The following is a 144,179-nucleotide window of genomic DNA, read 5'->3' as shown; positions in this document are numbered from 1 at the left end:
TTTCCCCGTGAACAAGAGGAGTAGAACCTTTAGAACTGGAGTCAAGTGAGTACTCTGCTGGTGTGTGTGTGTGTGTGTGTGTGTGTGTGTGTGTGTGTGTGTGTCACATTAGCCCATCCCAAATGCAATATTTGGGGTGAACTCCTATGGTAAAAGGCAGTGAGAATTAAGCTCACCTTCTTTCCAGAAGTACTTCCACCCACCCATCTAGTTAATCATCCATAGTTGCCAGCTCTTTATGTGGTCCTGACTTTAGCGAAAAAGACAGGTTATTTGTCAGGTGTTCCTAATTCAATAGTTTTTAACACACAAAAACCTTCCCATTATTTTTGTTTTTGTTTTCTCCCCTGTTCAGAAGCTCACCCGAGGGAGGGATGCACTGATAGGAAGATTTGATTTACGCTGCAATGTCAGACCTCACATCCACTTTCTACCAGAGGCCTTTACTTCCACCCCAATTATTATTCCCACGCACAAATCAATAAGCTACTTGGACATATCTCCATCACTCTCAGCACCAAACAAACACAAAATTATTTCCACTGGCAAATATGCCACTTACTTTCCTGGAGGGAGGGAGGGAACAAATCACTTTTTAGGCCGACAGCTGATCAAGGGTACCCCTGCTGCTGTCAACAGGAAGAAGTGTATAAACACTGGGATGGGAATTTAAAAATTTCTCATTATCAGCGCACACTAAACAAGCAAGTAAATAAATAAAGCAAGCTGGCATAGAGAGCCACAGCCCACCCATTGTGAGAGTAATGAAACTGTGTCTTGTGAGCCCAGTGAGAGGGCCTCTATCTAGGTCCCTGGAAACATTATCAAAGTGACACCTTCACAAAATCCAAGCCAAGCCTTTTTATCTTGTGCTCCAATGTGCAGAGCCAAATGGTATGGGGGAGAGGGGTGTGTGTGTGTGTGAAGTGAAAGAAACTTGCCCATCTCATAACACTCTAGTTAAAGCTGTCTCAAGATTTGATTCTTAATCCACAGCCAGCTTGGCTTAATTTAATTTTAGCCAAATGTCTCTGGAGGGCACAAGGTTAGTGAGGTTAGAGATATGATATTGAATTAGCTATAAAAAGTTTGCCTACTTTTAGGGCAGGAATGGGTAGCGTCTGGGGGTGGGGGTGGGGAGCTTGATATGTTGTGGGTTCACTTTAGGAAGGAGTTTTAGGAATTTAAAAGGGTAAAATGGGGGTCTTAAGTATCTGCAAAGCCAAAAGTGCCCAGTTTGATCCTTAACAAATTGTCAATCTCAAAACATGCAAAAGAGGCCAACTTATTTCCTCACATCTATTCTGAGGGCCTTTGAGGCACGAAAGAGGCCTGGAGGAATTGATGTAGCCAGGAGCTTGTTTTTTTTATACCCTGCCTTAGGACAAGAAGGGCATATGTATGTGGTGGTAGCTGACCAAATGACCCTTGTTACTTATTACAATAATAATTATTAGTGACTTGTGAGATTTTTATTTATTTCCCTTTTCTATATTATTTGGAGAAAAGAAATCTGCTTTGACCAAATGAATGATACAGGTTGAGGCAGCATGAGTGGGAATTTTCCAGTTCACAGTAGACAAATTACTGTAGAGCCTTAAGTATCTGGTGTCTAGGATAGAACACAGATTCATGCGCCAATCCTTCTCACCATAACTTAGAGATCACTGAAGAGCTACTTTTCCATTGATGTTTTTTCAAGAATGCAGATTTCTATGAAAGCCCACTTCTGACACTCTACTCACCCACACTGGAAATTTCTATCACTTGAGATCCTACCAGGTGGAAGACAAAGACCTACCTACTTTCCACATTTCTCATGTTCCACTGGCGTGGAACCAGTATACTAATAATCCTGTTGTAGTAGAAGGTCCTTTTAAGAAAGTATAACAAATATTAAACAAATCCTTTTGTTAACTTTACCCAAGGAAGCTATCTCCCTGAAGACTTTGCTCAGTTTTTGATTAATCCCCTCCTGAGTCCTTTTGTTGGGAAAGATTGAAAACAAACCTCTGGAATGAGGAGTCTATGTAAACTGTGGCTTGGTTATTGCAGTCTTAAAATTATCAGCCCTTTGTCCCCATTCTATTTGTCCACCCACCTTCTGTTCCAAGAATCCCTCCAGAAAGAAGTGTTTGGATTATCCTGAAGGTCCAGTAATCAGACTGCTCTGTTAACTTCTGGATTAACAAGTCAATCTTTCTGACACTACTTTCTAAACAGACAAACAATACAATGCATGCTTTTTGTATCTTTGCTGAGATGTGCTACTGAATAACATATCTTCACCAAGTATTCTATTGCTAGCATCTCTGCTGATGTTTATTTCATCAGCTCATTTAATCATTCTAACTTAGTCAGATTCAATTACTTTTGTGATAATTAATGATGTCTTTCCTTTAGTTTTCTGAATTAATTTGAAGACCAATACCCTCTGTTTTAGTTATTGCTGTGCAGTTAGGTAGTCCCACAGCTTTTGCCGCCACTTCTACCAATAAAGCTCTACTTCATCTGCTAACTAACACGAAGTCAAGCATTTTTTAGAATACACGGAAGGAAAGTGCAGGTTTACTTTGATTTTATTATCAAAGTTCCAGCACACCTTTGTCATAAATATATGCAAGTGGTAAATACAGAATGGCACTGCAAGTCACAAGAAGTACTTAAAAGCAATGAAATGAGTGAGTCCTAAAACTAAGGGAAATTGTGATGGGAAAATTTCAAGGCTTCCTTGTAATGAGATGTGCAAGATTAATAGTGAGTGAGCCTGGAAAGCTTAATTTTAAAAGGAATTATTTTTTATAGTGAGTGAGAAGCTGGCTAGACTAGAGAAGAATCTGTTGCTTGGAAAAATCAAAGGCAATTGAAAAAGAGGCTAATAGGCAGCTTGACTCTATCAGCGATGACCCAAGCAGGAGCTTAAACTTAAAGAAATAGTTACTGACAGACAATCCTGGCAAAATGATATCCATCAGGTCAGGAAGAATCAGAAGTGACTGACTCACTGAACAACAAGATGTGATTGAATCATTATCCTTGACTGCTATAGCCAAATGCTTGTCAGACCGTGATGAGGGATTTGTGTTTTTTTTCCTAAGACTTCACCCTGTTTTAACCTCTTTTCATGCTGTTTCTGATGGGACATTAACAACAATTCTAGATCTAAAAAGAACACTGAGCAGCCACCGCCTTGATTTGACACTCAGGCTAGGCTTATATTTCCATTTAATTGTCTCCACCTTAAACTGCTTTTAGCTCCTACCAATCATTTTTCTTCTGGATGATTGCCAGGAGATGAGTCTGACTGCAATTTGTCTTGATGCACGACATTTTAACTAACCCGCATATCTGGTTCCTAACTAACCTCTTTTTTTTATTATTATCATTGGCTAGGCTAGAAAGTGTATGTGTGTGTGTGGGGGGGGGGGGGTAAAATCTCAGAAAATGGATGCAACAAAATATTTTCATAATGCCTGCCAAGGAAATGCCACGGATGCAGTGCCAAAGTAATCTAAGAGAGAACTTACTATACAAGGAATGGATAGAGATGGCAAGGGTATCTCTAAGCAAAAAAGGCTGCAGCAGGTATACCCAATAAGTTGCCATAGAAGCCAATAGTGCCCCTAATGATAAGGATGTGCTTGATTTTCCGGGGAGGGCAACAGCTCCATTCCAAACATGTCCAGCTTTGTTTTTCTTTTATCTGGACTGACCCTCAGTTGGTTGGCCTTCTTTTCCATTACCATGGCAGGCACTGGATCAGCAACTTTACTGGCCCACCTAGGTGAAAAAAGCAGGCCCAGAGTGTACTGACAGCATTTAATTCTAAAACTCCAAATTAATTTTTATTTATTTATATTTCATATTTCTTAACTGCCTATTTTCCTTGGAGAGGAATTCTGGGCAGTGTACAATATAATTAATAAAATTTAAATCAGAATAATTTAAGATATTTTTTTTAAAAATATATATATAAAACAGTATGAAAATTTCAAAAGATGAAGAATTTCAAGATTGGGGATTAGCAGTTGTTAATAAAGGTGTGTGTGTGTTCTTATGCGTCCAACCAGCCCAGTGGTTGTGTGGACCCCTGTGTCTCCCACGCAAGACTACACAGCCAAGTTTTGACCCCTTGGCAGAAGACCAAGAGATTGGGGTTTTTCCTCACCTCTGAGGGCAAGATGTTCCACCATGCAGGGGTGGCAGCAGAAAAAACTATCTTCTTAGACCAAATGATCTCATTCAGTGATTGTATCTAGATGCTGATCCACATTTAGGTAAAACATAAACTTGTGGAATCTTGATATGAACCCAACTGTTTCAAGTGTCTTATGCTCACACCTAGCTGAGACAATCTTCCCTGAAGGATCCTGTAATCCAAGGTGAGATCTAGGAGATTGAAAAAGATGGCACTCTCCCACCCTCTACCTCTCCTGGTAAAATTCACTCAACAAAGCAGTCGAGGCAGTTTCAATGCCAAAACAGATGCCGCAAATCTGCTACAATGAATAAATGCTGTTTGTGAATACTTGTGATGCAGTAGCATGATTTTCTGAAGATATAAAAGCAATTAAAATCATTTTACTCTATGACATAAATGTAAAACTGATAACGAGGTAATTCATTTCTCAACACAAGTCGGAATTACACAAAAAGTCTGCAATCTTTCAAATTCCCCAGAACTCTTAATATAATAAGTGATTACAAAAGGTTAAAGATGGGAAAGAAGAAGAACATATTTTTTAAAAAATAAATAACTAGACCACACATTTCAGCCATGAGTTTTGTTGCAAAGTGATTTCAAACTGGAGTCTGTAGGCTGCTGGTGGCAGGTTTCATTGGTGTCAGGTTACACTAGTATTCAGAGACAAAGGGAAAGGTTGACCCCAACCTCCAGCTTTTAAAACATAAAGGCAATTAGGTTCCATTCTGTCTTTTAGGCATAAAGAAATTTACTTTCATTTTTAAATCTACGGGGGGGGGGGAATCTTGGTGTACGCAGATCAATTTTCAGTCAGGGAAGTTCATTAGGCAGGTTTGTTTCAGCTTCTGCCTCTTGTGAAAAATTGAAGAAGAGACTGCTAAGTTGTACATTGCCTTTAGCTCCTGGAGAAAAAGGCAAGATAAAATTCAAGGGTTGTTTTTTTCTGTGTGTGTGTGTGTATGGAACACGGTTGTCTAAGACAAGGCAGGATTTTCTTTTTACAGTTTTTATTTTTATTTTTTGAAAATAAATTATCCAGACTTACCCTACAGTTAGGCCTCTGAATCTAATTATTGCAATATCAATACTATTTAAATGCAACATTCCACCATAATGTAATTAGAAGATACAATTATTTTTCAAATATCATGACATGAAAGACTTGGAAAATGTTTCCTATTTCCCTTTCCCATAAGTAGAGGACCAACATTTGGAAAGTCTAACCTAGCTTTCGTCTTTAGTCCTGATAGAATTCTTACCTGAGAATTCTGTTTAAAAGCCAGGAGCTCTAGGAAAAGAAAGGAAAGCGGAAAAAAAGCAAAAACAAAACACAGGCAAAAATACCCTTCCTGGTATTGCAGTAGTGGGACTGCAGTCCTCTAATCAAAAGGATTCAAATCTTTCTATGTGCTGCCAAGCCTTTTTCTTCCCACTCATTGGAGGCGGGAGGGGGGGTTGGGGTGGGCTGGGAGAGAGAGAAAGAGAAAGAGAGACAAAAGACAGGCTGAAGGCTGAAAGTACCAAGCTTCTCTCCTTCACAAAATGCAAACGTTTCCACTCCGCTGACTCCTCATTAAGTTCCTGAATCTGACAGTCTAATTATTGCAGTTGCTTTGCCCTTGGAATAAATAAATGCAAAAAAATGGATGTTTAAAGAAAATGAGAAGGGAAATGCTGTCATCCAGGCAGTCGACACAGATAGTGGGTTTTAAATGTGGATATCTGCAGCATCAGTTTAGACCATTTGGGGGACAAGATAATAAGATGATTGTCTGCAGGCTGATTGAGTTCCTCATTTTGTGAGTTTTTTGCTTGTCTCCATCTTCACCTTTTAAACTTTTGCTCCTCAGGAAACCTTTTTATACAGCTCCATTTTACTCTTCTCATCTGATGCAGAGGGCAAGAAGAGAAAGAGGGAGGGAAGGGGGGGAGAGAGATGAGAGATGATAAATTGAGAGACAGAAAGAGAGATAATGTTAGATCAATAGAAAATTGACAGACAGACATACACACAGACAGATAGATTATTGTTAGATGGATAGACTGACAAATTAACCGGTGGCAGAAAGATCTAGCAGCAATAACATGGCTAAAGCCTAATTTGTAGGTTTAAGTCACACCCTGAAATGGAACTCCACAACTTAGGCAATTCAGTTATTATTTTCAGGAAGTGCTTGGGGTGGGGGTGGGGCTTACAAAGACCACTCCTGCTCCAGGGCTGCCTTTGAAAGGAGAGGGTCATAGAGGAAAGGGGGTTCCAAACAGCCTATCTTTCTGCTCAACATCACCCCGTAGACGTGTTCACCTCTTTGGAGAAAATGAATAATACAAGCAACTGGCTAGCACTATGACAGAGAGAAAAGGAGTATTTTTGTCCCTCCCTCCCTCCCTCTCCCCCTCGGCTGTTGCACTGATTTTCCCCTTCAAACTGCACTTTAAGGACCTACCTTTTGCAAACTAGCCCTCCTGTCTTTAACAAAGTGAAACTAAAACAAAGCCTCTCTCTCTTGACCTTCACATGCTGTATAATATTGCATGTTTTATTATACAGAGGCATTCGCTGGGAGGAGGGAGGAGGAAGATGACAGCTGCAGCCACACAGTCAAGACCCCATCACTTTTTTTATGTGTATTTACGGTTGGCAACATAAGGCTTCAATGAATTTCTGTAATCTATCCACCTAACATATACAGGTAGTCCTTGCTTAATAACCATAGTTTGGACTGGAAATTCCATCACAAAATAATGCAGTTGTTAAGCAAGACATCAGCTGCCCGTGACCTGCAATTTTACTGCCAACTTCGCCATGGACTCTGCTTGTGGGAAGCCAGTTGTGATGCGTGCAAACGACGATCAAGTGACCATGGGATGCTGTGATGGTCATCAATGTCCGCTGGCTACAAGCCACCCATATCTCACTCAATGACTCCGGGGATGCCACAATGGACATTAGTGCAAGGACTGGTCATAAAGTTACTTTTTCAGCACCACTGTAACTTTGAAGGGTTACTAAATGAGGCAGTCCTTAAGCAAGATCTACCTGTATCTGTTAATACAGGGGGGGAAATCATACTCCAGCCAAAATCTGTTATGGGTATTATGTTTACCTTATATGCAGCTCTATCATTCATCTCTATTACATTTGTTTCCTGTGTCACATTGCTACTCTTTGATTCATCTCTATTGTTCCTGTTGTATTTCCTGTTGTAGCCCCTCTAAATGATTGTCCACCTTTGAGATAACCAGAAAATATTATTATTATTTAATTATTAAACTTATATACCACCCTTCTCCCATAGGACTCAGGGCAGTTCACAAGGTTTTTTTTTAAAAAAACAATACAATTACAAAAATTAAAAACAATTAAAATGATTACATTAACCTTGAATAAATAAAAATCCCAATTAGAATCCAATTAAAACCCCAATTAATACTCTCAGTCCAGTCCAGCATACCAGAACTCTATTTTATTGATGTAAGCTATGATAAAAGAGTGTTGCAAGCCAGAAGGAATTATTTTATACCCAAGAGTCTGAGTGGGCTAATCTTAAGATTCTCCTCACCCCCCTCTTGACTTTAGGGTTAAATTGATATTATTGTAGATATGTTGCTACAGGTGTTCTTCAAACCACTTTCTGTATTCCTCCGAAGAACCAAAATAGCAAGCAGAGATAAAATTGCACAGCCTTTCATTCATTGAAAATGAATGTCCTGCCTAAATTTTTATTCTTATTCCAAATGATACCGGTTCTTAAGAAAGACTCTAATCTGGAGGAATGGCAACGAGGTATCAACAAATTTGTCTGGGCAGGGAAAAGGCCGCGAGTTAAACTTAAGATTATGCAGGATACTCGTGAAAGAGGTGGTCTTAAAATGCCCAATCTTAAATTATATTATGAAGCTGCTGCGTTAGCAGGAATAAGTGATTGGATTAATTTGACACAAGAGAGATTATTAAATCTTGAGGGCCACGACTTGTTGTTTGGTTGGCATGCATATTTGTTGTATGATAAGAAGGTAGATAATGTGTTTAAAGTGCATATTTTAAGACAGGCATTGTTGAGAGTCTGGAAGAAGTATAGACATAAGTTAGACTGTAAGATACCATTGTGGGCAATCCCAAAACACGCAATAGAAAATATAAATGTTGGTTTTAAACATGATGTGACTACGTATAAAGAGATTTTAAGTTTGGAAAGAAATGTTTGGTGTCTGAAACCGTACAGCCTCTTGCGAGATGAGAAGATTATTCAAACTTGGTTTCAATATATCCAGCTACGGGCCAGGTGGAAAGAGGATCAGAAAACTGGTTTTACAATGACTGATGAAAATCTGATAAAGCAAATTAGAAATCAGGGTCCGGCACATATCAAATGGATATATCTTGCATTGATAGAAATTGACTCAGAAACAGAGCTTGTTAAAGATTGTATGATAAAATGGGCCCAAAATATTCAAGAAGTTATTACAATGGACACGTGGGAAAAGATTTGGGTGAGGAATGTAAAGTTTACACAAGCTCAAAATTTAAGAGAGAACTTTTATAAAATGTTTTATAGATGGCATTTAGATCCTAAAAAGCTGGCAAGTATGTACCCGAATTATCAGCCCAAATGTTGGAGGTGCGGTGATGAAGATGCAACATATTTTCATATATGGTGGACTTGTAAAAAGGTTAAGGCTTTTTGGATAAAAATTTGGTGGAACATGCAGAAGATCTTTAAGCAAAAGATAAAGTTTTGTCCGCAATTTTTTTTGTTGGGTATAATTACAGAAGCTACTGTTGTGGACACTAAGTTGATGTTGAATTTAATTACAGCAGCAAGACTTCTAATAGGTCAGTATTGGAAGAAGGAGGAATTGCCGACTATAGAGGAATGGACTTTAAAGGTTTCTGACCTGGCAGAAATGGCAAAGATCTCGGCTTATTTGAAAGATCACTCGCAAGAACGCTATATTATGGAGTGGAAAAAATGGATTGAATATATCCAGAAGAAATATGGGACTAAAAAGTTTCACTTAGCATTTGAATGAATCTTCCTTTCTTTTTTTTTCTTTTTCTTTCTTTTTATATTTAATATTAATATTGTTTGTAGTTATCTTATATGAGTTAGAGGGCGATAGATTTAAGAGTTTATTGTTGTTAGCATATGGATGTTTATTATTGTTTTCTGTTTTTGTACCTTGTACTTAGCTCTGGGAAGTGGGGGGGGAGAGGGGGAGGGGTAGGGAGGGATAGGTAGGGGAGGGGGAGGGGGGATTGTTAAAGATAAAATGTATTTTAAAACTTTTCAATAAAAAAAATTGCACAGCCTTTGTGGGATCTTGCACTGCACTGGGGAAGCCTCGTGAATGTGTGCAGCCTCGTTGAGGGGACAACAACTGCCTCAGCTGGATGCACCTCATCAATAGCCGAAGGAAGAAGATGGTGAAGGTCACATGGGATAGTGGGAGCAATAGGGGTAGGCAGAGGGAGCAGAGTGCAGGGCAGCCATGGTCAGAGTTTGCTAAGCAAAATTAACAAGAACAGTACACCAGAATAGAAGATCAGATGGTTGTTTCCCACAGAGTAACATAGGTCAGGCTCTTAGGCTGCAGCCAGTGGCCTTTAATCAAGAGAGTTATTCCTTTGCCTGGCAAGAAGTCTCATTGAGTTTCTTTGCTCTGCTCTCCAATCTGCTTTCTGAGTATGCAGGCTTAGATATCATCCTCTGACCACTCCAACTATTCTGATGGTGCTTGTGTTTGATCAATCTCAGGTAAACTTGAAGTTTCATGACACTTGACATTTCACCAATTAATCTGGAGCAGCTTCTTCAGAGTCAAAGTCTGAGAGTCCTGGGCTTTAGCAGTGATGTTGTAGGAAGGAACTGTAAAGGCATTCATATTGCCCAGCCTTTGTGGGATCTTGCACTGCACTGGGGAAGCCTCATGAATGTGTGAAGCCTCGTTGAGGGGCCAACAACTGCCTCAGCTGGATGCACCTCATCAGCAGCCAAAGGAAGAAGATGGTGAAGGTCACATGGGATAGTGGGAGCAATAGGGGTAGGCAGAGGGAGCAGATGATGAGGGATGAGGGAACCATCCCTAAATGTAAAGGCAGGCACTGGTAAAGCTGTCTAGTGAGATTTTTCTTCCCTGAATAAATAGGAAGGACAAGATATGGGGGAATGATCAATCAGGTCCTGCAGAGCTACAGTATAATCTCAACAAAGCACTAGCTCAGTCCCATCGCCAACCTACAAACCCCGGCTGGAATTTCTGAGTTTGCTTAAGAAACAGGCAGGGACAACATGGGAAACAAGCACCTTAAGGGGCAGTATGGAATTATCCTCACTGTGCTCTCTGCAACTCCATAGTTATCTTCTTCCACATTAAAATTGCTGTATTATAACTTTTTTTAAAAAAAATTGAACTAAAGTTTGATTTTGTTTATCTCCTTTGACATTTTTTTAATTTGCAAGTTGGGGGTGAAGAGAGGCTGAATCCTCTAGTTACCACACCTCTGCACCACATAGCTAGGGAACAGCAGTATAACACTGATTTCAACTTTTGCATATTGACTTTTTAATTGCTGGAAAATCAGTGCACTGTGAGAACCACTTCTTTTTTACAGGAGGAGATGGACATCAGGTGAATGCCTTCTTGAAAATCACTTGTGACAACAGAGACTCCAAAGTTGCTACCTCAAAGCAGGAGGTGTGCTCACCCTGGAAAAAAAATAGCATCATGCATGTACCTAGTGAAGCAGCTTATGTGCATGAACAAGTGTAGGTCGTGAGAGCACACCTCTGTTCTTTGCATAGAAATCAAATAAGCATTTCCAAACACTTATTTTTCTCTGCCTCTTGGATTGCAACAGTGCTTTCATCAATTGTATTTCTGCATCAACGTGCATTTCTCCAGTCCTTGAGTAAGCATAAAAATATGCCAGCATAGTTTGTGCTGTCCTGCTGGCTGAACTTGTGATTTGCTTTAGTAACAAGGCCTGCAAATTGTCCTGTACATATAATTATTTATTTGTTCAATTTGTATAGATGCTGATCTCACGTACGTAACTCTGTGGCAGCCTCCACAATAAAAATACAAACACCAAAACAATAAAAACAAAAAACATTTAAATTCATTAAAGCAATTAAAAAACGTAAACTGAGAGAGTACAAGCCATTTTACAAACAAGGTAATTGTTTTCCAGGTTTTACACCACTACCACCTGATCCCCCAGGCACAAAGGCAAAGCCACATCTTCAGGGTCTTCTCAAAGTCCAATCTAATTTTAGGGGAGAAGTTTGTTTACTGCAGAACAATTAATGACTGCAACTGAGAGTCTGTTTATTTGTATTCCACCTTTAATATTTGTACAAATAATTCAAGGCAGCCAGCATATTCAACACATTTTCTTCCTTCTATTTTCCCTACAACAACAATTCTGTGAGGTGGGTTGGGCTGAGAAAAAGTGACCAGCCCAAATTGGCCCTGGTGGATTTCATGACTAAGGTAGGGCTTGAACTCATGCTCGTGTGCTTGCTAGCCTGGTGCCTTAACCACTAGAGCAAACTGGCTTTGTCAAAGTCTGATGGCCCTGACTTTGTTTCCCTTCTCAACCAGTATCAGCTGCTAGAGGGGAAAAACACCAACATACACTCTGCTCAAAGCAGGGGTCGCCAACCTTTCTGGGTTGGCGGCCCAGTGGGAAAGGGAGGGACAGGCACCTTTAAGCGCGCATGTGCACAATGCAAATGTAGCTGCACGCGTGCACGAAAGGGCCTGTGAGCATGCGTGTACCACAAATGGGGCTGCTAGTGCTGGAGAGAGGATCGCAGCTCTCCTAGCACTAGCACAAGATTTGCGGCTCGGCTAGTGCCGGCGCAAGAACATGGTGAGCGTGCACACATGTGTGTGTGCACTGGCCAGCCACTCACGTGGCCCGGTGGCCAGGAGGCCATAGCCCAGTAGTGGGCCGCGGCCCATAGGTTGGGAACCACTGCCTTAAAGTGTGGTCCAAGTGGCTGTTTCTGAACACTGACCAACTATTCTTCTGGAAGTTAAAGTGACAGGAAGAACAGCAAATCTGTTCAAAAATAGCTTAGGTGACAGATTGGTAGGACAGAGAGGAGGTAGGGAACAGAATTCCCAGCTGACTTACAGCCCATCAATTTGTCACCTGAGCTATTTTTTGAACAGAGGTTTACCAGTCTTCCAGAAGTCTGGTCGATTCTACACTTTTACTTTTCTGTCTGTTACTTGAGCTGGAAGGGCAGCATTCTTGCCAATTGCACCCAAGTCCTAGATTTCCCCAAATGCTGCAAGGGAACGCAGAGCTGGCAAAGAGTGGCTGCAATTCACAGCCCTTCTCCCCAAAGGAAGGGTACAAAATGGGGATGAAGTGTAATCCCTAGAACAGGGGTCCTCAATCTTAGCAACTTTAAGACCTGTGGCCTTCAATTCCTAGAATACCTCAGCCAGCTTTGCTGGCTGAGGAATTCTGGGAGTTGAAGTCCACAAGTCTTAAAGTTGCCAAGGTTGAGGACCCTTGCCCTAGAACATCACCTACTTCCAAAGTCATAAACATAGCCATGCAAAGCATGTTGTCAGCAGAAGCAGAGAAACCCTTTCATGTGCTCACTTGGAATAGAACCAGCAACAGATCCCTTTACCATACTAACTGTTATTTTCAAAGACAACCAAATGCATATTGAACAGCATGTCTATGGTCTTCCAGCAGACCAGAGTATAGATGGACTGCCCACGTCATGCCTGAATGATACTTTGCAAAAAGTAAACCAGGCATTACACAGGCAGATGACTCCATGGAACCCAGACTTTGCTTTAAATGGGGGGAAAGCTATGCAGAAATGCTTTTTTTTTTACATCTGTTTCACACTCTCTTCCCAATCTGATGATCCTCTTTAGATGAAGATAATAGGATAATTCTGTCACCCTCCCCACTTCATCCTTCAAAAATGTTTTTTAGTAAACAGAGGTTTATTGGCAGCACCCATTAGATATAGAAAGGTCATTTTTTGTTGTTGTTGTTCTCAGCAGTTCAAATTCAAGGAACTCTGGAATGACTTTCACAAATTTAAAAGCACAAATGGAAATAATCTAGAAATGTTATTGTTGTTGCTACTGCTGCTGTTGTTATTACACACAGTCCTTAATTTACTACTGGTCATTTATCAACTGTTAGAAGATACAATGGAGCTCAAAAAAGCTACTTGCATCCCAGATTCGAGGCTCCGACCTCTGCCCCTTCCCCTGCTGTCACATGACTTCATTTAGGCCTTTGGTGATCAGCCCACGTTTACAACCATTTGCAGCATCTCACATTCACGTGACTGTAATTTATGTCATTTTTGCTGGAAACAGGCATTTACTTCCGGTTTCTGGCAAAAAACACCCTATATAGCGATCAATGACTTTGCTTAACAACTGAAGCATTCACTTAATGACTATAGCATTTTCTTCATGACCATGGCCTTCACTTTACAACTGTGGCATTCACTTTACGACTGACTGCCACATTTGCTTAATGACTGCTGTAAAGAGGTCATAATATCAGGTGTGTTCACGTGGTGATCTTCTTTATGACCATCTCAACATACAAGCCAAACTGTAGGCTCAATTACAGTTATAAGTCGAGGACCACCTGTACTGTTGCAACCCCAGTGAATCATCCATGAATATAAGTTCATTGAATTGGGACTTGGAACAACATTTCTGTCAGGGTGATTTGGATTTACTTCTCAATAGATTGGTTGCCATGACAAGATTATCCAGCTTCCTGTCCAAGGAGGTCCCATTGGCAGCAACAGAAGTGAAGTATCAGCTCGCTACCAGACTGACTTGGGCAAGACTGAGATTACTTTCCTCCTATCCTTGTCCAGGAGAGCAACATGTAGTGGGCCCATTCTGTCACCTCCGTCCCTTCCCCACCTTTCCCCTTCTGCCTTTCTCCCTCCCTCTTTTTTTTTCACACCCTCTCTCTCTCCTTCCTTTCCTGCCTTTTGGCAGGAGCACTTTCATCTCCTCCTCCTTCAGGGATTTCAGATGTCACTGCAGGAAATGCTTGTCTGCCTCTCAGGCGGCGGCAGAGCCCTGTGGCTTTGACAAACCTCATTTAATTGGGAGGAAGCCAGGAGGTTTGGGAAGAACTGAAACAGCCCCGAAACTCCTTTTATCAGGCATAATTTCAACTCTGCATGGAAAAGAACCTGTATGTGTAGAGAAAAGTCAACTTCCCCCCTGCTGCGAGCCCTCCCCTCCCCTCCCCCTCCCCTTCAGCATCCCCATCCACTGGCAAAGGCAGCATCGGTAGATTCCATGGCTTCAGTTTTCTAAAAGTGGGAAAGTATATTCATATTCCATAGGAGGCAGGGTAGAAAAGAAGGCAGATCTCTGTTCTCCTTTAGGCCTATATACTCCCCCCTAAACACACACACACACACACACACAGAGAGAGAGAGAGAGAGAGAGAGAGAGAGAGAGGTTCACATGCACACACTCGCACTGTGTTTACACCCTGAAAACTGCATCAGAGAGTGGTTCTTAGCATATCCATGGGATTTAAAAACCCACATTGTGTCCTCTGAGAGAAACGTTGGGAGTCTCTTACATAGAAAATGGGACTTGGGGACGTAAAGTGTGCTGAACCCTCTTCTGCTATTTCTGATGTGCCTCCTGCCCACTGCAGGGAAGCCCACTCCCAGAGTCAAAGCTGGCCAGGAGGATAGGTGTATCGGAGCAACAAAGAGTGATAAACAGTAACTATATGTAGGGCCTAGCATACCACGTCATTCCCATCTGCCTTGGAATGGTCAAACTGGACCTTTTGCTTTTTTATATGTTTCCTCTGCAGTTAATATACAGAGAGCTGCAATTAATGTTTCCAGGTAAGAGGTATGGAACAGTTGCAAGGCTGTCTTACCTCCTTAGCAGAGGTAGGGTGACTTGCTCATGACCAGTCTCTTTGTTTCATAGGGGTTTTTCTGCCTCCACTTTAACATATTCTTGAGATGTGCCTGTTATTATAGGACAGTGGTGGCGAACCTTTTAGAGACCGAGTGCCCAAACTGCAACCCAAAACCCACTTATTTATTGCTGGGTGCCAGGTGGGCGTGGCCCACTGGGTGGGTGTGGCTCTGGTGGTCATGGAAGATTGGGTGGGTGTGGCCAAGGTGGGTGTGGTTACCTCAATGTTGCTCGTGGGGAGGGACACCTGTGGGGGGTGGGCAGGGTTGGGGGAGCTCCAGGAGGTCTCTGGCAGATGGGGCGGTAGGTGTTCTGTACCAGCCTGCTACCGGCCCTGCAGAAAAGGCAGGGACAACCCCTTTTACAAGAAGGCAAGAGGCTGGAATTACGCCTGCCAAATTTATTGCTACAAAAACAAATAGAACAAGACACGAACCAAGAAACAGGAACTATCCAAGCGGTTGCCTTCAGCAAACCAGCCCTCCCACGCATTCCCCCTTAAATACAGTTCAGGGTGTGGCTTCTCTCTGCCTCCTTCCGAGGAGCCCCATTGCCTTCCTCTGTTTACTCCTGATTGACTGCCTCCTGCGTTGGGCGTCCTTGAACAGGGCCAGCTGTGGGTCATCTTCATCCACGCTGTCAGGCTCACACAGCTGGGTCTGCGTCGTGACCAGGTGAGAGGGGCCTGGCTGAGGGCTCTCATCAAGCTGTCCAACCCCCTCATCAAGCTCTTCAACACCCCCCTCCTCCTCCTCCTCTGAGTCGTCCGACCCAACTGCCGAACCCACAGGCTGACCCTGAATCACAACAGTAGGTAGGAGACTCATCCTGTGGGGTGAGGCGAGGCAGGTTGGATGTGCCATTGCCATGGGGCAAGCCAAGGGCTGGGGCAGCTGCTGCCTGACACCATTGGCCCCCACACACAGAGGCCAGCAAGTCCATCAGTAGCCACAGCAGGCCGGCCCCTCGACCAGCGCACTCTGGGGCTTCACAGCCCATTGCCAGCAGTCCAAAGAAGTTGCCTCTGAGATGGATGGTCGGCCAACAGCTGAGGAGGTGATGCAGTGGGTCGTGCCTGGGAAAAAGAGCATGCAAGGCCAGGAGGGACATGATAGGGGGGAGAGAAACCAGCTGTGTTGAGATGCATCCAGCCACATGGGACCTTGGCGAGTTAGCAGATGGCTGGTTGAAGAGGGACAGTTGCCATCTCCGGGGCATGGCGCAGGTGCCCACAGACAGGGCTCTGAGTGCCGTCTCTGGCACCCGTGCCATAGGTTCGCAACCACTGTTATAGGACGTGATGGGGGGGGGGGAGGAGAGAAACAGGAAACCATGGGAACATTTGTTTTGATATTTGTAAATCTGTTGCCTTTGGAAGACCAAAAAACCAACATTTGCTGCTAATTTGACCCTTAAGTGGTCCCAGTCAATTAATTTGATTTTATTGTCCAGTGATTGAGTGTACTGTACTGTCTTCTGGCTTAAGCTGAAACATACACCCCTTTCCATTCTTCACAACATAAAAAAGTATATGTAGATAATGTTTTCCCATGCTTCTCTGATATCGTGCTAAATGTTTCTTGTCTCTTTAACTCATCATGCTTGTGAGTGAAAAATCCCCTCCTGTTAGAGCACAAGCATTTCTTTCACCATAAGACAGGGAAGACTTGTTTTTTTTCCACAAACATCATCATCTGCCATCTTGAAATTCCATATCCCATCCATAAATGTATCCTACCGCTGCCACAGAGATAATAAAAGGCCCGTTACAAAATATAGATTAAGCTTATTTTGCCTCACTATTGGGACTGGGCTTTCACCTGGACAACTAAAAAGACTGAAGACCTGATGATATAGTTTTGTAAGTTAAAGGCAATATTGCAAGAATTTGTCTCTTTGATAAAATTCTATGTGGCAGTCAGAGCAATTAGACAATAAATGTCCTGTTTGCTAGCATGCTTAATTGGGAAAAATTCTCAATTAAGATCCACACGCCAGGTGGTGAGGGTTTCTGGTAGAAAAAGCTTCCGAAGTTCAAAAAGAAACTGATTTCCTGTGTAAGAATATCATTTCTTTGTTTGAAGTACTGGGCTTCAATTTATCTTAAAATATGTGCTCATTTATTTTTTAGGCCTGTATCTCACCTTTCATTGAGGAGTTCAAGGTAACACCTGCATTGTTCCTTCCATCTAATTTTCTTCAGAACAAGAGCCCTGTGACTTCAGAATAAAGTTAAATCTGATGTCTTCATCCAGCATCCTACTCTGGGTGGTTCTAGTTCTAATGGTTTTTAATGTTTCTAATACTTATAATTAAAGATTGTTTTAAAATAGAGGGGTGTCTGATCTAGCCATGGAAGCTTGTCACCATTTTCCAAATGTATTTCTGTATAGAGAGATTTAAAATCTCTAAACTAGCCTCATTAGATGTTACACCATGTGATACATTGTGTTCCTTCTTACCTGTATATCTAAATGGGATCCTATTTTTACAATTATTCCAAAACTGTAATTAGAAAATCCTCATTATAACAACAGTTCTGCAAAGGTTAAAGAAATGGATGGAAATTATCTGCATGTCAACATTTAATGGCTGAACTCTGCAACTTCTAGAAGCTTGTGAAGATTCCTCCTACCAAGAATTATTTAGCTAATATAGTTAGAAGCCTGTGTTATTGTGTCTTAGTGACAAATAATCTGAAATGAATTCCTTTGCTTGTTCTGATATGCTTGAGGTGGACAGTGGAAGAAAAGATATGGTACAATTAGGAGAGTAAAAGGGGAGAAAATGATGAACATTTTTTTTGTTTTGTAACTTTTGTTTTCAACTTTCTTCTCAAACTGTTCTAAAGTGAAATGTTGAAGCAAATGGTGTTGTAACATTGCTTTGAGAAGGAGCATAGCATTCCTCTCATAACATTGTCAAGATGACTGTTTGGACAACTGGAATTGCCCTTCAGTGAGATCCTGGAAAACAAATCTTAAGAGCTACAAGGTTTGGGAACCCAGACAATGCATCAAAACAGAGCCCTGAGTGGAATCCTGATTTGCCAGTCTTCATCAGGAAAGTGATTAATGGGACACACGCTCTCTGGGATGTCTGAGTCGATGTTGTCTTAGTGGTTACAGAATTTGGCCCACATCTTTAGAAATCATTTTTGGCATCTCTCAGTGTTGTACTGACATATCAGAACATTAGTCCACCACACTGTAGGACAGCCTGGATTTATTTTCCAGGTTCCTGTTGAGATAGCCAGCTAATGAAGAGATTAAACAAAGATAAAGAGAATGCAAATTCTCTCAGGAGAACATCAACTTGGAACAAAAACCAAGATTTGAATGAAATATTTTAAGTAGATTTGAATGAAATATTTTAAGTATCAATACCTAAGTAGCAATCAGTAGAACTCCAAAATACATTTCTTCTAGAACATTCCTGAGAACTCTTTGGTGGGAAGGACCAGAAAAACAGTCTATGTTTTCACTAAGTGACAAAACATCCAATAGTGGAACCAGAGATCAAGGATGGTAGTAAGCCTCCCCTATTGAATGTGGATGAACAGCCACCCATCATAAATTATTTTAACCATGAGGTCCTCCCAAGAGAAATGGTCCGATTTGATGGACTAAATGGCCATTCACCCTAATGATTAAATATGAGAGAGCATAACAAATGGCTGTGAACTTGAATGGCTAAGCAGGAAGCTCATACTGTGGTTAATTAAAAAGGCCAAGCAATAAAGCTTGAAAAAATAGTGGGAGACCAATTTCCTTGATCATCTCCATAATTTCTGCTTATTGTCATCTAAATTGTAATATAATGGAGGTTATTTATTTTTAATGTGGCAGGTCAGGACTTCTGCTATGAAACATATGTTAAGTAAGCTAGACAAGCTAGCAAACATGCTGAACTATTACCCTACATTATAAAATTGAGCAAACTGAGGAAAATCTTGTCTAGTATTGATCACTTATGAAATGATTAATCTGTAGTTATTCAAGCTGCTGATACAAATTGTCCCAAGGCTAATTATAAACTTGTGAGTGCAAAATACCTTTCTTGGAATCTGCTGTTTCAATTTTTTATGAGCTATTTAAAAACTGCTAGTCCTTCTGCTACAGCAACTGCCATTCTGGAATTGTCTTATTTAGACTAAGCAAATGAAACCTGGTCTTGAAAAATCTGTGCCTAAAAATAAACAAAGCTTTAGGATTATTTGATAATGATCTGATAAGTAGTTTACCTGGCACAAATCATCTGGAGCTTCCAAAGTTGAATAGCAAAGGATCCCACCAGAAGATTTAACTGCAAACACCTGATCAAACATAAATCATGAAATCATCCTAAGCAACCCATTTTGGAATTTCCATTCCTTTGATTGAATCAGATATCATTTTTTAAAGACACATGTAAGACTGCTGTAAGTATTAAGACAAGCCCAATGTGACCTAACCCTAACCTAACCCTTTAACCCTTTGCAGCACCACAGCAGCAATCAAAATTCAGCAGTGAGGGATATTTGCAGATATGTGGCTTGTAGAGTTATCAGTCAAAAGATATTATGTGGATTTTTTATCCCAAATGATTTTTTTTTTGTGGAAAGAAAAAAAGGAAGAAATTTAAAAAACAATCAGTTAGATGGATAGAATTCCATGAATGAAGCAGATCAGTCACACAATAAACTAACCCCAATCCTGTACTTCTGTATCTGAAGTAAATTATGCAGTCTTTATGTTTTTGGTGCACATTGTGTGTGCATGTGTGTGGGGGGGAGGGTGTGCACAGCCACATATGGATATGTCTGCATTGATTACTAGAAAAGCAAATATTGCAGTTTATAAAATAGTGCAGGTCAGACAGGAAGACCTACTAGGAGCCATAAGACTAGCTAATTCCACTCAGAGCCACAGATTCATACATTGGAAGCAATACTGTCTACTGCACTAAGTTCTCTCATCACATGAGGTAATCTATCCCTTTAGGACAGGGGTCTTCAAACTTGGCCCTTTTATGACTTGTGGCACACTGGCTGAGGAATTCTGGGAGTTGAAGTCCACAAGTCATAAAAGGGCCAAGTTTGAAGATCCCTGCTTTAGGATGTCTTCGAGAGCTGATGAATGATGTACAACTTTTACCATTGGTCTGAATGGAGGACTTAAACTTTTCTCAGCCTTTGATCTTTCTGCCTTGCCAACATCTGGATCCTCTTCATCCTTTCGGCATTGTAGCTATAAGCCTCTGATTCCAATATTCTAATGCTTGACGGAGGCCAGATGGCATCACCCAAAGGGCATCTGGGGGAAATGAACTAGATTTACACACTTGAATGTTTCGACTTTAGAGATAGTTGGAGGGCAGCTTATGTGCTTCAGCTTAGGAACACAGCTTGCTCTTTCTTCCAATACTTCATAATTCCCACAAATATAAGCACACAGAGCACATCTGTCCAAATTAGGTAATCTACTCAATGGTTTAATTAGCTTCATAGCCCAGCATTTTTCCTACTCTGGCAAAGAAGCCCGCAGAATCCAATGCTTCCATCAAATGATAAAGCAGCATCACCCTGTTGCATTGCAAGCCCCTTTGCCTCTTATGTCCATGCGCATGTACAAAACAGCAAGAGCTTGCATGACTACTTTTGTCATTTCCCCACCTACTGTGGATGACCCCAAACTTTATTTCCCCCCCGGAAATTATATTCATAATGATTGTCAGCCTGACAGATTTTGTTTTTCACTGTAATTTCAGTTCATACCAAATTATTGATACTGGGTGTAAGTATCGATAATAACAAACATCTGGGATGAAAAGTCTCCTTCAAGTCAAGCTTGAGCCCCAGTAACTTCACAATCATATTGCCTTCTTGGCAACAGCATGGGAGCAGTGGCCACTGTCTCCTTCTGGGAATTATTTTCCCACTTTCCACACTAACCGCACCACCACCACCCCGCCCCGCCCCAGTAGAGACTTCCATCCAAATGCACCAGGCCCCATTCTGCTTCTGAGCCCAGATGATGTTGGCGGAGTGCTGACCCACACCCAAGATCTACCCAGAAACACATATGTTCCTCCATATAGGAGAAGAAGAGGGGACAGCTGCTCCTCCTGCTGTTTTTAGTCTACAGTAATGACTCCAACATTTCCTGGGAAATCTCTCCAGTAGCTGGAGTCACTTTTTCCCAACTGCCAGAATGCAAGACAATCTGGCTGCTGATTTGAGATAAGTCTAGAGAAAGGAGTGCCCAAACTGGGCGGATGAGCTGAATTAATTGTATACATTTTAAATTCTTTCTGTGAAAAGCACATTCTACCTCTGGCATTTGTAAATAATAACTGAAGTCAGGTGGAGTCTGGAGTCTGTGTATGTATGCATTTGCACTTGAGTGTGGGAGGGAGAGAAGGCTACATTGGGGCAGACCGACAGGCAGAAATCTGTAGGATGCAGATCCAGTCATTATTACCTGTAATCTGGATTGCTTTCTGTTTTTTATAAGCAATAAACTCTAAGACAGAGAGCTAGCACAAAAGGAGTTTAAATTTCACTACATTTTTAAATACGTGTTTTCCATCTATTAAAATGCTTTTGATTTGGATTTTAACAAGCTAATGGAGCCATCCTCTTCTTTTCTAAAAAATAAACTGCTAAGGGGGGGGGAAACCTGTTCGTGGCATTAATAATCCCATTAGCATTGTATCTGAGAAGTTAATCACATGTATACTCCAACAAAGGGACGCGGTGGCTTGTCGATCAGAAGGTCGGCAGTTTGGCGGGTCGAATCCCGAGTGCCGCGTAGCAGAGTGAGCGCCTGTTACTCGTCCCAGCTTCTGCCAACCTAGCAGTTCGAAAGCACGTAAAAATGCAAGTAGAAAAATAGGGACCACTCCGGTGGCAAGGTAACAGCGTTCCGTGCGCCTTTGGTGTCTAGTCATGTCGGCCACATGACCACGGAGACGTCCTCGGACAAGCGCTGGCTCTTTGGCTTTGAAACGGAGATGAGCACCGGCCCCTAGAGCCGGAAACGACTAGCACGCATGTGTGGGGGAACCTTTACCTTTACCTTTTATACTCCAACATGGTGTCTGTAGGTATCAGTGTACTTATGGATATCACCAATGGTATTTTGCCAGTCTCCTTGGCTCATCTCTATTTTTTTTAGATTACTTTAATTAAAAATAATTATAATAATTGTAAAAGATGCTGGTACATTGCCAAGCAAAGGATTAGCTTCTAGAATCATCTTTATTTATAAGAATAAAAATATGTTTAGACTGCTATAGATCGAATAGAGTCTTCAAAATAAAACTGATTAGTATTAGTAGCTCAGGCTTTTGCTTAAAAATGTGCCCTCTTTCCCAGCAAGCAAAGATAACCTGGGGTGGTAGAGACCACCTCTAGTAGGTGGGCATTTTACACTTGGCTCTATCCATCATCGAAGTTGTTTGGTGAATAGACAAGGTTCATCTCTGATGGCTGCCATTTTGTCAGAGCATCCACAACAGCCTTAAAAGGTATACTGATTAACTTCCAACACCAAAGTTTGTGTGCTCTTTGCATAATTAGTACTAGAGCCCGGAGTCCAGCATGGTTGCTCCCCTCAAGTATTAATAATAATAATAATAATTTTATTTGTATACCGCCCTTCTCCCGAAGGACTCAGGGCGGTGAACAGGGCAAACATATAAAAGTACAAAAATACAAAAGTTAAAAAAGAATTAAACGAAATGCCCAAGCTACAACAATAAGTTAAATATATTTAAAACAACAATAAAATTCCAACCCATCCCCCATCAGGCCAGGCCAGCTTGTTCGAACAAATAAGTCTTCAGATCACGTCGGAAGGAACGAAGGTCGGGCACCATCCGGAGCTCAACCGGCAACCGATTCCATAAATCCGGGGCACCCACAAAGAAGGACCTCCCCCTGGGGGTCACCAGACGACATTCTCTGACCGGTGGCACCCTGAGGAGGCCCTCTCTGTGGCAACGCACAGGGCGGAGGGAAGTTGACGCCGGCAGCAGGTGATCCCTAAGGTACTCCGGACCCATGCCATGTAGGGCCTTGAAAACCATTACCAGAACCTTGAATCTCACTCACTTAAGGAAGGCAATTGGGCAGCTGTCTTTATGCAATAGAGTAGCCCAGGTCCAAATGGTCATAGGGAGAAGTGACTAGACCCTGGAGGGGACAGGACATTCCTGTGGTAGCTTACAGTGGCTAAAAGGTGCTGGGATCACTGATCTCATCATCTCTGAATAAAGCATGCTAGATTGGATCCATGGGGGAAAATTGTGCAGGGAAAACACCCCTTTAAAACTGGAACAGCTAAAGGCAGCTTTAATTTCTTCTGGTATAAGCTGGGGAGGAGATGAAAGCAACATCAAGAGGGCACAGGAGAAACAAAGCAATTAGTGGAGCATACTTATGCTAGGGTTACAAGGAACATGAAGAAAAGTCCAAGAGACTCTCTTTAACTCGAAGTATCAACACTGTAAGGAATAACAAAAAAACAAAAACGTATCCCACTCAAATATTTTACTAATTTTCTTTAGTATATAATATAAACTCTTACTTATTGCTTCTTGCTTCCATCTGCTGGAAAAAAGTGAAACAACAAGGGATTCTTTAAGAGGGTTAGTGCTTTATCAAGTTTATCAAAACAAGGGAGGCAAAATAAAAAATAACAGTTTGAGTTGAGGAAAAGTTTGGGGAATAAAAAAAACCCAACTGTGTCAGAATGGTGCCACCTGGTGACCAAGTTTCTCTGCTGAGAATCCTCCGAGGAAAGTGTTCCATTCCCAGGGGCCATTTGAGGAGAGGGGAACAAGCTTCTCCTAATCAAGCCATTATTTCCTTTTAGTCTGACATTTAGAAACAAATTTTTCCTGAGATTTTTGTCTTTCTTGGCTTTGGCTTCTCTTCTCTTCTGGGCAACACTCCACTGTTTGTTCTGACATCCTCTTTGCTTTTTTCTGTTTCTTTACCCTTAGCAGTCTTTTTCACATTCATCCTTAACATCTTTAAGTCCTCTGGTTCTCTATTGACACTAAGCACTTCAAGGAGATTCCTGATGTTCTCCTCAAAAATAGTGGGTATATGTTCGAGTTTGTTTTGTGGGAACTGGTTGGCTGTCTTCATTAGCTTGCACATGAGCAGTTCCAATCAGCACTTAACCTGATGGTAGATAGCAGACCTTCCTTTGATTTCTATGTATTTTATCTGGTCGTGTCCATATATGGAGGCATCAGTTTGGCTATTTGAAGACAAATGAAGAAATATTTGGATTGGCAGAAATGCATAAACCATTTCAGTTTCGTAAGCTATATAATCCATTTTCTACCTTCATGTTTTCAGCTTTGGCATTCCAGTCCCCAATCAGAAGCAGTACATCTTGCTTGCCTGTCCCGTTGATTTCAAACTGAATTTGATTTAAAACCTCTTTTTCTACTGTATATCAGTGGCTGGAGCATGATCATTATATTAAAGTCTAATTGATATTATTCAGCCACTGCTTGCACTGTATCCCCAAACTGTTCTTGCTTTCTTGTTATTATTGTTAAATTTATTTGCTCTGGGAGACTTGCAGCATAACAATGTTAAAATCATCAGAAATAAATTAACACAATAAAATGATAATACAATCAAAACAAAATCATGGTCAAAAGGTAGAGAAGGAGGGAGCCGGTTGTGCAGAGGGAGGTGGAGGTGGGATTGTCTCTTAATTAATCCACCACCTCCAGTGAGATATTCCTCCAATGCCCCCTCCCCCCCACCATCTGGCAGAACCAAGTCTTAAGGCTCTTGTGGAAAGTCAGAAGGTGGGAGCCGATCTGGAGCCATGTGTCTTGCGGAACTTTAAAAGTAACAACCAGCACCTTGAATTGCACCTGGAAGAACAGCAGCTTGTGGAGCAGTGGTATGGCTTTACCCTTCCTAACTATAAAAATGTTATTCTTCCTTTATTTTTCATGACTTGAGTAATAAACATTGTGATGTCCTGATTTGAGTAATAAACATTGTGATTGTCCATTTCAATTTGTTGATGCCTAGGATGTTAAATTGCAGTCATTTCATTTAATCTTTCACTAATAGACAAAGATTAATAATAATGATGTCAAACTGTAAAATAGTTGGAGACAGGCATTGAGTGCCATTATAGGTGCCCTTTCTTAAGCGTAATGAAGCCGAAGTGATGAAATGTGCACTGTGATGTCACAGCCCAAGGCCTACCTTTTCAAACTTCCATCATTACACAGCATAGAAGTTCAAAAGGACCCAAGTATGTGCTGCAGTGCATGTTGTCATTTGCCATACACACCCGACACCAACACCCATGGATGCCATATTCTTGATTGCTATTTGCCCTGTCTTAATTTCTACCAGTTATCATTCCTTGTCTTTTGTTATGTGCTGAAATTCCCCCCCCCCCGAGCTGTACATAAAACATATTTACTGCATTTTTTTAGACCATGAGTCCAGACATAGTCACAGACTTAAAACCTTCGGGTGCTTGCTTTCTGTGGGTAAATTTACTGAAAATGAATCAACTTTAAATATCTGGCCCATCCCGATATTGGCAAGCAAGAAATTTAGATTAGCCTTTAATTAATTTTTGAACAGCAGAAGCTGACCAGATGAAACCCAGATAATAAAATGCTAATGGCTGAAAAGCCTCACCGTTTGTAATATACTATCCAGATATTTCAACAAATTTAAGATAGAAAGGATGTATCAAAAGAAGACTTCATATAGAACTAAGTACCATGATAGAAAACTTCCCCCAATGGCTCTGGGACTCCATTTCCCATCTGTTGTTTTTTGTTTTGTTACCATGACATTTTGTGAATGTGCAAATTCTCCCTCATGGCCATTACAGTGCCAAGAAATTCCAGATGTTATCATGACCAAAAATGTCAGGATGCTTGTATAAAATACCAATAGTTCAGTCACAGCAATAACTGTAAATATATCTGCTGTACTAAAGGTAAAGGTAAAGGTTCCCCCGTACATGCGTGCTAGTCGTTTGCAACTCTAGGGGCCGGTGCTCATCTCCGTTTCAAAGCCGAAGAGCCAGCGCTTATCCGAGGACGTCTCCGTGGTCATGTGGCCGGCATGACTAGACACCAAAGGCGCACGGAACGCTGTTACCTTGCCACTGGAGTGGTCCCTATTTTTCTACTTGCATTTTTACGTGCTTTCGAACTGCTAGGTTGGCAGAAGCTGGGACGAGTAACAGGCGCTCACTCTGTTACGCGGCACTCGGGATTCGACCCGCCAAACTGCTGACCTTCTGATCTACAAGCTCAGCGTCCTAACCCACTAAGCCACCACGTCCCTTATCTGTTTTATTATCCAAAAGTAAAATGATATAAGAAATTTTCTTGAAAGCTTTATTGGGAAAACATCTTAATAAATAGTTAATTAAATTGGTAGATGAACCTATGCTTATTCATGTCTCCTGCGAAGGATTTGAGACAAGAAATACAGACAGGTCCCCAGTAATAGGTTGAATAGAGCAGAAATTGAATGTAAAGATCAAATGTTGAAATATCCGAGGTCTGTCCGATACTGACTGCAGGACCTGGATGACCATCAGTTGTTGCATCAGAGCAGGTTGGATGGGGCACCGACTCTAGTCTGAAGAGGAAGCTGACACATTCCCACATTAATCATGCCACTGTGATTAATGATCCCAGGCTAATGTGAGCTTCCCCACTTTTATAAAACAAGCCTGAATTCCTGTTTGGCCATCACAACCAGTACATGAAAATGAGGGTGTTTTTTTTCAAGCAGGGGAGGGAACTAGAGTCTCTAGAGCTCATCCAAGCATCCTCCTCCTCTTTGAAGAGAGGTTACCATGGTATGCCAGGTCTGAAAATCTTGCGCTAAAAGTATTTCCTCACTTGACCTCCTATGAACAGGCTGTGGTCCTTCTCCCAGTTCGAGAAGATGCAAAGAAAGGGGTTTATGTCTTCACTTTTCTTTCATTTGCATTAGTGTTAATCATTGCTTCCCCACACCACAACATTTAGGTAATGCTGTTCTGAAAGACATCTCATGAGCAAACATTAAATAAAGGGAAAGGAAGGCTCCTTTTCAAAAATAAAAAAAATGTCCGTATCGCACTGAGAGACAGCTGGCCCCTTGAAGCACAAGGTTCTCACCACGATGGATGGGAAGGAAAGGCTCCTCTGTTTTCTTTTCTCTTTCTTCCCACTGATTCTGGGCAGAATTGCAGGAAGGGAATGGGGAAGCAAGAAGACTCTGACAACTGGCAGAATGATCACTCAAGAGCCTTGGTGGAGCAGTGGGCTAATGCCTCCTTAAGTAACACCAGCTGCCTGCAATTAGTGCAGGCTCGCATTCCACCAGGCTCAAGGTTGACTCAGCCTTCCATCCTTCTGAGGTAGGTAAAATGAGGACCCAGATTGTTGGGGGCAATAAGCTGACTTTGTAATAATGCCGCTTGGGGTGTGTGTGAAAGCCCTAATAAGCAGGTATATACATAAAATGAAGGCTACTGCTAAGCTTGTAAGCCGCCCTGAGTCTTCGGAGAAGGGCGGGATATAAATGGAATTAAAATAAAATAAATAAAATAAAGATGCTCTTCCAGAAATCACGATTGCATCTCTACGAGAGAAGGCCTTCAGAAGCTGCAGACAGTCAGGATGAGAGATACCCCGCTGCTTTGAGGTGAAAGGGAAATGGCAGTAAGCAGATTTTCTGACAGGTGTTCATTTCACAGCATTGTTTGAGGGCTGTGTATCCTGATTGGAAGGCTGGAATCCTTAGGACCCATTCCTCAGTCTAACAAATCCATGCCAATCAAGATGAGATACTCCAAATCAAACAATTTGCTATGGACTGAATTCAGAAACCAAACTATGTTCTCTCTTGAACTGATGGCTTTTAAAATTGTAGCCAGTGTGGACTAGTTTTTTAAAGAAAATGTTCAAAAAACAAAATGAATTTAAAACAAACATCTTATTTTGATTCAGGCACATTTCTAAATTGAAAACATATAAATAAGTACATGGTGGGTGTTATGTACTGGGCTTTTGGTACCACACCACCCAGACAGAACGTCTCCCGTCCTGCAATTGGTCAACCTTGGGCGGCAAGCATGGGTTCAATCTGATTGGTTGCTACCCGAGGGTTTGGCTATATATTGTGGGGGGATGCATCCCAAGTCCCCAGTACAGTCCCAGCTTAAATAAAAGAATGAGTTTTTGTGTACTCAGTTGTGTGTCTTCATTCCTGCTCACCAGAGCCCACAACATAATAGTGGCGACGAGGATGAGATCCTGCTTCACCGCCTAAGGGCTGAAGTCACAAGGGGTCGGTATTACTCGCTGAAGGGAAGAGGCATCTTCTCCCCCTCTCTAGGCCGGCTAGTAAAGCTACACTAGCGGCCGCGTGCTCAGAGGATGCATTCCCTGAGCCCAAGAAGCAGGATCCAAGAATGCAGGAATTGAGGAAAGATGCTAAAGGTCGGCAAACTCATAGAGTTCGATGTAAAGCATCCAGAAGAATGGCCATCTTACCTCTCGCAAGTGGAGAACTATCTATGAGCAAACCAGATTGCAGAGGAAGCTGCCACGTTGCTGTGCGTGTGTGGGCCAGTGACTTTCAACCTAGTGGAAAATCTTTTCATGCCAATGCCCATTGAAGCAGTATCGTTTGCAGACCTTAAGAAGAAGCTGACCGGGCATTTTCAGCCCAAGATGTCAGAGATGGCGTGGCGTTTTAAATTCGACCAAAGAGTGCAGCTTCCCAGAGAGACAGTTTCAGAGTTTATCGTGGGCCTAAGGCAGGCTGCATGCCTTTGCAAGTTTTCAAATTTAGAGGAATGACTGAGAGACCGACCCGTCTGTGGTCTTAGAGACAGAACCCTACAGAAAGACTATTTGCCAGACCAAATCTCACATTCGCCGAAGGACAAGACGAGGTCATGGCTGATGAAGCAGCTAGAGGTACAGTGCAAACAGTGCAGGCCACCAAATATTCAAAAGTAGAAGATTCTGTCCATCTTGAGGTCGGCAAATGTGGCGGACAATAGTCAGAAGATGAAGAACCCGAAATAAACAAGCTCCAAAGGCAGCCAAGCATGCAAAACTGCGGCAACCACCAAAGAGAGAATGATTACAAGGCAGTTCTCTTACCTAGATGTAAGGGGTGCGGAAGCAACCATTCCCGCGCCTATTGTAGATTTCGTTCGGCCATGTGTAGAGCTTGTGGAAGGACCGGCCACATTGTGGTGGTGTGCAGAGACCCCCAGAGAGACAGACCACCCAAACACCAGTCGGAGGAACTGACTAGGAGAGGTACTGGGGCCCAGGATCCAGTTAGTGTGGGGGTTTTCAGAAGCCGGAGAAGCGTTTGCCACACTGGGGCTTGTCGCCCCCTTAAGCCTAAACTCAAGCTCTCGGTAGAGTTACAAGGAGTTCCATGTAAGATGGAGTTGGACTCTGGCTCGGCGGTATCGATCATCTCGCATGACACATTCAACTTTGTGTGCAGACGCAGCAACCATTGGGCTAAACTAAGGCCCTCAGATATTATTTTAACAGATTTTCAGAATGTTCACGTTAAAGTTAAGGGTGAACCCACCTTATTGGTGAAATTTAAGGATTTTTGGGGCACCTGGATGTCATAGTAGGCCAAAGAACAAGTCTTATTGGACTTGATTGGTTTGAGGCTTTGGGCATTCAAATCACAGGCATTAAACGGACACAGACAGCAGACCTCATGACTGTTTGCAAGGAATACGCAGATGTTTTCAAGTCAAAACTGGGAACTTATACTGGCCCGCCAATTTATTTTAAATTAGATCCTAACATTATACCGATTAGGGTCAAACCTCACAGGTTCCCCTTCACCCTAAAACACAAAATCGATGCTGAAATCAATAAGTTAGTAGAACAGGGCGTATTACAGCCTGTTGATGGGGCAGAGTGGTAAACCCCTATTGTCACCCCACTAAAGTCCAACGGGGAAGTCCGCATTTGCGTGGACTATAAATGCACATTAAATAAGGCCCTAAATCAACATGCGTACCCGGTCCCTGTAGTCAACCATATTTTAGCCTCTTTGCAAGGGGGAACCATTTTTGCTAAACTTGATTTAGCGCAGTCGTATCAGCAATTGCCGGTTGACAAGGCCACAGCCACGGCTCAAACAATAGTAACTCACAGAGGAGCATTAAAGTCAAACGCTTGCAGTTTGGAGTCAGTGTTGCACCAGGTATTTCCCAAGGGATTATGGAATGCACACTTAAGGGTATTCAGGGTGTCTGTCCCTATTTTGATGATGTTCTCATTGCCGGGGAATCCCCAGAAGTATTGGCCAATAAGCTCAGGACTGTTTTGCAAAGGCTCCGCGATGCGGGCCTCAAATTAAAGAAAAACAAATGTAGTATTGGGGTCTCATCAACGGAATTCTTGGGGTTCCATATCAAAACTAGTGGAATTCACCCCGCTGATTCAAAAGTGAAGGCCATCAAAATGGCTCCTAGGCCAAAATCAAAAGGAGAGCTGCAAGCATTTGGGGGCCACCTGAATTTTTATCACACATTCCTACCTCATAAGGCTGCAATAGCAGAGCCCCTCCACAGGCTACTTGATAAAAAAGCATGGATGGCATGCATATTTATTGTATGACAAGAAGGTGGATAATGTGTTTAAGATACATATTTTAAGATATGCTCTGTTGCAAGTCTGGAAAAAGTATAGACATAAGTTAAATTATAAGATACCTATTTGGGCAATACCTAAACATGCAATAGAAAATATAAATGTTCGATTTAAACATGATGTGACTACATATAAGGAAATGTTAAGTTTTGAGAGGAATGTATGGCAATTAAAGCCATATAACATTTTAAATGAAGAAAAGATTGTACAAACCTGGTTTCAGTATGGGCAATTACAGGCTAGATGGAAAGAGGACCAGAAAACTGGTTTTTCAATAATTGATGAAAATTTGGTAAAGCAAATTAGAGATCAAGGTCAAGCACATATAAAAAGGATATATATTGCATTGATAGAAATTGATTCAGAGACGGAACTTGTTAAAGACTGTATGATAAAGTGGGCTCATAATTTTCAAGAAGTTATTACAATGGATACTTGGGAAAAGATCTGGGTTAGAAATGTAAAATTTACACAGGCCCAAAATTTAAGAGAGAATTTTTATAAAATGTTTTATAGGTGGCACTTAGATCCTAAAAAATTAGCAAGTATGTATCCGAACTGCCAGCCAAAATGTTGGAGGTGTGGTTGTGAGGATGCAACGTATTTTCATATATGGTGGACTTGTTAAAAGGTTAAAGCTTTTTAGATTAAAATTTGGTGGAACATGCAAAAAATATTCAAGAAAAGGATAAAGTTTTCTCCGCAACTCTTTTTATTGGGTATTACCACAGATACCACTGTTGTAGACACTAAGTTGATGTTGAATTTAATTACGGCAGTGAGACTTTTAATAGCGCAATATTGGAAGAAGGAAGAACTGCCGACTATAGAAGAATGGACTTTAAAAGTTTCTAACTTGGCGGAAATTTATTTTTTTATTTATTTTTATTTTAATTCCATTTCATTTATATCCCGCCCTTCTCCGAAGACTCAGGGCGGCTTAGATCTCAGCGTATTTGAAAGACCAATCGCAACAGAGATACATTGTGGAGTGGAGGAGATGGATTGATTATATTCAGAATAAATATGGGACTAAAAAGTTTCACTTAGCATTTGAATAAGTAGCGGATATATATGATGTATAACTAGCTTGTAGTTATTTTACTGAGAGTTAAAGTGCGATAGAACTTAATATTTTATTGTTGTTTGCATATTTTAGATTATGTTTGTTTGTATTTTTATACCCTGTATTTAGCTCTGGGAAGTTGGGGAGGGGGGAGGGGAGGGGAGGGTTGGGGAGAGGGGAGGGGGAGGGGGGTTGTATTCAAAAATGTATTGTAAAACTTTTCAATAAAAAAAAGAAATTTCATGATTATTTATGTGGCAGGAATTTCACTGTCTGCACTGACCACAAGCCCCTTTTGGGATTATTCACAACAGATAAGCAAACTCCCCACATACTATCTTCAAGAATGCTGAGATGGTCTATATTTTTGTCTGCCTACAATTTTAAGTTGATTCATAAACCTGGGAAAGAAATGGGCCATGCAGATGGCCTCAGCAGACTACCACTGCCACTAATAGATTCTGATCCAGCTCCTGCTGCTAAAATATTGTCCATTCAGGACTTACCTGAATTTCCCCTCCACACAGGGGATATTGTTGCTGAAACTGCCACAGATAAAATTCTGAGCAGAGTACTGTCATGGGTATACACGGGCTGGTTGGAAAAAAGTCCAGGCTCTGAATTTCAAAGTTATTTTGTCAGGAGACATGAATTGTCTGCACACAAAGGCTGTATTTTATGGGGCAACAGAGTCATTATCCCCACTTCATTGAGGGACAGAGTCTTACGATCTTTATGTTGTGATTCAGTGTCAGCCTGTGGGTTCGGCAGTTGAATTGGACAATTCTCAGGAGGAGGAGGAGGAGGGAATTGGAGAGCCTGCAGAGGACAGTTCTGAGGCATCGCAGAGCTCTCAGACAGGCCCCTCCCATCTGGTTCCTCCTCAGACCCAGCTGTGTGAGCCTGACAGCTTGGACGAAGACGACCTACAGCTGGCCTTGTTCAAGGACGCCCGAAGCAGGAGGCAGACAAGCAGGAGTAAACAAAGGAAGGCAATGGGGCACCTTGGGAGGAAGCAAAGAGAAGCCACGCCTTGAAACTGTTTAAAAGGGGAATGTGTGGGAGGTACTGGTTGCTGAAGGCAACCATTTGAACAGCTTCTGATTTAGTCGTTCGTATTTGTTTTGCTCTGTTTGCTCTGTTTTGGATCTGTTTTGTGTAAATAAATTTGGCGGGCTTACTTCCAGCCTATTGACTTTTGAAAAGGGGTCATCCCTGACATTTCTGCTGGGCCGGTAGTAGGCTGGAACAGAACACTTTACATGAAAGCCATCCAGGCATTGTACGCATGAAAGCCCTAGCTAGAAGCTACCTTTGGTGGCCTGGCCTGGATAAGGCTGTAGAGGATCAAGTTCATGGTTGCTATACCTGCCAGAAGTCTCGGCCTGAAATGCCTCAGGCCCCAGTTCATAGCTGGGAGGAAACACATACTCCCCAGTCCAGGGTTCATATAGACTATGCTGGGCCTTTTCAAGGACAGCTTTTCATGGTAGTAGTGGATAGCCACTCAAAATGGCTGGAAGTAGTTCCAGTCCCTAATATGACTACTGCTAGGACCATCCAGGTGCTGAGAAAACTCTTTGCAACACATGGGTTGCCTGATGTTTTGGTTTCTGATAATGGGGTTCAATTCACTGCTGCTGAGTTTCAGGCTTTTCTCAGAGCTAACCTCATCAGACATGCTACATCTGCACCTTTTCATCCCTCTTCCAATGGACAAGCAGAATGCATGGTGAGGACAACAAAGGAGGCACTCAAGCGCATTATCACAGGTGACTGGCATCATAGACTGGCAGATTTTTTGCTCTGTCAACATTCTACACCCTGCACAACTACAGGTAAAAGTCCTGCTGAACTTCATTGGGGAAGGCGTTTAATTACTAAACTAGACAGGTTGCATCCAGACAGAGTGGCATCCGAAGCCTCTAGACCAGGGTTCAGCAACCTGAAACAGTGAAAGAGCCACTCGGAACCGGTTCCCTCACAAAAGGAAAAACTGGGAGCCACAAAAAATGTGTGCACATGAGCGTACATGCGCGCATGCGCAGAACAGGGTTTGACTGAAGAGTGGAGCCAAGGCAAGATATGCACTTACCCTGCATATTTGAATTGATTGGTTGAACTTTTTTAGTCCCACTTTTTTTTTTTGAACCGCACATGGCAGAGGACTGGGAGCCGCAAGAGACGGCTGAAAGAGCCGCATGCGGCTCCGGAGCTGCAGGTTGCAGACCTGTGCTCTAGACCAAAACCCCTGAGGGGGCTGCAAATGGGTGATTGGGTTTGGGCCAGAAACTATGGGCCTGGAAATTTGTGGGTTCCTGGTCAGGTGACCAAAGCATCAGGACCCCTATCTTATGAAGTGGGGTTGGAGGGAGGGCAACTGGTCAGAAGACACATCGACCAACTTAGGAAGAGGTTTCCAGAATGGTCAGTAAGTGAGGACTATGGCATAAGTCCCTCCCAAAGTCCTCAAACTGTCACCCAAGCCAGCCCACACCAGAACCACCAGGGTTTTCCTTTCTCAGCTGAACTTGATTCCGAGGAAGAACAAGGAAGCTCAGAAGTGCAACATGGGACCCCTGACCAGGCAAACCAGCTGAATCTCAGCAACCACTGTGCCTACTCTGCAGAACAGACTAACTCTGGGGTAGGCCAACCTGGGGAGGCCAGCCAGAGCGTTCCAATTCCCCTGGATGATGGAGCACAAAGGGACATGGGTCTACCCAGCCCACCAGGTAAGCTAGTAGACCACAAAGTGAGTGAAACTCCGAGGCATTCCTCCAGACCCGGGATATCTTACAGACTATATTGTAAAATAAAGTGATGTATAATGTTGTGGCACTTGTACCACTACCTACAGAAATTGGGGTGAATTGTAACTGCTGACAAGCATGTTCACTGAGACGTTGTTTCATCGCTTTGTAGTCTTTACTGCATTGACTAGCCATTTAGCCATTGTTTAATCTTATTGTAGTCCATACTACAAGGCACGTCTGTAAAGGTTGTGTAATGTCATTCTAACTACCTTGGCTTAACAAGCATTATTGTTATTATTTTATTATTATGTATTTTGGTTGTTGGGAGTGATCCTTAAGCCTTGACTATTGTCAAGTGGATTATAGCCTGATCTTAGGAGGGAGGTGTATTATGTACTGGGCTTTTGGTACCACACCACGTGCGTTGCTGGAGAGCTCATCTCCAGTCCTGCAATTGGTCAACCTTGGGCGGCAAGTATGGGTTCAATCTGATTGGTTGCTACCCGAGGGTTTGGCTATATATTGTGGCGGGGTGCACCCCAAGTCCCCAGTACAGTCCCAGCTTAAATAAAAGAATGAGTTTCTCTGTACTCAGTCTTCATTCCTGCTCACCAGAGCCCACGACATTATAGGGGGTATTTTTGTCTTCTATTAATTTATTATGTGTAACTCTCAATGTTGTTTTGGGGGGTTTTTTTGTCATAGAGAATGCACGGAACGGCGTTCTGGTACCTTTTTTTGAACAGAAGAACTGGTTCCTTCTAAGCTGCCAGTGTGAGTACAGATAATCCTCTAACACTCTCATGCTTCCCCTTCCTTTCCTGCCATGCGGGACTCACATGGAAAAGGCCTGTCTCTCCTCTGCCGCGGTTCCTGCTGCTGCTCTGATCTGAGGCAAGGAGACGGGTCCACAGCCCCCCGCAGTCCGATCCCAGCTCCAGAGGCCTGGAAAGGACCTCTGCTGCCCAGATCTATGGCCGCAAAGCGATTTTGCAGCCCCCGTGCAGCCCAATCTGGGCTCTGGAGGCCTTTTCCAAGCCTCCAGAGCCTGGATCCATGGCTACGGAGCGATTTTGCAGCCCCCCAGTGGCCCAATCTGTGCTCCAGAGGCCTGGAAAAGACCTCCAGAGTCCCAATTGGGCTGCTGGGGGGCAGCAAAAGTGCTCCACTGCCATGGATCCAGGCTCCAGAGGCCTCCAGACCCCGGATCAGGTTCAAAAATCAAGATTCAAACTAGCTGTGAGAAGCTATTTGGTAAATGCAAACTCCAGTTGATAATGAATATGGATCAGGTTCTTCTCTGAAATGATTACTGATTTCAGAAATGATACTGTATGCTTACTTACTGACTGTTATCAATTTGCAGGTCATGTTACATAAAGGATATTGATATCCACTTTTTAGCTACAACAAATTCACAGAAGATGCTAAACTAGCAGAAGCTGGTGGAACTTCATATTTATCAATATGAATAGACTGTAGTAAAATTATTTGAATTAATTTTTTAGTCCCCAAAATCAAACAGGAGCAGAAAATGCTCCAATTAAGATATGAGTATATCAGGGTATCTTCTACCTGAGTAATTTTTAAAGAGAAGCACTGTTGTTGTTGTTAGCTGCGAAGTCGTGTCTGACTCATCGCGACCCTATGGACAAAGTTCCTCCAGGCCTTCCTGTCCTCTACCATCTTCTGGAGTCCATTTAAGCTCACGCCTACTGCTTCAGTGACTCCATCCAGCCACCTCATTCTCTGTCGTCCCCTTCTTCTAGTGCCCTCAATCTTTCCCAGCATTAGGCTCTTTTCCAGTGAGGCCTTCCTTCTCATTAGGTGGCCAAAGTATTTGAGTTTTAGCTTCAGGATCTGGCCTTCTAAAAAGCAGTCAGGGTTGATCTCCTCTAGGACTGACCTGTTTGATCGCCTTGCAGTCCAAGGGACTCGCAGGAGTCTTCTCCAGCACCATAGTTCAAAGGCCTCAATTCTTTGGTGCTCAGCCTTTCTTATGGTCCAACTTTCACAGACATACATTGCAACTGGGAAGACCATAGCCTTGACTATACACACTTTTGTTGACAGGGTGATGTCTCTGCTTTTTAGTGTGCTGTCTAGATTTGCCATGGCTTTCCTCCCCAGGAGCGTCTTTTAATTTCTTGACTACAGTCCCCATCTGCAGTGATCTTGGAGCCCAGGAAAATAAAATCTGTCACTACCTCCATTTCTTCTCCATCTATTTGCTAGGAATTGAGAGGGCCGGATGCCATGATCTTGGTTTTCTTAATGTTAAGTTTCAACACAAGTTTTGCACTCTCCTTCTTCACCCGCAACAAGAGGCTCTTTAGTTCTTCTTCACTTTCTGCCATTAGAGTGGTATCATCTGCATATCTTAGGTTGTTGATATTTCTCCCAGCAATCTTAATTCCAACTTTTGGTTCATCTAGCCCTGCCTTTCTTGTGATGTGTTCTGCATATAAGTTAAATAGGCAGGGAGATAGTATACAGCCTTGCCAGACTCCTTTCCCAATTTTGAACCAATTAGTGGTTCCGTGTCCAGTTCTCACTGTTGCTTCTTGACCCACATATAGGTTTCTCAAGAGACAAATAAGATGGTCTGGTACTCCCATCTCTTTAGGAACTTGCCAGAGTTTGTTGTGATCCACACAATCAAAGGCTTTAGCATAGTCAATGAAGCAGAAGTAGATGTTTTTCTGGAACTCCCTAGCTTTCTCCATGATCCAGCGTATGTTGGCAATTTGATCTCTAGTTCCTCTGCCTCTTCAAAGTCCTGCCTGTACTTCTGGTAGTTCTTGATCCACATACTGCTGGAGTCTAGCTTGTAGGATTTTAAGCATAACTTTACTAGCATGAGAAATGAGTGCAATGGTGCGATAGTTTGAACATTCTTTGGCACTGCCTTTCTTTGGAATTGGAATGTAAACTGATCTTTTCCAATCCTGTGGCCACTGTTGTGTTTTCCAAATTTGCTGGCAAATTGAGTGTAGCACTTTTACTGCATCTTTTAAGATTTTGAATAGCTCAGCTGGAATACTATCACCTCCACTAGCTTTGTTGCTGCTTAGTTTTTCTAAGGTCCACTTCACTTCACATTCTAGGATGTCTGGCTCAAGGTCAGTGACCACTTATCATGGTTATCAGGGACGCTAAGCTCATTCTTGTATAGTTCTTCTGTGTAATTTTGCCACCTCTTCTTAATCTCTTCTGCCTGTTAGGTCCCTGCCATTTTGCTCCTTTATCATGCCCATTTTTGCATGAAACGTTCCCTTTATCTCTCCAATTTTATTGAAAAGATCTCTGGTTCTCCCTATTCTATTGTTTTCTTCTATTTCTTTGCACTGTTCATTTAAGAAGGCATTCTTATCTCTTCTAGCTATTCTCTGGAATTCTGCATTCATTTGGGTGTATCTTTATCTTTCTCCCTTGCCTTTCGCTTCCCTCCTTTCCTCAGCTATTTGCAAAGCTTCCTCAGACAGCCATTTTGCTTTCTTGCATTTCTTTTTCTTTGGGATAGTTTTAGTTGCTACCTCTTGTACAATGTTGCGAACCTCTGTCCATAGTTCTTCAGGCACTGTCTATCAGATCTAATTCCTTAAATCTATTTGTCACCTCTACTGTATATTCAACAGGGATATGATTTAATTCATACCTGAGTGGCCTACTGCTTTTCCCTACTTTCTTCAGTTTAAGCCTAAACTTTGCAATGAGAAGCTCATGGTCTGAGCCACCGTCAGCTCCTGGTCTTGTTTTTACTGACTGTATAGAGCTTTTCCATCTTTGGCTGCAGAGCATATAGTCAATCTGATTTCTGTGTTGACCGTCTGATGATGTCCATGTGTAGAGCCGTCTCTTGGGTTGTTGGAAAAGAGTGTTTGCTATGACCATCATATTCTCTTGACAAAATTCTATCAGCCTGTGCCCTGCTTCATTTTGTACTCCAAGGCCAAACTTGCCTGTTATTCCAGTTATCTTTTGGCTTCCTACTTTAGCATTCCAATCCCTCATGATGATAAGGACATCATTTTTTGGTGTTAGTTCTATAAGGTGCTGTAGGGCTTCATAGAACTGGTCAATTTCATCCTCTTCAGCACTGGTGGTTGGGGCATAGACCTATACTGTGATATTGAATGTTTTGCCTTGGATTCGAACTGAGATCATTCTGTCATTTTGGGGATTGTATCCCAGTATTGCTTTTCCTACTCTTTTATTGATTATGAAGGCTACTCCATTTCTTCTGAGGGATTCTTGCCCACAGTAGTATACCTGATGGTCATCTGAATTAAATTTACCCATTCCTGTCCATTTTAGTTCGGTGATTCCTAAGATGTCAATGTTCAGTCTTGTCATCTCTTGTTTGACCACGTCCAGCTTTCCTTTATTCATGGATCTTACATTCCAGGTTCCTATGGAGAAAATTTTTTTACAGCATCGGACTTTCCTTTCACCACCAGACATATCCACAGCTGAGCGTCCTTTCGGCTTTGGCCCAGTCGCTTCATTCTTTCTGGCGCTACTAGTACTAGCCCTCTGCTCTTCCCCAGCAGCATATTGGACACTTTCCAACCTGAGGGGCTCATCTTCCACCGTCATATCTTTTTTCCTTTTGGTACTGTCCATAGGGTTTTCATGGCAAAGATACTGGAGTAGGTTGCCATTTCCTTCTCCAGTGGAACAAGTTTTGTCAGAACTCTCTGCTATGACCTGTCCATCTTGGGTGGCCCTGCACGGCATAGCTCATAGCTTCATTGAATTACGCAAGCCCCTTCGCATGACAAGGTAAGTAATCCATGAAGGGGTAAATTGTCCTTAGCTGATATTAAGTGTACTAGATAACAAGTGACCTGTTAGATCAATGTTTCAGAGACATTTTCTTACCTAAACAGAGAAACAGAATGATCAAACTATCGGCAAAAAAGCAATGGAAGCAGGAACGATGTCTGACCTCTTGCCAATTTGATGTGGCTGACTGCCCTCCAGCCACTGATGGTGGGACTAGTCCACAGGTCTGCAACCTGCGGCTCCGGGGCCGCATGCGGCTCTTTCAGCCGTCTCCCGCGGCTCCCAGTCCTCTGCCATGTGCAGTCCAAAAAAAAAAAGGCGGGACTAAAAAATTTCAACCGATCAATTCAAATATGCAGGGTAGGTGCATATCTCGCCTTGGCTCCACTCTTCAATCAAACCCTGTTCTGCGCATGTGTGCATGTATGCACATGTGCACACATTTTTTTGCGGCTCCCAATTTTTCCTTTTGTGAGGGAACCGGTTCCGAGTGGCTCTTTCACTGTTTCAGGTTGCTGACCCCTGGACTAGTCTGTCTGGCCTCTGGAGGTCTAGGGCAGGACGAATTTTACTTTTCTAGTTTTGACTCAGGAAGGTGAGGAGCATTTAGTAGTGGGAGAGAGCAGCTCTCAATCTTTAGAATTCCATTCATTAGAATGAAAGAATTGATTTCTTTGTGCTATTTTGATAGTTCACTGGACTGGAACTTAATTAAAAAGAAAGAATTGAACAAGATAGTAAAATCAAAGATTTTTTTAAAACAAAAAAGTCATTTTTGTGGACTTCTTTCTACCTGCTTATCAGTTTAATTGGCTTAAAGGTTTTGATGAAACAAGTCAAGCATCAAAAGGAATTCCTGATGATTTTACTTTAGTACATGGGGGATAATTATCAGATATATATCAATGTGCTGAATATAATTTTATATTTAACACACTAGAATTCAATGTTAAAGAATTTCTTTTAAACAGAAATGCTGTATTTTAATACACTCAGGAGAGAGAGAGAGAGAGAGAGAGAGAGAGAGAGAGAGAGAGAGAGAGAGAGAGAGAGAGAGAGATGCAAAGCTAATTATTTTTCTACATATTTTCTCAGATGAAGCTTTATACTTATCAGCCAAAACTGCTCCAAAAATTCAAAGGTACTACAAAAATTTGAAAATGGGCTGATCTGAAGAATCTCAAACAGGCTCAGTTGCCATCAAACCATATGTTCACTGGTTAGCTTTCAGAAAATGTCTATGGAGATTCTCAGTCACCCAGAACATGGTTGTCTCAAAGGTGCTTTTTCAAAGGGGTAACCGGACTGTTTTTTCCTGGAGAAGCGAAACGTCTTCCTCAAGGGAAACACAATCCAGCTGCCTTTTGAAAAAGCACCTTTGAGACTTTCAGAGCATGAGAGATTTTTACAAAATTCTGTTTACTTGTAAACCTTAATACTCTTATGTAGCATTACATGAAAGCATATACAGTACTGATACTGCTACAGCACTGTTAATTTATAGTGTTCCTATGGTCAAAAGGAATGTCTTCATCCAGCATCATCTATGAATTATAGCATATTGTCCTAGGATCAGGCCGCTTCATTAAGCGAATATTTAAATTTTCTGCTAAAAATAGGTATTATCACACCTTACAACATTTGCAAGGAATCCAGGTGCATACAGAAATGAAACTTTCTATAGAAAAAGAATAGCACCTCATATATTTTATATGCCATGCCAGGAAGAGCCACTCCCTGGTTTCTGAGCATTGAAGCAGATGATCATCTCCTCCTCCTCCTCCTCCTCCTCCTCCTCCTCCCACCTCTTTCCATCTTAGTAATAGCTGCAGGATAGTGCCTTTTGTGGCCTTTCCCTCCAGTGGCTGTCATTGCCCGGGCATTTCATCTTGGGCTGCTGGTTAACAGTTGTTGAGGGTTTTTAAAATGTAATGTTGCAGTTTACCCAACAATGGCCCACTAAAATCAATGAATTAAGCTCAGTCCTAGAAGACCCTGCTCCGTTCAGCCCTTACATCTCCAGTAGGCATCCCTTTTAGTTTCTGTCCAGGGTGAATGAAGCATTCTTTGCTTGCTTTTCCAACCTCTCCAAAGCTTCACTTCTTTCATCATCATCAAGGTCATTTTGTTTTTATGAAGCTGAACCACTAGTTGTCCCTTGTTACAGGTTTCCATGGATCTACAGAGGAATGCAGGAATGAAAGAACAGCCTGTTCGCTGTTGCTTTGACTAATGTAGCATCAGAGCAACAATGATACCATAAGGGGAAAGCAGAAAAAGAAATGTCTGCTTTAGGGTCAAAGGAGATCTGTGGGAAGGTGGTGGGGGAGTGAAGGCATCTACCTATGCATACATCCAGGAAAGCAAAACATGGAGACTAATGAGAAGGGAACAATTTCCAAGTCAGCGTTAAATTCCTGGAGACTGCCTGGACAAGTCCCTACAGTTTTCTTGGCAAGGTTATTTGGAAGTGGTCTTCTTCCAAGGCCTAATATAGAGCAAGACTGGCCCAAAGTCACCCAGCTGGCTTCATGCCTAAGGTGGAACTAGAACTCAACAATCATCCAGTTTCTATCCTGCTGCCTTAACCACTCTAGCTTTATTAAAAGAAAAAAACAACTTCAAACCGATAAGTATAGAATTTTTAAAAGGGTGGGGGGAAGAATCAATGATCTGGAAATTTACTTATTATATAAAAAGAAACATTGGCCATATTGCCTGAAAGTTTTTTCCTTCCAGATTTGTACATTCATTCTTTTAGCAAGGCCCATCTTCCAAAAGCCAGCAATTCTTGATAGATTCCAAATACTGACAAATTGCCAAGAAAAGCCATCCCTGTAACATGTTGTGAAGAGACATACTAACAGTCCTGTTACTGTCAAATGCCAGCATTTTACTTCATTGGATGTCCAGTGTGTAAGACAGTCCTTATTTATTCTAATAACCTCCTAGAGGCAAGCCCCATAACTCATCAATGGTGAAGTTTTTATGACTACATTACTTTTGCAATAATATTTCTGATGGCTCATTCATAGTTTGCAATCTGCACAATAAAAACACAATTACAAACGATGTGCCTCAAATGATTCAGATTTCCATAGGTGTAGGTCTCTTGCATGCCCTTCCACCGCTGCATTGCATACAAAGGCTGGTGCCTTATGACAGTCTTTTCTGAAGGAGATATATATTGGAATACCAAGACAGAGTTGGGAACCAGTTCCAGACAATCAAGAGTGAAGGACTGGATAGAAAGTGAGATATTGTACAACGAAGCTAGTGTTCCAAGAAGAACATGCCATTCATCTCTTCTATCTTCTCATCTATCTTTCTGAATATCTGTATCTTTGAATAGGTAAGGTTTACCTTGGCGTTGAAATTCTGTCCCAAACAATTAAAACAATCTCAAATATGCTATTATTCTTCAACAAATGTCATCTTATGAAAGCAATTGGAAAATTTTGGAGAGCTTTAGCAAAAGTCATTCAACAGTAGGAACCAGCCATGGGTGGAGCCAGAGTTTAAAATTAAGGTATCTGCAATAAAACATGGTCTGAGTCAGAGACAAAAGTGGGAAAATGTTAAGCATCAGAGGATTGTACATCTTTAATAGTATCCATTCTATTTCTCTAGCATCCAAGCACTATAAATAATACATTTTAAAGATCAATAGCAATTTATGTCAGCTAACAGTCTATAACATAGAATGTGTAACTACAATTATGATTAAAACCTTATCTTCTGTGCTTTTTCTCTTTGAATTTATATAAAATATTAAATGTTGGCACAAAAATCTTAAAGGGACTACAACTATTTATGTTCACTGCCTCTATTTGTGGGCTGTCAAAATACAAACATTTCTTAAGGATGAATTATAAGCTCCTGGGGAAAAAATACAGCTTCTGTGAACTAAAATTGTTGCAGATTTTAGAACAGGATGGAAAACCTCTTGCCAGAAGAGCTAAACGTAGATGATGATAATCTTCATCCCGTATCAACAAATGTGGCCAAAAGAAAATGCATCAACCAATTTTATTTGAGCTAAGAAGTGGTTGGGAAGAGAAGCCACAGAAGCTGATGCTATTGCCATCATCACTGTCATGGCTTTATTTATGGTCACAGAGACCAAAGAAAGGAAATTCAAATTCTGTAATATATAATTTTTTAAAGGCCACCCCCCCCCCAAAAAAAGGAGACTCATAAAAGAAACAGGATGCCAAATTCAAGGAAGTATTTTTGAGAAATATTGCAACTGAAATGAATGTTGACTACTTTCAATGGGATGTTCCTCAAACATCTGATTGTGACCTCATGCCTTCCGTTATGACAACTATTCCAGCAACTGAGCACCTCCATCACTTTTTTAAAAAAACAAAGAGAGAGGGAAACATGTAAGTAAATCTTCTCAGTGACCTCAGCATTTATTTAACAAAGGGCACAATACTCACCTTTATCTCTCCAAAACAACTGCTTTCATTTAGCATAAATACTTCAGCAGGAATCTGTGAAACTTCCGATACAGCTTTGTAATAGCAAAGGAAGAATATATATTTTCCTTTATATTCTCTGGTTCATCATGCAGAAGGAAGAAATTTAATGTTCAGAAGTTTTCCCAGTTCCGACCAGAATGACATGAGGCAAAAGGATTAAAATAAAGACAAGGGATACGATTTTATTTCCTTCTTATGCTGTTTTCCTCACTTAAATTATAATTACTTATGTTGCACAAAGTATTTTACAAAAACAATAAACAATATTGTAAAAATATCTTTAGGTCTTCAACATATACATCAGAAGACTGAAAACTGTTATTTTAATCTTAATCTTTTAATCACACATTTCCGTAGGCTGTCAAACCTGCGAAAACTGCTGTTGAAGAGGCATTTCAAGGTGGGGCCAAGGGAAGAAAGAAGTAGCAAGGACAAGAAAGATTCTACATCCTATCCAAAGATTTGCCAATTTGCAATCATTGGCAAGAAGACTAACACCTACCCAGGAGAACAAAACAGCACCCTGTGTCTTCCTATCTGCACTGGGAAGAATGCTATCTTGGTATTGGATGGGTCTGTCCCTCCAGAGAGCAAATATCGCAAATAATTGGGTAGGTATTAGATCATAGTTGAGAGCAATACACGGAGCTACTGAAGGAATGACTTAGGGGTGGGGGAGATCTCTCTTCGTGCTACAGTCTTGAGAGGGAAATGCATTGCCTTTGTAGCCAAAACTACATAATTCAGTTGGGAGTCAGTCAGTCAGAGGCACCTGAAATTTTATTAATGTTAAGATCCTTCAGAGGACTAAACCGTAAAACAGAAGTCCCAAATCATTACAGAATTGAAGAACAAAGGAAGCCTGGATGAAGAGCAAGAATGGAACAGAACAGCTTGTGAAAGATCTATGTATCACCTTTGAATGCAAATTTTGGAGACAAATGTCTACATGCTTAGACAAAATTTTAACTGCTGCTAATCTCAGAGACAGAGTGTACTTTTGGAAATGAAATAGGATATCCCACAAATTAGGTAACCATTTTCACTTGTTAGAAAATTCTTTACAAATGTACAACTTTGCAAATCAAATGATTTTTAAAAAGAAAGAAAGAAAGAAAGAAACAGGTCAACGCAAACTGAATAAGTTCTATATATCTTCAGATGGGAAGCAGTGCTGAATATTAGTTTCAGTAAGAAAATAAAGAGAATTAAAATTATTCAGGAGTAGGGATAGCTAGTTCAATTTGCATTTAGTATTACTTAAATTTTACATTTTCAGACCAAGTGACAACAAAAACTCAAGTATTGTTTGACATAAGCACTTTAAAAAAATCTTCCACTTCTCCAATTAAACATGCAGAAGCATTTATCTTAGGGAAGGGTGTATACAAATGTTTATACTAGTGAAATAATGTCTAAAATTACATACTGTTTGTGAAAAACATATTGCAAAAATGTATGTATGACAAAATTGTAAACAGTATAGTTATGTAGTTATATTAAAGTGAAATGTGCATGATTTTTGTTTGATTTTTTAAAAACTTATATTAATGTGAAAATGTGGTGAACCAAACTTAAAAAGGTAAAGGTAAAGGTTCCCCCGCACGCACATGCATGCTAGTCGTTTCCGACTCTAGGGGGCGGTGCTCATCTCCGTTTCAAAGCCGAAGAGCCAGCGCTTGTCCGAGGACGTCTCCGTGGTCATGTGGCCGGCATGACTAGATGCCAAAGGCACACGGAACGCTGTTACCTTCCCACCATAGTGGTCCCTATTTGTCTACTTGCATTTTTATGTGCTTTCGAACTGCTAGGTTGGCAGAAGCTGGGACGAGTAACAGGTGCTCACTCTGCTACGCGGCACTCGGGATTTGACCCGCCAAACTGCCGACCTTCCGATCGACAAGTTCAGCGACAAAGAAGAAAATGTTTCAGTTCTTCAAATTGGGTCTGAAAGGGTTAAATATGTTGCTGCAATAAGTGAATTAACATAATATTTTCTTTTTGGCCCACAAAAATGAGAAAGGTTTATGTCTCAAACTTTTTTAAAAAACACCATGCACTTATCAAAGATACCAAGCAAATCTGAGAGTCAAGAGATTTAGTTCCATGGCTTCCACAAACAATGGACTTCCTGTGAAATTGGCTAACATCATTTGAACCTTAGATATAACAATAATCTTCAGTCTTCAAATACTACTGAATCAAATCATCCCAGCAACTCCCTCCTTCCTTTCCAGGAACTGGTGAGTACAGTCTTGGAAATATAATGTGTGAGAGGCATGTTTGGGTGCCTAGAAAAGTATTTCTGTGTTCAAAGACAAAACAGCACCTGCATAAGGCTTGGTTACAATTGAATGTTCTGCTATTGATGCTATGGGGTGGTATGGGACTAAACCAGGGGAAGGCAACCTTGGCTCTTTTAAGACTCGTGGAGAGCCAAGGTTGCCTAAACTGTAGACAGAAGATTCATGAAAGTTCAGAATGTTCTGAAGCAAAGAATTCAGCTAAATGAATTCAGTTAAATCAGCTCCCCACAATGCACATTTTAAAAGTTTTCATTAATGTGGAACCTGTAAAGGAATAACTCCATTAACAATACCAGAAGGTGGTATATATAAGATAGTTATTTCTGGATAATTAGAGTCCAACTGGTAAAAATAAAACATGCTGTAGTACATGGTGTTCCACTCCCCATGTTTGGAAAGTTTGGTACTATTAAGAGTTGTATCCTGGAACTGCAGAAAGAAAAGTTCTGTTTTTGTACTATATCCACATCTCTTCCTCTGCCACGCATCGGTAATCCAATCACTGGGCTTATATATTGAAATCCAGGATTTGTAATATTGGTACATAGTTTATCCCCATTTGTCTTAGCTAATGATAATAAACAATATGGTTTTATTTCTTTGCCTCCTTTCTCTCTTGAAAAAAAAACCTTCATTTCTTTCACCAAAAGTTGCTTGAACTATATTCCCGATGGCCCTTCTGAGATGAAAAAAAGAGGTCACACATTTCTTGTTTGAGCATCACTCCGGGTACTGAGAAGATGGACTGTGCTATGAAGAAAGCAAAAAATAAAAGTAAGAATATACTGAGGAAATTTACATGGGACAGTGGCCATCTGCTGCCTCGGAAGACAAGCGCTCCTGTACAATGCTCTTTGGCAGGGAAGCATTTCTTAGTGAGTGCCTTGCCTGTTCCCTGAACAACGTCCGTTAAATGCTACCAAAGTGAATACTTAGAGGACCATCATTTCCTCAAGACCTATTGGCTCAATAGTTTCTCAGGTAATATCACAAGAGGTGAATATCACAAGAGCCTTGGTGGAGCAGTGGGCTAATGCCTCCTTAAGTAACACCAGCTGCCTGCAATTAGTGCAGGTTCGCATCCCACCAGGCTCAAGGTTGACTCAGCCTTCCATCCTTCCGAGGTAGGTAAAATGAGGACCCAGATTGTTGGGGGCAATTAAGCTGACTTTGTAATAATGCCGCTTGGGGTGTGTGTGTGAAAGCCCTAATAAGCAGGCATATACATAGAATGAAGGCTACTGCTAAGCTTGTAAGCCGCCCTGAGTCTTCGGAGAAGGGCGGGATATAAATGGAATTAAAATAAAAAAAATAAAAAAAAATTATGGTCTTACCCATTCGCCTTCTGAGAAGTGAATGCTTTATATCCATGGCAAAATGCTCTGAACGTTCCAGAACTACCCAGGCCCTCAAAATGTTGTCTGTTCTTGTTTTAATGGCTAAAGAATGGGGTGCTTATAGCCTTTCATGGTTTCTTTCACTGGTGTCTTCTAGCGTATGTTCTTAGTAAACAATGCATGCACAAGCTGAATATGCTTGTTTGTGTTTATATATTTTGATGCTTTTTTCTTTTTTAAAATCTGTTTTATTCGCTGACGGCAGGCCGTAATAAAACTGATCTCATCTATGCATGACTGTGTTTACATTCCACCAAAAGGTAATGAAATAAATTAATAGGATGGGGAACAGAGATTAACCTACCATTAGAAAGCTGGCTCAGTTGAGAGGGCAGCGGATTGAAGAACCGATGAAAAAGTGCCTGTTGTGCAGAAATCCTATTTTGTGGACATACTTTTAGCATTTTTCCTGCCAAATCTTCAGCCTCAGGCACCTTGATCAGCCTAGAAGTTAAAAACAAAGGAAAACTAAATTCTAGGAATTCAAACTCTGCTGTTAGCTTTTGAAAAATATTACTTTAATATATAAGCCAAAATCAGAAGAATTCATGGAAAAAGATAGGATAGGAAAGAGAGAAAGAAAAGGAAAGTTTATCCTTACATTTGGCATAAGTATTAAATTAAATATATGCAGATAAATCAAGAAATTTCTATTTTTCTAAATTCTTTTTTAAATTCAGAAGTAGTTACCGTATATTTAAGTGTTGGAGACATATTTAGATGTTCTCTCAGTGGAATTTATTTTCAAAACCATCCATTTGGGAACCAAATCATTATTTGTAAAACAATACCAAAAGCAAAGTAATGCAATCCATATTGCTCTCATTTAAAATTTGCATGGTTGAATGAATTAGTTTGACATATCTGCTTTTTTAAAAAAATGAGTTAATAAAATGTTCAGTTATATCCAAAGCTCTTTAATCACATGAGAAGAAATGTATACAGGTGGTTAAACAGCTTGGATAAAACTGAACTGACAGTTTAGTGATTTATTGATTAAAAAGGTATGATACGTAATTTCGGAGGGTGCAGATCATAATTACTATGCTTGTAACTGCTGCAAAGAAAATTGGAAATCTCTTCCTTAAATATATTTTTTTCCTTTATTTCTCTTTTTCTCATCTTTCAATTTTTTCTTTTATTCTTTCACATCTCTTTTTTATACTTTTTACGTTTCTGTAGTTTTTTAATCTTATGTTAAAGCCTGTTTTAATAAAAATTGTACATAAAATTGTATAGCAGTTGGCACATCCCTCCAAATTCATCACAAAGGGTAAATCATGGAACCTTCATTGCACCATTAAAATAAAAAGTAAAGATTTTAAATCTCTTTGCCAATTGTTAATCATGAAGAAAGTTCTCCAGAAGTTCAATCAACCAGTAATTACAATGTCTCATTTTGTAAGCATACATACACAGAACCTCTTACCCTTTTAGTAGTAACTAGGAAAAGTTGTAGTTATTTATTGGTTTAACACTGTTCCCAGGTACCTTTAAGATTCAAGGTTTTTAAAGGATGTAGATATACAAATAGGTATGTATGTGTATTTATATGTGGCAAAGCCTAATATCTTGACATCTAGGAAGGGAGTTAGAAGGAAGGGAGGAAGCAAGGAAATAAAAAAATGTCTTTTATAACTTTTAATGGGCTTCTTTCTTTCTTCAAAGAATCAAGTGGCTCATGGGAACTCAGCCTGCTGGATTTCAACCCATCCCAGCAGGCATTTCACTTTGAAACAGCATCACCCTGCCTGAATCAGCTACCTCTTCTTTTCTCACTAGACTCCCAACAAAAATATACATATGGTCTAACTGCATTTGAAGTTTAAGTGGTTTGTGATTTTTTTTCTCCACAAGAGAGGAAATAATCAAAGGAATAGCATATATAACACTGAGAGCAGAATACGAACTGTAGCTCAATTGCCATTGAAGAGTTACGAATATATGTGACACTCAGATACTTTAATATTAGCTCAACCCAAAGGGAAGTGAGGCAAATGCAGTGACTGAGAAATAAAATAGGATAGAATTAGGACAGGAACAACACAACACATGCCAGTATATTTTTCTGCCAACCAAGAATAGATGGAGAGCGGCCCTTTCTCCAGAACTTCAGATTGTCATTTCACAGTGTCAGAAGAATGGGGAAAATATTTACTCTAACATTTGATACAATCAGGGACAGCTTGCTTATTTATTTATTTGTTTGTTTGTTTGTTTGTTTGTTTGGACTTATATGCCGCCCTATCTCCCGAAGGACTCAGGGCGGCTAACAACAATAACGTACAATAAATACAGAAGTTAAATAAAAATTAAAATTAAAGGCCCCTGTAGAATAAATAAAAATTAAAATTAAAATAAATTAAAAATTAAGAGTTAAAAATTAAAAACATAATTAAAATCCCTGTCAGTCCAGGTCAGCCAGGTGGAGAAGGAGAGTTTTGAGGCCGCGGCAAAAGGACTTAAGCTTAAGCTGATATGCAAAAGGAAGGAAACACCATTGTGATTACATTGGCAAGAAAGATGTTGCCAGGACATGCTTAACACTGTGGTTAGGTGCAAGCTGGGATACAGCCTAAATTTCAGCTATGAAAAAAGGCCTCAAAACAATATGGGATATTTTGAAGGGTAGTGATCTGGGACATGTGCCTTAGCTAGTTCCACTCCACAATATCTTTATTCATCTAGTGCTGAGTTTATTTGTAAAGGCCAAAACCAATGGTGATCTGAATCTTAGAAGCATCTGTGGGGAATTTGTGTATGGATATCTGTTTTAGAGGCAGTGCTCTAATATGACAGAAGGAAGTGTATAGTCAGGGCATTAAAGATCAACAATCTAACTAGGCGGCTTTTCATTTTTAAGCAGGTGAGATCCTTTTAGTTTAGGAAGTCTAGGTGGGAAGCTCCTGGAAGAGGCAAGGACCTCAAAAAAAGAGAGAGGGCAGGGAAGGAGGGTGTTCACAGGAATGCCCAAGAAAATGTAAGGTAAAGGTAAAGGTAAAGGTTCCCCCGCACATGCGTGCTAGTCGCTTCCAACTCTAGGGGCCGGTGCTCATCTCCGTTTCAAAGCCGAAGAGCCAGCGCTTGTCCGAGGACGTCTCCGTGGTCATGTGGCCGGCATGACTAGACGCCAAAGGCGCACGGAACGCTGTTACCTTCCCACTGTAGTGGTCCCTATTTTTCTACTTGCATTTTTACATGCTTTCGAACTGCTAGGTTGGCAGAAGCTGGGATTAGTAACAGGCGCTCACTCTGTTACGTGGCACTCGGGATTCGACCCGCCAAACTGCCGACCTTCTGATCGACAAGCTCAGCGTCCTAACCCACTGAAAAGCCCTGCAAGAACTAGAAACAGGAAATAAATCTGGCAGGAAACATTTGTTTAGTGAATAGAGGGATTTTTTTTTTACTTTCAAGTGCCACATTTGGTTGAATATACTCAAGTTCTCTGTCTTCATCTCCTTGTTTGATCATTGTTTACATATTATTATGCTAGCTTTGGTCTGTAATTCTCAGCCTGAGGTAACATGAAATTAGTCTCTCATATCCTGACTTTGTTGCTTTCATTAAAATAACATCCCTTTTAGGCAACTCATGGATGTAACCCAATGATAATGATAAGTATCAATGCCTTTCTTGGAAATTGCCACTTTAAATGTTTTTTGTTAGGTTTGAAGATTACTACTATTATTTTGGATTTATCTTACTAAGCACAAAGAACAGACTGACATTAAGGGAGCATTTGATGATTGTAGATAGCTTACCTGTCACAGATAATCTGGAGCCCCTGAGGCCAACTGCCAAGGAATCTGTCTGGAAAATTAATATGCAATCACAGGATTAAACACAACCAATTCAAGTCATATATACTTGGAGTTCCTGTTCTTGTCCTCACATTTATCAGTGCTGTACTATAGACCTGTTAGCCTGCTTGGTAGAGAATGCTGGCACAAATGCTTGAATCTGATTTTAACAGAGCAAACATACTGCAATCAGATAGAGGAGTGCCTCCAGACAGAAGACTCCCAGCACAGTTAATCACCAGACATTATGCAGTCTGTTTCTTCATAACAAAGGTGTCTGCCTAAAGAAAAAGGAAGAAACGGTGGGAAAACATAGGAGGGTTGCAAGTGAAGAATGAGGATCTTTGGAAACCAATTCCCCCATAAATTTCCATGAAGGAGTCAGGGCAGTCACCTAATAAAAAGTCTAGTTTGAAAGCCTTCCACATTCTACAAGGCAAATAGAGTCTTTGCCCAAGGGTCCCCTCCCACCTTCCCAGAGTCTTCAAGGCAAGAATTTCCAAGGTCAGGAATTCCAGATCTTGGAACACTCCCCAAAAGATGCAGAGGCTGAAGCTGGGGGCCACGTGAAAGATGATGCTCCTTGCTAATGCCTGCAACCGGCCTAGTAGATAGGACATTTTTAAAAATGCAAGAAATTACCTTCTGCGCTCCTCCCAAGGATCCTTGAAAGGGCAGAAATAAGGTCACTCCAGTTCATTCTACCCTGATGGTCTGTGGTTAGCAGGAAGTTTGAGATTTGGGTGTACTGACTAAATACTAAAACTGTTTTGGTGTAGCCCAGGGGTCCCCAACCCCCAGTCTGTGGACCGGCACTGATCCGTGGCATGCCAGAAACTGGGCCACGTAAACAAGCGAAGCTCCATCTGCGATTACAGGCAGCACGCCTTTCTCCATGGACCGGTTCCTAGTGCCAAAAAGGTTCGGTAGCCAATCATTTGAGATAATAAAAGTGAAACTTAACCTTCTTATTTTGAAATCTATATCCTTATAACCCTGATTGTGGAGAATCCAAGCAAATGGAAAATTGACATGAAGTTTATATAGCTTGACTGACTCCTGGAATATGGGAGGAAGTGTTACTTTAATAGCAATAAAGCTAAAAATGACTTAACTTTGTTTAATTCAGGGACTGAGCTTTTTATTGATTGATTTGATTTGTAGTGACACGGGGCTCATGACAAAAGCAACAATCCAATAAAAAGTTTAACAAAAACAATATACAAACATAGTAAAGCATCAATGACCACTTTTTAAAAAAAAACAAAAAACCACGGTCCGCAGCAAAAACAACCTTGTGTCAAACAACACAATCAGATAAAGGTCATATCATGGGGTCATAGAAGACAATACTGAAGGGCATGGTTGTACCCCAGCCAGGTGCAAATGCCTTAGCCAAATCTTCTCCTAGTTTGTTTTGTCACTTCTGAAGACTTAGAATAATTGTTCTATTTTGTGAAAAGTGACATCTGAAATCAATGAAATAGTTTACCTATAGAGACTGTACGTTCTCAATCTCTGAAATTTTTTTATAAGAGGCTGGAGGGCCGCCATCTCACAGATATTTAGTTAATGAACCTTGGGTTCTCTTTCAATTCTACTGTTCTGTGATTGTTTCAATGTTTCTGTATATGTTTTATTCCTCCAATCAAAGATTACATGCTCAACATTACATTAATCAATGAAATATCAATATCTTTTAAGGAGGAATTAGTTATACATAATCAATGCTTTCAATATTTGTCATAATCAGTCGGTCTTTCTACAGAGCTCTGAGAATATACATATATAAACATATGGGATTTCCTATTGCAATTCATCTCAATGAGGGCAAAGATGAATCTGTTGTATTGTCATATCCAGTCAAATAAAAGAAATAATTCTTACAGTTGGGGAGGTCATGCAGCTATAATACGTTATTTGGTTGTAGCATCTGTTTCAATGTGTTGCAAATTTTAAAACAAAGAAACTGAAAACACCATTGCAAGAATGTATTGTATTTCATTTGAAGCAACAAAATATTCTCTGTTATACCTATTCTCTTCCTGTCTCCGACCTCAGGTATCTGAATTGCAACTTATCTAATGTTAACATGTCTAGTAAAAGATCAAGTTATTGACCTTAATGAGAACACAGGGAATTGTCTGGAGATGTCCTGCTTTGCACAATGCAAAAACTAAATTAATGCAAAAAAATAGAAATAGTTTTAATTGAAGTAAGGTGCTTTAGAACAGGGGTCCCCAACCTGTGGGCCATAGCCCACTAATGGGCTGTGAGGGGATGGCAACCGGGCAGCGGAAATAGTCAGCGAGCATGCATGTGCACATGCATCCTCACTTGCACTAGCAGCAGGCAAGCACATGCGCACGTGTTCCATTTATGTGAGCAGCAGGTCCACATGCATGTGCTTGCCAACCACTTGTGCAGAATCATCCCCTCTCCACCCCACACGCTGATCTGCAAAGCCAGAAAAATTGAGGAACTCTGCTTTAGAAGATAATTGTCTAAAAAAACTACACCTCAGGGTGCCTCCGATCAAAGAACGTCAATTGGCGGCCCCTAGGGGGAGGGCGTTCTCTGTGGGCGCACCAGACCTGTGGAACCGCCTACCGGTTGAACTCCGGATGGCCCCCGACCTTCGCTCCTTCCGGCGGGATCTAAAAACTTATTTATTTGAGCAATCCAGCCTGGTTTGATGGGTTAAGGGTTGGGGTTTTAAATATGGTTTTTAACTACTGTTTATATTGGGCATAATATTTAATTGTTTTTTAACTTTTGTATTTCGTTTTTAATATTTATTGCCCTGTACACCGCCCTGAGTCCTTCGGGAGAAGGGCGGTATAAAAATTTAATAAATACTAAATACTAATACAATAAATAAATATATTCCGATGTGACTCTGCAGCAATTCCTAGTATGATAATTTATTATTTATTCCTTTGTTGTATATTTAATCTATTTTTAAGCAGGTTAGGTACCAATCATCACCCTGCACTTCAGTTTTTTCTCCTCCCTCCCATGACTGATTGACTAATAAAACTATAAACGCTTGATTTTTAGCAGATGCATACTGTGGATATGTAATAGGAGGTAGACAAGCCATTACACAGAAGATAGATAAACTTCCAAAGGAGCAGCAACAAGACCAAAAGGGATAAACAACTTCCTTGGCAATACCAGGGGGGAAACTCACAAAACAATACAACACCCCTTGAAAAGGTACGATCCAGGATCCAGGATGCAGACAGCAAATGTTAATGGAGAAAAGACCCTGCCATCAGTATTTTCCTATATTAATCTGACCATAATCACAAGAAAGCAACAGGACCTTCTAGAAATACAGAATACAGAAGGACAGAGTTGGAAGGGACTCTGGAGGACTTCTAGCCCAACCCTCTGTCCAAGCAGGGATCCTATACAATTCTGGACAAATGGCTGTCCAATCTCTTCTTAAAAAACCTCCAGTACTGAAGTAGTCACAACTTTTGAAGGCAACCCATTCCACTATTTAATTGTTCTCACTTTCAGGAAATTTCTCCTTAATTCTAGGTTGGATCACTTTTTTTGATAAGTTCCCTTCTTGTCTTGCTCTCAGGTGCTTGGAGAATAGGTTGTCTCCCTCTTCTTTGTGACAGCCTGTCACATATTAGAAGACTGCTATCATGTCTCCCTTGCTTCATTTTGTTAGATTCAGGAACTAGATGTCAGTACCCACAACCATTCTTCATGTGTTTCAGCATCCAGCCCCCCCAAAAGCATATTGTTTTTAAAAAACGGATTGTCAATTTGTGCTGTGTAAGATCCAGAGATCTTCCAACACAATTATGTTATTGGCTTTCCATAAAGATCCAAATCGTATTTTTAATCTGGGATGATAATATTTTAAGTTGATTTGTTTTATTGTTGCTTCGGTGCTATCTTACAATTTAACAGTACAAATTTATTCTCAATACTGTGAAAAATATGTTTCAAACAATGGGTATCTACTGACTAGTACAAGCGACTATAATCAGCTCTAGACGAAGCACTTTCTCAGTTAGAATTCACAAAATGTTTTGTGGGCTTTGGGAGTCCAACCAATGACTTTCATTTATAATGCCATTGTAGTTTTTTCTTTGATTTTCTTCATTTTTTATTTAGAAGCAACATTAAGAAGGAAAGGACAGAGTAGTTAATAAATACCTTGAACTGGTAGCTTTCAGAGTGCCATTTTAAAAACATCAAAAATTAGCAAACAGCAACTAAATTGCATTACAAACACACAATATTTTGTTGTGTTATAAAAACCAGTTGTTAATTAACTAGTATTTCCTCTAGAGTCATACTTTTTTAAAAAAGCGTATGAGGAGACTTTTTATTAGCATGTCACTGCTTCACTACTGTCCTTCCCACAGCAAGGATTTCTCTAAGTTTGTTATGTTTTTCCTTACAAAAACAGCAGGGAATTGATGAGTGGTTTGGTGCTTTGCCCTCCCCGTGTCTTTCTCCCACTCCCCAGAGAATCTTCCTTTCCTCTTTTCATTCAAAGCAGTGAACCTAATTCCCCAACCCCCAATTACTGTGTCAGGGTAGGTAGGACGGGGGACAAACTCCAGTCTACTGAGGAAGCCAGCACATTCCCATTTCACGCCACTGTGATTAATGAATCCTGGCTAATGGTGTGAAAGTTTCCCCCACCATTACAAAATCAGCCAGCATGTGAAAATGAGGGATGTTTAGTTTTCAAGCAGGGGAGGGAAACCAGGGCCTCTGAAGCTCATCTGAGCAACATTCTCTTCTTTGAAGACATGTTACTATGGTCTGCTAGACCTGAAAAACTTAAGACTGAAAGTGCTTCCCCCACTTGCCCTCCTGGCTTTCACGCAGACTCTGTCTTTTCTCCCAGGATGCAGAGGAGGGAGTTTATGTTTCAGGGTTTTAATATTTCACATTTCTTTGCATTGATGTTGATCATTGCTTGCCTAAGCCACAACACTTGGATTATGCTGTTCTGAAAGATATCTCATGAGAAAATATTAAACAGAAGGGAAAGGAAGGCTCCTTTAAAAAAAATGCCCACATCCCACTAAGAGACAACTGGCCCTTTGAAGTTCTGGAAATAAAGTTCCCCACCTGACGGATGAGAAGGAAAGGCCTAATCCCTCTCTGCTCCCTTCTCACTGATTCTGGTCAGAATTGCAGGAAACCAGAATGGGGAAGCAAAAAGATCCTTGCAAATGAAGGCAAATATATGTAGGAGGGCAATTCGGAAATAAACCTCCATTTGAGCATGTGCGAGAAATAGGCAGGGATAGTGACCTCCGTCCTATGGTGCTGTTGGAAGAAAAGTCTTCATCATGGTTCCATCCAAGACGGGGATAAACAACATGGCGACTGCTTTAGGAAGGTTACAGTTTATTGCAGAGGAAAGCCAGACAGAAAGAGGGATCCAGCAGAAAAAGGACTGAGCACATGTGGGGAGTGGGTTTTTATACCCCCTGGACTCTATTGTTTGGTTATTTCCTGTTTCAGGCTTTGTATTTCCTGTGTCATGTATTCTGACCTGAGTCTAGGTGTGCCTTTCTGGTATTCTTGATGGTTGTGGGTCAATCCTAGTATGTCTAAAGGTCATATTCTGCTTTCCTGGGGCTGGGGTATGTAGATTTTAGGTCTTTGTCTTCCTAAGCTTCTAGCTCCAACTTTCTTGATGGCTTACTGTACATTTGCATGTCTATAGAACTGGTTTTCTGCTTGGGGCATGCTTTCCTGGTTCTACAATATCTTTTTAGGAAATATATTTTCCTGCCCTTTTAATATTTCCTTTTCTGGGGCACTAACTTCCCTCAGTGCCATGTGCAATAGTTCAGTAGGCATTGAGAAGCAGAAAGAGAAGGTTGTGTGGCAGTTGACTCGTCCACTAGATCAATTGAAAATGAACTAGTTTTTAAAAATGAAACAGTGGCTTGCGTTGCACCGCTTCAGCGTGACAATGCGCTTCACGATGCTGTTACAGGGTGGCTTCATTACCAGGTGGGAGATTTTTTTTTTGCAGAAGGAATTTCAAACCTTGTAAGACGTTATGACAAGTGCCTCAATTTGAATGGCGATTATGTAGAAAAGTAATGTCATGTTGTATTTTTCTAATGTGTATAATACAAGTTCTGTATATGTGAGTGTCTGTCATTGATAACCAAACAGAGGTTTATTTCCGAATTGCCCTCGTATCTCAGAATAATGTTGCAGATCCAATCTGGGTCAGTGTACACATTCTGGTACAGATGGGCTCCAGCATGAGTCCAAAAGCTTGGAAGACTAAACCTCTGGTCCCAGTGACTGACCCAAATTGGATCCTGAAAAAAGACCATCTCCCACTACCCCCAGCAACCTGTTTGCAGACTATTGTGTTCCTCACGAAGACAGCCATTGTGAGCATGTTCATTGCACATGGAAATGGAGAGAGTGATCAAATGATAATGATCTTTCACAACAGCAACACACCCATGTATCAGCAAACAGGTGGAAGTTATATAACATTCTTATATACAGGTATGAAATCATACCTGGCTTATAGTGGCAAAGTTTGGAAACTCCTGGCCATGTTTCTTCAGTTGGGATCCCCAATACCTTTCAAATGAGAAACAAAACTGAATGTATTTGCTAAGTACTGTACAAAGCTCTCAGATTTATCATTGGCTGCAGCTGTCAGAATGGTCAGCCAAAGTGCTCTTGCAGAAATCAAGGTTGCTGCAGACTGTCAGGATGAGAGAGACCCCACTGCTTTGAGGTGAAAGGGAAATGGCAATAAGCAGATCTTCTGACAGGTGTTCAAAAACTCCATTTCACAGCATTGTTTGAGGAGATCGTGGGCCTTAGTACCACTGAAACTTAATTTGAATGTTCAAGTCCTAGGACTCATTCCTCAAGCAAATAAATCCATGCCAATTAAGATAAAATACCTCAAAGCAAACATTTAGCTGTGGATTGAATTAAAAACCCAAACTGAGTTCTCTTGCATAATGGTGGCATTTAAAATTACAGCCAATATCTGTCTGGTTTTTTACATGCTCAGAAAACTGAATACAATGAATTTATCTATTATGTATTAAGGGCATCTCCTTTTAGCTTTCTTCTATTTTGAAGATCAAACACACAAAAAGTGAAACTCTTTTTTTCTTCCCTTGTTGAATTTCTTATATTCATTTTATAACAAATTCACAAGGCAAAGGGAGAGACAAAAAGATACTTTTGAGCATCAAAAAATGTTACCCATCCCGATCTGTATTGATAAGGTAACACTTTGAAGTGCTGATGGTTTTACTATGAATTTCTCAGCTATACCATTGTACTCACTATCCAGATTTTCTCTAACTGGTCAAAGATATTGCTAACATCTGGAAACAGTGGTTGACCATGAAGCATCTCCACAAATATGCAGCCTGCACTCCTGGAGAAAAATAATATTTAGTCACATAGCCATCCAGTGCTGTTTTTATACACATTACAAATATGTCTAATCTAAATCAAAATATATAATATAAATATATAATATAAAATATACATTTTCATCATGCTTTCAACTAGCAACATATCATGACAAAATTTACATAAAGTAGCAGATATTTGAAATATTGATTCAAAAAAGAAAAAAACATTGGAAAACTTGCATAAGTGACAATGTAAACTAGAATCAAGCATATTTTAAAGCATAAATTAAGGCAGTGGCATTAAAGCATATAATAGAGAAAACTAGATACAAAATTCTGCATATTAAACTGCATACAATTTAATATGGACTTTCCAGCAGGCTCATCTTTCTCTTATATAAAAGAAAGAATTCATGAGAAACTGCCACTCTGGAACTGGTTTGGATTTAAACTGACTATGACATTCTTAACTAGATGAGCAACATTTAATCTAAATACGTATGCTCATACACTCAAAAATGTGTAAGGCTAATCTAGCATGCTTGAGGCTGTGTATACAATAAATAGCCAGTATCTAGATCAGGAGTTAAGTGGAGCAGAAATTTTGCTGTCCATCAGATTGTTTCCTTAATTCCTTCAATTGTGTGGTGGCTCTTAAACTCAGCTTGCAGCTCATCCCCTAGGCTCCATTCTCAGTATAATGCACAAAAGCTCCGGTAGCACAGTATTGTCACAACAGATTTCCTTACTACTACAATATGAGAAACTTTAAGAACTGAACTGCATATCATACCGCCTAAACATCAAGGTCTGTGATAAAAGAGAAGGAGAAACCAATTTTAGGAGGAAGAAGGAAGTAAAACTTGCAGTTTTAGCCTTTATTAGGAATAGGCAAAATTGTATCTTTCAGATATTTTGCACTCTTGTTACTAATAGAATGATTGTGGCTGACTGGCATTGAAGATCCTTACACTATAAACTCCTTCAGGCCATAATACATGGCTCTGCTTACAATAATCAGTTTTAATTCCTCCTACATACGTACTTTCCTAAACACATCAGAACCTGAATCACAATTTAAGAGCTGTCATACACCATTCACTTCCCTCTTGGCATAGCAACTCTGGATTATTGCAAGATCAAATCTGGGTCAGTCACCGGGACCAGAGATTTATTCTGAGCTTTTGGATTCATGCTGAAGCCCATCTTCAGGGAATTTGTTTTGAGTGTGTTGAGTTTCATTTCCTTCCTCTTAATGGTCCAAATCTGTTCTCACCAAATATCCACATCTGATGAATAATCAGTGGCTCCAAGCAGAACATCTGGAGGACGATAGCCAAGAGTCACCACCTCAGCAGAGTATGTTTGGTTGGGGACAGATTTAGCACGAGCAAGACCTGACAAGGCAGATGGGGGGGAAATCAGAATTTTTAAATCATAGTCAGAATTATCATTTTGACCCATTATCTATACAACAAATTGCAAGGCACAAATCACAGACCTGATGTATTACAATTATTTTGCATTTTTTGTTGTGAATAATCTAAAGTACTATCCAACTATATAATGCAGTTGATTTTTCCTATATTTCTCAATTTCTAACACTAATTATCCCAAATGTCTAAACTGACATCTATTTAGCTTGAGCTGAATTAAAGACAGAAGAGCTTGTTCTTTATAGCTTACCAAATGGAAATGCCATGGCTCTGAATTTATATACCCAAGAAACTCACCTACTGAATAACTGTCTGATAGGGACCAGGTAACGATGACTCACCAAAATCAGCTAATTTAAGCTCTCCGTAGTAATTCAGGAGCAAATTCTGAGGTTTCAGATCTCGATGAAGGATACGACACTTATGGATGTGAGCCAACCCTCTCAGAAGCTGGAACATGAAAAGCTGGAAACAAACGGGAAGATCAGAGTCATGGTAGTGTAAGATAGTGTCTTAAACTTCCAGGGGAAAGAAAGGGAATGAATGAATGAATGAATGAATGAATGAATGAATGAATGAATGAATGAAATGACTCTTCCTTATAAAGTTGTTTACATATTTAAAACCTACAACACATGTTCCTAGCAACTCTTCTGTTATATACCTATTCTCTTGCTAATAGTAGTTGCTTCTCTTTTATTTGCTTCTCTTTTTATTTTCCTCCATAGTACACAGAACCCCAAGAGACTCTTGGGACTCCCCAAGAGAAGAGTCACAAAAGCAATTTAGGGGTGAGGAAAATAACAGCATATTGAAGAAAAACAATCTGGAATAGGATGGGGACCATGACTAAATGTCAGACTGTTGGGATAAAGCTTTTTGAAAAACGTGGAAAATTAAAATGCAAAAAGAAATTGTAAAATTAATTAGCTCAATCTTAGGAAAAAAGACTATTATGGATTATTTTATTTATTAGATTTATATCCTATTTTTCACTCAAGAGCTAAAGAAAGGTGATATAAGTTAAAACAAATCAATAGAATAGCTGAATTTCAGGGTGTTTGGGGGAGTGATATTAGAAATGGAAGCAGTTTGCCTAGCAGAGGCCTCTTACTTCTATTTTTAACCCTTATACCCCAAAGGTCTCAAATGAGGAAAAACAACTCAGAGACATCTTTCCCAATGATGGCAAGCATCAGTAGATACCTCAGGATTTGTCTGGAGGCTCCAAGACCCACCAAAGGGGTACTAGAATAATGTGAGTCTTGATAAAATCATAGAAAGAATTCAGAAGGTGAGATATGATAGCTGGGAACCATCTCATCAGTTTTCCTCTGGGTAAAGGGATTTATGTCTACTTTGGGAATTGTTTCAAGATGTAGGACTCCTATATGGCAAATGACAAAATGCAGCCCTTTGTGAATATTCTTTTCATGGTTTAAAAACCCCACATTGTTTCAAAGATTTGGCTCTGGTTTTTTTTGTCTCTGTTTGGTAACTGAATGCTGTCTTAGTTTCTTCTATTTGATTTGGTGCCACCCAACTCCAAGATAACTTTGGGTTGCTAATTACCTGACTGCCACAGAATAAAACAAATACTACTTTCCAGATATTAATTCAGACTATTGAAAACAAAATTCTGCAGGGCTTAAATATGTAGATTTTTTAAAAAAAAATGTAGGTGAGGAATAGAAATGTAAAAAAGAGGATTATAATGGATGTCAGAGGCTAAAGCAAATACTGTAACTGTTGCAAGATAGGAATTGTGGGGATCAGATAACAAAGAGGAAAGAATTTAAAAAAAACCTTGCTCTTTATGAATTGCATTGTCATCCTGGTTCAATCTCATGTGGGTTCTGTTTAAAAACAACTAAAGAAGCATATTAAAAATGATATGAAGGGCTTATGATGCTTTGTTTTATAAGCATATTAGGAAGCCTGGGGATTTTCCTAAATAAATACAAAAGGAAAAAAGGCTGAGAAATATGACGAAAAAGCAAAAGCAGTGAGAATAGTTGTCCAGGATTCCTGCGGTGGCATAAGGTTAGACAGTTTCTACTTAGGGAGTTTGTTCACCTGATTGATTAGAGACAATGGATTGGACAAGTTTTTAAAAGATTGGAAACCATTGTGGATTTTCTACATGTTAAATAAAATAACAGATGGTTAAAAGAAGGATTTGAAGATTAGTTTTACCTTTGGGGTTACCTGAGATGGAAAAGACCTTTTTGATATATTTGTAAGCATTCAGCTGGAGTGGAATTTTTTTTTTTATGTTTAATGTTAGTTGTCAATAATGTATTTGTTATTGGGGGGTTGTATGCATATTTTTTTCTTTTTCTTGTTGGTGTCAAATGTTTGTTAGTTTGTTTTCTTTTTCTTTGCTTTGTATTTTATCCTTGGAGCTAAAGAATAATAAATAATAGAATAAGAAAAGGATGTTCTCCCACCTGCCATGAAGCTTCAACCCTGTTTTGCCCTTCACAGAAACCAGCTGTGTTTTTACTTAGCAAGAAAGAAACATGTCAAAGTGGAGGGTGTGGAAAAGGCACTGATTATTTGCAGATGTTTGTAGACTCCCTTGTTAGTCAACTGGAGGGGGTGCAGGTGGCCTGATGAGGAATACTTGGAGCAGTGCTGAGGACTCGAGTGGCTCCAGAGTGTTCCTGAGGGTTTGGGGGTGAAAATAATATTTGTACTGAAGTGCTCTATAAAAATGACTTCATGTGATCCATCTGAAGGCCCTGGAGGACTTCAAATCCCACCGTTCTGATGCTGTCACCGACAGATCCTCCAAAAGGATCTTTGTACATGAGCTGCAACAACACTACAAAGGAAACAAAATCCAATTTCTTCACATACACTCTACAGGTGCTTTATACAGCTTGAGTTCTTTGTTAAACTAGGTAAAATGAGTTTTCTTTTGAAACCATATATTGAAATACTTCCTTCTTAAAAAATAAAGCAACAACAACAAAGTAACCAGTTAAGCAGAACCTCAGTTGTTCAGTCATGATTTAAATTTGGGGATTCATTAGTGACCAAATAATGAATCAAAAACCATCAGAATGCAGGTAGCCCTTGACTTCATTTAGTGACTGTTTGAAGTTATAATGGCACTGAAAAAAGTGACATATGACCACTGCAGCATCCCCATGGTCACATGATGAAAAATCAAACGCTTGGCAACTGACTCATATTTATGATGGTTGCAGCGTCCTGGGGTCATGTGATCACCTTTTGCAACCCTCAGATTAGACAAAGTCAATGGGGAAGCCAGTTTCACTCAACAACCGTGTTAACTTAATAACTGCAGTGATTCACTTAACAACTGTGGCAAGAAAGGTAATAAAAACTCAACCAATATCTTGCTTAGCAACACAAATTTTGGGTTCACTGTGATCGTAGGTCGAGGACTTCCTGTATCACGGTGGGGAATTATTTTTTTTTGCAGACTTCCCTGATAAAAGATCCTTATATTAACATGCAATTTTTCTTGATTTTGGATTCTGGGATCATAAATGAATGGCCAGCAATACAGTGTATCTTTGTCTGGTGAGGGCTTGAGGAAGGATAAAAATGTAATATAGGAGCGCTGCACTTCACAAACATTTAATGCAATCATTTGACATCCTTGGGGGCAGGAAGGAGAGAATACACTCTTGAGAATCAATGGCTAAGGCTATAACATGGAGGGTGACAGGCTGTACACATATGACAGGTTATTATTCTTTCATATTATGAAAGCATTGAGGGGGCAAGATTAATACAGTCTTTCCTGCTTGCATATAAACAGCAGAAGCATATCTTGGCAACAGGTTTGTTCTGCCATATCCTCATCACATTTCCTTAATCTTGTCCGAAACCAAAATGAAAGCAGGTTCCCACACTATCCAAAAGCAGTCACAAGGTTTTTAAATCTGTTAGGCTTTTTTATCCATTCTTTGGAGTGAAATCAGGTGATGCAGGATAAGGATCAACAAGGAGGACAGCTGCAGTTTTCTGCGGAGTGACTCAAGAAGGGACAAAGAGCCAGTAACAGGGAAAGATTATAAATCTTGGTTCCTCTTTCATACTTGTTAGCACAACATAATCACACAGTTGGAACTAGATGCAAGAGAGAGAAATATATATATATTTAAGACAAATAGGTGAACCCTAACTCTCTAAGCCTGTTGATAATGTTTGTTCACAATACATGCCTTTTATATACAAAACATACCATAACATTCAAAAACATACCATAACATTATGAGGATGAAGGCCTCCAGGGTGCTGAGATAAGTACTGCGCCAGGTCCGTGTGCTAAATAGATACGGAAGAAATAAGAATTAATTATCAAGCCCAGAGATTTTCTACAGGTTCTTTATCAAAGTAGAGCTCAACTACATTTGAAAGAAAAAAAAATCACTGAATAGAAAGTGACCCCTTCTTAGTCAACCCCATGAAACCGTCCGCTGGGAAATCAGGTGAAGAAAAACCTCTATTTATTGTTCATCTCTGGATTAAATCTTGTATAATACTATCCCAAATCACTTACAAGCAGAGCGCCATATAATCTACATGTACTGGGTAGGGGCTGAGAAATATTTGAATTGCCCAAAAGCAAGAATCAGAGATGTCCACAGAGAGGAGTCAAAACAAAAACAACAACAAAAATCAAGATACTGGCACTTAAAAAGTTAAAAGATGAGTGGTAAAACGCTTGAGAAGAGAGGGAAAGGCAGTGAGCTGAACTTAGGAAACAAATCTTTAAAAACAGCACCTTGAATGCATTGACTGTAACTGCAAAAATGATCAGCTCCTGCTTGCTTCAGGTCACATAACACAGAACTTAAAATACAAATGGGACCAGGCAAACCTCAAGGACAAGGGTCAAAAGCCTGCAGAAAGCAACAGTCACTGTGATGGATCCATTCCACATTGCTGTAAATGAGGGGAAGCACTGAAAAAACAAGGTTTACTTCCTTCAATAAGCAAATGGACAAATCTGATGAAAAGCCACTCACCATGTACTCAAAGACTAAAGTCAGGCTCTCTTTGGTCTGGAAGATGTCATGAAGGAGCACAATGTTGGCATGCTTCAGGCTCTTGAGGAGGGAAACTAGGACCACAGATACAACAATCACATTGATGTAGGGAGAAAGAAAACAGCTGAACAACCTTGATAACAGCAAGACAGTCTTGGGCGCCTGAATATTTCCTCTTTTTTATTAAGTTTTAAAACATTTTTATTTACATCTTTTAAAAAATGTGCATTCCAATAATCAAAATTATTTGAACAAAAAAAAAGGCACTCAACTGAAATCCATTTTACAAGTCACAGGACCCTGGTACAGTTTGGTGTACATATTCAGGCGTTATTAGACTACTGTACTCCCTCCAAGAATCTTCTCTGAAGAAACATGCAAGCTTTTGTGCTACCAAACCAGAAGCTGGACAGGCAGATGGAAAGGAAAGTGCTTTCGTTCAGCATTAACAGTTTGCCCTGTTCTTTTTTAGGGGCGGGATGAGAAAGGGACAGTACAATCATTTAAAGCTTATCCAACTTTTTGCATCTTACAAAGTTAAAGCAGCTAAAAGAAGTAAAATAAGAAGACAATGCTTGTGAAATAAATGTACAGTGCATAATTTAGAAGGGGCCATTTCATTACAATTCATTTGCTTGCTTCTCCTGCTCAGTGTGCTTTTCTCTTGCATTCCTGTCTTCTTCAGCTTAGACTTGTCAAATTTCTCAATTTCAGCATATCTGATTTGTCAGACATAGTTCTGATTGATCAGTGAGACCGTCCCAACCTCCCACAGTCACTCTGAACTGTTCTATCCCTGGGATGGTTCCACCCCTGGAATTTGGAACAAGAGATTATCAAATTGGGTCACCCTAATTATAGAATGAATGCTTCAGAATGGTTTAAAAACTATCATTTCCACCCCATAGCTTTGCTGATTTTTCTCATTGGTAGAACAGAGAGCAAGGTAGAGGTTTTTAACACGTTATAATTGTTAACCGCTACCTCACTCCAGCTTAAAACCTGTATCAATTTAGCCATCTGATAAATTGAGCTACATCTTATAAAAGTTGAGGCATTTCATAAAGTCGGTTAGCCAGAAATGATGCTACCAGACTCTCGTGTTTTTTTACCACCACGATCTAACATGGCTCTCTTCCTACAGCAAACACACTCTTGGAAAAGTGTTGTGATTCTGTTGCTGAAATGCATTATTGTTAGATTAAAATTGCTTAAATACGAGGGGGGGAAGGGGGGGAGGTTTTTTAAATGAAATTTAAGTTTCTTGAAAGCTTCTCTTGGTTAAATAAACTCTCAACAGGCAATTATGCCAAGACAGAGGTTATGATCAGTGGACTTTCAGAAACCCCTCCCCCTTCTGCACTGACAAAAGGGTTTGTTGGATGTCTAAAGCTGTGTTTTAGCAAAGGAAGTTTACTTATGGGAACTTGTTCCCCCTTTGCCTGTGGATGCTTACAGATGGTTAAACCCTCACGGCCACTCCTTTCAGGGCTGTATAACCTTTTTTTTTTTGAGGTGGGGAGGGGGGAATGCCAAGATTTTGTTCATCCTCAAGCAGGAGTTTGCCTCAGTTTGTAATGATGACTGGCATTAGATCAAAGAGTTTACTCATGGTTAGCACAAAGCTTGGCTGAATATATCATATAAACATGCTTTCAGAAGCCTTCTTTTCAACACAGCAAAAATAAGTCTGTCTCTATCGCTGAGTTATAGGGCTCCCTACCAATTCTTGAGTCAGTAAAAACCCACAAAAGTAGCATTTTCATTAACTGCAATCATTTCACTGACTTCCTTCCAATGCAAGGGATAACTAAACCTAGCAGATTTTTCACATCTTGGGGCTGTCCTTGGATAGTGTCAAAATTAATTGGGGTGTGCATGACAAGGGCAGGGGGAATACTTTGATCTTAACACAACTAAGGACAGCTAAAAGCCTGTTTCCTTAATGGGCTGGAATATGATGAAGGGAACATCATGGGAACATGCCAGAAAAAAAAGTTGCCTGGGCAGATTTATTAGGTGCAAGTAGGGACATATAGCCTGAAGCATCTGCATGTAGTTTATATAGCAGTAGCACAGACGTCTACTCTACCTGATAACAGTATATCTTAGGAGTAATAAACACCATGTAAATATTTCTTATTCACATATACAAACAGCCCTATTAGCATCTAATTGTAAGTCTGGGATGGGAAGAGCAAAATATTCAAAAATGTAGACAACTGATTCTGTTTCAATCCCAATGTGGCTTTCTATTGCTTCTAAGATTAATAAATTCTGCCTAATACAAAAGAAAACCAGTTTGGTGTAGTGGTTAAGATAGCAGGTTAGAAACTAGGAGACCGTGAGTTCTAATCCCACCTTAGGCACAAAACCGGCTGGGTGACCTTGGACCAATCATTTGTCTCGTAGCCCAAGGAAAAAGGCAATGGGAAACCGTTTCTGAAATCTTGCCATGAAAATTGCAGGAATTCATCCAGGCTATCAGGAGTCACCACTGAGTCAAAGGCATCAAAATAATGATTCAGTACTGTAATAATAATACTTAGCTCAACCTAATTAGACACAATATTGAGGTCATGGTTCATCATACAGACTGAATGCCGTATTCATATTTCTTTCTTTTTTTTCTTACCTTCTCTTATGGCTGTAAAAGGGATTCCCTCCTCAGTGTTTAGGCTGATGACTTTCAAAGCTACCAGCTGATTGTATATTCTATTGGGACAGAATATAATAATTGTCTCTTCACTATACTTAATAATTGAACTCACAAACCAAATCTATAAATCTACCACAATTAAAGTGATTCAGGGCCATGCAATGCACAAATTAGCATTGTTTACTCATATATGTAATAATCACTTTGTCTATGCAGTCAAACAATCTACCAAATATGTGGAGAGGGGAGGCTTGTCTCCAGATGGTGCCTTCAAGGATAAAGCGTGCTAATATTTGCTTTCTTCAAACTATGAAAACAAAGTGGTCCTTCCCCTTTCTGCAATGAAACATGGCACCTAATCTAGAAACCTACTTCAACTGAAGGTTAAATTCTCATTTCATATGATAGAGTCAAAGCTTCTGAGAGGTGTTTCTATGAAGAACCATTTGAATTAAATAGTTGGATGCATTGTCCATCACTGTATTTTTCTTCAGATTAGTAGTATAACAAATTTCCAGATAATATCCATGAATTCGCAATAAGTGCAAAGAATGCTTTGATTTTAACAAAGTTACTTTTTATAGCTAAGAAGATCCTATTGTACATTAATAATTAGCTTTTCAAATGTTTTCATTCCAGAATGCTTCCTATAAAGCTTTTTATTCATTGCAAAGCACTCACCTGCTGATTCCTTTGCACACCACAGAGTGAGGACCTTCACTCAACGTCTCAAGATGCAAGTAGGATGAGACATTCCCAAACGGGAGACTTCTTCTTGGCTTAAATATCAATGGGAGAGGGATGGAGAACACATACATTCAGTTCTAAGATTTCTTAAGCATTTTTGACCCAAAGGTTCACTATCTGTGAATCAAATAATACAGGAATATTATATTTTATGATAATTGCAAGAAGTATCCCCTTTATATATTTTCCAAGTCCGAGTCCAAGCTCAAAATCAGCAATCAGAAGATGATCTTTTCCTGTCTCACTTGAACCTGTGACTGCAGGTTACAAATGCTCACTTAAAGACCTGTCACTTCTGAGATATGTCTGCACTGATTATGCTTTTCTAATAGCGGAATATGGAATGTTTAATCTGCCAGAAGTAGTAGTCTCCCTAGTGGGCCCAACAAGATTACTTGCAGAAAAATTAATTAGGATTAATAAGGTTAATAAGTTAAAAGCAGGAATCCACAGGTAATAGATATACCATCTTTCTGAGCACATAATTGAAGTTCAAATGAACTGTTTTTTGTTCTGCCTGGTAAAGGACAATCTTTCATATTCTAATAGAGAATACAAAACCTTTCTCCTTATTTTCTAACTCCAAGATATACATATATATGTGTGTATGTATGTGTGGGTGGGTGGGTGGGTGTGTACACACACACACACACACACACACACACACACACATATATATATATATATATATATATATATATATATATATATATACACACACACACACACACACATACACACACACACATATATATGTATATCTTGGAGTTGTGTGTATTTGTATCCTGCTATTTCGAAAGCACGTAAAAATGCAAGTAGAAAAATAGGGACCACTCCGGTGGGAAGGTAACAGCGTTCCGTGCGCCTTTGGTGTCTAGTCATGCCGGCCACATGACCACAGAGACGTCCTCGGACAAGCGCTGGCTCTTCAGCTTTGAAACGGAGATGAGCACCGGCCCCTAGAGTCGGAAACGACTAGCACGCATGTGCGGGGGAACCTTTACCTTTACCTTTATTTATGATTGAAAGTTAACTGAAGGTACTATTGGCTGGATGGAATTACTGAAGCAGTAGGCTTGAGCTTAAATGTTTATGTTTTTATGTTTTATTTGATTTCTATACCGCCCTTCTCCCTAGGGACTCAGGGCGGTTCACAGGGCATATATAAATAACGGTACAAAAGTTAAAAAGAAATTAAATCAATGCCCAGTTAAAACAAAATACAATACTAAAAACACCAAATATAAAACCCATAATCCCCCATCAGGCCAGACCAGCTAATTCGAATAAGTGGGTCTTCAACCCGCGACGGAAGGTTCGGAGGTCTGATGCCATCCGGAGCTCCACCGGCAGTTGGTTCCATAATGTCGGAGCGCCCACAGAGAAGGCCCTCCCCCTGGGGGCCACCAGTCGGCATTCCCTGACCAGAGGCACCCTGAGGAGGCCCTCTCTGTGGGCACGTACTGGGCGGAGGGAAGTTGACGCCGGCAGCAGGTGGTCCCTGAGGTAACCCGGACCCATGCCATGTAAGGACTTGAAGATCATAACCAAGACCTTGAACCTCACCCGGAAGACAACTGGTAGCCAATGCAGCTCGCGGAGCAAAGGTGTAACATGGGAGTACCGGGAAACTCCCAAGACAACTCTCGCGGCCGCATTCTGCACCAGTTGGAGCCTCCGAGTGGTCTTCAAGGGAAGCCCCATGTAGAGAGCATTACAGTAGTCAAGGCGAGAGGTCACGAGCGCATGAGTGACCGTACACAAGGCATCCCGGTCCAGATAGGGCCGCAACTGGCGCACCAGGCGAACCTGGGCGAAAGCCCCCCTAGTCACGGCCACTATATGATCTTCCAGGGTAAGCCGTGAATCTAGGAGGACTCCCAAGTTGCGAGCCCTATCCACGGGGGGTAAGAGCTCACCCCCCATTGAAAGAGATGGAACATTTTGAATGTCCCGGGATGCCGGAATGTACAGCCACTCAGTCTTGTCAGGGTTGAGTTGAAGTCTGTTCCTCCCCATCCAGACCCGAACCGCCTCCAGGCAACGGGACATCACAGCGAGGGCATCACTGGGGTGGTTTGGGGTCGAAAAGAAAAGTTGGGTATCATCGGCATATTGATGATACCCAACTCCAAAACCACGAATGATCTCACCCAGCGGTTTCATGTAGATGTTGAACAGGAGAGGCGAGAGAACCGACCCCTGAGGAACTCCACAAACGAGAGACCTAGGGGCCGATCTCTGCCCCCCTGCCAACACTGACTGCGAGCGTCCCAGGAGATAGGAGGAGAACCACTGAAGAACTGTGCCTCCCACTCCCAATCCCCTGAGACGCCGCAAGATACCATGGTCGATGGTATCGAAAGCCGCCGAGAGGTCTAATAGGACTAGGACAGAGGAATATCCCCTATCCCGAGCCCTCCAGAGATCATTCACCAGCGCGACCAATGCCGTCTCCGTGCTGTACCCAGGCCTGAAACCCGATTGGTAGGGGTCCAAATAATCCGCTTCATCCAGGACCAGAGGGAGCTGATGCGCCACCACACTCTCGACAACCTTCGCAAGAAAGCGAAGGTTGGAGACTGGACGAAAGTTGTTCAATACAGCTGGGTCCAAGGCAGGCTTCTTGAGGAGAGGTCTCACCACCGCCTCCTTCAAGACGGTGGGGAAATAACCCTCACTCAAGGAAGCAGATATAACCGCCTGGAGCCAGCCTCGTGTCCTCTCCCTAGCTGCATAAACCAGCCAGGAAGGGCACGGGTCCAACAAACATGTGGAGGAGCTCAGCCTCCCCATAATCCTGTCCACTTCATCAGGGGTCACAGAATCAAACTCTTCCCAGGTAACATTGACAAGACCGCTCATGTCCTGATCGCCAGACTCTGCCCAGTTGGAGTCCAAACCGGTCCGAATCCGAGCGATTTTATCCGACTCCAGAAGATGGTAAAGGACAGGAAGGCCTGGAGGAACGTTGTCCATGGGGTCACGATGGGTCAGTCACAACTTTGCAACTAACAACAACAACTATTGGCATTATCCCTTATTTAAATTTATTGTAACCCCATCAAACCTTTAGAATAGGTTAGGCTGTATATTCAAACACAGATTTTATGAAATATATATTCTACAGTTTCTTTCATGTAAAGCATGGCATTCTTTCCCACAAGAATTCATCACCAGAATCATGGCCTGGATGAAGCAGAATTTGTAGTTTCTCCCAGATTTTGGTTTCTGAAAAAGTATGGCACTAGGGTGGACGCAATGCATTCATTGACTGTTGCATGCTTCTTGGAGCTCTAAGCTGACTGGGTGAATTAATAACATTTCAATAACAGAAATGTGCTTATTGATCAGATTTTCCCATATTTTTGTGCTATCAGTTCTCTGTTTTTTTAGCAGATTCGTGACAGAATTATATTACAGTATGAGAATACAGTAGTTTATACTTCGATATGGTAAAAAATCCTGAACTAGTTTTCTGTATGTCTTGGCTGCCACCTTATAGCCATCCAGAGTTATGCAGGCCTGTTCTGCTAGCTCTTCAAATAGATAAGTCTTTAAGGGATCAGTACAGATAGTCCACAACTTACAACCACAACTGAGCCCAAAACAAGACAGCTGTTAAATGAGTTTTGCCCCATTTGACAACCTTTCTTGCCACAGTTGTTAAATGAATCACTGTAATTATTAAATTATCAACATGGTTGTTAAGTGAACCTGGCTTTGCTTGTCAGATTACAAAAAGTGATCACATGACCCTGGGACACTGCAACCGTTATAACTATGATTCAATTGCCAAGCATCCGAATGTGGATCACGTGACCATGGGGATGCTGCAATGGTTGCAAGTGTGAAAAATTGTCATAAGTCACTTTTTTCAGTGCTGTTGTAATACTGAATGGTCACTAAACAAACTGTTGTAAGTTGAGGACTATCTGTATTGCATATGCAAAGACCATGCACGATAAATGTGCATATGCATCCTGTGATGTTATAAAGACAAGCATCTAGCTAACTTTATATCTAAGGCAATCTAATAAGCTATCACCTTATTTTCTCTACCGTTTCTTATTTTGTGAAGCTAACATGAACCCCAATCAAGAAATTTCCTTTACTTCATGAGATTTTGCCCACGCCTCTCCCTGTCATAGATAAGAAACTGCTTACTTTCCGTTCTCCTTTTGGCTGCATGTTGTCTTGCTGTGATGAATCTTTCTCTTCATAATGGCAGCATAGGCACCTGGGAGTAGGAAAATTTCCACATAAAATGTCGCCCATTTTCTTCGGCCCTCAAACAGCTTGATTTTCTGTCTCTCCTATTATTTTCTGTTTACCAAAGATAGGAAATGTATGAATGTTCATATGACTTGCATGAGGTCTCTCGTGACTCATAAGAACTCACTTTCTTCTACAATTTTAGGCCAATAATTCAAATGTATTCTTTGTGTAACTCTTTCATTTTAACAAATATTGTTCCAGATAATGTGCATGTTTCCAAGTGTACAACTTAATCATAAACTTGAACACAAAATAAAAATCTAGACCCAAGTCTATATTGTTAACCCCCAGCACAAATGACCAATGGGGAAAGCATTAATATATATGAGAATGTATATTGTGCCGTTTGTAGGCTTCCTTTTCACAGCTGTGATACTTATGGAGCAGATTAACTTTGCTGCTCCAGAACTTAGCCTGTATCCAGGGGCAACCCTTTTGCATTATTCCAACCTTTCAATGGGAGCTGCGCTAATCATTTCCCTGGTGACCAGTGGGGGCAAGGGAAAAGGCAATAATGAAAAGTGAGGGTGTTGGGAACTGTCTTGAGGGGAATTGGTGGGCGGTGTTTAAAATTTATGTTCAACTCTTTGGGAGCTTGTGGTAAAATAACAAGATCTGAACCTATGCCATCAGTTTTTAGCCTATTGGTATATAGTAGTGGTTAAGACACCAGGCTAAAAATGGACACTGTGAGTTCTAGTCCAGCTTTAGGCATGAAGTCAACTAAGTGACCTTAGGTCTGTCACTCTTTCTCAGTCTTGGGAAGCAGCCAATGGGTGAGGCACTTTCAAAACATCTTGCCAATAAATTTCAGGGACGGATCCAGGTAATCACACGAGTCAACACTGACTTGAAGGCGCATGTACACACGTTACAGTATTATTTTCCCACTTTTTTGTTCTTGCTTGAAGTGTTACAGCATGCAGTCCATACAACTTCTCTCTGTATTTTATTTCAAGAAAACCTGAGCTATCCCATCCCTTCCAGTTGGTAAATCATGATTAAATGCAGACTGGTTCATGCATGCTGGTCTCATTTTACTGTTTACTTCCCCTAACACAGCAATAGTAATAATTATATGTGCTTATGATTTATACAGCTGGCAGCACAGCTTGAGGGAATGTAGATAGACAATTAAGGATTTATTCTGTGTCCCCTTTTTGTCTATCACAGTGCCTGCTTTGTTTTATGCACAAGACGATTAATCTTCTGTTTTTCTTCCCAGCTTCACATGCTCTGACTCTTTGATTCTCCTTCTGATAGATGTAGTTATCTAGGTGATAAGCTTCACTCATGCCTATCACGTATTTCCTGTAACTAAATCTTTTTTCTGTTAGTTACATATCCTGCTTCACCAGTAATTACTCATATCAAATTCCTGCTCTCAGGAAGGTTCACAGTGCCTACAAAATGCTGCAACTCCTGTTATGTATGGGGTTTAATAACACTGCAAGCATCGGCTCTATCGATACACCAGGTGGCGCGGGCCCGAAACTGCTGCGGCAGGAAGCAGCGTTTCGGTGGGAAAGCCAGGTTAAAATCTATTGGTTGGAAATGTACCTGGACTCATGGCGGGAAAGCCAGGTTTAAATCTATTGGTTGGAAATGTACCTGGACTCATGGCGGGAAAGCCAGGTTTAAATCTATTGGCTGGAAATGTACCTGGACAGGTATAAGGAGGGCACAGGTAACCCTATCCTCTCAGTACAGTTTCCGCCACCAAATAAAGAGCTGTTCTGATGTATTCTTCTGCCTGGCGTCCTCCACGCGTTCCAGAACTCACTACACAATAACTCCCAACATTATGAAAGCAAAGAAAATTAAAATTGTACATTTACTGGGCTTCATTCAGAAATGAAAGTATTGGATTGCACTGGCATTCCTGAACAGCGCAAAGCTGAATTTACGTTTTTTAAAAAAGCCCTCTATATATTTTAGGTAACATTTACTGTGCTACTTACAGCTTATCACATATGCTCAGGCTTTAAGCACATATTAGCAACTTGGCACCTGTTCAACGTCCTGCCAATTTCTGTTGCAATTATAATGTTCAGCATTGGTAACAGTACTAAAGCATGCACAATGGGGTGTATCCTGCCTACAGGGCATTGATGGTATTTTGAAAACAAACACAAGCTTCCCAAAGAGGCCCCAGGGCTGAGCAGAGCTTACTAGAAGTGGCGTGCTAAAAAGCCAGATTATGCCTAGAGAGCAGCAACCAGGTAGAATTTTCTGTATTCTCTTTGATGCCCGCTAGAGGTCGCACAGTTCCAAGCCAGACCTGGCCGCTTTACTATTGATTTTGCTCATGATCTCTGAATTAGAAAAGGGGCAAAAAAAAAGAGTGTATAGCATTCTAAGAAAAAGCCAATAATAGTCATTTCTTTAAAAAAAAATCTTACGGGAATTGTTCTTTTGTTCGCTTTTCTTTTCAACCTCTGGCCACTCTCAGCCGTGTTATGACCCCCTTTCTAAAGCAGCGGTTTGGCTTACGCTTTCTGCATTAGTTTGTCCCATTCAAGATCCCGTCCTAATCTTCTGTCCCAGCATCTTTCCCACCTTTTTCGCCAGGTCAGCTCCGCCCCTTCGGGCCCAGCAAAGCCCGCCTTCTTTCTCTTTACGTGAATCAGCTGATCGCAGCGTGCCTTGGAAGCCGCGGCTGATTTGGGCAATTAAAGCGCGGTCGCGAGACTTCAGGTGAGAGGGAGTTGCTGCCCGGTGTGGGAGAAGGCGGGGGTGGAGTTGCGGGTCCTTAGCGCGGGAAACCACCTCCCCCCGCGCGCTCTCCCCCTTCCCGAAACCTTCGGAACGGAGAGCGCGAGGAGGCGCGCGGGCAGAGTTCCCGCCTGGCTGGGCTGTTGTGGAAACTTCAGTCGCGCGTTAGGAGCGGGAGGGAGCAGCCCGAGAGGCTTCTCTGCCTGTTGCTCACACACGAGCTCCGGGCTTTCGGCCCCTTCGACTCGGCACCAGAGCCAGTAGTCTCCTCGTTCCCAAAAGAGGAGAAATTTTTGTAGCTCGGGGTTTGACCTGAAGGGGTCCTCGGGGCTCTCCGAGCTTGCTTGCTTTTCTTCCAGACGTTTCATTACCCAAACTAGGTGACGTCGTCAGCGCTGCTTCGTTTGGGTCAGGGGTCGGCAACCTTGGCTCTTTTATGACTCGCGGACTTCAACTCCCAGAATTCCTGAGCCAGCATAGCTGGCTCAGGAATTCTGGGAGTTGAAGTCCGCGAGTCATAAAAGAGCCAAGGTTGCCGACCCCTGGTTTGGGTGATGAAACGTCTGGAAGAAAACAAGCAAGCGAGCCCGGAGAGCGCCAGGGTCACCTTTTTGCCCGTTTCCTTTCCTGAGTTGAACTTTTTACTGGGAAACGCATGTGGGTTTGCTCTCCTGTGATTCAGCCCGTCCGTCCCCAATTCTAAGAAGAACGTTCTCAGGAATTCTTCGGAAAATACGATACCAGTTGGATATGGGCTCTCTATTCTCTCCCCTACTACACCTGCTAAAAATCGATATGCTGCCCTTGACTTTGTCTGGAGAACGTTTGTCAGGCCCTGGGTTTATTGAGGGGGAGGGGATAGCTGGTTCTAAAGGCCACAAATAAGGAGGGGAAGGTGTTGTAAATGTGATGCCTTGGGCCCTTATGAAAAACAATAAAGGTGGGATTTTAAAAAAATCTAAAGGTGTGTGTGTAATATGTATGAATGAGATAGGAAAAAAATAGTTAGAATATAAATCAAGGTGACAAATACACCTAATACTCCTGCCTTCTGTTTTCCCAACAACCACCTTGGGAAGTGGGTTGGGCTGAGAGAGGAGGAGTGGCCCAAAATCACCCAGCCAGCTTATTTTCTCCTGAGTATGGCTTCTTACGTAGCCAAAATGGCACCATCCACCATCCATGAGAGTTACTGCCCGAGTTGGGGAATTTCAGGTTCTATAGAGATTCAAACTCTTTGGCGAAAAGGAACAATAAGTCCTAAACTCTTTGAAATAGTCCAGAGGACTTGGCTTGATTCAGTACCTATGGAAAATTGGGCTATATTTTCCAAGGTGTTTGAATGAATGGAAGTATTATGAATGCAGGTGCAGCTGTTTGGGACAACAAAGAAGAGTGATCTGCACTGCAGCACCTAGCAGAAAAGCCAGCTACTTTAAGAATCTCTTATTGTCTGATTAGCAAGTTAAATGCTGACAGGATGGTGTGGATAAGTTGGATAAGTAACTGGCTGAAGAGCCATGTTCAAAGATTGCTCATCAGTTATTCCTTATCAAGCTGGAGGGTAGCCTCACATGAGGAGAGATAAGGTTTAGCCCTAGGCAACAAATGCTGCTTTCTCAGCCCTGGCAATTTTAAGATGTGTGGATTTTAAGATCTGGGATTAAATTAAGATCTATTTGAAAACTATTCACTAAAAACCAAAGTAAATTCGAGTAAATGGACAGGTTCTAAGAACAACAGTAAGAATAACAGCTTAGAAATTAAGGCCTATGGAAATAGATTGAAGGAATCATTTTTTAAGATTCTTATAGGAAAATATGTGGCAGGCAAAGCCAAGAACAGCATGTAACAACTCAGTCAGAATTCAGTTCTTTATTTGCTTACATAAAATAGAAAGTTGCCAGACTAAATCCTTACTACTTTTACCCTACCATAGTATACTGGGAGGTTCTAAGGCAGGGGTCTTCAAACTTGGTCCTCTTATGACTTGTGGACTTCAACTCCCTGGCTGAGGAATGCTGGGAGTTGAAGTCCACAAGTCATAAAAGGGCGAAGTTTGAAGACTTGCTATCCTTACTCTCTCTGTTTCCTATTCATCTCTGTACTGTGCTGCCTCCTGTCTCACCCCCCCCCCTTTCTTGAATGTGCTCCCCCCTTCACTGTAGTCCATCACACCAGCTCCCCCTCCATAGGCACTGTCTCTCACAATAAGATAAAATTATTCTAAACTAAGTATATAGTACTGACATTCTTATTTATATATGTGTAGGATATCTGTCATTTTAAACATACAGTATGTTACTATGACAAGCTAAACCACTATAATCCCTAATTTTTAAAGAAAGGCGCATTTCCTCTGGTTGTTTTTTTTTAATCCCATTTATATCTTCTCCGAAGACTCAGGGCGGCTTACAATTTAAGCACAAACCAATGTGCTTAGCAATTTTCTCTTAATGCTTTGGTTTCATGAAGAAAATTATATTTTTTGGATTTCAGTAAATGGGAGAAGCTAAAGTTATAATTTGAATGCTTTTTTGAAATTATTAGTTATTTCTATGACATAGTCTTGGCACAAGATGAGTCTTATTTGGTAAAGTGTAGAAAGTACCTACATTCACTCATTGCAATATGCTGTGATTTGAGATGGAATAGTCATTCCTGTTTTTAGTAAATATCAATAAAAAATCAAGTATAGTTTGTGTAAACTAACTTCTATAAGCAATAAATTGGCTTGTAGATCCTTGCAAACTATAGCTTGCTAACTGCAATTCATGTTTTTACATTAAATCATAGCTTATTTTGATTATCTGCATAGATTTTGTAGGGGTAAAATATAATCAGATATGATAAAGTGTGGATCTGTATGGAATCAATGCATGAGTATTGCAATAAATTACTTAGGATGTAACATTTATTAATTTTTTTTATATTGCAATGCTAATTATTATACAGGTAGTCCTCAATGCACAACCATTCATTTAATAATAGTTTAGAGTTGCAATGATGCTGATAAAACTGGTTTACAATCTGTCTTCAAAGTTACAACATAACCCTAGCAGTCACATGATCACAATTTCAATGCTTGGCAACTAGCTCTCATTTATGATGGTTACAAAATCCTGTAGCCATGTGATCATGATTTGAGACCTTTCCTGCAGGCTTCTCACAAGTAAAGTCAATTGGGAAGCCAAATTTGTTAATGGCTATGGTGATTCACTTAATGACCAAAGTAAAATGGTTGTACTGGTCACATGATGACTCACTTAACAACTGTCACTTAGCGACCAAAATTCTGGTCTGAATTGTGATTGTAAGTCAAAGATTACCTATAGTAGGGGTCACCAATCCCCAGTCCGTGGACTGGTACCGGGCTGCGGCATGCCAGCAACCGGGCCACACAAACAAGCAAAGCCCCATCTGTGAGATGCAGGCAGCACACAAAACCATGCACCCTACGGTCCGTGGAAAAACCTCTCATCATGTAACCGGTCCCTGGTGCCCAAAAGGTTGAGGACCTCTGACCTATAGTACAAGCCTTTCAGCTACCTGCTGTTGGTTTTGTTATTGCTTTTATAATGTGATATTAGCTAGCTTTAGGGGAATACATTTCTTGTTTTCCTAGCAGTCTACTTTTACCAAGATCCATACCAAGACTATATCATGATAATAGCTAAGCTACTAAGAAATTTTCAGCCATCATCCCTCTCTTTCTTATAGCTAAGTATTTGTTGTGTCCCTTCAGGAAAAAAATTAACATTATAGTTATTCCGTTTGAGTATTAAATCTCACAACCTTATTACAGTAACTAAATAATGAAACAGGGAAGATCTCTGCCTCAGCAATGCCAAACAGAGAAACAACATGCACTACAAAAGGCCTGCCTTAGACTCCCTGGGAGAATGCTGGCAAGATGACTCATAGCAGTGCATATATTCCTCCTGCCAAACTCCAGCACACCAAAGAATTGCTAAGTTGGATCCAGCTGCTTTTCTGCCAGCAGGAGAATCCCTTCTGTGACATTTAGCTCAGCACTGCAGCCTGTGGGAAGTGGAATGAATGCTAATGTGCATAGATCTTTACAGTTCTTAGTAGCACCTCCCTCACTGTTCCTGGGCAGATTTAAAGGGGGTGGGGGGGAGGTTGTCTTGGAAACTAGAGGAGAAATGGACAACTATCATATTGTCTTCTGCTCCTCCTGTGGAATTCTGCATGGAATCAGAAGCTCTCAGCCTACTGAGTCTGTCCATCCTCTTGAATGAACTCTCAGACTTGGATAGGGTGTGAGGCTGATGTTTGAATTGGCCTTGGAGAATTGAATAACCATAAACATGGCATCATGGTAGGTATTCTATATGTGCTAAAAGTGAGTCTACTTAATTGTTAAAATGTACTATATGTTTAATGTGTCACTGGTTGGTGATATGTTAGTAAACACTTAAAAGAATTGTATGCACAGTACAGGGATTCATCTAGCTGAAGAGCTCAATTTTTTTTACAACTACCCATTACTGTTACTTTTTGCATAATATCTGTAAGCATTAAGCTTGTTGTAATTAGGAAGACCTGCATCCTAAATTGTAGGGAAGTCATGTTATTTCTGATATGCTAGCAATTAGAGCTTTTAAATGTAAGGTATACATTTATACCTGTATGGGTATATGGTGAGGAGTATCAGTATATATGCTAATTGAACTAAAATATGACATTTTCATACTTTTATAAATGTCATGATGTAAATTTGGTTCTCTGAACGTTTCCTTCACTTCACCTGTTTTAAATGTGTAGTCCATAGAAATATAAATAAGCTGCTGCTTGCCATTGTATTTATGGATTGATTCTTGCCGGGCAATGCACTGTTTTCTGAATGCTTACACATTTACTGTTTAATCATCTGTTGTGTTGCAGCAGGCCAAGTATATTCTTTAACACCTATCAGTGCTAGTAGGTTTGGCTGAAGATGTTGGCTGTCTTTAAGACAACAGGCTTTGAAGCATTTCATCTCTAAAAGTGGATGTGATAACTATAATGAACCTTTATTGGTAAATTGCTTTTTTAACAGAATATCATAGAGTAGATATCTTTATCATTACACTTTTGTGTTATCCTTTACTGACTGTATCATTCTTAGACTTTGTAGTATGTAGCTTCATTCTGCCTGAATCTCACCTAAGCTTGTTTTGTTTTTAATGATTTATCACATAGGCCTTTTATTATTTCAAAGAAGAATAACTCAATAATGGAGCATTCTCAGTGACTGATGGACTCAAAAGAAGAAAGGTAATAATTCTGCACTTCACACATAAAAGTCTCATAACTACCATTTGTATGTTTAGTCACATTCTGTAAATATCCAGCTACCTAAGTTACAGAACTATGGGATCTTTTTATTGTTCCTTATTGGTTTATATATGTATACGTTTGGCCAGATGAGTACTGTAATAGCATTTTGCTGAGTAATAAACTTAACTATTGTTGCCTAATAAAACTAATGAGATAATATTAGTTGATATATGTGCTTTTTAAAATTATATAGAATTTTAATCAGAGGACAAGGAGGATTATTGTTAGAATTGGAGTCAGATTATATAACATAGAAATATAGGCTACAGAATTTAAATGAAAGAATGAATAAATACATTCAAACCAAACAGGAGAACAGTAGGATTATCTAATTCAGAGGATATCTTTTTACATAGAAAGCTTTTTAATTTTTTTACTCATGCTCCCAAAATGTTCTTTGGGGTAGATTTGCATCTAAGTAAAGAAATTCAAAACACTTATGACATGTGCGACAAATCAATTCTGTTATGTGCCCGGATTTAAATGTGTCACTGTTTCATATTTATGCTAGCTTAGCAGCCCATGAAGGAGCGAGAGAGAGAGGCCTGGTCTACGTGTGGCAGGCTGGTTCCTGTTGTCCTACCCCAGAAAGACTTCCCGGTTGGACTGGAAAAAGAGTGTTGCAGGCAGCACTGGGAGAAAACCATGGTGTACTTTTGTCTGACGGTATGGAAGTTGGGTTTTAAAGAACCATTTGCTTTTAAAGGAAAATAGCCAATTTTAAAATTCTATCAAGATAAATTTTCAACTAGCTATAAAACTTTTAAAAAGTTTTAATCTGATATTCAAAATGGTAATAGTTCATTTACACAAGGTTCTAATGTCTGCACTTGTATTTTTAATTGGCAAGTCAGAAATATATTAATGCCTTTTTTTAAAAAAAGTTTAATTTTTATACTGAAATGCTCTCGTGGATTCCTTGTGGTATACGGTGTATAATATAGTGTTGGAATGTGATGAAACACAGTTTCAGTTCTGTGTTTATTTTAGATACTGATAGGATCTTGATTTGTGGGTATTTTGTTCCTATAGGTTTGTCTTCTCAAATTTTGAATAACGAATTATGGAGCTGTTGCATCTTTACGTTCAAGATGTATTGCCACTTTCTTCTTTTTTCCCCCTCAGACTGTGTGTAATGAAACTTGAAGTTAATTTGAATAACTTTCTTTTCTTTCAGATGGCAAAGTGTATAGTTTTGGAAAACTTCCTTGGAGACTTGGGCTAGAACAGTCTTTTATTAATTGTCCCATACTGGAAAAAGCTTTGAATGGACAACATGTTGCTATGGTGGCAGCTGGCAGCTTTCACAGTGGAGCAGTAACTGAAGGAGGAGTGGTATATATGTGGGGGGAGAATTCTGCTGGTCAGTGTGCTGTGGCCAATCAGACTACTGTGCCAGAGCCCGCTCCCATCAGCATTTCTGATGATGAAGCTGGACCTTGCTTGCCGATTCGGATTTTGCAATTGACGTGTGGAGAGGAGCACACCTTGGCACTCTCGCAAAGTAGAGAGATATGGGCATGGGGAAGTGGCTGTCAACTAGGCCTTATAAACAATACTTTTCCAGTGACCAAACCGCAAAAAGTTGAATATCTGGCAGGGCGTGTGGTGCTTCAGATTGCTTGTGGGACCCATCACAGCTTAGCCCTGGTACAATGCCTCCCCACTCAAGACTTAAAACTTCTCCCAGAGAGATGCAATCACTGCAGCCAGCTTCTCATTACCATGACTGATAAAGAAGACCATGTCATCATCTCTGATAACCACTGCTGTCCATTGGGTGTTGTACTGACTGAGTCTCATTCTGAGAATCGCACATCTTGTTCCTCGCTAGAAACTTTGGAAAGAAAGAGTTTAACAAGCAGCCAAGGTGAGGATTGTCAAAAAACCCTTTCAGAAGATCAGATGTTGCCTGGGGCAGAGTATGATGTAGCAAGTATATTTTCGAACAATGATGGACAGCAAGATAGCGGCATTTCTAGTCCAGGAAAGCCTTTGATCATTGACAAAACAGCAGTAAAGCAACACTTGACGAGCCTTTCAGATAATTCATTAAATGTAAGAAGGGAGCAGCAAATCAGCTCTCAACCTGAACAGGTATCCATCTGCATTTATTTGCCCATATTTTTCTTCCTTTCTATGTTGTGATATGTGCATGCAAAATTCTTAAAACTTCTCATAAAAGCTCAAGGTCAAAATGGCCAGTAAGAAAAGAATTTCACATAAGGCAGACATGTCAAACACAAGGCCCGGGGGCCGGATGCGGCCCGCGAAGTGGTTTCATGCGGCCTGCGAAGCCATCCTGGAAACAGTGAGGGAACGGCCCCCACTGCCTTGGCCCTGGCCCAGAGACCCTCCTTCTGCCAGAGACCCTCAGATCTGTCCCACTCCTGCCCAGGCCCCCATAGGCACCCTTGATGCGAACGATGTAGAGCTGGCCACGCCCACCCAGTAGGCCATACACACTAGCCACGCCCACCCAGTAGGCCACGCCCACCCAGGCCACACCCACCCGGCCCCGTGAGGGCAACCGCAATGCTGATGTGGCCCTCAATGAAATTGAGTTTGACACCCCTGACATAAGGAGTCCTTGGTGCTCTCTGAGTTTGGTTGTTTTCTTGCAGATGTTTCATTACCCAGTCTAGTAACATCATCAGGGAGTGGGGTTTTGGCCTCTAAAAACATAAATTCCAAGAGACCTGTGGTGGATAGCACATTTATGATCACCATGCTTCCTCAGCTTTGGATAAGACCTTAGAAAATTCCTAGCCATGTTTGTGTAGGTTATTGGAATAATCTCAACACTTTCTTTATGAATCTTTTATTGCAATCTAAGTATGTACAATTAACAAGAAAGTTTCATAGGTTTATATTAGATTACTATACTTTTGCTGTAAATCATTGAGCGGGCTGTTAATAGTTTACTTTAAGCTTTCTTTAAGTTATAAGCAAAACCTATTTTAGTACTGTAAATGGAAACTTCCCTCTAGATAGCTTTATCTTGGAAATCAATATATAATAGGACATAATTTTTATTCTTCAGATTTTGAAAACTGCTGAATGCTAATCAATGCCAAGTAATGCATACAACTGACCTGTGATTTCAGCTTATCAGGAGCTGACAGTGTTGAATGTGTGCTTTTTGCTATTGGCCAAGTTCTCTTCAGATGGATGGTTTATGTAGAGACATGTTTGTTACAGATATTTCATTTTCTCTTAAAATTACCAAAACCATGTAGCAGTGCAGTAAGAAGAATGAATAAAGGACTTCAGATTTTTTTCCCGTTTTTGTAACCTTTATGGAATTTCTGATCATCGTTGTAATTCTCTGTTCGTTCAACATTATGTTAGAACCATTTGGTGGAAATGGGGTATGTAGTGGATTATATCAATGTAAAATGGTCCATATCACATGCTTGCTCATCTGAATTCATTGTCGTTTTTGTAAGGTTGGTGCTGTTTAATTGTCTGTTTTGATTGTCAGGGTAAATCAGAATTATCTAGATCAGGGGTCCCCAATCCCCGGGCCGTGGACCGGTACCGGGCCGTGGCATGCCAGCAACTGGTCCACACAAACAAGCAAAGCCCCATCTGCGGGATGCAGGCAGCACACAAAACCACGCCCCCTCCAGTCCATGGAAAAACCTCTCCCCACGGGAACCGGTCCCTGGTGCCCAAAAGGTTGGGGGCCTCTGATTTAGACGTTGGAATGAACAAGCGTGCTTGGTGCATATGCATCAACTATTCTTTCACATAGGAGCTTCTGAAGTTCAGGATGGTTCTCTTCATGACTTGTTTAGCTTTATGCAGGCAGGAAATTGGTTTCTTCCACATCCAACAAAACGTCTTACTGAACAAACATTAAGTAAAATAACTTGTTTATTCATATCTGCTAGTAGAGAAGCCAAGTGTATCAGTAGGCTCCTCATTCACCGTAAAACCAGAATTTTAAAAGAACCAGATTTCTAAAAGAATTGTAACTGCAAGGTATAGATGTAGCTGTTATAAGTTTTTTTTAATGTAGTTAGTAATTTATATTTTGTGATGAATTCAAAGATCAAAAACTTTGGTACTGTTTGAAATTTTTTTTATTGTTTATATATGTTGCTAAACTTCAAAAATAGTAACTAACTTAATGTTGGGGAATTTCTTTTTTTGTGATTAAGAGACTAGCTTGACAGAGTAGCATAAAGTCACCAAGTCAGACACGACTAAATGGTTAAAACAAGAGACTAGCATTCAACTACAATGTATACCTATGTTAACTCTGTGAAATCTATCAACTACCGTATTTTTCAGACCATAAGACACACCTGACCATAAGACACACCCAGTTTTTAGAGCAGGAAAACAAGAAAAAAAATATTCTGAACCAAATAGTACCTGTATACTAAAACAGGGCTTTTCAACCTTTTCATCCATTGTACCACTTTTAGGACAAGGCAATGTCCGAGTACCACCAGTCGCCCAGCAAGGTGTCAAAAACTTGACACACACCCCCAAAAAAGGAAAAAAATGATAAAGTACAGGTAGTCCTCGACTTACAACAATTCGCTTAGTGACTGTCCAAAGTTACAATGGCACTGAAAAAAGTGACTTATGACCATTTTTCACACTTACGACCATTGCAGCATCCCCAGGGTCATGTGATTTACATTCAGATGCTTGGCAATCGATTCATATATATAATGTCACATTGTTCCAGGGTCATGTGATCACCTTTTGCAACCTTCTGACAAGCAAAGTTAGTGGGGAAACCAGATTCACTTAACAATCATGTTACTAATTTAATTTCTCTCTCTCCTTCTCTTTCTCTCCCTCTCTCCCCCTCCCTCTTTCTCTCTCCTCTCTCTCCCTCTTTTTCTCTCCCTTTCTCTCCCTCCCTCTTTCTCTCCCTATTTTTCTCTTTCCCTCTATTTCTCCCTCTTTCTCTCTCTCCCTCTATTTCCCTCCCTTTCTTTCTCCTTCTCTCTCCCTCTTTCCCTATTTTTCTCTTTCCCTCTATTTCTCCCTCTTTCTCTCCCTCTATTTCCCTCCCTCTCTCTTTCTCTCTCCCTTTCTTTTTCTCCCTCTCTTTCCCTCTCCCTCTTTCTCTCTCTCCCTCTATTTCTCTCCCTTTCTTTCTCCTCTCTCTCTCTCTTTCTCTCCCTCCCTATTTCTCCTCTCTCCCTCTCTTTCTCTCTATTTCTCTCCCTCCCTCTCCCATTGTCCCTTCCTTCTTTTCTTCCTTCTTTCCTTCCTTCCTTTCTTCCTTCCCTCCTCCTTTGTCCTTCCCTCTCCTTGTTAGAGCAGTACCCGCATAGGCGGCCCTGAGGCCCGGCTTTCTCTTGCAGAAAGCAAGCTGAAACTGAGCGAGGGAGATTGCCAGGAACGCGAATCGGCCGATCTCATGCTCCTGCAATATCCCTCGCTCAGTTTCAGCTTCCCTTGCTACAAGAGAAAGCAGGCTGAAACCGAGCGAGGGAGATTGCAGGAGCGCAAGATCGGTGTTTCTCAGCACGTGCCGATTCGTGCTCCTGGCAATCTCCCTTGCTTTCCACTTGCGGAGGTTGGGGCTGGCCATACGGATCACCTTCGGACCATAAGATGCACCCTCATTTTCCCCCCCACTTTTGGGGGGGAAAGTGCGTCTTATGGTCCGAAAAATATGGTAATACGTAAAATCAGAACTGCCCCATTTTGTAAAAGATACCCTGTTTATTTATCTTGTAAAATCTTGATTTTTTTTTTCTAGAAGGAGCTGCATGTGTACAATTAGACAATGTAGAGGCAAGTGGGCAGGACAAATCATGATTTGAATTGGTTTAGGAAAACACTGAAATGAAAAGATGCAGATCTAAAATTTAAAATGCTAGCATTATTTGCATTTATTTTACCATGTTGTATGGTTTATTGTTTGGGGAAAGAGAAATGTACAGTGCTTTGGATGGAATGCAGCATGTGCTGCTCACCTCATAAGTGACCATTTTATTATTGAAATAAACAGAAGTAAAAAGTTAATTGGGAGGATGATTACTTTGGGCTACTTATCCAGACTTAGTACTTTGTTCAACTCTGGCATGTAGACTTACAGTGGTAGTTATTGAAATAATGGCAAACTTTTATACAGAAGGCAACAAGTAGGGAAGTGGAGGGAAGTATGTAGTGGGGTGCCCCAGGGTTCTGTTCTGGGCCCAGTGCTCTTCAACATCTTCATCAATGATTTGGATAAGGGGATAGATAGGGAACTCATCAAATTTGCAGACACCAAGCTGGCAGGAATAGCCAACATTTCAGAAGATAAGCTTAAGATATAGAAGGGTCTTGACAGAGTTGAACATTGGCCATATCCAACAAAATGAAATTCAATGGTGAAAAAAGTAAGGTTCTACATTTAGGCAAAAAAGGCCAAATGCACAGGTATAGTATAGGTCAGGCATGTCAAACTCGCGACGTCTCGGAACTTTTTCCCATTGCCGAAAATGGGATGGGCGCGGTTTCTCCGTGATGCTCCGGCCGATGGGCCGGCAGTTTGACACCCCTGGTATAGGTGGTATCTTGCTCAATAGTAGTAACTGTGAGAGGGATCTCGGAGTCCTAGTGGACAATCACTTCAATATGAGCCAGCAGTGAGCTGCAGCTGCCAAAAGAGCCAACATAGTGCTAGGCTTCATTAACACAGGGATAGAATCAAGATCACGTGAAGTGTTAATACCACTTTATAACGCCTTGGTAATGCCACACTTGGAATACTGCATCCAGTTTTGGTCACTACGATGTAAAAAAGATGTTGAGACTCTAGAAAGAGTTCAGAGAAGAGCAACAAAGATGATTAGGGGACTGGAGGCTAAAACATATAAGGAACGGTTGCTGGAATTGAGTATATCTAGTTTAATGAAGAGAAGGATGAGGGGTGACATGATAGCATTGTTCCAATATCTCAGGGGTTGCCACAAAGAAGAGGGAGTCAGGCTATTCTCCAAAGCACCTGAAGGCAGGACAAGAAGCAATGGATGGAAACTAGAACTAAGGAGAAATTTCCTGACAGTTAGAACAATTAATCAGTGGAACAACCTGTCTCCAGAAGTGGTGAATGCTCCAACACTGGAAGTTTTTACGAAGAGACTGGACAACCATTTGTCTGAAATGGTATAGGGTTCCTGCCTATTATCATTATCATCATCATCATCATCATCATCATTATTATTATTATTATTATTATTATTATTATTATTATTATTATTATTATTATTATTATTCATCACACAGTCAGCCAGATGTTCAGACTGGATTTGGCATTTTTGTCTACCTATCGAGTCCTTACCAAGGACCTGGGATAGGCAGAAGTGGATGTTTGATGGTATTACAGATATCGTCGCAGGATGGAAGCAGTTCCTAGTAAGGCCGCCTTTTGCAATTGACTAATGGCAAATTTGTCAATGCCAATGGTGTTCAAGTGGTGCTCCAGTTGTTTTGGGATTGCACCCAAGGCGCCTATTACTATTGGTACTACCCTTGCTTGCCTTTGCCACAGTCTTTCTATTTCTCTTTGTAGGTCTTTGTATTTTGTTATCTTCTCCAGTTCTTTCTCTTGTATTCTGCTGTCTCCAGGCACTCCCACGTCCACTATCCAGACTTTTTTGTCTTATTGACAATTGTTAAGTCCGGGGTGTTATGTTGCAGGTGCTTGTCTGTTTGAATTCTGAAGTCCCAGAGCAGTTTAACTTTATCATTTTCTATGACTTTCTCTATTTTATGATCCCACCAGTTCTTGCTTACAGGCAAATGATATTTCTTGCAGATCTTCCAATGCACCATTGTTGCTACTTTGTCATGCCGCCGCTTGTAGTCAGTCTGTGCCATCTTCTTGCAGCAGCTTACCAGGTGCTCCACTATTTCCTCAGCTTCTTTGCATAGGCAGCACTTACTGTTTGTTGCTGTCTTCTCAATTTTGACTTTGTGTGCATTTGTCTTTAAGGCTTGGTTGTTGTTGTTATATTATTAATTTCAGTGCCCTTGATTCAGTTTTTCTGAATATGACTGAGCAAAGATTTCTGCTATCTTTTAAAAAATCTGGTCACAGGTCACTTTTCTTAAACTTGTGGTGCAGCTAAGACACTTAAATAACTCATCTTCAGTATCAGTTGTATGCATTTGTAATAAAACAAGGTGTCTTGAACTATCTAAAGTTGGCCTATATGCTCTAACAGATTTCTTGGATTTGCTTACTGTATTTCTAGCAGTCTCAAGAAGAGGATCATCTCGTTTGCCTCCCCGGTCCGCCTCTTCCAGGTACATCTGCCCTTAATAGTCTAGTAATTTCTTGTGCATCTGCTGTTGGTGTAAGAGTAGCTGCTACATATGAAGCCGGAGCCTCATCTCTGAAGAAGGTAATGAACTTCTATGGCCCAGTTGCAGGTTGCACAGAATCCCCACCTAGTGGAAGTTCTCCAGTCCTTGATGGAATGAAAGACACTCGAGAAGAGCAGGTCAAGCTGGAATCAATGCAAGGCAAAAAAAGCTCCAGCTTGGTAGATATTAGAGAAGAGGAATCTGAAGGAATCTGTCGAAGACTTTCCTTGCCTGGTTTGCTCTCCCAAGGTGAGATGCTCAGTTGATCTCCAGGATTTTTATTCCTGGATGTTAACATCTAAATTCACCAAGGTGTAAAGAATGTACAGGCTTCTGATGGCAGATTGTGTTATATGTCAGCCCTTCGGTATAAACCCTTGTTTTGGAAGTGGATCCTAAGATTAGAAGACTGGGAAGACTAAAAGACACTGTTACCTCTTTGTATGTGATTTTGAAGATAGGCTATTAGGAGCATTGTTAATAAAAACAATTATTTTTAGACACTTTATTTTGTAAATGTTTTTAAAGCACATATGTAACAAAAATGTTATTCTTCAGCAGAGTAAATATTTTCAAACTGTTTATATTTTAAAAAGACAGTTTCTCAAATTCCTTTTTTCTATTGCTTATATGTACATGCTTGCCCATCTGCAGGGACCTATCCCATGTAGAAATGAGATGTGTCTTAAATCTCTCTTTTTAATTCATCCCTTGCACAATGCATGCCTCCTAAAGCACAAGTGTGTCCTTTTGAGTCAAAGAGAATATGAATGACCTTTTAACATTCAATATGGTAGCCTTGCCACTTCATAGTTGCCTCTTATCTAATGCTAGAATGCTTGATTTCTAGAAAAGCATTGTTTGTCCAGGTGACTGTTTTTTTCTGGGAATTGATGTAGTCCTAAGGCAGAGAGGCAAACATTAATCTCACATTGTTTTGTACAATATTTTTCACTTGCAGAGCTATTGCAAATATGTGTCTAATTGTATTTTTAATTAAAAATTGGTCAGGTCCAGATTCAAGTAAATAACACTTCTAAACATGAATATTCTGATACTAATACCAAGATATTTTTTTGATAAAATACGTTCATTGTGAGTTTACTACATTCCCTAATGTTTTCCTTTATTCTCAAGTAGATAGGTGGGTACCTTCTGTTACAATTTAGTAAGTGGGCAGACATTTTAATAAATCATTCAACCAATAATTTTTACCCCTTGGCACAGGTTTCCTTTCTTTTGGCAAAAAGGGGCTTTCAGAAACAAGCCATAATAAAGCAAATTGTCCAGTAGATAGCATTGTGCATGTCTTCTGTTAGACTCTGTAACCATATTCTATATTGTAAATATTAGTTTAATTAAAAGAATTATTATAGAAAATTGGCATGACTGCATCCTAACCTCCAGCATCTTTTTTATTTTCAAAAATAGTTGGGCTCATTTGAAAAAAATAAAATGGATTGCCGTAGCTGCATTTGTAAGGATTGTGTCCAGCTGCCCTAAAAAAACAGAAGTACCTTGAGGTGGTAGGGAGAATTTGGAGGACTAGAACAAATGACAAGGAACTAACTCATCAGTTTGTCATCTGGTAAATAGGTGTCTTGTGACTGGCCACACCCACCAGTGAATGGGCAAACTCCTCCCAGTTATACTACACATTCCAAAATACTGCCTATGTGGAAATAAAGCTGCTGCTATAGCTACAGTTTGTCTTTCAGTGGCTACCAAGTCTTAGCTGCAAAGTTCTAGATAGCAAGAGTTTTCTGTATCTTTCTGCTGCCATCTGGTCACATTTTTGCACCTCAAGCCTCATAGCCCTAAACTCAGTGCTTTTTTTGTAAAAAAAAAAAAAAAAAAAAGGAAAGTGCTGGAATTCACACACGTCATACAACCCACCTTGCCTACCCTACAAGGTTCCATCCCAAAAAGGTGCCGGAATTCCATTCTGGGTGTTCTATGACAAAAAAAGCCCTGCCTAAACTTATATGTTCCAGTAGACACCTAATGAAAACATCCATCATTCCTTTTTTTTGGGGGGGGGGGGAGAGGAGGGGTTACTTTTGTTTTTAGACTAGCTAATTGGATTCCAGTTTAGGGTCAAATGAGTATAAGTTGCAGACTAATTGCAAAATTCTCTCTCTATGAAGACTTCTTAGAAAGGAATATTATGTCTTCCGTCAGATAAGAATTTTGTTCTTCAAAAAAGCAATAGCAGTTTTATAAAAATTATATGTACTCTGAACGACTGAAATGCCTAGCACCACAGATTTTAAGATTTTTTGAGAAGAAGGGGAATTAATTAACATCATGAAGCTGAATGGCATTCCTCTTTTATTTCAAAGTAGATTGAAAAGATACATCATGCTTCTAGCAAATTGCCTAGATGACGGTCTCAGTATAATACTTAGCATTTAGACCCGCTAAAAAGACTGTGAATCTGCTATTTAAGGATTAGCCAATAATATATTTGAACAAAAGATATAGATAATTTCTGTGCTGTAACCATTTATCCTTGCTCCCCTTATTAAAGTTTCTCCAAGGCTTTTGAGGAAAGTAGGACGAGCCAAAATGAGAACAGTTGCCCTGACACCTACATACAGTGGTGAAGCTGATGCGCTTCTTCCATCTCTGCAAACTGAGGTGTGGAGCTGGGGGAAAGGAAAAAATGGGCAACTGGGACACGGTGATGTCTTGCCAAGGTGAGAGTTTAGAGAGAAAAGCTTTTCTTTGCTAGGAAACAGTAATTCCCTGTCATAGTCCTCTTTGTTCATCTGTGATGGGGTGTGATTTGTGGGGCTTATTGGAAGTGCCACACAGGATTGAAAGCAGGAGAAATCTCTCTATCCATGCTTGATGTTTGCTCACACAACACTAAATATAACCTGCTTTAAATTGTCTCCATATGTTTTCACTGTGTAATGACTGGTTCAATATATGTGGGCCATCTTGATCATAACAAAACAATTTGTCTTCCGTTATTGGCCTTGTATTTTGGATAAAGTTGATCATTGTATTCCTGTGAAAAGTACTCTGTGCAGATTTCTTCTGTAAGTTGAGGATCTTGATTTCATTTTGTGGGTTTGCAGGCTCCAACCATTGTGTGTAAAAAGTCTTGATGGTAAGGAAGTAATTCATTTGTCTGCTGGTGGCCATCATTCCTTGGCACTCACAGCTAAATCGCAGGTAGGAAAATAAATGCTTATCTCACATCTGCAGCTTCACTCATTAGATCAAACTGTGTGTTTTATGTGTCTCGCTCCATATTCAGATTTCCTTTCAACATTATGTTTTCAGTATTGATACCTTTTGTATAGATACTTTTATAAATGTTTACGTGAACTGAGACGGAAAGCATGCCTATTGATGGCCAGAATCTGAATAAAGAGATGATTCTCATTCTAGTTTGTCTTTTCCAGCTGTAGGAGATTTCTAGCTGCCTGGGCTGGTTAGGGTTTAATTCTTCTTATCTGGATGATTAAGCATTGATGGGATTATAAGAGTGAAATTATGTATTTCTGTATTTATATCCTTCCTTTTATTCAGGAGCACAAGGTGGCATATATAAGAGTGTCCTCTTATTTTTTGCCACAATAATCTGAGGGGGCCCTGAGCTGAGAGAGCTAAAGTTTTGAACAACAGTTTAAAACAAGTTAATCTGCCTCTTAATTCCCCAAAGAGGCAGGTCGTCCTGAACAAGAGTGATGGCAGCATTGTATTGCAAAGACACAAAGACTGGTGGAAAGGTAGTGATGATTGATTGGCCTTATCATAATGATATAAGTCGAACGTGAGCTTATGTTCACGTCCAGCCTCTTTCGTTCATTTTTTCCCCCTTTTTTGGCCATAATTGTGCTGGGTATCTCTTCTGCCATTTCCTGTCCCGGAGTAAATCAGAGAGCATTTCTGGATTATTTTATTTATTTATTTATTTATTTATTATTTTAATTCCATTTATATCCCGCCCTTCTCCGAAGACTCAGGGCGGCTTACAAGCTTAGCAGCAGCCTTCATTCTCTGTATATGCCTGCTTATTAGGGCTTTCACACACACCCCCAAGCGGCATTATTACAAAGTCAGCTTAATTGCCCCCAACAATCTGGGTCCTCAGATTGTTAGTAGGATTAGTTAGTAGGAAGACACTATTCTGGGATAATCGTATCTAGCAACTTTGCTACTCAGAATTTCAGTATTCAGCAAAACTTATCTGATTGTTTGGTAATTCCTCAAACATATCAGATTCATAAGGAGTCTGGGCCTACCACCTTGAGGAAATTAGGAGTGCTCGTGCCTCAAATGACCAGAAAATGATCATATTTTGAGAAAGGACTGCTGGAAATGTTCTCCACCTTCAGATAAGGAGCAACCTGGTTAAGGCACCAAACTGGAAAGCCGGAGACCTTGAGTTCACGTCCTTGAAAGCCAGCTGGGTGATTTTGGGCCAGTTACTGTCTCTCAGTCCAATTCACCTCGCAGGGTTGTTGTTCTGGGAAAAATACAAGGAAGGTATATTGGATGTGTCCACTGCCTTGAGTTATTTGTAAAAATAATTAAGGTGGGATATAAATAAAGAATAAACAAATTATGAGAGTAATGTAGATCCAATTTAGGGCCACCATTTTATGATTTAGACTAGTTATGGCATGGGAAAAGTCTATGCTAACCCTGAATTGCTGGGCTATTGCCAGCCACCCCACCAGGGCATCGTGGCTCAAATCCCCCAGAGCAGAAACTACTAGGAATCAACCAAAATCCCAGATATGAGATTGAGAAGCCCAACACATCTGAAAGTTGCTGCTATGGAAGGCTATTTCAGATGGACTTTTTTTTAGTTTGCTATACTCTTGTTTATTTTACTTTAACATAGGTTACATTAAAGTGGCTTTTCTCTCTACTTTTCCATAATTTTCTGCAGGTATATGCATGGGGCAATAATGCTTATGGACAGCTAAGTCATTTAAATTCTCCAACCACCATCCCTCGTCTGGCAAAGGTAATTTTGATTGTCATGAACTTCTTTTCAGAATAATTATTTGTAATTTCAACTTACATCACCACATTTTGTTTTTTAAAAATTTGCCAATACCTTGGTTCGAAAAAGGACAGGTGTGAAGACATTTCAACTGGGCTTTCCATGGTTTCAAAGATCCTGCTGCTCCCCCAACTATAGAAATCTTGGACTTTAAAACTAAGTGTTGCTTTTAGGTTGAGAGTAGCATTTTTCCAAATGCCAGTTGTAGGGATTAAATTAGCAGTTAAACAGTTTAAAGCAAGCACTCAAGAGACATCTGTCTGGATCTTGTTGTAGATTAAAAGCGGTCTTACCCTGATTTAGCAAAATTGTTCTTATGTTCCTAAATTACATTTTTATATCTTTCTAGATATGTGATGACAACAGAATTTGGAATATAGCAGCAGGTCCAGATTATTCCTTATTCCTAGCAGACGGAGAAGATTTTCAGCCTTCATTATATTATAGTGGCCGAGAAGAAAAAGAAGAGGATGGTGTTTCATCTGAAAACAACTGCCTAAAGTGTCCAACACTGTTGCTAAACTGTAGTAAGGTATGTATTACCTTTTGGTTGATTTCCTAAAAAGCTTTAGAACATAGGTGTGTGATATGTAGTCTCAGGAATGTAACGTGTAATCTTTCATTCCATTGACCATGGAAAATGATTTCCAGTGGAACCCAACCCCCAGCAGAATACACTTGCTTAGTCCCAGACACGGGACTAACAGAGAGAGAGAGAGAGCCTGTGGCCTAGGGGTTAAAACAACTGCTTAAGACGCAGTCGGCCCAGGTTTGAATCTCAGAAGGGTATGGCTGACTGATGAGAACAAATACCGGTAAGTTTGAAATGATCATATCGGTCTCCCTTTGTTAGCAAGCCAAAAGATTTACACACACACACACACACACACACACAGAGAGAGAGAGAGAGAGAGAGATTGCTCAAAAAAATAAAGGGAACACTTAAACAACACAATGTGCTGTATTTAATAGTAGGATGTCTTATTTTCTGTTCCCTTTATTTTATTTATATATATATATATATATATATATATATATATATATATATATATATATATATATATATATATATATATTCATGTTTTGTAAGGCATTTGTTTCAATTTACTGGCTTCTTTATATAGTACTGTTATTTGCCTTGAAACTACATATAGTCCTCTGATTATGTCCATTCATTTAGTGACTATTCAGAATTATGGCAGTGCTGAAAATGGGTGTATAACCAGCCCCCACTGCCCTGAACTTCTGGTCATTATAGCCCTCCCCCCACTGTCATGTGATCACAATCCAGGTGCTTTGACGCCTGGCTTGCAATTACAACATCACAGAGAGCTTTAGTCTGCACTGGGCCTCGCCAGTGGTCCCCCACCCTCTCCCAGCCTCCCTTGATCTGTGCTATGGCTGCGTTGAACCTCCAAAGCCCTCCCTGTCCTCTATCGTGTGTCTGTACCAGGCCTCCCCCAGCTTCCACCACTCCCCCTGCAGCACCCTTGCCTTCCTTATCTGGAGCTCCTGCCACTTCCTGTCAAATAACCGATACATGTTAGCTTGCTAGCAACCAGGATTGCCATCACTAAGCAGTGCAGTCACATAATGTTGCACTTTAAACAGCATTACGTAGTTCCAATCATCCTCCCATTCTTAATTGCCATCATAATCCAAGGACTACCTGTAAATCATAAACTAATGAACATCCTCTTCCACTTTTTTCTTTTCCTCTTACATTTGAGTTTGGTGTAAATGTTCTGATTTGTCAAACAGTGGTTTTGTGTAACATTTACTGAGGGAACATGTGCCCATTCTTGCTTTATAGAGTACATACTGTAAAACTTACTGTCTAAATTTGATATAAGAAATAGACAAGAGCTTTATTACAAGCTTATTTGTAGTATGGCATATAAAGTAGGATGGGGAACCAAAAACATTATGGAAAAGGATGGTTTTGGAATGAAATGTAGAGGAAGTGTGAGACGCAAATAATCAGGAACAGGAGTTTAGTTGAAAGAACTTCAAGTTTATTACATGCTACCTATACACAAGAATCTGATCTACTAATAATCAAATCAAATTGGCTCTGGATAAGAGTCAACAGAATTCATGGAGAGCTGGACTTAGGTCTCTTATGGGAGCAGAGCAACTCCAAATTGATTACCCGTTTGACCCTGCCCCGACCCTGCTCAGCCTGGTCATCACCTACAGAAAGTAAGTGAGATCCTTGGTGCTTTCTGAGCTTGGTTGTTTTCTCGCAGATGTTTTATTACCTGAACTAGGTAACATCATCAGAGCACCACCTCATTTCAACTCTTTAGTTACAAATATTCTCTTTTATTGGTAATAAGTGAATATGTAAAGTAGGTTCAAGGACAACAGTAAAAAAACAGAGGGAGTAAAGTCTTGTGAAAGAGCTTAATTGATATCTTTGAACATCACTGGAATCTGATTTCACAAGCCACACTATCTATGCCAAGCCTGGGTATTTAAGGATACAATCAAAGAAAAAGAATGCAGGTACAGCTTACTATTATTGCTGAATCTGGTCAAGAAAATGCCTCAAGTATTACTATTGCATAGGGTACACATGCCATGATTTAGAAACAAGGCTATATATAGAAAGTAATGTTGTGTGTGCATGCCCAAGAATTTATTTCTCTTGACCAAGTGGTAAAATAGAAGAGGCAAATGTCTACCAGGACATAAAGTAGGGCTGACCTTTTGTCTTGAGACATTTTTTTCAAAATAATGTCTTGTCTTTTCTTCTAGCTAGGGTATATTAGCAATGTGACCACAGGTGGGAAAAACTGTTTGGCTTTGGTGGACAAAAACATTATGGGTTACATCGCAAGTCTTCATGAGTTGGCTTCGACAGAGAGACAATTCTACTCTAAACTGAGTTCTATAAAATCTCAAGTTCTCCGACCACTCTTGGGATTTGGTAAGAGGTGTTTTTATTGCACTGTTTTCAGTTTCTGATTTCTAAAAATCACAAGATGCAATTTTTTTCTTTTCTTTTTGTTTCTTTACTTGGACAGGAATGCCCACTGTGTTTTTGTCTTCTGTTTTGCTCTGTATTAAGACCACCTCCTCAGTCACATATTTTGCTAGAGGAAAGACTTTGGGTTGGGCCAAATCAGGAAACAAACAGAGCAAGCAGTATAGGAATGCTGTTATTGTTGCAGAGTATAATAACTGAAATTTGAAAGCTTGCCTGAGTTTCCCTTATACCAAGCATACGTAAGACTGGGCTATTTTGAGTTTCCTTCTCACATTTTTCTCTTTCCCAGCTGATGGAGAATTTGGAGGGTTCGTGATGGAGTCCCATGTACAACATTTTTGAATGCTAAAGTCCCATAATTCCTCACACTCTCTCCTTCCTCATTCTCCATCACACAACCTGACCAAATGTTTCCATTTTCCAAATTAATATGCATAAGTATGAAAAGTATACAGGTCTCACCCTGACAGGCAAGGGTGTATTCCCTCAGAGGCTCATCTTGCATCTGTGGGACTCAAGAGTGGCACACCCACCACTGATACACACAAATAAACAAGGCAGCAATCTCTCACAGAGGCATCTCTTGACCCCATCTTCTCAAGGACAGTGAGGTGGTAATCTCCTGCAGAGGCATCTCTCAGCCACCCAGGCTCATAGTCAAGCTGCAGGGTATTCTGTGCACCTCCTGCATTTATGTCCTTGGATACACATTCTTACTACTAGGGTCTTCTGGAGTAGCATCCAAAATATTTGCAGAAACCCAAAAGAAAAAGGTAACAATTTTGTAACTTAAGCTCCTCAATGTGAGGTATTTGGTTTTTGCTGCAAAAACCCAAATCTAGCTTCTCATGTATCTAGAGCAGGGGTCTTCAAACTTGGCCCTTTTATGACTTGTGGACTTCAACTCCCAGAATTCCTCAGCCAGCGTGCCTGGTGAGGAATTCTGGGAGTTGAAGTCCACAAGTCATAAAAGGGCCAAGTTTGAAGACCCCTGATCTAGAGTATCTTGGTTCTTTTGCCAATTTGTAGCAATATTTGACACCGATATTTCCATCATTGGTACTAGAGATTAAAACACATTATACTGAAATACACACTGGTTTATTCACAGTAGTAGAGACAAATAATATGTACCATCTAGTTCTCAGTGACCCAGCAAAGATAAGTCTAAAAAGGGTGGGGTTACAGTCCTTTATAGGTTTATGCAAATTAAAATATTATTTGATTAGATACAGCAGCCAGAAATGTTATTGACTATAGAACATTATGTATCTAGTGAGTTCAGTAAGACTATTAGGATGTCTATGACAACGAGGCAGGACTACAAAGAGAGTGGGGTTTTGAAATTACCTCAGGTGCAGTATCCATTAATGTAATTTCCTTCATGGAAATTCCTTCTTGTTTTCTTTCCCAGAGCCCTCTTTAACTTTCAGAATCTTTTCTCAGCTTATTATAATGAATTAGGCTTTCTAAATGTTCTTGTGGCTGAGCTGACCTTTTTAGATACCTTGAAAACGTGTTTTTGTAGTATGGTTAGGTGCTCATTTTGGCATGAAACAATTGAACCAATGCTTCTTTTTCCTTAGGAAGATGCATTGGGTTAGGGGAGGGGTCTTCAAACTTGGCCCTTTTATGACTTGTGGACTTCTGGGATTTGAAGTCCACAAGTCATAAAAGGGCCAAGTTTGAAGACCCCTGGGTTAAGGGCTTTTTAGTCTTCATATGTCAGAGTTCTCATTTCTCTTCCCTTAACAGCTGTTGCCTACCTTCATCAAAGTACATTCCTCTCCATAGACTCAGACTGAATTTCCCATTGCAGTAAATAAGTCATTCTGTGAATTATTTAAAATGTTCAGTTCTTTCAGCTGAGCTTTGTTGTCCAGCTGACATTTTTATTTTTCCCCGCACTCCATAGCTAACTTCAATCCTTCATTCATGACCAACCTTCTTAAAAAATGCTCCTTACAAATTTTGCTTACTAGCCTCATACCTAGCAAATTATTTGTGTCCTGACTTGTATGCATGAGGAGCTAAACTCCCATAGTGCGTTGTAAAAGGTCCTTGATGATTAAGAATTCATAACTGTAATTAAATAAAGATGTATTTACTAATTGCTAGTTAATGAGAATCTTTGAAAATAGTTTTAAAAGTATAATTTTGAGAGCTTAGACTAATTCTTCCTTCTGATATATTGAATTGGCAATGTTTCCACCATGCATTTCAACTATATCAACTATGTGCACTTGTTGGGTTACAGATAATTTAGGTACAGCATCTACCATTCAATTGCTGCAGGAAATGGCAAGTACATTCAGCAAACTATGCTACCTGATTGGTCAGCATGGAGCCTCTTTGACCAGCTTTCTTCAAGGATTAAAAGAGGCAAAGAATCTGGTGATCCTGAAGCATTCAAATCTGTTTTTGGAAAGCTATACTGAGTAAGGATTTTTTTTATTTTAGTTTTAATTTGTGGGTCTTTATTATACTGGACAAGCGCTAGCTCTTCGGCTTTCAAATGGAGATGAGCACTGGTCCCTAGAGTTGGAAACGACTAACACGCATGTGCGGGGGAACCTTTACCTTTATTATACTGGGTAAAGCTGCCTCTGAAAACAGAACAAATTCTAAAGAAAACCTGACATACAGAAAGAGTTTTCAAACATTGTACTTACTGTTTTTTGAATTGCTGACTTGTACTGTAAGATTAAGTTGAAGAATGATTGAAAAAATCATCACCACTCCTTTAGATGGCTTGGGTCCGGGATATCTGAGGGAACACCTGCTGCCGGCATCAAGTTCCCTTCGTCCTGTGCGCTCCCACAGGGAGGGCCTTCTCAGGGTGCCGCCAGTAAAAGATTGCCGCCGGATAACACCCAGGGGGAGGGCCTTCTCTGTGGGCGCGCCTGCCCTCTGGAACCAGCTGCCTGCGGAGCTTAGGACTGCCCCCGACCTTCGTTCATTTCGCCAGGACCTGAAGACCTGGCTCTTCGAGCTCCCCGGCCCAGGCTGAGAGTTTTTAATTGGGGTTTTTATATTTTTTTCAGGGATTTAATTTAATCTTTTTAATTGTTTTTAATTTTTGTATCAATGTTTTAAGTACCCTGTAAACCGCCCTGAGTCCTTCGGGAAAGGGCGGTATATAAATTCAATAAATTCAATAAAAAAATAAATAGATTGGCAGGCAAGAAGCAGAATTCTTGAAACTGTCCTCAGTTGACTTACTTTCATGACCGTATTAGCACTGTATTAGCATTTTTGATGATCAAATGTAAAGTATGCCCTGCTGTAAATACAGGGGTATATTAAATCTGTTAGCCAATAACCTTTAAGAATACAATTCATAGATTCATGCTGTGATATATCTTTCATTTTAGTGTAATATGCAAATGACTACTATGTTATCCTATTGACATATGCCTCTGACAGAACCACTACTAGGAAAAATAGATCTTTATTACCTGTTCCATTACTTTAAGCTTTTTCGTAAAAATCTTGTAAGGCATGAAGCAATGCTGCTTTGCTTTCTTCTGCACAGCGCTTATGATGTGGGAAACTCCAGGCCAGAGGGGAGAGTTTGAGTTTGAATAGTAAAACTGTACTGCTGTACTTGGGGGAGGGAGGGGACGGGACAACCAACATGTAGAGGTATCAAAATTTGGGCATGGAGTTCCTTGTTACCAAAGCGAGAGGGAACTCTACTACCAGAATCCAGCGATATAAATGTGTAGAAATGCTAAAGGTTGTGGGGTCAGAGATTAGGCAGAAAGAGTTTCACTTCTTGATTTTTTTATTTGACAGATTCATGAGGATATTTTAAATCCATAAGAATATTCACTTTTCTTCCGATGTTCTGCTTTAGGTACTGTGCTTCCTTGACAAACTTTTTGGTAATGGGAGGATTTTCAGTACTCTCCAAGCCAGCAGTGTAAGTGCACATTTTCATGCAGTTGTTTGATTTATTGTTGCACTAATGAATGATTAAAATCATGGTAAAGGTCAAGCTTGTACATTGTAGAGTATTCCTTTGATTACTCAGATGATGCCTTACTTACTTATGGTATAAAAGAGAGGGAGGGAGAGAAAATCTGTCAGGTTTTCAAGATTCTGTAATACTCTAAAACTAGAGTTCCAGTCGTTCTTGTGATGTCTTTCCAATATTTTTGGTGAATATTGTATCAGCGCATATCCCATTCTTTTGAATTAATTCATTATAAAAATGTCGCTCAAAATTTAGTAGGCTTCTTCCATTTATGGGGAATGGGGAGGCTTGGTCACATGGAGTCCTGTGAAAATTTCTCTTGAAAAAAAATAGAATATATGCATCTTTATATTAATTGACAATGTAATTTGAAATTTAAAAAGCAGTTAAGGTCTGCATTTCATTTCTAGTATAACAGCTGCTCCTAAATTTGGTCTGAATTGTATGGAAATCATTTCTTTGTTGGTAAATGCAAGTTTTTCTATCATTTTAAAAATTATTTTAATGAAATGCTTCATGGACATTAAACTTGTATGTATCATATTTTTCTATTAATCATGTTTGCAATTGTATGTATGTATGTATGTATGTATTTATTTATTTATTTATTTATTTATTAAAAAAGCTCTTCCCTAAATAATCGATTTCATTTCTTTTCTTTAAATACTGAGTACTGTTGAGACATAATACGTATTTACCTTTACCTGTAGGGATTTCTTAGGCAAAAACCAAGCATTACTTCAAGATCTGTCAGAGACAAACGAGGTTTATCCATTAATAGAGCTGCTAAATGCTCTGTTTTTCTTGCCAATCAGACGACTTCATAATTATGCTAGAGTTTTACTAAAGCTTGCTACCTGTTTTGAAGTGGTAAGTTGTTGAGTATAAAAGTTTTTTTCATATTGTGAAAGTTTTTCTAACTAGGTTATCATTTACTATTTGTTTTTAATTCTATAATCTGCCTCACAATAGCTAAAGCATGCATTTAAATACATCCTTTCTAATTAAATGTTTATCTTTTACTGTGTGTTTGTGAATGAGCATAGTATCAGTTGTTAAAATACACAAATAGTATACATTATTTTTAAGGCAATGCTTTTAGCATTTATAGTATTCTGTCAGAGCAAGAAAAGTTTTCTGATGTTAGAATACTGAAAACATATTCTTGGGATTAGGTACTTGTTTGCATAGTTCTGCATTCTTTAGTTTAGTCATGGTAAGATGGATAATCTTCATTTAATATATTCCTAGCTATGGATGCGGTGGCTCAGTGGGTTAGGACGCTGAGCTTGTCGATCAGAAGGTCGGCAGTTTGGCGGGTCGAATCCCGAGTGCCGCGTAGCAGAGTGAGCACCTGTTACTCGTCCCAGTTTCTGCCAACCTAGCAGTTCGAAAGCGCGTAAAAATGCAAGTAGAAAAATAGGGACCACTCCGGTGGGAAGGTAACAGCGTTCCGTGCGCCTTTGGCGTCCAGTCATGCCGTCCACATGACCACGGAGACGTCCTCGGACAAGCGCTGGCTCTTCGGCTTTGGAACGGAGATGAGCACCGGCCCCTAGAGTCGGAAACGACTAGCACGCATGTGCGGGGGAACCTTTACCTTTTTAGCTATGGAATTGCCTATAAACTCAAAAATGGCTTATTATTGAAACATTCTGGGAATTTTTTTATGTTGTGTAAGTGTTCAGTATAAGATCATGGAATACTGTCCAGTAACCATTTTCTTGAAATAATCCCCTTAACAGAATGGAAGATTGCATTCCGACAACTGGATGGAAGCTATTAATAATATTGGCAGCTGTAAATTCAGCTGTTGTCATATGTATATAGTTTGGTGTCATAGAGTTTTTCCATCAGCAAAATGAGGACTCTTAGCAAAAGTATAACAGCAGTGTTTCTCAACCATGACAGCTTTAAGATGCGTGGACTTCAACTTCCAGAATTCCTTAGCCAGCACTCTGACTGGGGATTTCTGGGAATTGAAGTTGACATATATTAAACTTAGGGTTAGGTCAGCAAAAATTAAGTTTAGCAGGCCACAGTTAGTGGGCATGATAAAGTAGACAAATTCTTATGTGGATAAATTCTGAATGAATTTACCTGTTGTTTGGGAAAGGGATTCAAACTGGTTGCTACTTCATCTAAAAAAATGGATAAGTTTCTTCACATGTGTTAAATTCTGGATGCAGAAGAGATGGCAGTGGATTTCTTGGAGGAGGGAAAACTTTTGGAATTTAGCAGAACTTCAGACTTCACAGGGACCCTTTGCTTCACAACAGTCTGTTAAACTGAGATTTTACTCTAATGCTACAGGTTTAGTGGTGGGATTCAGCCGGTTCACACTACTTCGGCAGAACTGGTAACTAACTTTTTGTTGCCCAGGCCCAGAATGGACTTCTGGAAGCGGCATCCACACACACACACAACCAGTTGTTCACATATTTGAATCCCACCGCTGTACAGGTTGCACATAAATTTGCTACATGGAACTTGAAAACAAGGGCTGCAACATTTAGGTTACCCTTAAGCCTCTTTAGAAAATAGAGCTGATCTTCTTAGGTGGCAGCTAAAAAAATTACTTGGCTGTAAATCATGCTGAAACCAGCAGACTTTATGAACCCCAAAGATGTTTCCAGAATATTACAAATGGTAATTATAAAATTTCTGTAAAGCTGAGGTCAACCCCTGGTGATTTCACAGACATATTATGTGGGTTTCCTTGGCAGCACTAAAAAAAATGGCTTGCCACTGCCTACTTCCCCCCCACCCCACCCCATTGCAGACTTGTTTACATCTCTAGAATTCTTGGAAATCTCCCTTCCAAGTACTAACTGGCTGCTCTGTTTTCTTCTGATCCTAGACAAGACTGCTAAATGCTGCCACCTGCTGGGGCAAAAATTGTGTACTGTACAGACTTTTTAAGTATACTGTAAATACTGCTAACATCCTGACTTTAGTAGATTGAAAGCCTTTTATTAATTGATGTAATATGTCACTATAGCTCCAGTATTATGGAAGGTAAATTTATTTAGATTTAGATTTAGATTAGATTTAGATTTTATTAGATTTATATACCGCCCTTTCCCGAAGGACTCGGGGTGGTTTACAGGGCATTTTAAAATCATATCAATATAAAATACAAAGTTAAAAGAGAATTAAAAGATTAAATTATCCCTGAAAATAAAACCCCAGTTAATTTATCCAGCTGTTCTAACTTCACTGATGTATTAAATACAGATTTTTCTAATACTACAATACAAAGTAATTTATATCAAAATACTGGGGTGGCCTTGCGGAATATTAGTCAGTCTTCATTTCTTCTCTTTCTCTGTAGACATCTCCAGAATATCAAAGCCTTCATGATTCCAGCTCTTCTTATGAATCTCTGGCTGTCCATCTCAGTAGGAAACGAAAAGAAGCTGAATATACCCTGGGTTTCTGGAAAACGTTTCCTGGGAAAATGACAGTACGTTTCTCTATTAGGAGCTGATATTATTTACTAGCACAAATTGTAATACTTTCTGTTTCTACTTTCTGTTTCTACTTTTAACAAGCATCTTGCTAATTATGCTTCGTTATTATATACGTTATATTATTATATTTATTATAATATGTTAAAATATTGTATATTATATTATATCTAATATTTATAATGTTTAAATGCAAATAAATTCAGCCCTGCATTGCAAATTCCTAGCGTGAATTGCCTTACCTATTGTTAAATTGTCTTGTGTTTCTTTTCAATTGTAGGATTCCTTGAGGAAACCTGAGCGGCGACTAATCTGCGAAAGCAGCAATCGAGGATTGTCACTGCAACATGCTGGGAGATTTTCAGTTAATTGGTTTATCCTCTTCAATGATGCCTTAGTCCATGCTCAGGTCTGTGCTGGGAAGGACGGGGCAGTCCTCTCCCCCTAGTGCAGGGGTAGGCAACCTCGGCTCTTTTATGACTCATGGACTTCAATTCCCAGAATTCCTGAGGAATTCCTCAGGAATTCTGGGAGTTGAAGTCCATGAGTCATAAAAGAGCCGAGGTTGCCTACCCCTGCCCTAGTGCAAGAGAAGCTTTCAAGTTGAAAGCATGCTTATTTATACAGCACGTCTGTTCCATCTATGCTGTATTAGCTACACATCTTGCTTATCTGAATCTGGGTGGTGCACATAACAAAAACTCAACAGTCAAAATTAAAGTAACCAAACTATTAAAATACAATTAAAACAGCTAAGACTATAATAAAACAAAAACACAGAAGACTGCCTTTCAGAACTTTCACATCCCCAGGCCTCATCACACAACCAGGTTTTGAGGGCCTTCCAGAAGGTCAGTGAGGTCAGTGAGGATGTTCCAAAGGATGGGGGCATAGAAAAGGCTCTTCATCTGCAAGATAAAACTCCTAGGCAGATGGGACCCACAACGCTTGCCTCCTGGCCAACTAAATGTATCTGTAAATCTATCTGTATCCCCAATAGAGAAATATTCAGTATCTGTAGAAGAACATATAGGAAAGTAGTTGGGGGTCTTCTATGTTGTCGCTAAAATTGTTCTGCCTGGCATGAGGTAAGATTTTTCTATTTTCTGGAATAATATAACATGAATATAGGCTAGTTCACAGGTCGGCAACCTGCGGCTCCGGAGCCGCATGCGGCTCTTTGAGCCGTCTCTTGCGGCTCCCAGCCGCCCGGTGCGCGCGCACCTCTTCCAACGGGCAGTGGTGCGCGCGCACCTCTCCAAATGGAGAGTGGCACCGCCCGTTTGGAGAGGTGCACGCGCACCTCCCCGAATGGGCGGAGGTGCGCGCGCACCTCCCCAAACCTTTGGAGAGGTGCGCGCGTACCTCCGCGCGAATGGGCAGCGGTGCCGCTCTTTGAGGAAGCTGCCGCGGCCCGTCTGTGAAGCTGCCGAAAGCGGCAGCTTAGCAGACGGGCCGCGGCAGCTTCCGCAAAGAGCGGCGCCCCTGCCCATTCTGAGAGGTGCGCGCGCACCTCTCCGAACGACCGGAGGTGCGCGCGCACTTTGGGGAGGTGCGCGCGCACCTCCCCGCGAACGGGCAGCGGTGCCGCTCTTTCAGGAAGCTGCTGCTTTCGTAAACTGCCGTAAACTGAACGCCCACGCAGCCTTCTCCCCCGAGGTGCGCAAATGGCGGCCGAGGCGCTCCGACGGGCCGGCGAGCGAGCGGGCGGCCTTGGGTCTCCGCCCCACTCCGGGGCTCACCTTCACGCGGCTCACGCTGGCCTCGAGCCGCAGCTGTTGCACCACTTTCTTCATAGCGGCTACGTTGGAGGCGCCGGACATGGCCCCCTCCCTCACTCACTCCCTCACGCCACTTCACTCCGAGCGACGCCGAACCCGTAAAAACGCCGCCGCTGGCAACGGGGTGGGGCGGGGGAGGTTGTGTTTTTTTTTTTTTTTTGCTTCTCGGAACTTTCGGACAAGTTTCCGGCGCTTGGAAAACTCCCCCGCCTATAGACTCTCGAGACGGGCGGGAGTTGGGAGTGGTGGCGGGGGGGGGGGAGGGGGGAGGAAAGACTCGTGCGCAGCAGCGCGCGCTGGCGGGCTCCCTGCGCAAACTCGGCCGGGCGCTTCCCCCCCCCGAAGCGGAAGTCGAAGTTGCCCGTTGGAAATTAAGTTTGAGAAGCTGAGCGGGCGGGGCTTCCCGTCCCGTCTCGAGCGGCAGGAGAGGAGAGGAGGCCGGCGGGGGGTGGGGGGAGGGGCAGCCGCGCAACGAACTTTCCTCAGTTTCCTCGCTAAAGTCCCTTGGGGCGTCGGCCGCGTGTCGTCGGTCCGGAAGGCAGGCTTTGTACTGCTGCAACAGTTGGGGGACGTAACTGCTGGGAAAACAACAACAACGACAACTCCACGCTTTCGGCAGCTTCCTTAAAGAGCGGCGCCGCTGCCCCTTCGCACGGAGGTACGCGCGCACCTCCCCAAAGGTTTGGGGAGGTGCGCGCGCAACTCCGGTCGTTCGGAGAGGTGCGCGCGCACCTCTCGGAATGGGCAGGGGCGCCGCTCTTTGCGGAAGCTGCCGCGGCCCGTCTGCTAAGCTGCCGCTTTCGGCAGCTTCACAGACGGGCCGCGGCGGGCTTCCTGAAAGAGCGGCACCGCTGCCCATTCGCGCGGAGGTACGCGCGCACCTCCGGTCGTTCGGAGAGGTGCGCGCGCACCTCTCGGAATGGGCAGGGGCGCCGCTCTTTGAGGAAGCTGCCACGGCCCGTCTGCAAAGCTGCCGAAAGCGGCAGCTTTGCAGACGGGCCGTCGCCATCGGGCAACCGGGAACCGGTTCCATCTCATTTTTAAAAAAATGGCAGCCGCGTGCGTCCGCGCATGCGCAAAAAACCTTTTTGCGCATGCGCGTGCATGGACACGCACGCGGCTCCCTCTTTTTTTAATTTGTGATGGAACCGGTTCCCAGTGGCTCTTTTTCTTTTTTAGGTTGCCGACCCCTGGGCTAGTTCATTCGTTTGTAGCTTTCCAAACACAGTTCAAAAATAGATTTTGTTTTCCTTTCCTCCCTCTCTTCCCTCTGAATGCTTTTTAATATCCAGTCCAGTTATTTGGATCTTCTAAATTGTGAGTAATTTATCACAAAAGAGAAACCAAATGCTGCTTCTGCTTTTCTCCCCCTCATCTTTGTCAATTGCTGTTAATCAGGCATGTTAAGAATAGAGGACATCATTGAATTATGGATCACGAGTTTTTCTTTGTACAGATACGGTAATGCACAGGTTGCAATGCAACCTGAATGTCACAGTCAAACTAGAGTTTGTTTAATATGGCTGTCTCTCTCACCTGAGGGATTCCGGGCAACAAACAGAATTTAAAATTAAACCAACAATTAAAAAAGTTTCAGGAACAATCCCCCAAATAATCTTAAAGCAAGAAAAGACCGCTAAGAATAAAACCTCAAAGCGGTTACTAACCATTCAATGCCTCAACAGTGAAGCAGGTCTTGGCTGCTTTCCAGAGGGCCAAGTGTGGGAACAGTCTAATCTTAAGGGGGGGAGGTGTTCCAGCAGCCAGGTGCCACAATGTTTTGGGTCCCATAAGATGGTATTTCTTAATCAAAGGAACCCAGAGTGTCTTCTTCTCCTACACATGTAGGAGGGCTGGTAGAGAGAAACAGGCTTTAAGATATCCTGATCCCATACCACAAAGGGTTTTTACAGGTAACAACCAGCACCTTGAATTGTACCCAGAAGCTTTTTGAAAGTCAAAGCCCAACAAAAACCGTGGACTGAACCCTTATATTATGGGCATAATCATAATATGAAGACTGACCTTTTCTTTTTTTTTCTCTTTTTGTTTTATAGTTCTCAACTCACCATATTTTTTCCTTGTCTACCCTGTGGGTAGAAACTGTTTCAGAAGAGTCTGGTAATATGTAAGTATTTTTCAGCTACCTTATATTAATTTTTATTTATTTTTTTTATTTTTGTTAAAATTTATATACCGCTCTTCTCCCGAAGGACTCAGGGCGGTGAACAGGGCAAGAATAAAAATACAAAGTTACAAAAATTAAAAAAGGATTAAATATATGCCCACTAAAAACAGTAAATACAATTTTAAAACCCCAATAAAAACAACAATAAAAAACCCCACCAATCCCCCATCAGGCCAGGCCGGCTTGTTCGAATAAGAATGTTTTTAGATCGCGACGAAAGGAGCGAAGATCGGGCGCCATCCGGAGCTCAACCGGTAACTGATTCCATAGCTCCGGGGCGCCCACAGAGAAGGATCTCCCCCTGGGGGCCACCAATCGACATTCTCTGACCGGAGGCACCCTGAGGAGGCCCTCTCTGTGGGAACGCACAGGGCGCAGGGAAGTAGACGCCGGCAGCAGGTGTTCCCTAAGGTACTCCGGACCCCTGCCATGTAGGGCCTTAAACACCATTACTAGTACCTTGAATCTCACCCGGAAGACAACTGGCAACCAATGCAGCTCACGGAGCAGAGGTGTAACATGGGAGTATCGGGAGACTCCCAACACAACTCTCGCGGCTGCATTCTGTACCAGTTGGAGCCTCCGGGTGGTCTACTTAACAAATTATTGATTCTTTTAAAACTTATTTTGCGGCCCATCTCTGTTTGCTCTTGAACCTGCTTTCATACTCATAGTAGAATTTAAATTCTTATAGTTATGAATCTGGCCCTTTTTAGGCTTGTATCAACTGACACAACAACTGTTAATATGGGCTTTTAAGTGTAAACGTGCTGCGTCTATGAAACAGTCTAATGTACACTTCAGATGTAAAAGTATTTAGTTTTATATAATCTGCAGGTAGTCCATGACTTAAAAGTTTGTTTAGTGACTGTTCAAAGTTACAAAGGCACTGAATGAAATGACTTATGACTGTTTTTCATACAACCATTGCAGCATCCCCATGATCACACGATCAAAATTCAGATGCTTGGCAACTAACTCATATTTATGATGGTTGCAGTGTCCTGGAGTCGTGTAATCTCTTTTTGCGACCTTCTTACAAGCAAAGTCAATGGGAAAGACAGATTCACTTAATACCTGTGTTAGTAACTTAACAATTACAGTGATTCACTTAACAGCTGTGGCAAGGAAGGTCATAAAATGGAGGAAAACTCACTTAACTGTCTTGCTTAGCAACAGAAATTTCAGGCTTTATTGTGGTCGTAAGCCGAGGACTGCCTGTATTTGTAGACTGCATACATTCTTCACTAACAATTTCTCATGGAATTGTTTAACAAGAAAAATATTTATTTGCTGCATCTTGTTTTTCAGAATGCAAATCCTGTCAATCAAAATAGGCAATCATGTAGACAGAATCAATAGTGCATTTGTTTTAATGATGCTCCACACAGAACACCTCGTGTTAATAGTCCTGTGGAGCAGGTGTGGCATGCAGAGGACAGCATCCAGCTGCAGCAGCTTTGCCTGTTTTCCTCTAGGAATTCTGAAATGGAATGGAATTGTTGCAGAATTAGTCTCCATCTTGTGTCCCCCTGGAATAAAAATTCCACAGTAGTCTGAATTGCTATATTTAGTCAATACTGGAGGGAAGATGACAAAGTTTGTTCCTTGGATAATTTAATATGCATTAATTACAGTGAAGTGAAGAAGAAAGGGAGAACAAATGAGTCTTGGGGGTTTTTTATATGAAAACAATGTAATGTAGTCATTTCATTTCACTCCTGCGCGAGCTGCATTGGCTTCCGGTTACCCTCCGAGTGCGATTTAAGGTGCTGGTAATAACCTTTAAAGCTCTGCATGGCTTAGGCCCGGGGTACTTGCAAAACCACCTGCTGCCATTGTCAACCTCCCATCGCCCGGTTCGCTCCCACAGAGTCGGCCTCCTCAGGGTTTCATCAGCTAAGCAATGGCGGCTGGCGACTCCCAGGGGGAGGGCCTTCTCTCTGGGCGCGCCGACCCTCTGGAATGAACTGCCCCCAGAGCTGCGGATGACCCCTGACCTTCGGTCCTTCCGCCGTGACCTGAAGACGTGGTTGTTCCAACAAGCGGGCCTGGACTGACTACGATTTTTAATTAGGCTTTTATTGGGTTAAATTGTTTTGTAATTTTGTATTGTTTAATTCTCTCTTAAATTTTTTACTCTATGTTTTTTTAATTTTTATTGTTGTGAGCCGCCCTGAGTCCTCAGGGAGAAGGGTGGCATATAAATTTAATGAAATGAAATGAAATGAAATGAAATGAAATGAAATTTCTCTGGATTAGCATTTAGAAAACTCTTTGTTTATTTTCTTTGCACTAGGAATGGTTTGAGAATCACTACACCTGAAGAACAGTTTATTCTCATTTCATCAAGTCCACAAGAAAAGGTAGGGCCCTTTTTGTCCCTTCCCTCCATTCAGTTGATCAGATGCATTAGTGACTTTTCCATTTCCTAGCGTGGCTTGCTTTCTAGAGCCTATTCCATGTTTTTTTCTGTTCCATTCTTTGAAATTGGTATGAGGCATGTTTTTATGGTCTGTGCTTATTTCGGATCAACCTAATAAAAATCATTATATTGTGTAGATTTCCTCTAGAATCAGTGTACGATCTAAATATCCAGCATCCCATTTTTGGAAAATAATTGATAAGATCAGGAGTGGTAACTGCTTAGCAAACAGGGATCACACCTTTTTCAACTTTTTTTTTTTTTTGAGGTGGGATTCCCAATAGTTGGTTGTGATGAAATTACCTCTTCAGAGGGTCTTCATAACTTTTTTTTTAGTGGTGGTTCAAGGCTAAACAACTGTGTTAAGCCTATTGCATATTAAACAAGTCCATTTTATCCTTTAATTTTTAAAACAAGGGGACAGAATGTATACTGTTGAACACTGACAATTTTAGTGGTTTGAACCTATGTACTTTCAGAACTGCTAAACATTAAATAACCATGTTACCTATTTATTTTAAAATGGTAACCCACAACTCATAGCTGGACTTAGCTCTTTACCATATAGGCCAGGAACTTCACAAATTACATAACAGATGGTTAATGGTTATACTTTAACTCATTTATTTAGGAAGAAATGTCTGGTATCCCATTGTATATTGGACCTACGTAACTGGTAATGTTCAAATTCAATTCTGATTTTTAAAAGGAGTAAAAGTCCTGGAATGTTTATATTCTACAATCCACCATTGGTGGTATGTATGAATTCCATGACATAAATATCTGTGTCCTACCCGTTCCAAGGAATTCCTGCAAGAGAGATAGATTGAGAGAAGGAAGAAGAACACAGGCATCAGAAAGCCTTTGACTATTTTTCACTCCGTTTCAGACTAAGTGGCTGAAATCTCTAAGCCAAGCTATAGATCAGGCCTTAAAAGGGCCATCCGATTTGCCTCCCTGTGGTGCTAGCGGAAGCCTTCAGAGGCAGGAGCCCCCTATTTCAAGGAACGCAAAATACACCTTCTACAAAGACCCTCGGCTTAAGGACGCTGTTTACAATGGTCGATGGCTTTCTGGGAAGCAACATGGCAGGTGAGGCAGAATTGTTTCCTGATTATATGAGAAGAGGTTTGTCTAAATGTTTATAGTAGATCACAAGTAAAAAGGTTGATGTAAAAAGCTATATTTATGCTGAAACAGACACAGTTACATATATTGAAAGACCCTTAGCCCACATTGTCATCACTCTGAGCATTAAAAGTTAATCTGGCATAGCTCAGTTGCTTTTGCAAGTTGTAAAAATTCTGCCTTGTATTGTGATGATTTAAATATAGAACCAATCTAATTGTAGCATTCCATATATTTCAGAGGAGTCTTGAAGTGGGCAGATGGAAAGATGTATTCTGGCATGTTCAGAAATGGCATGGAAGATGGGTAGGTATAATAGACTAAGCCGAGGGAGGGGGGAAACCTGCTGTTTACAAATAATCTTTTTTAAAAAATACTGTCAAATTAGGATTAGTAGGGCTGGGCAGGCTTAAAAATTATTTGGAAGCGGGCTTGTAAGCATAGCAATTCTTCTCTATTTGGTAGAGAAGCTCAACTTTTTAGACTTTCCCAAAAGCAGAAAGGTTTTAGGAGAACACCTTAAAACGGTGGAATCTTGTCTAAGGCTCATGAGAAAGTTCAATTGCTTACTGAATAGAGGTTATGCTTACAGAAAGAACAAGGTATGTCTTCCAAACCTTTCTTGAAACCTGCATGGTTTTGCAAATTAGTGTTTAGATATATTGTAAAATGGTGTGGTGTTTTTTTTTTAATATTGGCAGATATGGCGAATATAAAGTACCAAATAAAACACTGAAAAAGAGTGACCATTATATTGGATTTTGGAAGGAAGGCAAAATGTGTGGACACGGTATCTACAGGTAATAGGGAAAGACACAGTGCTTGTACGGTGTAGTAGTTATGTTTTGGACTAAGAATAGGAAGATCCAGCTTTTAAACCACCTCTTTACGGTCTACCTGCCAGTCCCACATTGGTTTAGATTGGGGAACAGGGAGTACCCAGATTTTAACACTGTTTTGATACAGAGTTACTACCCATAATAAAACAGATTTCTTATAAGTGCCACGATGGTGGGAACATCCATTGGCAGAAATATTTTCCTTAATTCCCTAATCTAACTTTCCACATTCCTATCAAGATGGTATTGCCCACGTAATAGTCATTCATCTCTTTTGGTTAGAGAGGGGGGGGGGGAAGCATTATCAGGGTGAAATATCTTCGAGCAAAATTCTCAGCTTCTTTTGTAGCAAGGTGGAATTATTTTTTCCTTCCAGGTATGCAACTGGGGAGATTTATGAAGGAAGCTTCCAGGATAATATGCGTCATGGCCATGGCCTTCTACGCAGTGGGAAATTGACTTCCTCTTCACCTAGCATGTTCATTGGCCAATGGGTGATGGATAAGAAGGCTGGGTATGGAGTATTTGATGATATTACAAGGTAAATAGATTTTGAACATTTGAATTACTATATTAGTAATATAGTACTACTATATAGTAACAGGAAAAAGAATTGCTAAGAAATGTTTATTCTTAAGCAGAGAACCTAAATAATCCTCTAAACAAGATGTAATACTAGTTCTAATTCATTGAAATAAAATATCAGTGCCATGATGACCTTTAGTGTCCATTAGACACCTAATCACTACTCTTGTGTTTAAGAGTGAAAAATTCACAAAAGCCTGTGACTCCTAGTACAAGTTTTTAAATCTGAAAGGATGATAACAGATTTCTGATGTGATTCTAATAGTTGTTGAAACACATGCTCAACTATAATAAGCTGTTACTTAAATTATAATGTTGCCTTATCCAATTGATCTCAGTTCTCAGATTTTAGAGACAGTAATGCCTTTCTGTATCTTTAGGGGAGAAAAATACATGGGGATTTGGCAAGATGATTTTTGCCAAGGCAATGGTGTTGTGGTCACACAGTTTGGATTGTATTATGAGGGATCCTTTAACAACAATAAAATGATGGTGAGTTTCATATAAATAAGTGATGTATTATGGGGAAACATTATATATATATATATATATATATATATATATATATATATATATATATATATATATATATATATATATATATATATGAAAGAAAAATAGGGGAAGTTTTATTCTTTCCCCATCCTAGCTGTTTTGCTGGAGTTTTCAATACTGTTAAGGGGCTCTTTTCTCTGTGGAAAGTTAATTGAATAAATTGATTTGTTTTTGGAGCTTTATAAAATGCCGTCTGTAAATACAATAGTCATTTTTTTTCATTCAGAAATTTTAAGTGAAATGTGTTAAGATGTGATGGAAACTGTTTACATTAAATGGAATCTAGCGATAATAAATAGCTTATTAACATGCCATTTAACAAAGGTTTTTAAAAAGTGCTTTTATCTAAAATATCTAAAAAAATAAGATGTAAATTTTAAATAATGGACAAAGATAATACGAGAGCCATTCCAAACACATCTTGCACTGATTCCAGTACTATATTCTCCACAGGGGACTGGTGTATTGCTTTCTGAAGATGACACGGTATACGAAGGAGAATTTTCAGATAATTGGACCCTTAATGGAAAGGTAATTTGAAACGTCTGCTTTCCTTAAGCAGAGCAGCTTATTAAAAACAACTTCATTATATATATTTTTTTTCCTCTTTCCCCTTTTTCTTCTAAGGGAACACTGACTTTGCCAAATGGAGATACCATTGAAGGCACTTTCAGTGGTGAATGGGGATCTGGAATAAAGATTACAGGGACCTACTTCAAACCCACTTTATATGATCATGAGAAGGATCGGCCTAAAACACTGTGAGTGGATGGGAGCTCGCTTCTCATTGTAATTGAACACTAGCATTAACTCGGATGCCAAGTGCTTTCCCAATCAAACTAGTTTACTTAACTAATTGGACCAGAGAATGAGGTGGACAATTTGGGACACGTTTTGTATCTAATATGACTTTTGAAAACAGGTCATGAATAGGACTGAGAGAGACTTTTATCGGCTCTATATGATCTATTACTCAAATTTCCTGTATGCTTAAAATTTCCAAGTTTGTTTCCTGCAAGGCCCTTAACTGAAATGTCTCCTTAAATTCCAATAGAAAATATTCTGTAACTGTGCCATGGTAATATCATGTAGGGCCTAATGCTGCAGAAAGTGCACTGATTAGCATCTGATATCGTATTTGGTAATTGCAATTTAGCAGTAACGTAAAGGCATTTAGAGAACCCCTTTGTGGATCTAAGGCTGCCTATCTATTCAGTGATTCTGAGGAAGGTTTTACTCCCACGGCCTCAGTTTGGTTGCAGCATCAGCAGAATCAAGACTGCTGTTTTCTCTTTGTGCAGGATTCAGAAAAAAATATATATGAATTTGTGGGAATGTTAATTCAATTAAATAAAAAATATGCAGCTATCTGTAATACTCTCAAATCAGATGATTATTTGAAATATTTAGGAACATTTATTGATCTTTGTGCAAAATTACTCCTTAATGCATAACCCCCAGTTACATTATGGTTGGCAGGTTTTCAGTAATAATAGAAACTGCTGAAATCGATCCATGAAAACTTACATAACAAAAAAATGTTTTTATTGCAATATGACTATTCATCTTGAAATTGTGAATGAAATTGTTAGGGTTCTTAATACAAGCTGCGTATAGAAAGAGCTTAAACACTTCCGTTAGTACCATAGTACTGTGGGATTGAGGAAGAAGGGATTGAAGAAGGGATGCTGATTCATTCTTTCTGTTTAAAGGGTTTTAGTGTAGATTGAGAGTTACTTTTGTTCAAGATACCCTCTTTGGGGACGAACTCTCCTCTGCTTTTCAGAGGTAGACTCTCGGACACTTGCTCATTTCGTGTGGTTAAACCTGCAGTTACTGTTGTTGAATGTTGTCAAATGTAGGCGGAAGTTAGGAAGCCTCGCTGTTCCGGCGGATGAGAAGTGGAGGGCGGTGTTCGAGGACTGCTGGCACCAGCTCGGCTGTGAACAGCCAGGCCAAGGGGATAGGTGGAAAGCTTGGGATAACATTGCTGTTGCCCTGACAACCAATCGAAGGCAACACAAAGAAAGGTTAGTAGGTGGGGCAGATGTATTTTGCTCAATACAACAGTTCTAATGCAAAGTTCACTTGCCATTTATTTTCCTGTAAAGATGAAAACACTCTGGGTTATTGGGAAGTTAATCTGTATATATCCTGGCATATAAGCAATTTGTATTTATGGATAAGTAACATGAAAAGTGTTTTTTAATCTCTTTTTTTAACCCTTAATACAAAGTTGTTTAGTCTGCCATGTACTAAATTCATTTGGTATTGATAGAGTCAATACATTAGTGAGAGGCTCTAATGTGGAGCTTTTTCCCCCACATATTTGTTGTTTTCTACTCATAATTATTTACCTATTAAAGAGCTTTGGGTAAAAAAAAATATCTTGCCAGTGATACAGGAAAGAAACGTAACTTGTCCACTTAAAATCAGTAATGATGGAATTTAGAAAATAATGATTCATCTGAGGATGTGAAAGTTGGTTGAATGTGACACATCTCATCCGTGCCGTGAGTTTGCAAGACTATAGAAACAAAACGTTTAACATTAATAGTTGATTATGCCAATGTGTTTCTAGGTTTTCCCCCCCACATTTTTAGCTTTAAAGTTTTATAGTTAATTTGTGGAGAAAAGAAAAGCATCTGTTGTGAAAGAAAAGCAGTTTTTAATAGCTACTAGATGTTATCAATTGCAAAATTGTTGTGTTTATTGGCTCCCAACCCTTTTCTGTATAGGCTCTAATCATAACCATCTATTCTTGCAGTCCAGAACTCTTGAGCAGATCACATGCACAAACCCTGGAAAGTTTGGAGTTCATTCCACAACATGTCGGTGCCTTCTCATTAGAAAAATACGACAACATTAAGAAATACCTCATAAAGGTATATGCAAGCCAATTTTTATATAATACGCATTTACAGCTTGCTGATGTTCACTAATATCTTAAGCAGAGTAAAAGAAGGGCTGCTATCTGTAATGATATCTATCATACACTTTTCTAATTAACAAATACATTAAAAAGTTCCCATGACTATTTGGGCTTCTTTGGAAAAGAAGCTCGGTTGCATAGGGATGGAGAACCTATGGGGGATGGCAGTTGGGTGGATGACAATATAAAGTGGATGGGATTAGTATTTTCTTGAGATTTTAGAGTTTGAGTTGTATATTGTCATCAACATCAAAGTTAAGGCCACCATTTGTCAGCAGTTCTAGCCAGAAGAATTCTAGCGATCACAGAAAAAACGTATTAAGACCCATCTGTAAGACAGGATACGTACAAAATAGCAACTTGAAAATTATATGCTTTAACCCAAAATGTAAATTTGGGTTAAATAATTTTCTAAAAAAAACTGTGTTTTCCCTAACTCTATTTGCAAGTACAGTAGTGGCCAAAATTGTGGAAACCTTTTGGGAAAAGTATTTTTGAGGTTTCATGGCTAATAACACCACTTTTTTTGGGAGTACCATAAAATTATATACCAACAGAAAGATAATTTAATCAAGAATGCAATGCAACATGGTTTGTTCAATTATCTGTATTCTATGAAAAGTTATAGCCAAATAACCAGAAAAAGGAAGCACAACTTGCTTAGGTTGATATCAGGTAGCTTTCCTTCATCTGATTGTAGCCAATGAGCATGAGTGTATAGAGAGCCAATCAGGTGTCATCTTGTTTTAACAATGAGCCATTCAGATCACAGTAGGATTCAGTTATTGATGTCATGTATTGAAGCTGAGAGGAGGACATTTGTCAGTGTGTTATGCGATCGCTATCAAGTTGGTTGGGGTTTTTTGTGTTCTTTCATTTAGTGAGCTTGTAAAATGTAACAAAATTAAAGTAATGGTGCAAAGAGTTGACTGGTTGCCCAGAAAGTGATGTAAAAGAGTATTATTAAGTGAACAAGGCTACAGTTATAAAGAAATTAGAAGAAAAAATGGTGGAAACTTAACCAGAGGTGGCATTTCTACTGTATACTTTTCCTAAAAGGTTTCCACAATTTTGGCCACTACTGTATTTCATACAAATTTCGGATAATAGTGCACAAATACTAAGCCTAAACTTAGGACCTATTTGTGTGAGATACACAGGTCGTACGTTTTAGATTTGAATTTATTTATTCTTATATGGTTTAAAATAAAGCATCTTAAATTTGAGCCCTTTAGTTTTATATATATATATATATATATATATATATATATATATATATAGCTTTCTGGGTTTTTTTTCATCTCCCATCTTTTTTAGGCGTGTGATACTCCTCTGCACCCTTTGGGGAAACTTGTGGAAACCCTGGTAGCGGTCTACCGCATGACGTACGTGGGAGTGGGGGCCAATCGGCGACTATTGAAGGAGGCAGTGAAGGAGATTAAGTCCTATTTGAAACGCATCTTCCAGTTGATCAGGTAAGAAGCTGCTGCTAGGCAACTTTGGAATTGTTGACTCATTTTGCAGAAAGAATAGATGAAGAAAATTTTGTTTCGAAATTTATGGATATTTTTCTATTAAACCACACATTTTGATGGCGATGCCTTTATATTGCTTTTAAGATTCCTGTTCCCTGATCTTCCTGAAGAGGGCAGTGTAATACCCTTGCTGACAACTGAGATGAAAGGAACTCTGTCTTTCTGTACTGGAAAAAAGGACTCCGAAGCTGACTCTCCAGAGCCAGGGTGATTTTATCACAAGAAAATACAAATGCATAATGCTGAAACATTGTTATAGATTTAATCCTGTGAATTTCATCTATTTAACGTTTATGTTTGAGTGGGTTATTTCATATAACGTCTCCAGTGCTTTTTTTTGTAAAAGAAAAAGGTGCCGGAACTCACACATGTCCTACAACCCGCCTTGCCTACCCTACAAGGTTCCATCCAAAAAAGGTGCCGGAACTCCGTTCTGAGTGTTCTATGAGGAAAAAAGCCCTGAACGTCTCCATATTTCAAATGGAGAAGTTCTGATTCAGTAGATTTTCCAATATTTTACCCTTTTCAACCACACGCCCGCTTACATAACTAATAAACAGACCGAGATTTATTTGCCTCTGTTATTCTTTCTTAGACTACTTTAAGGCCAGGAATATTAACTACAGAAGTATAATCTTCATTTCTGCCAGATGAACCCTTTTGCTGTGCCACATAGCAGGCATCATGCCCTCTATGCATAGAAAACTTCATCCTTTTTACTTTCAGCTAATTCTGTATAGTTTAAATGTTAAAGCGTTCCTGTGTTGGAATGTCTTGCAGTGTGTGCAAAATAGTCAAACTTTTCAGGTATAACTCAGAAAAAGAACTTAAGGAATAATTGATCGTGGTTGAAAGAGAGTTGAAGTAGGTTGGGAAAAGTGAAATTCAGATCTTCCATTCCCTTTTGTTTCTTCAACAGGTTTTCTTGATTAAGAAAAGATTAGTTGGTCTAAGTCAAGGGTCGGCAACCTCGGCTCCTTTATGACTCGTGGACTTCAACTCCCAGAATTCCTGAGCCAGCTATGCTGGCTCAGGAATTCTGGGAGTTGAAGTCCACGAGTCATAAAAGAGCTGAGGTTGCCTACCCCTGGTCTAAGTCAAATCAATTCTAATGTTCGTACGCCACCTGTTCCTCAAAATAATAGCCCAAATGGTGCTTTCCCCACCCCCCGCTGTTTATGTGTTTCAGTTGTGTGGTTACAAGCTCTAGCTTACTGCTTCCTGTGCTGCTTCCACGACTCTACCCTCCTCTGTTTATGCTGTATGCCCTGGACAATGAACGAGAGGAAGATGTTTACTGGGAATGTGTTCTGCGTTTGAACAAACAGCCAGACAAAGCACTATTGAGCTTTTTGGGAGTGCAAAAGTAAGCATGCTTCCACGTGTTGAAAGCTAGTTTTTCTTGTGAGATCTATGTTTTAATTATTGCTTTAAGCAACAGAAAAGAAGATTTAATTCCCTTTTTGTCCCTTCCAAATAGATAAAGTTTTACTTGACTAAGCACCTTCAATCCTTAAAGCATTTCCAGCAGGAAACAAATAATTATCATGATCTTAAGAAGTTCCTATATGTCATATTAGTTATTTGAATTACTTGGCATTCAAATAGGCTTAAAGAAACTTCATTTTTTAAAGGAGATGAGAGGTGGCAGTTATTTTAAGTTAAGGTGGTCCATATATTTTGAAGTAAGAGCCAACTGGAAAGACCACCTCATGAACTTGTCAAAAATATCTAGATAATATAATGTGGTCTAATCTAGAAGTATTTATAATTTTATAGGTAAACTCACTATATTAAAGGTAAAGGTTCCCCCGCACATGCGTGCTAGTCGTTTCCGACTCTAGGGGCCAGTGCATATTCTTTTTCATTGGATACTCTTTGCCTTGAGAAGGAACATTTATGTACCCAGAAATTGAATCTCAGTGATAAATAGGGCTTTATTGATCTGTGAGATCTTTGGTCAAGAGATACTTTGTATCTGTAAATAATGCAGATGCCTCTGATGCCTCTTTCTAGACCTGCATCTTTCACACTAGTGGTTTGGATTCAATTCTCTAAATGAATCATTCTGTATTTAAGAATCGTATCTTCTGTGACATATTTATGTTATGGTACTACTTACAGGAAATTTTGGCCAACAGCAACATCTGTCCCTGCGGAAAATAAAAAGGTATGTTTTATTTACAGGAGTTTTACTTCTGCAATTCATGTTTGTGTTCCTCTGAATTTTTGTCCTGGGTGAAAGAGAACCGGAGAATATGCCATCAGTATCTTTCAGTTAATATTTAAAGTACCAAATCACGTATCCTCTTCTACAACATTTAAGTCTTTCAGGAACAATTCATATTTCTTGCTGCAACCATATCGTAATATTTATTTTATTTATTTTTATTTTAATTCCATTTATATCCCGCCCTTCTCCGAAGACTCAGGGCAGCTTACAAGCTTAGCAGTAGCCTTCATTCTATGTATATGCCTGCTTGTTAGGGCTTCCACACACACCCCAAGTGGCATTATTACAAAGTCAGCTTAATTGCCCCCAACAATCTGGGTCCTCATTTTACCTACCTCGGAAGAAAAAGTTTCTCATTTACATATTTTCTATCCTTATTAAATAATTTCTAGAGTTTTGGTTTCTTAGAATATTTAATTATTTTGGCAGAAAGCTTACTCGTCCCAAGATGTTCAGATTCTCTGTTGGTTGAAGGATGCTTTCTTTTATCAAATACAAGTATTCTATGAATGATGTGAACAATGTGATGTCACTTTGGCATCATTGTGCCTTGTAACAGTTATCTTAATCCAGCAGCTAAATAATACTTAGGTCAGTCATATGCTTTTTATGAAATGAACATATTAAAAGTATAGGTGTGGTCCTTGGTGCTTTCTAAGCTTGAATGTTTTCTTGTAGACATTTCATCAAATAGGGTAACATAGTCAGTGCTATCAAGGAGTGGGGCTTGCTCTCAGTTTATACTCTAGTGCAGGGGTGGGGAACCTTGGCTCTTATGACTTGTGGATTTCAGGAATTCTGGGAGTTGAAGTCCACAAGTCATGAAAGAGCCTAGGTTCCCCACCCCTGCATCTCTAGTGGCTTGCCCTGTCACTGTTGGTGGGAATGGTCTTAGGAGTTCTTTGGCTGGGCTGTTTACTGTTGGCTTCTTTGGCGGTTCCTTGATAGGGGTACTATTTACTTGATTGTTGGTCTATTGTGGAAATCATTGTGCTGCTTTCTTTCTACTTGTAAACACTAGTGTTTTGTTTATTTTTAACTTGAAACTGAAAGAAATGAGAGCCTAAGTTTGATGCTTAGGCTTGTTGATAATGATAGAAGTATTATTTGCTATCGTTTATTCTAATTCAAAGGGTCATTACCTTTTAGGCTTTTATCTGTACTAAGCAAAGTTGGAAGCTACTTTTCTATATGGCTTTTTTCCAGGGCTTTTTTTCTAAAAAAAAAAAAAAAGGTGCCAGAACTCTCATCTTAGCGGGGGCAGGAGGCGGGGGGGTGGCGCTGCTGCGGTCACGGGCGTGAGGGGTATTGGTGGCGGGCTGCCCCCGGGGCCGGAGCCAGCATGGCTGGTGCTGTGGGAGCAGCGGGGCCCACTCTATACGGTGGGGCTGCGCAGGGCGGAGGCAGGGCGGGCCAGGCGATTTAGGGCGGCCACTTAGGCACACAGGGCGAGGCGACAGTGGCGCATGTCCAGCACTGGGTAGGCCACCAGCCTGGCTGACACAGGTGAGCACAAGGAAGGAATACACATGGACTCCGCAGAACCCACCTCCCACTCCTTGTCCTCTCTTACTTACCTAGTTGAGATGGTGTAGTTAGGTAGCAGGGAGGGATGCAAAGATCCTGCCAACTCACCTTCGCTGCAGACAACTTGACGGTGAAACGTTTGCCGGCCGGGTCTTTTGGTGCGCTCAGCAGCAATTCCTATTGGCTTTCGAAAGCCAATAGGTTTTTATAAGCCAATGGAGTAGCATAGCTTGTGCAAAAGCTTTTGTGTTTGTGTGTGCAAAAAAAAAGGTGCCGGAACGGCATTCTGAGCATTCTATTAGAAAAAAAGCCCTACTTTTATGTTTTAATCTTATGATTTTAAAAATATTGTAAGTTGCCCCAAACCTCACCATGTGGATTGCATACAAATATTATATAATCGGTAAATAAAAGTAGAACATATGTTAAATATACATCAAATGATAATATGCTTTAATATGCTACAAAGTAAATTTTTGCTCAATGACAGACCAAGGAGTTAACTCAGAAAGGCAAGAGGAAAATCTAGAAGAGGTCTGTGCAACTTGTAGAAGGGAAAGGCCCACACTGATAAATTAAAAATCTTTGTGGTCTGCAAAGGAATGCTGGTGGGCTAATCAGTGATTTGGTGACTAGAGGAGCATCTACAGTGTTGGAGCTCGTGGTCATGGTAAGCCGTGGAGGCATTAGGCAACATGACTTTCAGGGCAGTGGTGGTGATTTTATTACTTTATTTTTTTTAAAAAAAAGTCTGTGCTCTGTCCAAGGGTGCTTGGTAGGCTGCATGTACAGACATGGTCTAGAATTTATTTATTCAACTATCTAGAGCAGGCATGTCAAACTCGCGACGTCATGTGACATCACACGATGTATCGCACTTTTTCCCCATTGCCGGCAATGGGGTGGGCGTGGTTTCGTTGTGATGCATCTGGCCTGCATGTCAACGGTTTGACATGCCTGATCTAGAGACATCCATTTTTTGCATTGCAAAGGGCCTTTCATCTGTTGTATAGATGGTTTTATTTTTGTGTGCAAAAAGGATTCTAAATTAATTGAGTCATGTCCTGGTGTGAAGTCTGATAGCTTGAGTTAAAGAGCCTATAAAATCTCAAATGACTGCAGTTGTTTTGTTCAAGTATGCTAATATTCTGAGGTAAATATTATTCATACTATATAATATCCAGATGAGCACCTCAGTAGTATATTGTAGTTCTATGAGGTGCGGTGGGCTTCATAATTTGTTGATTGAAGAAACCACCATGCCATATGTATATATGCAACTGCCATTATTTTTCAAGCTACATTACTTGAACACATGGCACACATCACAAATCAGATTCCTCTGTAATGCACTATTCCTTTGCATGACCGTAGGACATTTAGAAACGCAATTACGTTCTTATGCTTCCAAAGCATTATTCCTTATCTTCCTGTTACATTGATAACCATAAAAATACTCAAAGTCTCTTGGGATAAGATAGAATAAGTATGGTATTTAAGGAATGCAATAGAAAGCATTCACAATGCACAATGTATTTAAATTTCATTTTGTTTGAGGCAACTTCTTATAAAAGAATTGCCATTAATTTGTTGTAATAAAATAATTTAAATCAATTTTTACTTGATTTCAAATTAAATTAATTATATTGGTTGACAATGAGCTTTTTTTTAGTACAATTGCCAAATGCAATAAACTGGTTTTAGGTATACAGTATGTGTGCACTAATTATTTCAACACCAATACATCTTAACAACATATTCTATTTGTAAATGAATTATATGATTTTTTGTGCAAAAATAAAACAAAATAACAGATTAAAGAGCTGTTATCATTAGTTATCCTTAGATTAAAAAATAATTCCATCATCCAAAACTTTGTTATAGTGTATTTAACGAACAGATGCTTTGGGATTAAAAAAAAAGACTGACTACATTTGATTGTGTATCACCATGGCATTAAAACAAAATTTGAACAGTGTATGAAAAATAAAGGTTCCCTAAATGTCTGCAGGCTATATCTATACATTTTCCTTGATAGCACTCTATTGCCTTCTTTTTAGCATTTTTTTCAACTTCCCAGCTTAAAAAAGGCAAGGCACCAGGAGCTGAAAGTTTGTTAAAGCAGGTTGCTAGGCAACCTGTTCACACTCGGCCCTTCTTACCCTCCCACTTTTGAATTAGCCTGTATGGATCGGATCGCATTTCCTTCAATTTGAGCCATCTGAAGGTCCGTCGCTGCGATGCATTCTGGTGCTCTGCAACCTGGCTGCCTGAGGAGAATTTAGCTCTCCAGAACAGTTTCCTTCAGTGTTTTTTGTTTTTTGTTTTTTTGTTTTTGTGGGGTTTTTGGGTGGGGGGCAAAAAAAGGTCCCAGAACGGCATTCTGAGCATTCTATGGGGAAAAAAGCCCTGCTTTTTTCTATTTTTGCCTGCATTTCCTAGTTTTGCTTTTTTTTACACCCCCTCCAACCATCCCTCTTTTTAACTCTTTTTTTCTTTATTTTTTTGCATTTCATATTTTTATGATATTTAATAACATTTTTTGGGGGGGGAATCAATATGCTAAATTATTTATTCCACCCCAGTTTAATTCTTAAGGCTAAAGCTAGCCATAATTGTAATTTTTATTCTTATGCCTAGGTATTAGCAAATACAAAAGATGCCTGTTTTGCTTCTGCAGTGGAATGCCTACAACAGATCAGGTAATTTCAAAATTAGCATGATTACCTTCCCACCTTTCAGTGGGAAATAGGTCGACTTGTCTTGTGATTAACAACTTTGCCATTATATACTCAAGCTCTGTCCTTCGCAATTTTAATATATTTATCTTACACTTTCATCATTACACATTTTTGTTTTGATATCTGTTATCAATTCTAAACAAGAATTTGAGGACCTGTGTGCTAATTGTTTAATATAAAAAACAAGAAAATATAGGCTAAACAGAGTCTGGCACATTATCTTTTTTATAAAAAAAAGTTTTGGATGGATGGATGGATAGGTAGGTAGATAGATAGATAAATGATAGATAGATAATAAAAAAGTGACTTCCAGCCTTCATCACAAGATGAATAAACAATTTTAATAACTTTTCACCTCCTCTTAATTTATGATCTCTTCACCCCTTGTCCCATCTCTTAGTTATAAACAAATCCATAAAACATCGTCATTTCAATCCTGGTCTCAGCAAAAGTCCATTAATGGTGCCAGAAATAACATCTATTTTAATCTTGATTAAATAAATCAACTTTATGTGCCTTTTACTTATAACAATATTAATCTTTAATCCATTTGAATAATGTCATAGAATTTTATTTCTTTTCATCTCTTTTTTGCCCTCTCACAAGATTTATCCAAGCTTTAACAACGTCCTTTATCAATCCAATATAAAAGAATTATCCTGGCCATTCTCTTGGTTTATTATTTATCATTCCCTTTTGATTTTTAAAGCATTAGCCAATTACTTTTGTATGTCCAATGAGTCATCTTCTTTCCATGTCATTCTTGTAGTCTGTCATTTATAAATCTATTTTTAGTGTCAACTGTGTCTCGTCAGATAAATTTATTCTTCTTCTGCCACTTTTTCCAAAACAAATTTTGGACACAGTCTATCCATAGAACAAACATTATTATTTTTTTAAAATAATTTTTATTAAAGTTTACAATTACAAAGATAAAAAAGTAATACAAACTAAAAAAAATATAAAAAGTAAAGATGCAGAGAAAAAGAAAAAAATAATAAAGATATATAAAAAAATTACTTATCCCTTCATCAAGACATAACAATAATTTTAAAAAAATTATCTTCTTTTCTGGTATTACAACAAAAAAGCCCTTTATTCTACATCTTATCCCTTATTAAACAAGTGTTAACATCTTTTTCTTCAATCCTAAACAGCAGAAGTCCATTAAGAATTACCAGAAACAGCAACATACATATTTTAACCTTGATAAATAAGCCAACTTTATATTCCTTCCTTCTGCTTTTAAGAATCTTGATCTTTAATCTCTTTAATGTCCCAAAAGTTATTTCTTTTCCATTTTCTCTTTATTTCTTCTCAGAAACTGTTTCATAAATTTAACATGTTTCTTTTATAAATCTCAAATTAAAAAGTTATCCAATTCACTCTTCTGATTTGTTGTTTTTATGTCCCTTTTAATTATTACGATAACAGCCATTTCATTTGAAAATCCAATGTTACATCTTTTTTCCATATTCTTGTAATGTGCCATTTTTAATTCCACATTCACAGCAGCCTCAATATCTGCGTTGTCCTCTTCTATCACCTCTTTTAAGTCCCTTTTTATGATAACAGGCAGTCTGAAAAGTAATTTCTGTGTAGGTTGTACCCAAATATCCTGAATTTTTCCAGTTAGAATATTTTTATGATAGCAGACCATCTTAAATCTAATTTCATCCTAAATATCCTTGACTTCTTCCAAAGTTAGAGTATTCTATGTTAGTGAGTCTCTTTGCCTTTAATTATTACTATAGTTGTTTCTGCTTCCCTGTAGTGTCCAACTTTCAGAGTTTCCTGTTATCATGTTTCTTTTTCTAATCAACATTTTCCCACAAAAAGGTTTTTGACCTTTTAGTTTTAAAATCAAAAAGATATGTGGTCTTTTAATAAAAATTTTTAAACCCTTAGATGGATTTTTGTAACTGAAATCTTACTGCAAATCCATCTGGCTCCTTAGTCTTTTATAACTTCCCAAAACCCACTGTTCTAACCATTCTTTTGCTATTTATTCCAAAATAAGAATGTTTTAAGTCCTAAAACTTCTTTCAAGAAGAAGGAAACTCACCCAGTACAAATCAAACTTTCCTTTCTGAAGGCCTCCCTCCAATCAATATGTCTAGAACTTTGGATCTGTTCTTGAATTTAAGTGATATTGTAGTCCCTCGTGTCTGAAATAATAAGAGGAAAGGTTCAATTTAATATTGAGAGAGTGAACAAAATTATCATTTTTGCTCTCAACGCTCAAGATAAATATCTTCCTACTAGCACAACGTTTACACCTACTGACAAGTTGAAGGTGATCCAGCAGACATTTGAGGAGATCTCACAGAGTGTTCTTGAGTCTCTTCATGAAGATTTCCTTTGGTCCATGGATGATTTGTTTCCTGTTTTTCTGTATGTGGTGCTACGAGCCCGGTAGGTAAAATTCTGCGCTAAATCCTTTAATTGTAGCTATAATTATTCCAGCACTGTTCTAACTGATACAAGCCATGGGACCCAATTGTGCTTTATTCATTAACTCTGATGCTGTTGGAATCCTAGCATAACATATTTTAATTAATCCTCTTTGGAATGGGCTAGGTTGAAAATATAACTCTTATTTAAATACAGTAATTGTATTTTCTAAAAAGTCAGACTCTCTGGCACTGAAACTATACAATGGAACTTAAAGTTGTATCTTTTCTTTTGAGAAGAAATGTGATACTTTCCCCACACTTAGAGTAAAACATAGTTATGGTTGAACACCTGTGATAATCTTCCAATAGAAAGTCAGTTTCAATGAAAGGTTCTTAGGCTAAAACAAAATGCAATTATAAAATTGATTAGGAAGAATTACAATCACAGTAAATAACTTTATGTGATTATAATACTGATGTTTAGCTATTCATCGTTTGGGAGTTATTCTTCAAAATTTGCTTTGTGGTTGATTCCACAAAAGATGTTCAATAATGTATTTGCATAAAAAGAAAGGAATGAAATGTGCAATGGTGTGCAAATATTTTGAATTTGAAACATTTTGGGTTAAAATGGCCCATTTCATATTCCATGCATCCCATTTTTAATTGAGAACTGTCCCAAACTTAACTGGAAGTTCAAAACACATTCTGGAATAGACAAAACAGTGTTGGAAAATTCCCTACAAAATCAGAATAACACATTTCAAATTCAAAACATCCCTTTTCTGCTCATTTTTTGTCACACTCATAGTAATGCATTTGCTGATTGATAAATGCTGATTAGTATAACTATTTTTCTTTTTTGTGGCAGGATAAGAAATTTGGGGTCTGAAGTGCACTTGATTGAGGACCTCATGGATCCCTATCTCCAACATGGGGAGCAAGGCATTATGTTCACAACTCTGAAGGCATGTCTTAACTGTGTTAATTATTCAAAGTCATCTTGTAATGTCCTCTGTGTCACTTTCTTTGATATTATATGAATCATAGACTTGGTTTAGTTGGTACTAAATTCACCTAATTTGACCTGGATCTAATATAGAGAAAATAATGTTTTTTACATGTCCAATTATTCTTTGCCTGTCTTGGCTCATTGCTACTAACAAGGAAAGAATAGCTGGTTAAAATTATTATTATTGTTTGTTTGTTTGAATCTGAGAGTATTTCCTAACAAACCCTCATATGCATCTGGATAAAGTTTATTCTCTAAATCTACTTCAGTCAGGCTTTATTTCTTTTCTTTTCTTCTTTTCTTTTCTTTTTTTTTGGGGGGGGGAGAGAATGAACATGGCAGTAAGCTTTGCCTAAGAAGATAGCAGAAAATGCATCCAGAGTGTTCACTTAGATCAGGCGTGTCAAACTCAACGACATCGTGTGATGTCCCATGACACATCGGGACTTTTTCCCCCTTGCTGGCAATGGGGTGGGTGCGGTTTCAGCGTGACGCATCCAGCCCGCAGGCCAGCAGTTTGACATGCCTGACTTAGATCATTTGACAATCTCACAGTAGACTGGCTAAAGTGTAGATTATGCCTTACACAGAGCTCTTATCAGGGAATTCCTTGGGGAGAGGGTTTATCCTCTCTTTCTTGTTAACTTGTCCATGAAACCACATCAAAGGTAAGGGCTGAGCTGCTATCACTCATCTTCCCTTCTCTTTTTCATTTAACTCATTGAGCATTATAATGAATTAGATAAAGGTCAAGAAAGGATTTAGTGCAGATTAGGCATCTGCTGTTCATGGGAAGGTCATCTATCCAGGTTATGATGTTCAATCTCTTTTGGAAAGGGCTAGTTTGTTAAAAATCAGACTCATAATTGAATGGTGCTCCTAGACTCTTGTTGTTTCTTGAGTCGTCAGTGGCCTCAGTGATATATTTTTATCAGTTTGGTTGCTATTTCACCCAAAAACCACTGTATAGGAATAGTTCTGCAGATAAACACACACATACATGTACACACATATACACATGCTGCTTTGGTGATGGTTAGATTACAGCAGTATATTGGATATGAGGTTAGCTTTGAAGACTGCTTGGAAATGCCAGTTAATGCAAAATAGGATATATTGATTGGAAGTTAAGTTATTAATAGGACAATTATATAATGTTAGTGTTTTATCAACTATGCTGGCCCACATGATACTAATTTTTAAGTCCTGGACAGCATAAGGCTTGAATATCTGCATTTTAGGAAGCTATTTTTTTATTTAAAAGAAGAAATGTATTCTGCTAGAGGACCTTTTCCGAGTACTTTGCATAGTCTTTAGAGCAGACATGTCAAACTCGTGACGTCGCGCGACGTATCGGAACTTTTTCCCATTGCCGGCAATGGGATGGGCGCGGTTTCTCTGTGACGCTCCGGCCCATAGGCCGGCAGTTTGACACCCCTGCTTTAGAGGGTAAATAAAAAGTAGAGCCTCCCATTTTAATTGTTGGATCCCTGTGGGTCCTTCCTTTATGGCATGTGTGACTGCTACTATGTACTCTTTTAATAGTAGGTCAAGTTATACCTCCTGAATAGTTTGGGGGTTGGCTTTGTTTACTTGTATTTACTGGGATAGACGCCTAAACATGTTTTGGGGAAATCTTTTTGTTTTCTTTTCTGCTAGTCATATTTAGCATTTTATTTTTTATTGTTTTATAATTTTACAATCCTCTTAACTGTTGGCAAATTAAAGTCTATTTAATCAGATATATTCACTTATTATTTTTCAAAACTTTGTTTCTAGGCATGCTATTACCAGATTCAGCATGAAAAGCTTACCTAACACGTTTGCCTTAACTGGAAGACTCGCCTGAATTAAGTTTTATTCATCCTCCCTGAAATACTTAAAATGAAAATAGCCGTCCTTCTGTGGATGTAATTTCTAAAGCTTTAAGGTCAGAAAAAAAAGCAAAGATGTCATATCAAAGAGAAAGAGATAAGCTTCGGAAAGCAATTACATTGTGGAAAAAAATGTTAGAACTGCATGGATGTCAAGAAAGAGAAAGGCCATCCAGGAATGTGCTGCTTTTGACACAGAAGAAGTTGAAAACGTTGTGATTTTGAAGAACTGAAATGCACTACGGAACTACTGTATTATTTTTAAACGAAGCTGCCTAGGTTTGTGTGTTACTGGGGAAAAAGGTTGACACAAACAACCTTCTTACTAAAAAAAATAGTTTGTGAAAAAAAAATCCTCTCTGTAAAGTTATAAATAGAAGTACAAGTGCTTGCGTGAAATCAAGATCTGTTGGATTTACTCATTCCAAAGTGTTAAATATGTGGGAGCTGATATTTCTTTACTTTTTTTTGGGGGGGGGAGGTGTTAAGGGGGGCTTAGTATTTAACATCAAGGAACATTGGTCATTGTAAAAGTCAGCACTGAATTTAATTTTAAAAATGTTTACAGAATTCTCATTTCTTCTAAGCCTTGATGAATGAAGTTTATAAGCTACAGTTGGAATAGTTTACTTGACAGTGGTGGACTTCATGTTACAGAATGATAAAACTGCAATCTTACTAAAGATGTGCTCTCAGGATTGAAGTATTATCATTATTCGATTTTGAACTGCTATTTCTGCAATGGCATTTGACAGAAGGAAACCTTGTTACCAGCAACTCTATGTCATTGTTCTTGTCACTTTTTCTTTGACTTGTATGGGTAGCTCTCATTCTGGATAAAACAGGTGCTGTTCTTTATTATATCAGAAATACTCCCCTGGTTAAATTCAGTTACCGGTAATAATATTCAATACAAATAACTTTTGGACATCAGAATCATGCTTGTGTGTTAACTTCTTTTATTAAAAATACATTTTGGTGAAACCTGTAATTATAAATGAAGCGGTTTTCATAATAAAAATACGACTAATTCTGTCATGCTTTTGTTGCAATATATAAATTGCTTTTTGGAAATGTGATCATTTCAACGTGAGTTTTCTGCATTAACAGCATAGTTTGCTATCCAATCACTAAAGTAAATAAAAATCAGTCCTACAGGATTGTTTTCCGTTTGGAGGCTTTTTGCGGGTGTAAGCCTTCTTTGTCTCAGGAGCAGTGTGGAAAGCCGGCAAAGGAACACAACCCGTGTTGTTTCGTCCCCATGACAAGATCCCCTAAAGCCTCAAAATGTATCTGCAGGCTGCCCGGTACATTGCACACTGCTAGGTGTACTGTGAACTTTTAAGAATCAAAACATGTAGCTACTGACCACAAAAAAAAAATTGAGCCAGTCTTCCAGTAAGGGCATGGACTCACAAAAATTCAGAAAGCTGCAAAAAAGAATCAATGCAATTAACCTAGCTATTATTTGTAACATATTTTGATAATAAGCAAGCACATTGTCAAGGGATCTAGCCTAAGTGCTAATATTTGTGCTTCTGTATTTTTTTAAGTATTTATGTGTCACCTTTATTCTTATAAATAAGGTTGTGAATATACCTAATACTCATCCCTCCTCTTATTTTCTCTGCAACAACAACCACGTGAAGTGAGTTGGACTGAGAAGGACTGGCCCAAAGTTATCCAGCTTGTTTTTCATGTGTAAAGTAGGACTAGGTATGCAGGAAAAAACCCTAAATTCTGGGTTCTTGGGCTTTAATCCAGTGAATTTTATTAAAAGCTGTAAATATGTGAATTCTGTCAGAAATAAAATATATTTTTGGAATGCAGAATTCTGTAGTTGTATAAAAGAATATTTCATATGTGTTATATTAGCTGTTACATACATATGAGTTAGTCTAGATATCCAATGCAAATTTTGACCTTGAATACACAAAAAATTAGAGCAGAGAAGTGGTTGAATGTTTGCTTACAGAATAGGGGTGGGTAATCTGGGATCCACAGGTCATATGTGGATTCTCACATTGTAATTCCTCACATCACCCTGAGATGAGCTACCAGTATTTGTTGACTGAAAACACTGAAATTTTTACCAAACAAAAATAGCCTCTGCATATTCTTACTTTGTCAGGAAATTGAGAACTACTTTCTCATTAATCAACAGGTGGTTAGTAAATGGATCAAGAAATCCATACCCAATGTGAAGATAAACTTGGTGCTAAAGGTAATTTATCCAGTTGCCAAAGTTTTTTATCCCCTTTATCCCTTTCAGTATGTTTGGTCAATAATATTGCAAAAATCTAGCTTGTTTTGTTGTTAAAAGCAGGAGCTAGAGGCTTGACAATAGAACACTTAAGCTTCTGGACCTGGCTATATTTTCTATGGCCCTGAAAGGCTATTTAAAAAAATTAAAACGTAAACCTCTACTGCTAGGAAAGCTGTACACACTGCTCTGGAGTTTAACATTCTGAATTTGCATTCACCAAAACATGCATAGAATGGATATGGTCTCATAGGCATAGGAACACCTAGTGTTTGTTTTGCAATTTTTTATTAGTTTTTATAGGGTTAAAAAGGAAGGTAGGAAAATGGGGATTTGGGATAGGGTAGAGGAAAGGGTAAGGGTTGGGGTTTCCCCCAATAACATTCAATATTTGGCAAACAGCATGTTGTCTGGGTAAATATATATAAAGATAATGAGGCTAACAATAACACTGATAGATATAATAAATTATCAAAAACAATACTAAATTTTCAATGTATGATAACATTCTTAGTCAAATAAATTCAAAGTTGCATATCACATTCTTTTCTCTCTAACTCATTTATCTAGCCATTGATAAAATTTATTCCAAGTTCTGTAATAAACTGAATGCTCTTTCTCTTTAATCTCTAAGGTTAATCTATCCATTTCTGCACAATCCAATATTTTCTTAATACTTTTTCAGTCGGTGACTTCATTTTTCCAATATTGGGCATACGTAATTCTCACTGCTGTCAATACATGTAACATTAAGTATCCGCTCTCCTTGTCATAGTTAGGGCCTATCATTCCTAAGAGAAACAATTCTTGTTTAAATTCTATTTGTTTTTTAATCATCTTCTCTAACCATAAGTGTATCTTAAGCCAAAACCTTTTTGCTTTAGGACATGTCCACCAGATATGATAATAAGTACCTGGTCTTTGCTTACATTTCCAACAAACATTTAATTTAATTTAATTTAATTTAATAATATTTCTATACCGCCCTTCTCCCTGAGGACTCAGGGCGGTTCACAGGGCAAGAATAAAATACAAAGTTACAAATATTAAAAGGAAATTAAATAATTGCCCGATTTTAAAACAATTGATATGTTACAATTATAAAACCCCAAAGATACAATATTAAGAATACAAGAATAAAAACCCCACCAATCCCCCATCAGGCTAGGCCGGCTTGTACAAACAAAAACGTCTTGAGATTGCAACGAAAGGAGCGAAGATCGGGCGCCATCCAGAGCTCTACCGGTAACTGATTCCATAGTTCCGGAGCGCCCACAGAGAAGGATCTCCCCCTGGGGGCCACCAATCAACATTCTCTGATCGGTGGCACCCTGAGGAGACCCTCTCTGTGGGAACGCACAGGGCGCAGGGAGATTGATGCCGGCAGCAGGTGTTCCCTGAGGTACTCCGGACCCCTGCCATGTAGGGCTTTAAATACCATTACTAGTACCTTGAATCTCACCCGGAAGACAACTGGCAACCAATGCAGCTCACGGAGCAGAAGTGTAACATGGGAGTATCGGGAGACTCCCAACACAACTCTCGCGGCTGCATTCTGTACCAGTTGGAGCCTGCGGGTGGTCTTCAAGGGCAGCCCCATGTAGAGAGCGTTGCAGTAGTCCAGACGAGAGGTCACAAGCGCATGAGTGACCGTGCATAAATCATCCCGGCTTAGATAGGGCTGCAACTGGCGCACCCGGCGGACCTGGGCGAAAGCCCCCCTAGTCACAGCCACTATGTGGTCTTCCAAAGTAAGCTGTGAATCTAGGAGGACTCCCAAGTTGCGAGCCCTATCTACAGGGGGTAATAGTTCACCCACCCATAGAAAGAGATGGAATATCCGAATAAACCCGGGATGAAGGTATGCAAAGCCACTCAGTCTTGTCGGGGTTGAGTTGAAGTCTGTTGCTCCCCATCCAGACCCGGACCGCCTCCAGGCAACGGGACATCACGTCGAGGGCATCACTGGGGTGGTTTGGGGTCGAAAGAAAAACTGGGTATCATCAGCGTACTGATGATACCCAACTCCAAAGCCACGAATGATCTCACCCAGCGGTTTCATATAGATGTTGAACAGGAGAGGCGAGAGGACCGACCCCTGAGGAACTCCACAAATGAGAGACCTCGCGGTCGACCTCTGCCCTCCTGTCAACACCGACTGCGAGCGTCCCTGGAGATAGGAGGAGAACCACTGTAAAACCGTGCCTCCCACTCCCAATCCCCTGAGACGCCGCAGCAGGATACCATGGTCGATGGTATCGAAAGCCACTGAGAGGTCTAATAGGACTAGAACAGAGGAATGTCCCCTGTCCTGAGCCCTCCAGAGATTATTCACCAGTGCGACCAATGCCGTCTCCGTGCTGTACCCAGGCCTGAAACCCGATTGGTACAGGTCTAGATAATCCGCTTCATCCAGGACCAGAGGGAGCTGATGCGCCACCACACTCTCAACAACCTTCGCAAGGAAGCGAAGGTTGGAGACCGGACGAAAGTTGTTCAATACAGTTGGGTCCAAGGCAGGCTTCTTGAGGAGAGGCCTCACCACCACCTCTTTCAAGACGGCAGGGAAGCAGCCCTCACTCAAAGAAGCCGATATAACTGCCTGGAACCAGCTGCGCGTCCTCTCCCGGGCTGCATAAACCAGCCAGGAAGGGCACGGGTCCAATAAACATGTGGTGGAGCTCAGCCTCCCCATAATCCTGTCCACTTCCTCCGGAGTCACAGAATCAAACTCCTCCCAGGTAATATCGACAAGACCTCCCGTGTCCTGATCGTCAGACTCTGCCCAGTCAGAGTCCAAACCGGTCCGAATCCGAGCGATTTTGTCCGACAGATGTTGGTTAAACTCCTTGGCACGACCCTGCAAGGGATCCTCCCTCACCTCCTGATTCAGGAGGGAGCGAGTCACCCTAAACAGGGCGGCCGGGCAATTATCTGCGGACGCGATTGAAGTATTTTTAAACATTTTAGCTAGTCTCACTGGTGCCATCTATAAAACGTTTTATACAAATTTTCTTTATATGATACAGCTTTGGTTAATCTAATATTTCTAACCATAGCTTGTCCCATTCTTCAAGCTCTATAGTATGACCAACATTTTTTGCCCATATTATCATTGTTTCTTTAACTTGTTCCTCCTCCATCTTTAAGTTAAGCAGTAATCTATAGAGTTTTTTAATCAGCTTTTCATCTGTTTTTAACAATGTAAGATCAAGTTCTGTCTGTTCCTTATAGAGTCCCGTTGCTTTCACGTCTTTTTCATATGTCGATTGAATTTGTAAATATGGCCACCATGGTAAGTCAATACCTTGTTGTTGTAAGTCTTGTCTAGATTTCAATCTTCCTTCATTATCCAGTAAGTCTTTATATGTTTTATATGTTACAAGTTTATCATAGTTAATTAAGTTTGGGTAAGCAAAAGCTTCCATTGTTGAGAGCCATTCAGGTATCTTTGTGTGTGTATGTGAAGTGCATTTCTTATAGCATGGTTCTGAAAATATCTATGTGCTTTATTCTTTCCATACCATACCATTTCCAATTTCCTCCATCTTTTTCAATTATATCTGGGTCTTAATCTTCTAGTTGATCTTATCTGTCTCTGATCTCTTGGTCTTGTGCCCTCTTCTGGATATGAGTATGTAGTTTTAGTTTCTTTGGTTTCTTCTCTTACTCTTTGATCGGTCTCACTTTCCACTTGCACTTCGTCTTGTTTCTTGGGTTCCGAGTCATCTCTCTCCAGAAAGGCTCTGTGGCTATCAAAGAACTCCAATGCTTTAAGTGTTGTATCCAGTCTGTATCTTTTCATATCCCAGTAGATTAAAATCCCTTCTGGAATCAACCATCTCAAGTTCACTCCTTTTTCAACAAGTTTCTTAGTTTAAAAAGTGGTAGTCTCTTTGAGCTTCTCTTATCCTTCTAGGGATTTGCTTGAGAACCACAATTTCATTTTCTTTGTATTTCAGTGGTTCATCTTACTTTTCTCAGGATCTCATCTCTTGTAGCTCTTTTTAAAAATCTGACATACACTTCTCTGGGCACCTTATTTCTTCTAGCATAGTTGGAGTTAACATGATATACCTGGTCCATTTCCCCTGCCATTTGTGACTTCCCATATCCGAGTGCATCTGCCAGCAACTCTGTCATCAGTTCTAAAAGATCCTCTTCCTTATCTTCCTGTATATTTTGGAATCTTAAAAAGTATGATGCTCGCTCCATTTCTGTAGCAGCCAAAGAGTCTTCCAGTTCTCCATTAGTTTGCATCAGTTTTTGGTTTTCATCTTTCAGGTCTTCCAGTTTCTGGTCCACCTCCGTTGACTTGTGTTCCATTTTTTGGATTCTTTGTTGATTTTCTGCAATCGTCTTTTTAAATTCTTCCATTTGGGAGTCTATATTAATAATTCTTTGGTTCATTTTGTCTAAATCACTTTTCAACTCTTCATGATTTTTAGATGCTGTAGCAGACTGGGCAGCGTTAGCATCCTGGATTGCTTGTAGAATTGCTTGAGTGTCCTTCTGTTGGATATCGGTCTTCTCCTGTTGTAACAATGTAGCAATTGGTTTGTGGTAGACTGGGCTTGCAGAAGTTGAAGCCGGGGCAGAAGAGCCTTTTTTTTCAAGTTTGGATAAGTTAGAAGTACTCATCTTTGTCTTCAAGTTGTATGATGTCTCTGCCCAATAGACAGATTTTGTAATCCAATAGTCTCCTAATGGTTAGGAGAGAAGAACCATCAAAGTAGGAAAAATAGTAAGAAATATGAAAATCCCACCCCCCCACCCCCAAAATGGAGGGGGTGCAAAAAATAGTAGGGCAAAAAAAAGGTTACCCCAAAGAGCATAAAAATGAAAAAAGAAAAAGAAAAAAAAATGGAGAAGGCACACAAAAAGGGGGAAAATAAAAGACAACAAAGACCAAAATTAAAATTTAAAAAAATGGTAAAAGTAGGTAATAAAAATAAGTAAAATGTAGTAAAATAGGTAAAATTGTCAAAATAGTAATCCAGAAAATTATATTCAAAAACCAATGATAAGGATTCCAGGCTCCTCTATATTTATAATCCAAGGGAGTCCAAAATTTTCAACTTGTTTAGGCAATAGTCTATCTTGAGAACAGTAGAAACACACCAGAGAGGCCAAAAAGAAAAGAAAAAAGAGCAGCGAGTCCATTTTTCTGCAACAAAGTCTCCAACTCCCTTCAAAGGAATGTCTTGGCAAACAGCCAAAGTTCAGGAGGCATAGATAACTCCGTTGAGGAAAGATGGATGTAGTTTTCGAATTTTGCCAGTAGATGGCACTAACTGTCCATTCCCACCCTTTTTGCCGAGAGAGACGAAAAGAATTTATAGATAACTTTCGATTTTAAAAGGTTTAAAAATATATAAATAAAAACAAAAATAGAGGGAAGAAAAGGGAACACCTAGTTTCAAAGAATGACTCTCCCTCCAGAAATCAGATGCTTTTCATCTATTTGCAGCTACATTCCGGGGAGCATTCAAGTCGGAGGATCTTAAAGTTACCAATTCAAGAAGAACCAATTTCTTTTTAGTGGAATGAAGCTTTAGTTATATATTAAACATGTTCAAAGGTGTGGTAAATAGCAAATAATGGTAGTAAATTTCTGCATTCAGGAACTCGAATACATATGTTTTGCTAAAGTGCAAACCTGTCTAGAACATCATTTAGATTGACACTTCTGCAGCTAATATTTGCATTTTCCATCTACCAACAAGGAAAGAAAACAATAGGCCAGGCTCTTGCATAGATAGAGGTGTCTCTATCCCTTTGGCTATGCTTAGGTAGAGGAGTGAATAAGCTGGTGATCAAGATAACCCAGTACTAACTCCAAACTATGCACTCTCTTCATTGAAAGAATAATCCTGTGAAAGAAGGTGAATATACGTGTTCTAGTATAATGCTACAGGATCTGATCTGAATAATACTGGTCCAGAATGAGCTGTCTTCCAATACCTCAGACACTAAAGTGTCCAGTGATAGCACCTCTGTTTGGTCAATTTCAGTGTCTTTATTGTTGTCCTGGTTCCAGGCATGGGTCAAATGCCTTCACTGTTTCAACAACTAGAGATACTATGGAAAAGGAGAACTGGATATCTTTTGTATCCTGATTATTCATTGCTCTAATTTCTGAAAGTTTGTGTGCTGCAGAGAGCCCAAGAGAAACTTATAGCATTCCACAACTAAATATCAGGTGGACAAAGAGATGTTCCTAGTGTTGCTCTGTAGAAATTGCTCAAGAGCCCAAGGACCATCTTACTGTGTTCCCAATTTCCATCCAAAGGATATGATAGCAACAGCCCTGAGAAATCAACAGGAATACCCACTTCTAGTACAGATCATTTGTCAGGGAAATCAGGGCAGTTTTGGTGATGAAACTAGATATGGCTAGAATGAAATGATCCTGCAAAGCTGTTTCATTTAAGTATGTCAAGGTAATGATTTAGAAGCTAACCAGCTTGTATAATGTGAGATGAAAGATGCAATGTTAGGAATGACTCAGCAGGAGTCTGTATCCCTTTAAGAGCTTGAATGTAAAAGAGAAGGCCTTGCTGGAGTCTTTGTCTCTCCTCTGTTTGACTGCTGTAATTGCCGTGTATTGGAGTTCGCTGTTTCACCATGTGTATTATCTTGTTTCTAGTGTATATTGTAGATAGTGTAATATAAACCACCATTTAATACAAACCACTGTTTACTGCATTTACTTCTGGGTTACCTCAGCACAATAAGGCTGCATGCTCTGACAAAGTACATCTGCAGCTTATTGGGTGCAGTACTATCTAGTCTATCATTTTGACTAAATAAGGAATCTTAGGGATTGGTAAATAAGGAATCTTAGGGATTGGTAACAATATATGGGCCAAGGAAGGAATCAAGGAGGGGATGCTGCATTAGCAAGTTGAGGGTTGTGTTTCTCCTAATGGTTGCAGGTATTTTAGTTTAGCTATATTGAATCTTGCTTGGATTGAACATGTACACTGTAATAAATACATAGTTGACTACATTGATCTCACCATGATGTACATTATATAATGCTAAACTGAATACCAATCAATTTTGCTGATATCATCTTACAGTAAGGAAGCATCTTAAAGTGCAAATAGAAAACATCCTCCAGACTTCATGCTTCTAGAGACTGATGGGAGTTTGTCTAACAGCAGAAGTGCCAGCTGTCTTACTGAAGTTTATGCTTTAGACCAGGAGTAGTCAACCTCGGCTCTTTTATGACTCATGGACCTCAGTGAAGTCCATGAGTCATAAAAGAGCCGAGGTTGACTACCCCTGCTTTAGACTATAACTGATACACCTAAAAATGTATGTCTTTCTCCCTTGTTAGGGAAAAAATATTTTCATTTGAAAGACTTGAAAGACTCCTTCCCCTCCCTGTGTTCTTTAGGGAAGCAAGGTTAAGAGCGGAGTACTAGTAATCTGAGTTACATAATTTCTATGCCTTAATCCTTGCACTTCCTTTCAGCTTTAGGCATTCAAATGGCTCCTCTGCCCCTGTCAGATGGTCCCCTTCGCTGATCTTCTTTCTGCAGTGATTTGTCATCTTATGGTATTACCTCTTAGACATTGAACGGCTAGACTTAATCAGGCACACCTAGTGCTTTTCCTCCACTCTATTTTTTTCAGCTATCTCTTTCATGGTAGCATCCAATTCAACAAGGGGGAAAAAGGGAAGACTGCTCTAAATAAAGGTTCAAAAAAGGGACAGTAAAAATGATCATCCTTCCTTTCTTGTAAGAAGATTAACATATATCCTGCTCTACTCCTAAAGTTTTCCATCAGCAGAACAATCCATGGGAAAAGGGCTGCTACCTTGACTTGGAAAATCTGAAGGGACAGCGTATTTTATTCCAGGTTGGCATTATTTTTGCTGATTTTCTGGGATTTTCTAGCACAGTCAGATACATTTCCTACTGATGGCTGCTTAGTTAGAATGATATCTTGTTTAGAATTAATTTATGCAGAAACAGTTTTGTGATTTATTGGATGGAAGGATTTTAGACCAGAGGCTCATTTAATTGCTGGCAGCTCCTAACTGGAAACAAACCCATTTTAGCAAACCAAGGACCAAGAAATTAGCTAAACTTTTCTCCAGAGACTATAATTCCCCCCCCCCGCCAAAAAATATTAACTTTGGAACTATTATGTGATGAATGAAAGAAACCCATCAAAATTTTCTATTTTGTTCTTTTATTCTGTATGAGTTTTGATTTGTAGGATTTGCAAACTGAATCTTAAATGTTCTTTTACAACTTTCCATATTTAATATTTGGTTTAAGTAGGGAGATTTTACATATATAGAGCTATTTCAAATATCTGGAATTTGTAAAGAAAAAGGAAAGAAAATAGAAAAGAAGGAATATGTGGCTGAGATTTTCTTTGTACAATAAAATGTTTTGTGCAGTCATACCTGAGAGCTTAAGAACTGTTCTGTTCTGTTCTGTTCAATTCTGTTCTATTCACAGAGATATGTATTCATATAGAAATATCTATTTTAATAATTAACTGTTTGAAGTCCTCCAAGTGCTCTTTTCTCTCCTTCCTAATTAGGCTTCTGATAATTACATAGCAGATGATCCATCCAGTGAAACTAGCAGAATTTCCAAGAATGAGTAAGATGCATAGAGTTGCAGCTTTGCACAGCAAGAAAAAAGGTACAGTCCACTCATTTATTCCCCTTTTTAAATAAATGCCTGTTTGTTTGTTTTTAAAAGAGAGAATCGTTATAACAGCAGCTATTATTTTCCTTATTTAGATTTATCTAGCTAGCCAGCTATCAAATTCATACAATTATCTATTTCAAGAATGTGACTCTGGGTGGTATATAGTAAAAACAAAATAATAAAAAACACTTGTTAAAATAGCCATTAAAAAACCCAACATGTAACAAGACCATGGAAGAGTGTTTAAAAGGCATCTTGCAATCTCCCTGTCTCCAAAGAATACCAGGCCTGCTGGAAAAACCATGTTTTAAGGGCTTTCCAGAAGGCCGGTAGGGATGGGATTAATCTCTCCACAGGGAGTGGGGAGGATGACAGTCCAGAGGGCAGGAGCCACAGCAGGAAAGTCTCTTGGGTCCTATTAGATGGAACCCTTAGGACTCATGACCCATAATATACTTCACTCCTGCCAGATTTGATGGGATGGGTAGATGTAATTGGGAAGAGGCAGTTCCACATATAACCTTGTCCCAGGCCATGTAGGCAGGGCTTTTTTTGTCATAGAACGCTCAGAACGGAGTTCCAGCACCTGTTTTGGATGGAACCTTGTAGGGTAGGCAAGGCGGGCTGTATGACATGTGTGAGTTCCGGCACCTTTTTCTTTTACAAAAAAAGCACTGCAGGTAGGACTCTAAAGGTCAAAATCTGCACCTCGGATTGGACCCAGAAGCAAACTGGCAGCCAATGTAGGCTGCAAATTAGAGGTACAGTATAACATGTGTTACTCTACAGGCATGCAGAACTGCCTGCACTGCAGCATTAAGTACCCACTGAAACCTTTGAATACTCTTCAGGGGCAGCCCCATGCAGGCCACATTACAACAGTCCATTCAGGAGGTGACCAAGGTGGGAATACCTGAGAGCAGAGCCTTCCAGTCCAGGAATGGGTACAACTGGAGCACAACTCAAAGTGGCACGAAGGCCCTCCTAGCAACAACTGCCACTTGCACCATGTAGGATAGCAGAATAAAGTGACAATTTTCATAACTGGGAAGTCAGCTGTTTATCACACATTTATGTCTGTTTTAATTTTGGCAAGCCTTGTAAATAAATAAGTAAAAACTAAGGGGAAAAAAGATTTACAACATACTGTAATCTCCCAATTTTGATTTTGGCCTAAAAAAATTGCAGGGTTCACATACACATTTAGGGTACATATATACCTTCAAACCATGCTATTAAAATAGAACATTTCTAATCAAAAACACAAATAAATTATAACAAAAAACATTTATAATCAGGATAAGGAATTATCTGTCATGCTATAATTTTTAATTTATCTTTTCTCCAAATAATAAAAGATGTTTGTATAAATACCCTGTAGAAGAGTGCAACAATGAGTCATACTGTATCACTGATGTGTCTTTTGGGGTTAGGTTTATGACACATTCTGTCTTTGATCCGGCACAAAATGAACTTTTTTGACAAGAAGGATATTGATGGTGTATTATATGAACTGCTCAGGTCTCCATGGCTGCAGGCTCTTCTAAAGGTAAAATCTCTTCCAAAAAGCAACAACTGCAAATTTTGTGCCTTCCCTTGTTTATTATGCACAGAAACAGACTTCTCTGCTTTTAAGAATTTTTAACTTTAACTATTTAATCATTGAATGGGCTGCAAAAACAAATGACAGAAGGCTTATTCCATTCTTACCTTCAGAAACAAATAATTATTACAGTTCCATAGTATAAACCCATTTTAATTTTTGTCTAATTCAAATTTTAGATACTAAACTACCTGTGAATGGTTTGGTAGTAAACTAGGCAGAAATCAATTTATTTTGCATTTCTTAAACCCATCTTTCCATGGTTTTACATGGAACAGTATTAAAATAAGACAACCTGATTCTCTGATTTTCACTTCCTTTTCAACCTTTTGCATTTATGAGGTTCAATACCATAAATGTTTCTTAATGGCCATTGTTCCTATCATCTTATAACTAAAAAAAAAGCTTTCTACTTTGCTTTACAAATGATGCAAGAAGCATACTATGGTAACAGTTTAGGACAGAGAACAGAATACATTTAAGTCAGTTCAGTGCTCAATGCCAGTATACAGTATGTCAGAGAGGCACACTGTCAACTTTATGAGATAGTCCAGATAAGAGGTACATCAGAATTACTAACTCTAACTTTATTATAAGGTTACACTAACAGAAAATTGCAAGTCTGAAAGTACATTTCTCCCTCCCGCACAACTTTTACAGTCCAATAAACTAGGAAAGGTCCCTTCAAAGACTTTTACTATGTCCCATTTCTTCTGCAGGCTGAGTCTTCTTATCTGACATTATCTAGTCCAGTGATGGCGAATCTTTTAGAGACCAAGTGCCCAAACCACAACCCAAAACCCACTTATTTATCGCAAAGTGCCAGGGGTGCATCAGCATTGTGGTGCCCTCGGGGGGGGGGTGCAGGAAGCCGCCTCTGAGTGCCGCCTCTGCAACGCAAAAACCAGGGGCACAAAAATGGGCCACCGTGCTGTAAGGCACAAATACAGCCACCACAGCACCACAGGGTACAGATACAAGGTGCTGCATCACGCAAGAAT

General features: G+C 40.0%; 3 protein-coding genes across 5 annotated transcripts in view; 2 read left to right on the top strand and 1 right to left on the bottom strand.

Annotated features, from left to right (window-relative positions):
• Positions 1-44,724: 44,724 nt before the first annotated feature.
• Positions 44,725-75,676, bottom strand: CDK15 (cyclin dependent kinase 15). Its single transcript, XM_083350684.1, has 13 exons — positions 75,581-75,676; positions 72,911-73,069; positions 68,678-68,775; positions 67,973-68,052; positions 65,317-65,411; positions 64,550-64,612; positions 60,649-60,772; positions 60,148-60,268; positions 58,798-58,891; positions 58,008-58,071; positions 51,430-51,478; positions 47,970-48,109; positions 44,725-47,018 (listed from the first exon to the last, which is right to left on the bottom strand). The coding sequence occupies exons 2-13, from the start codon at positions 73,019-73,021 to the stop codon at positions 46,909-46,911; spliced, it is 1,149 nt and encodes a 382-aa protein (XP_083206810.1). The 5' UTR covers positions 73,022-73,069; positions 75,581-75,676; the 3' UTR covers positions 44,725-46,908.
• Positions 75,652-131,669, top strand: ALS2 (alsin Rho guanine nucleotide exchange factor ALS2). 3 transcript variants are annotated; one of them, XM_083350681.1, is made up of 35 exons: positions 75,652-75,718; positions 80,942-81,016; positions 81,591-81,745; positions 82,257-83,176; positions 89,299-89,350; positions 89,471-89,659; positions 91,941-92,109; positions 92,497-92,593; positions 94,323-94,400; positions 94,789-94,971; positions 97,200-97,371; positions 99,689-99,869; positions 101,291-101,356; positions 102,121-102,280; positions 104,745-104,876; positions 105,161-105,289; positions 108,719-108,789; positions 111,149-111,215; positions 112,164-112,366; positions 112,643-112,708; positions 113,104-113,202; positions 113,618-113,782; positions 114,207-114,318; positions 114,835-114,912; positions 115,009-115,142; positions 116,244-116,411; positions 117,149-117,266; positions 118,631-118,788; positions 118,933-119,055; positions 120,038-120,214; positions 120,973-121,018; positions 125,249-125,310; positions 127,615-127,764; positions 128,617-128,713; positions 130,537-131,669. In XM_083350681.1, the coding sequence occupies exons 2-35, from the start codon at positions 80,997-80,999 to the stop codon at positions 130,573-130,575; spliced, it is 4,836 nt and encodes a 1,611-aa protein (XP_083206807.1). In that variant the 5' UTR covers positions 75,652-75,718; positions 80,942-80,996; the 3' UTR covers positions 130,576-131,669. The 3 variants fall into 3 exon arrangements, with proteins under 3 accessions (XP_083206807.1, XP_083206808.1, XP_083206806.1); XM_083350682.1 differs by lacking the exon at positions 89,471-89,659; XM_083350680.1 differs by having other exon boundaries at positions 89,299-89,659.
• An 11,359-nt stretch (positions 131,670-143,028) lies between these two features.
• MPP4 (MAGUK p55 scaffold protein 4) overlaps positions 143,029-144,179 on the top strand; it is a 26,237-nt gene continuing 25,086 nt past the window's right edge. Inside the window, exon 1 of the mRNA XM_083369073.1 lies at positions 143,029-143,124. Coding sequence (XP_083225199.1) covers positions 143,044-143,124 — 81 coding nt within the window. The 5' untranslated portion in view covers positions 143,029-143,043. The remainder of the gene's footprint in view (positions 143,125-144,179) is intronic.

Source organism: Vipera ursinii (assembly GCF_947247035.1).
Source record: "Vipera ursinii genome assembly, chromosome: 1".
NCBI classification, from domain to species: domain Eukaryota; kingdom Metazoa; phylum Chordata; class Lepidosauria; order Squamata; family Viperidae; genus Vipera; species Vipera ursinii.
The sequence above is the reverse complement of the archived record's forward strand: the minus strand, read 5'-3'. Positions and strand labels throughout refer to the sequence as shown.

Coding starts and splice junctions, on each gene's coding strand:
- ALS2 (XM_083350680.1), top strand. CDS start 80,997: ATGGACTCAAAAGAAGAAAG. Junction 94,401..94,788: donor CCATCCCTCGTCTGGCAAAG/GTAATTTTGATT, acceptor ATATCTTTCTAG/ATATGTGATGACAACAGAAT. Junction 113,783..114,206: donor GTATTTGATGATATTACAAG/GTAAATAGATTT, acceptor CTGTATCTTTAG/GGGAGAAAAATACATGGGGA.
- CDK15 (XM_083350684.1), bottom strand. CDS start 73,021: ATGGGCGACATTTTATGTGGAAATTTTCCTACTCCCAGGTGCCTATGC. Junction 68,053..68,677: donor GTGTGCAAAGGAATCAGCAG/GTGAGTGCTTTG, acceptor CTGTCCCAATAG/AATATACAATCAGCTGGTAG. Junction 60,773..64,549: donor TTCATCCTCATAATGTTATG/GTATGTTTTTGA, acceptor GTTTGTTTCCAG/CTTTTCATGTTCCAGCTTCT.